Source organism: Abrus precatorius, unplaced genomic scaffold (genome assembly GCF_003935025.1).
Source record: "Abrus precatorius isolate BTA unplaced genomic scaffold, Abrus_2018 Scaffold9, whole genome shotgun sequence".
NCBI classification, from domain to species: domain Eukaryota; kingdom Viridiplantae; phylum Streptophyta; class Magnoliopsida; order Fabales; family Fabaceae; genus Abrus; species Abrus precatorius.
This window is the reverse complement of record NW_020874439.1, coordinates 6,063,525-6,207,703: the sequence shown is the minus strand read 5'-3', so window position 1 is coordinate 6,207,703 and position 144,179 is coordinate 6,063,525. Positions and strand designations below refer to the sequence as shown.

General features: G+C 30.5%; 5 protein-coding genes and 2 pseudogenes across 5 annotated transcripts; 2 read left to right on the top strand and 5 right to left on the bottom strand.

Annotated features, from left to right (window-relative positions):
• Positions 1-1,928: 1,928 nt before the first annotated feature.
• On the bottom strand, positions 1,929-6,275 carry LOC113850671. The gene is made up of 3 exons (XM_027481238.1): positions 6,083-6,275; positions 5,702-5,946; positions 1,929-3,008 (listed from the first exon to the last, which is right to left on the bottom strand). Exons 1-3 carry the CDS (start codon positions 6,273-6,275, stop codon positions 1,929-1,931), a joined length of 1,518 nt encoding a protein of 505 aa, XP_027337039.1.
• An 18,186-nt stretch (positions 6,276-24,461) lies between these two features.
• Positions 24,462-32,148, top strand: LOC113850670 (annotated as a pseudogene).
• Positions 32,149-47,715: 15,567 nt separating this feature from the next.
• LOC113850669 (putative disease resistance protein RGA1) lies at positions 47,716-58,322 on the bottom strand. The gene is made up of 4 exons (XM_027481237.1): positions 58,276-58,322; positions 53,629-56,801; positions 52,676-52,828; positions 47,716-47,903 (listed from the first exon to the last, which is right to left on the bottom strand). Exons 1-4 carry the CDS (start codon positions 58,320-58,322, stop codon positions 47,716-47,718), a joined length of 3,561 nt encoding a protein of 1,186 aa, XP_027337038.1.
• Positions 58,323-65,629: 7,307 nt separating this feature from the next.
• On the bottom strand, positions 65,630-75,004 carry LOC113850668 (linoleate 9S-lipoxygenase 6-like). Its single transcript, XM_027481236.1, has 9 exons — positions 74,794-75,004; positions 73,899-74,182; positions 71,125-71,365; positions 70,269-70,610; positions 69,973-70,058; positions 68,751-68,840; positions 67,787-68,085; positions 66,804-67,067; positions 65,630-66,407 (listed from the first exon to the last, which is right to left on the bottom strand). The coding sequence occupies exons 1-9, from the start codon at positions 75,002-75,004 to the stop codon at positions 65,630-65,632; spliced, it is 2,595 nt and encodes an 864-aa protein (XP_027337037.1).
• Positions 75,005-76,526: 1,522 nt separating this feature from the next.
• Positions 76,527-93,960, bottom strand: LOC113850066. The gene is made up of 3 exons (XM_027480400.1): positions 93,802-93,960; positions 82,149-82,359; positions 76,527-81,271 (listed from the first exon to the last, which is right to left on the bottom strand). Exons 1-3 carry the CDS (start codon positions 93,958-93,960, stop codon positions 76,527-76,529), a joined length of 5,115 nt encoding a protein of 1,704 aa, XP_027336201.1.
• Positions 93,961-99,529: 5,569 nt separating this feature from the next.
• LOC113850666 lies at positions 99,530-103,669 on the bottom strand. Its single transcript, XM_027481235.1, has 7 exons — positions 103,072-103,669; positions 102,787-102,936; positions 102,245-102,355; positions 102,086-102,130; positions 101,066-101,607; positions 99,663-100,253; positions 99,530-99,568 (listed from the first exon to the last, which is right to left on the bottom strand). The coding sequence occupies exons 1-7, from the start codon at positions 103,667-103,669 to the stop codon at positions 99,530-99,532; spliced, it is 2,076 nt and encodes a 691-aa protein (XP_027337036.1).
• Positions 103,670-125,784: 22,115 nt separating this feature from the next.
• LOC113850665 lies at positions 125,785-128,956 on the top strand (annotated as a pseudogene).
• Positions 128,957-144,179: the final 15,223 nt, after the last annotated feature.

The window sequence follows — 144,179 nt, the reverse complement described above, 5'->3', positions numbered from 1 at the left end:
TCTGATAATAGAGAGAAAAAGAGAACAAACTCAAAGTAATTAGCACAGAACTCAAGTCAGAATTACAATGTTTGAATTCTGTTGATTGAATGAGAGGTTTAGCCTTCCATCGAAACGCTTACCCCATGCAAGAATGAGAAAAGAACAAGAGAGTTTGAGAGAAAGTAAAAACAAATATTATTATTTCGACTAAGTCTCAAAATCTTAAAGTGTCTAATCATCTCTCCCTTAATTCAGAACCTTATTAGTCTATTTATAGGTTCTGATTAGGGTAAATTAAGTTGCCAAAATGCAGTTCTCAATAATATCTAAAAGCCTAAATACAATTATTAAATAATAATGGTCCAAATGCAATCCTGGAACAATATTTAACAAATCTGCCTCAATTTCAAACAAGCATAAAAAATCGAAAACAAATCCAAATCTAGCAATCCATATATGAATTTTGAATCCTTGGATGTGTAGAATCCAATGCATCTAGAATCAGCTAAAAATGATATATATAGAAAAAGTTATGGCCGAAAGAGTAGTCAAAAGTCAGAATAACTAAAAATTCAAAATTAAAGCATTTATTTGTAATAGGCCTAATTTATTCAAATAAGTAGAAAATGGTAAAAACTATAAAAATAAAGCATATGAAAAGTGTTTATTAATCAAAATAAAACATTAAATGTAAACATAAAATATGTTACATCAATGTTCTGCTTTCACATTCTGGCACGTTAAACACTTTGCAACATACTCAGTTATCGTCGCTTTTTTCATGTCATACCACCAAAAATTTCTTCGTAAATTGTGATACATTTTCATTGTTCCAGGATTGGAAACTCAACTTACTCTTATGCGCCTCTTGCAATATCATTTGTCTCATTTCTTTATTTTGAGGAATGCACACTCTATCTCTAAATCTAATAAGTCCACTTAAGGTGCGATGAAACTCTGAGCCCTTACTCTCATCCTTTGGCTACACCATATCTTGTAGATATTGGTCTTCCAATTGAGTGTTCTGAACTTGCAGTAAGAAATCATTATTAACTTTCAAGGTACCCATATACAAGCTTTTAGGTTGCACTTCTACCATCAAAGTTAAGTCTCTAAATTCTTCAATCAATTACACTCTTTTATCATCATGGCAAAAATGTGTAAGGATTTCCTGCTCAGTGCATCTGCTACAACATTCGCCTTCCCGGGATGATAAGATAACATGAAGTCATAATTCTTGAGAAACTCTATCCATCGTCTCTGCCTCATATTTAACTATTTCTGATCAAATAGATATTTCAGACTCTTGTGATCACTGAATACTTTGAATCTTGATCCGAATAAGTAATGCCTCTAGACTTTCAATACAAATACTACTACTGCTAGCTCCAAATCATGTGTGGAGTAATTGACTTTATGAGGTCGAAGTTGTCTTGAAGCATAAGCAGCTACTTTCCCAGATTGCATTAGAACACTTCCTAATCCTTGTCTTGAAGCATCACAATATACTTGAAACTTTTGCTCTGGGTCTTGTAATATAAACACTAGTGCCAATGTTAGCTTCACATTCTTCATTCCACTCGAAGTTTTTTCCTTTCCTCGTCAATTTCGTTAAAAGCAGCGCTATTTTAGAAAATTCCTAAATGAATTTTATATAATACCCAGCCAGTCCAAGGAAACTTCTAATTTCAGTTGGAGTTGTAGGTCTCATCCATTGAACTATTGCTTCTACTTTTGTTGGGTCGACCATAATTCCTTTCTTTGACACAACATGTCCCAAAAACTGTATCTACGGAAGCCATAATTCAAACATTGACAATTTCGCATATAGCTGTCTTTCGCTCAGTATTCGCAAGATGATTCTTAAGTGCTCAGTATGCTCCTCATGACTCTTGGAATATATTAGAATATCATCAATAAACACTACTACAAATTGATCAAAGAATTCATGAAATATCTGGTGCATTGATCATACCAGATGGCATTACCAAATATTCGTAATGACCGTAGCGGGTCCTAAAAGCTGTCTTGGGAATATCTTCCTTCTTCACTCGGATCTGATGATAGCTTGATCGCAAATCGATCTTTGAAAACACTGAGACTCCTCGTAACTGATCCATCAGATCATCGATTCTAGGAATAAGGTACTTATTCTTAATTGTCACTTTATTCAACTGATGATAATCAACGCATATTCTCATACTCCCATTCTTCTTTTTCACCAAAAGCACTAGAGCTCCCCATGGCAATACACTTGGCCTTACAAATTGCTTTTGTAATAAATCTTCCACTTGCTTTTTCACCTCAGCTAACTCCACTAGTGACATTCGGTATGGTGCGATCGATATTGGGTTTGCTCCTGGAATCAAATCGATAGTAAATTCGATTTCTCTTTTTGGTGGCAATTCTATTACATCCTTTGGAAAAACTTCCAGAAAATATTGTACTAATGGAATATACTCAGCTTTCATGATCTTATCAATTTCAACAAAAAACAATACCATAAAAGCCTTAGTTTCAACTATATTTCTCGTTTCACCCATATATAGAAGTCTAGAGTTTCTTGGTGTATTATCACCAAAGATTAAAGCTTTCTCCTTACAATCTAATAGAAGACAATTGGACGACAACCAATCCATGCCCAAAATAACATCTAGTAGAGAAAGAGGTAAACAGATTAAGTCCACACAGAAATTCCTACCATGAATCATTATAGAACAGGCTAAGCATACAGAAGAAGTTACAACAGACTTAGCTGTAGGAGTGGACACAATAACATTACACAGTAGGGAAGATATTGGCAATCCAATACAATTTACACAATCCATAGAAACAAAGGAATGTGTAGCACCAGAATCAAATAATACATCACATAGTCTATCATTAATGATGCATTTACCTCTAATCAACTCATCAGATTTGGATGCTTGAGACCTACTCACAGCAAAAACTTTTCCCTGCACACTCGGCTTCACTTTACTACTTGCTCTAGATGCAGGTTGGTTGCTTCCACTTGCACTCCCACTCTATTGAGGAGTTGACCAATAGTTAATGTAACACCCTCATTTTGTAATTTATTATTATTGCAATTAATGTTAGTTGTTTGTGCATGTTATTTAAATTAGAAGTGTTTAATTGATGTGAAATGTAGGATATCTCGCTATAGCGAGAACGAGGCAGCGAAAATGGAACCTTTTGAAGCCCTTTCGCTGTAGCTAGAATCTTTTGCTGTAGCGAGGAGCTCTCGCTGTAGCTAGAATGACAGACAACAAAGGAAGAAAACTTCTGGTTTTTTCGCTATAACGAGAAAGTTGCGAGTTTGAGAGATATTTAAAGAACTCTCACCCTAAAATCTTCATTTTTACCAAATCACATATCCCTTTCCATCCTCTTTATTCTATCCCTCTCTCTGCACCAATAAACATTCCACACACACGTGCGCTCACTACACATAGCCACGCTCACTATGGCAATGTGATCATAGTTTCACACCATGGATGGTCACCAGATAGCTCCCGCCTCACGGATACAATGTGTGCGGTCACGAGCCCCTCCGCAAAGGTGTTAGTCAGAGGCCGAGTCAGGAAAAGAGTGTGTGACCTGAGGTGCACCCACACTCACTGTTAGTGTCATCACCACCTTCTATTTTCCAAGGTATTTATACTGCCCCCATCTTTCACACCCAGTGTATCGCTGAACCATTCATAGTTTGCAACATATTCAAACACAATCGCATCCAACATGCCATTCACACACATTTTCACCTATTTCATAACATCCAATATCACTCAATGGCATGTCACCTCAACCATATTCTCAATCAAGGGCATGTCCACCCATGTTCAACCACATTATATCCAACCACACAATTTTTATTCTAATTTCATCACAATTGAGTCATTTCATCATATATCATTCACAACATCAATCACATTTACATTCCACACAAGATTTCCATCATAGGCCCATTACAATCAAATCATTTCATCAAACACGCATCATCCTACATTCTCTGCCAATTATATTCCAATACATAACAAACATAAACACATTTTAGGTGCAAAGAGATAGGGTAGAGTCCACCTTTATCTCGAAATGAAGACCCACACACAGAATCAATCAAGAAAGTGCTCCTTAAATGAATTTTGTCCTAAATACATGGAAGAAGCCCATGAGGACTAAGGAAAATCGAGAAGATAGAGGATGGGATGAGAAACCAAAACCCTAACCATTAAAACCAAACTTGCTTTCAACCTTCGATCTTACTCCCAAATGGCTTTGAAGGCAATTTAATCGGTGAAATAGGGTTTGAGATTGAGAGAATTGTAGAAGAAGGGAAGGAAGATGCAAAATAACCTATTCCTTCGAACCCTAACCCTTCAAATACCTCTCTACTAATACTCACAACACTTAAAACAACCAAACTAGTCCTATACCCTAGGCATGTTAGGACAAACTGCTCTGATACCAAATTTTAACAACCTCATTTTCTTCATTCAAAGTAAATAATTTTGTTTATAACGACATAAAATAATGATTTCTGTTCTTATTCATAGATTTACGAATAAAATAAAGACAAAGTTTACATTTACTTCAAATGAAAGTTTCATAAATTTTTTTAGAAGGATTTAAAACTTTCAAAGCAATAATATAAAACTTAGCCTTTCCTCTAACAAATTTATTTGATTCACATTGACTACATATAAATTTAGATTTTCCACTAAGGATATTTCCAAAATATTCATTACAATGAAATTGGCCCAAATATTATAAATTCTAAAATCTTCCATTAAAAATCATTTACAAAATTTGGTCAGCACAAAATACAATTAGATAAAGTAACACAATTTTTTCAAATTATCTCAGTCCCTACAGAGCAATCTTCCTTCCAACACCCTTGGATTATGATGTGTTAATGGATGACCTCCCTTAGTAAAGCAATGTATAGAGTAGGAGTTGTCTTGTCGCTTCAAGAGATGAAGGATGTGTAGTTTCGTCATTATGCCATGTATTGATGTTATTAGGATCTTATCATTTTGGTGTAACCCTAAATTTTGTATATGGTTCATCATGGCACAAGAACCTTTGTTTTCTCTGTAACTTGTGACCTTGTACTACTGTTGTAACCACCTCTATCAATGAATCAATCATTGTTTAAACTCATGATTGACTGATCTATAACCCTTTGAAGGAAATTCTTGCAACTAATTTGAATTGTCTGTCTTTGTCATTCCATTATAAGCGGCAAGACAACTTCTACTCTATACATTACTTTACTAAGGGAGGTCATCCATCAACACATCATTTTCCTAAACTTAGGGAATCATTGCCTCTTGGATGTTGGCTTGTTACTTCCACTCGAACATTCTTTCACTTGTGGTACAAACTTTCATTGAATGTCCCATCTTTCCACAGTGGTCACATGTTGCAGGTAATCGCGTACAATTCTTCACCCTATGTGTTCCTCTGCACCGAAAACACTTTACTAGGTTCAAAGAGTTCTTGGAGTTATTGTTGTTGCTACTATAGGGTGTCATTCTCTTTGTTTGTGACTGAGTTGTATTTGAGTATGACTCTCTCTCTAAAATCTTGCAGGCTTCTTTTCTTGTTCTAATGTTCTTGTAATTCTATCATTTACTAGCTGCCCTTTCAAATTGTCTTCCAAACTAATACACTTGCTCATCAATGTTGGTAGGTTCGTCAGTTGAAAAATAGTAACTATAGTGCGAAGATCACTCCTCAGTCCATTCTCAAACTTATACACTTGCTCATCAGGCTTCTTTTCTTGTTCTAATGTTCTTGTAATTCTATCATTTACTAGCTGCCCTTTCAAATTGTCTTCCAAACTTATACACTTGCTCATTAATGTTGGTAGGTTCGTCAGTTGAAAAATAGTAACTATAGTGCGAAGATCACTCCTCAGTTCATTCTCAAATCGGGTACACCAGTCTCTCTTATTATCCTCTTGTTGGAAATAAGACCAGTATTTCATCAACTCATAAAATTTTATAGCATATTCTTTTACCAATATCTCTCCTTGCTTTAATTTAAGGAATTCCCTTTTCTCTTGTCTTGAATGTCTCCCAAGAAGTAACCCCACCTTCCTGTGGCAAAATACAACTCATGATCCTCCACCAATCCTCTGCTTTTCCAATTAGCATAAACGTGGCACAATCAACGTTATGCTCTTCTCGACAGTCTATTGCATTGAAGATTCGTTCTATGTCTGTAATCCATCTCCAAGCTCCTTCTGGGTCAAACTCTTCTTCGAATTTTGGAGGATGATGCTCCATGAACGAAGGCAATCCATGACCTTTGGCTACTTCTGTATCCTACTCGCGCACTAAGGGCTCTTACACTTGATCCATACTCGTTGAAATTGTAACAGTTCCTTCCACTAGTTTATCTCTATTGGCCATTTCCTAATCTAGACAAACACATCACACATATGTGATTATTCACATTTTGTACTTGCATTTATAGCCTTATTGCATCTTCCAAAATATCTTTCCTTCTTTATTTATTTCATTTAGCATGTTTTTGCAATTCTTGCATTAAATTGGAGTTTTCATGAATACTTGTTATCTTTACTTTATATTTCATATTTTTGCTATTTTGACCTTGTCCACTATTTCGGCCATAGCTTTTTCTATAGATCTTCTTTTTGGCTGATTATTTTTGCAATGGATTCCTGATTTTTGGGCTTCAATTTGGACATATGGATCGTGCTATTTGGAATTTGAAGCTATTTTATATTAATTTTTGAAGTTCAGACCTAAAACATACCTTTTATATTTGGAGTTTTTATTTAGGACTTTTATTTCAATTACTTGCGGCAGCCTTGGCCCACTTGTTTCTATTTTCATTTAAGACTAGTATATATAGAGGTCAAAAGGTTGATTTGACCTCTCCTCCTTTCTCTTTCATAATTTTGTTTTCATAATTTCATTTTTGGGTAAAGACTTTTTCTCGTTTTTGAGAGAGAACCCTTTTTTGTTTCATTCACTTGCCTTTCCAGATTCTGCCCAATTCAATTTTCTGCTTTCGTTATTCTTTTCATCGCGAATCATCTCATCTCAAGTGTAGATTGCAAGCTTGATTGATCGCTCCGAGTTTGTCTTTTTAATTTCTCGCAATTCTTGATTGAGATTTGTGCGTGCATAATTCGATTGAATTTGGTTTCTATTCTTGAATATAATATTGATCGATTAATTTCTTTTGCATTTGAGTTTTAGACAAATTCGGAATAGTAATCCTAATTTGCATTTGTGATTCATGGATTTAATTCGCTTCCATTTTTCATTTTTGTTTTTATTTTCTGTTTTTGTTTTCGTTTTCATTTTCGTTTCATTTTTCATAAATTTGTTTTTCTTAATTCGTTTTTGTTTTAATTGATTTCATTTTTAGTTTTTAGATCAATTTTCAATTTTTAAATTCATTTTCAGTTTTGATCTGTTTTCATTTAAATTCCTTTAAATTGCTTTCATTTTAAATTCATCTTTAAATCATAAAACCTACAAATTAACCTTCATTGCTTGTTTAAAATTGAAAATAGAATGAATTTGTGTCCGTGTGAGATAACCTAGGTTTGCTCTCTATATTGCAAAATTAATTAAAAATCTAGTTTTATTTGACACCATTATGACGTGGTTGTTAGTATGTTAGCAAACCCATTGTCCGCATACGTATACGCATACTCATTCAACAACGCAATCACATAAGTCCTTATTTGGGGTACTAAACAATTCATACTAATAAACAACTCTCTTATGTTTTAGTTCTCCTAGAATACTAATACTCAACACTTAAAACAACCGAACTAGTCCCATACCCTAGACTTATTAGGATGAACTACTCTAATAGCAAATTGTAACATCCTCATTTTCTTCATTCAAAGTAAATAATTTTTTTATAACGAAATAAAAAAAATGATTTATGTTCTTATTCATGGATTTAAGAATAAAATAAAGACAAAATTTACATTTCCTTCGTATGAAAGTTTCATAAATTTTCAAAAGGATTTAAAACTTCCAAAGCAATAATTTTGAAGTTTTAAGGTAATAAATAAAACTTAGCCTTTCCTCTAGTAAATTCATTGATAAATGTAGATTTTCCACTAAGAACACTTCCAAAATATTCGTTACAATGAAATTGGCCCAAATATTATAAATTTTAAAATCTGCCATTGAAAATTATTTACAAAATTTGGTCAACACAAAATACAATTAGATAAAGTAACACAAATTTCTCAAATTATCTCAGTCCCTATAGAGCAGTCTTCCTTCCAACACCCTTGGATTATGATCCTAGGACAGGGCAAACATCTTTATCCCTTTACTTTCATCACTTGAAAATATTAGTAAGGGTGATTATCTCCTGTTCCACTAAATCTCTTGTTTAACATAAGCAAAATAATCATATATTTATGCATATATAATACTAAAAATATTTTCTATCAGGGACTGAATTAACAATGATATCCAAATCATACAACTTACTATCACAACAGAGTATACACAAGACAATAATCAATCATGTTTGCAAGCTTTCATAACATGCATCTTTCTACTGATCTATATGTCGTAATACATGTATTATCCCACGTCGATCAATATGTCACAATACATGTGTCCTAATCACACTCGTCGATGTATTACAAAACATATATCATAACAACATCAACCGATATAGTACAACGCATATATTACAATTGTACAACTTCTATACCACTTCATATACATCACACTTTTACATTCATTTTACTTTCATATTCAATGCCCCTGGGATCCTTTCAAGACTTTATAGCTTAGGTAGCCTAAGGTTTGGCATAGTCACTTACTAACAACATGCTCACTATTCCAAAAACATCAAATCAGTAATCTTAACCATTCTTAAAGAATGTTTGTTTAGTAAAGTCATAATATTTCTACAAGATAGTTTTATTCATGGCCTTTACTACAAGTTACATTTAAATAGTTATGAGAGTAAGCAAGGGTTTTCCATTTTAAACTACCTAAGAGAGGTTAAGGTTTGGGATCAACTCCCACTTACCTTGGAATGGAGACCCACCATGAAATCAATGGTAGAAGTGCTTCCTACATGGGTTCTTGCCTTAAATACATGGAATAATGCATGAAAAATCAATAAGAATGAAGAAAGAGTAAAAAATGGAAACCCTAACTCACAATACTTACCTCCAAACGTTTCCACCACAATTCCAACCTTCAATCTAGGGCACACAAACGGTTGCAGTGGCAATTTAATAGGTGAAAAAGGCTAGGGATTGAGAAAATTGAATTAGGGAACGAAGGGAAAGTAATAAATATGATTTCCCCAACCCTAAACTCCTTAAATACACAAAGTGTCGTGACATTCTCGCTATAGCGAGGCATCTCTTGTTGTAGCAAGACCCCTTCTCGCTACAGCGAAAACACCAAACAAATTTGCAAACTGGTTTCTGCATATTCTCGCCACAGTGAGACTACACCCAGAAAGCACCCTCTCTCTATTGCCTTATCGCTACAGTGAGAGGTCTCTCGCTTTAGCAAGAACGCAATAGATGCACGCGTCTTGCCCAGGACCTTCTTGCTACTACGAGAACGCCCCCACAGTTCACCCTTACTCTATATTTTCCAATCAACTCCACCAATCCAAGTTAACACTCACCTATATTTATTTACATACATATTTACATATACATATACCAATATCCACATAACCACAAAATTCAATACGTACTTCCAATTAACAACATACATACTTATATTAACAATCCAAATATTATTACTAAATTTGTGGTGTTACAGGTGTAATGGCCCGGCAACTTCTTCGAGACTGATGACTGTCCCCACAAACCAACACAAGACTTTTCAGCATGCTTTGTCATCACTCACATACTTCTCGAAAACTTTTCAAAAGGTCACCCATCCCATAATTTCTCCAAGTTAAGCACACTTAACTTTGGAGTTCTTAGGTGATAAGCCACCAAAATGTAAATGCATTTTGTTGGTATAGGTAGTCCTAATCAATTCCTTTAAGTTATCCTCCACATTATACACAGTCTCTGGATCCCTCCCATTGCGGTGTAAGTTCGATTCATTCATGTGCCCCTTACTGCCAAAAGCCTACAAGGAGCCGCTCTTTGTCTGTGCCATACATTACACTGATGATCACTCCTTGCCCTTATTGGAAGCCTCCTAGGAGCCGCTCATTGTTTGTGCTATAATGCGGCGATCACTCCCACCCTCACCTAAGGTCTGTATGTCACTTACCCACCAGCTTCCACTTAGTTCGTTCTCGAACCACATCGTACTAGGAGAAAGGCCTGCTCTAATACCATTATTGTAACAGCTCGGCAACTTCTTCGAGACTGACGACTGTACTCACAAACCAACACAAAACTTTTCAGTATGCTTTATCCTCACTCAACATTTCTCAGAAATTTCCCAAAAGGTCACCTATCCCATAATTTGCCAAAGTTAAGCACTTAACTTTGGATTTCTTAAGTGATAAGCCACCAAAAAGTCAATGCATTTTGTTAGTATAGGTAGTCCTAATCAATTCCTTTAAGTTATCCTCAACATTATACATAGTCTCTGGATCCCTCTCATTTTGGTGTAAGTTTGATTCATTCATGTACCCTTTGCCGCTGGAAGCCTGTCAGGACCCGCTCCTTGTCTGTGCCACACATTGCACTAGAGATCATTCCCCGCCCTCACCTGAAAGCCTGCAAGAGCCGCTCATTGTCCATGCTACAATGCACCGGCGATCACTCTCGGCCCTCGCCTAGAGCCTAGATGTCACATCCACAAGAGATTGACATATACTTATAACAATGCTTTCAAGAACATCCACTAAGGGTCCCTAACTCACTAGCCTTGTCTCTTTCTTTGAATTCCTAATTTTATCCACCTAGCTAGTTTACTAATTATGATTGAAAAGATGTTAGATTTTTGCAAACATTTGTTTACTTTGATTCAATCATTAAGGTTCCATTATGAATTCTAGATCCAAGACAAGCAAGTGGCTAGACTCATTAGCATGGTTATACTTACATGCCAATTCTCTCTAAGCGTTCTCGTTAACGCATACACCCCTTCAGGATCTCATAATCATAATGAGGGGCCTCAATCCACCTGCCTATGCATTTGTACATGCTTCCAACCAGCTTTGGGTAATCAATTCACATGTTCTAAACCAAACTTTAAAATTATGCAATCATCACATTCATATTCAAATGTCATAATGTGTGCAAGACTTATGCATATGCAAATAATTGCATATTCAAAATCACAATGCTCCAATCATCACCAGTAAAGGTGGATTTTCTTCTCATAGGCGTCCTACATTAGGTTTGTCTAAGTTTCCTTATGGCAATTCATTCAATCTTTTCATCATACACTTTGATAAATACAAGAATGTCACATAAAATCAGAATTAATGTAGAATTTATCCAAAAACAAATGCAGAAACAAAAATGAATTATGCAGAAAATTTAAACAATCATACAGAAAAATGCAAAACAACTCATGCAAAAATTAACAAAAAAAAATTATGCAGAAAAATACAAAATAAAAATATGCAGTAAACTACGCAAAATGCAAGAAAAAAATTATGTAGAAAAACTAGAAAGCAAAACAACAAAAATAAATACTCAATCTAGCTACCTCTCTACTACTAATGATATTGAAAGTAAATAATCCCCGGCAACGGAGCCAAAAACTTATCACACAAAATTAGAATACTAACTAGCAAGTGTACTTGGTAGTTGTAGCAAGTAATAAAATTTGTAAATCAATATGAGTCCTAAGTATCGTCCTCAGGGATTAGTTCTATCAATTACCACTTCACAGATCAATAACTAGTTGAGCCAAACAAATTTGGAGTGTTTTGAATTATTTAACAAACAAAAATAATAAAGTGCAGAAATATGAAAAATACAACAAAATAGAACTACAAATTTTTGTATTAAAATGTTATATGGAAAATAGTTAGGAATTAGTTCATTAGATTTTCTATTGCAGTGTAATAATGTTTTGGACTCTTAAAAATTCTAATTAATTGATAATCAATTTCACTTCTTTAACCAAAGGACAATTCCTTGCCTCATTGATCCTAATATCTAATTAAATCTCCCTAATTCTTTAGGTGAATTTTAACCAAATATTGCATTAAGTTTTAGAAATTATAGGATTACTAGATTATGATACTTATTCCTAAGATCTCAATAACCTAGGAATATGATTTAGATCTGAGAAATAAACTAAATTTCCATTGATGAAGATTTCTCTAAGTTCAATTGAATAAAGGATTAGTCAATAATTGCATTAAGAACAGAATCACATACTCAATTCAATTAAAACCTCAAGGTTTAGATCCAAAATTGCATCACAATATCAATCTAGATCCATGGATCCCTAATAAAAAGAAATCAGAACATGTTCCTAAAGAAAAGTAGAAGAAGAGGAGCTGCAAATTTTTTTCATAAATCTAATCCTCAACCTGATTCCTCAAGGTCCAGAGCTTGGAAGTCGTCCCCAATCTTCCTTTCTAACTCTCCTAAGGTGTAGAAATGAAAAGAAGACAAAAAATGGTAAAAGACTCCCAAATCTGAACTCTTAACAACTATTTATAATTTTCCCGCCACCTTTCACGTTGACACTTTAATCACTAAGAGTAATAACGTGAAAAGCCTTCCAGAAGCTTCTAAGGTTAAAATAGGAACTTCAAACGTCAAAGTTGTCACTTAAAAGTGATTTTCAAAATTCTGTTACTTTTGTGTGGACACTTTCCGGAGTAAGAGTGTCCACACGCATGTGTTCTATGCAAATAAGCCTTGTGCGTGTTCACTTTCAGTGGCGAGTGTTAACGCGCAGCTGTTGTAACTACTCTTAGTGGCGAGAGTGCTAACACACATGGTTCCTGTGCAAATTAGCCTTGGGCGTTATCACTCTCAGTAGTCAAAGTGTTAAATTGTAAGTCCTTCATGAATTCTGTTGTTGAAGTGTTAACTTTCAACACTTGGAGTTGCTGCGCACTAAACTCTTCAGGATTTCTGCTGCTAGAGTGTTCACATTCAGCACCTAGAGTTGCTACTTACTTGATCTTGATATATTTTCTTCTTCAAAATGTTAACTCTATGTACGCAAAGTGGCTACGCCCAACACATAACACTTGATTCTTCATCTTTTAAGCTCAATTCCTCTACTTTCTTCACTTTAATCTTCAACTCAAACATCTTCAGCTCAAGCTTCTGCACAAAATTAAGTCTTTTAAGTAAAATTGTCTAGAATTGGAATAAAATCTAAAATTCTAAAATATTTACACAATTATGAATATTGATGCAATTTTTATGGTATTTTCAAGTTTATTTACTATTTAACTCCTTATTTACTAACAAAAACTAGGTTAAAAATATAGTAAAATGTGGATTTATCAACACCCCAAACTTAGAATTTTGCTTGTCCTCAAGCAAATCAAATCACATAAAGGAAAAAAAATTCATCCACTAATTAAATCAAGCAACAAAACTGACTTTTAAAAAAAATAATTCTATTTTCCAGTTCTATGTTTTCTGATTTCTCATTCTCAATTTCAATCATCCTAACAATCACACTGAATTAATCACATAACCAACAAAAACTTGTCATCTGAGTTCAAGTAATTCAGCAAAGCTTCATGTGAGCAAGATTAAAAAACATGATCACAGCTCACAATTAGTGTTTCCCTCATCACTCAATAGTGTATAGGTTCAATGTTTGCTCTCAAAATCATCATTTTTGTCACACTATACCATAAGCTTGAAAATATTCTCAATCTCCTCTACAAATGTACAGCAAGTCACATATCAAGAGGACTTCTTTTTAGGTGAAATTGGGGTTAATGGACAGGTAGGTGTTCAATCAATTAGTGAAACAATGTGATTACTTTCAAATAGAAAAGTTGCAATTCAAGTTGATGAATGTTCAAAACTTAAATTGAAGTTACACCATCTTTCTCATTCATCCAAATCTGCACAGAATTTATAGAATTTTTGCAGCATTTAGAAAATTATCAATGCATTGGTTATGCATAAATTTCCTTTTTTTTTTCTTTTCTGTTTTTCACACTTTCTCTTTCTTTATTTCAGCACTTTGCTTTTCATTTTTCTTTTCAAATAACTAAGAGTTTTGATGTTGTCCACCCCAAACTTAAAACTTTGCTTGTCCTCAAGCAATGCGAAACAAGATGCCACCCTAAACTTAGTTTTAAAAATTCATCTTTGATTAAACTCAAACTACCTCTTTCTAATTTGGATAGGATTCATTGTTTTTCAGGAAGGCTTAAATTGAGGTTTTTTAAAAAAAAAAGGTTAAAGGCACAATGGGGCGAACTAGGATTCTCAAGCATGAAGGAAGGTTCATTTAGGCTAGCTAAGCATGATCAAAGAAGGCCTCCATCAAATATGTGAGATCTAGAATTTATAAATTCAACCAAGAAATAAAGCAAGTTCTAGAGGTGTAGCAAAATATAAGATCAAATATCACACATAAAAAATGTTATGCATGAGGCTCAAGTCTCACCAAGGAATTAAAGTAAAAATGTCAAACAATCAAGCTCACAATCGACTTTTTCAGAACTATATGCACAGAATGGCAAGACTACCTCTTTTTTAAAATGACAAGTGTGACAATCATGTGAGAACGAGAAAAAAAACCTATGTAATTAAGAAAACAGAATTCACAAAAATGCAATCAAATATAATGCATTCATAGAAGTCAGTTCATGATCTAATCTAATATTTTTATATTTTTCTAGAGTATGTTTTAGTGATATTGAAGCTAAACTCATGAAATAAGAGATACAGGATTCACCTCTCTTTCGTGGCAATTTGTGCAAGTGTCAAAATTCAATGTGCTTCAGTTTTGAGTTATAAGAGTATGGTCTGCACAAAATATCACAATTTTCATCAATTAATCAGGAAAAAAAAAGCCAAATAAAACTACAGAATTTTAAAGCAAATAAAACGGTAATTCATTACAACTAAAAATGAACCAAATTGTCTTTAACAACTCAAAAGTAACTAACTGAAAATTACAAAAAATAAAAGTCTTAGGGGTTTGTTTCCCCTTCTTAAAAAGAGTTTTCAGTTTTTAAAATTTAAAAACTTCAAAACTTGTTTGTTAATTTAAATTTTAAAAATTATTTTTAAAAACAAGTTTTTATTTTCAATTTTTAAAACTAAATACAGAATAGCTTCTAAGGTGTTTTTGTTTTAAAATTTTGATTTCTCTTTCCAAAATTTGCAAGATGTGGAAAAGTCATTTCTCATTAATGGCATTCTTGTAAATAAATAAATTAAATGAAAAATGTAAATGGAATGGGTTAGGTTTCACAACATTCTCACATCTCTTTGAGCTGCACTAGCAACCTTTCAGCATCCTTACAACATTCTCACATCTTCCTGACTCGCATCGGCAACCTTACGACTTTGTCACCTTCTCAGCACTCTTAAACCATCACCATTGTTTTTTCTCAGATTTTTCCCTTTTCTCATCTTGGATTTTTTTTACCATTCTTGATTTTGATTTTGATTTGGATTTATATTCTTCCTCACAAGCATCAACATATTTGGGGAAAACAACTCATGTTTCGTTCTTCTCTTGCATTTTTTTTTCTCTTTTTCTGAGTGTTTGAAGATAATAAGATAAAGGTAGTGTTTAAAAATGATGTGCTATTAGTAATTGGGCTTTTTTGAAATTTTAACATTTGTATGAGTGTTTTTAGTATTGTTAACATTCCTTTAATTCTAGCAATCATACTAATGTGTTGTTAGTATAGCTAAATTTTGAACTTTTATATTATATTGATTGAACAAGAGACATGTAAGATATAATTTTCAGCAAATGGAATATGAATGATGATTTATTTAGGATATGGGAAGAAATGAATCCTATCAGTATTGAGCATGAGAACAGAGATTCAAGTATAAAAGAAACTAGCTCAAATGATCATAATTTAGTCAGATTATCCGATGAAAGTGCAGCTGAAATGACAACAATTAGGGATCATATTAAAAATCAAATGTAGGCACAATATAATAACTAGTTTGTATTAGTTTATATATAGACAATTACAAATAGTTATATATACATTGTAGGATTTATTCTTAATATACATATTTACTTGTTTTATTATATCAGTGTTATTTATTCTTTTTTTTTAATAATACCTATTCATACTATTTATATATTTTATTAAAAATTATTTTAATATTAAAATTAATCATTATTTTTTAGTTTAATATTAATTTATTTTGTAATTTTCATGATTTATGAAACTCTTTGTATTGCATGTATTACTTTAATTTAATATTAAATTTTGATGTTTTAATAATTTTTTTAATTCAATATTTTCTTTTAAATATAAAAATATATTTAATTAAATAAAAATACTAAAATTAAATATCAAATATATATATTTAATTTAAAATACTAAATAAAAAATAAATAAAATTAAACATATTTTCCTTTTTTAGTTTTTAAAAATAAATTTATCAAACACGTTTTCTTATTTTCTCATCTTAAAAACAGTTTTAAAAATTAAATTATCAAACAAATTTTATTTTCATTCTTTTCTTAAAAACAGTTTTATAAAATTGTTTTAAAATGTAATTTTTAAAAACTGAAAAGAAAACTAAATCAAACAACCCCTAAATATTTAAAGAAAATAAAAAGACAGACTCATATGTTTCATATACAAGGATATTTTATACCTTCAAGGAAAAAGAGAAATAAAACAAAAAATATGAAGTTATTTTTTATGATTTATTAAATAATAACGAAAACGGTATCATTAAAAAAATTAAAAAAAAACTAAGAAGTTAAGAGAAATCTAAAATAAAATGATAAACTAACTAAAATAGAAAAACCAAACTGTGATTTGAACAATTTATGAAATAATAAAAAATTAAGAAAGATTGATAAAGCGAACCTGTGAACGAGCTAAATCAAACCATCATTTTCAAATCTTATTGGTTCAATCATTTGATCTTTATATCCGTGAACCACGGCTTTTAAGAGTCAAGATAGGTAACATGAGATAAATTTTTATTAAGAAAATATTTATTATCTTAAGAACATAAAAGTTTAAAAAATATTATTTATTTTTTTTGGACAGAGAAGAAAAAAAAAAGTTAATTTTTTTTGTAATTATGTAAAATATATTTAGAAATTTATTTATAATTATATAATTTTAAATAATAAAAGGTAAAAAATTAAATGAAATTTTGCCACGTAAGTCTGTTGGTAGTCTATATGTCAGTTTGCTACTTAACAGAAGAAAGTTGATGATAAAAATTAATTTTAATTTCTTAACTTTTTAAAGATTAAATTCTAAAAAAAATTATAAAGACTTATATGATATTAAAAATATAATTAAACTTTATTTATAAAATGTAATAATTTAAATTTTTTTTATTAATTTCAATCCTTAAAATAGTATGAAAGTTTAAAAATAATAAATTCTTGTTTGAAAAACATCCATTTATTACATAACAAGACAAAAGTATAATAAATATTTAATTCAATAAAATTTTACTATCATTACTTATTTAAATTCAACCATAAAATTAATATTCTTTTTATTTAAAGAAATTTTTGCCTTAAAAATATTTAATGATTAATGGTTTAATTAATAATTTATTGTGTTGACAGTTTATTTTATTTAGGAATGTGAATCGATTGGTAATTTGAATACAAATATATATATATATATATATATATATATATAATTATATATATAAAGAGTATTTTTTTAATATTAAATGTCAAATTTAAACATTTATATAGCTAAATAATTTTTTTACAAAATACGAGATTTATAAATTCAATCATTGAATTATTTTACATTATCTTCGTGATAATATATAGCAAATTTTACACAATTTAGATATTTTTCAGTATGTTATTCAAAATTTAATATTTTCTTTTTTTTTTTAAAATAATACTTGTTAAAATAATGAAATTTAATAAAGTATCTATTAATTTTGTTTTTTACAAAACCTTATAAAATGAATCTATTTAATAAGAACCTTCAAACTAACGATTATATTAATAAATCTTATGTTTATTATGTGCTGCAAAATTTAACTTTTTTTATTTATAAAACTTATCCTCTATTTTGCTTTCGCAATACATAATATATGCAATTTTGATATAATTTGCATGCTTTGTTTGCCACGTGATGAAATGATTATGCGTGTTGTTTGTTAACTTTTATACACAAACAATTTAAAAATAAATATATATAATATTAATTGTAAAAAAATTCTTGATGTTTTAATTAGTAATAGATTTTGTATTGTGTATGATACACATGTTTTTAGTATATTTAATAATTTTTTATTATTGATTATTTATGTTGTATTATCAATAACATTGGAATAGTTATTATTTTTATGTTGAATATATATTTAATAAAAGTATTAATTTTTAAAATGTTTTTTTTTATTTAGTACTTAAAACCAATTTAAAATTTTTAAATTGGTTTGTTAAGATAGAATTCTGAATACATGCGATACTACATTAATTGTGACATACATAGACATTGGATGAGTAGAGATTCAATTGTTTTTGCATTGCTAGTAAGTATTTTTTTTAACTTAATATCATATTGATTGCTTTGATGTTAACTATATGACAGGGCCTAAGATGAAGATGGGCCAAGAAAACTTTAATCCAAGATGAGAAAGAAGAATATGCAGGTGGAGCTGGCGCATGGTTCTGGGCAGAACCTATGAGTTCTTTATAGGAGCTGTGGTTCTGGGCAGTGGAAAAATACATTTTTTCCTTTTTAATTTCCCTTTTCCGATCACATAACATAGATACTTGTTCTTGGTTGTTGTGTTTTGCTTGCCATTTGCTATTATCTGATTACAGGTCTGTATCACTATGTTATTTCTTAACTTGTAAGTTCTTACGTCAGACAAATCTGTTATGGCCAAAACTCATTTACATTTGACAAAATAAGAGAATTGTGTGAGAGACTAGCGGTGTCAATTTGACCCCAAGCCTACAAATCCCTTTACATAACTTATTCTATAGCTCTAATTTTTTTAACTCCAAACATAAACATACTGGGTTTACTCTGATCCTAAGTTCTAATATATAAACAAAATATGGGTTAGGGTTATAGTTAAAGGTGGGTTAACCCATACTTTTTAAAAAATATTAATAAGTATTATACTATTTTTTAAAATAAAAATACGTGTTATTTATTATTTTTATTAATAATTTTATTTAAAATTAACAAAAAATATATTTTAAATGTAAAAAATATATTTTAAAATAAAAAATTCTATTGGTCTAAGATCGACCAAAATTTAAAATTATAAATATTTAATTTTTGTTAAGTTTATAAGTTATTTTTCTACATTAATAGCAATATTAAGTATTATTTGTCTACATTTTTTATGATGAGATTATTATATTTGTTTTTTAATACATTAAATTTTATGTAAATAAATTATTTCAAGTATTTTTATAATATATGATTTAATAAATTTAGCTACTGTTACTTTTTTTATTGTCAATTTTGTGTTTTTATTTTGACTTTAAAAATATTCATTAAACATGTGATCTTTCTAAAATAATTTTATAAAAATAAATAAACAGACACATTTTTTTATAGAATAATTAATAAATATTTTTTTTAAAAGACATATGTGTTTGTTTATTATTTTTATTAAATTATTTCATTTAAAATTATATTTTAAATATAAAAATATATTTTAAATAATATGTTTTTATCAATTTTGTCTAATCAAATTATTTCACTTTAAAAATAAATTATATTAAATTAAAATAAGTCAAAATTTAAAATTTTAAACATTCATTAATTTTTACTAAGTTCATAAATTACTTTTTTGCATTCATAAATTTAGTAATATTAAGTATTACATGTCTATGACTTTTACAATGATAATATTATATTTATATTTTTTAATACATTAAATTTTATTTATATAAATTATTTTAAATATTTGGATAATTTAATAACAAATGACTTAATAAATTTAATTAATATTATTTTTTGTGATTAATTTCATATCTCTATTGTAACTTTAAAAATATTTATTGAACATGTGATGCTGTTAAGATAATTTTAGAAAAATAAATAAATAAAATATAATAATAAAAAATTAAAACATGACAAATTTTATAATTAATACTTAAATAAAATTATAAAATAACATGTTAAAAAATCGTATAATTAATAATTTTTTTAAAATTAGTTTGCCCTAACCTACTTAATGCCATTGGCTTTTGGACTCAATAAATTTTTTCATATTGTGGATTTTTTTAGCTCAATAGGTCTTTTGGCCCTGACCTAACTTAAGTTAGGATTAAATCTTATAATTATGATAAAAATATTCATTTAAGAATAAATAAAGTTTTACTAGATAATGGAAAAACTGGTTATTAAAAAATAAGAAAAAAATTGACGTTGCATTGCCCCTCTCAACTGTCAAAGGAGCCAAGAAAAAAAATATTCAGTGCTTTATAATGTTACATTTTATAATTACATAGAAATTTTTTTTGGAGACTGCAATGTGATGGTCATGCCTATGTTTGAGTATTGATGAAAAATTATAAAAATATTTTGAAAAACTGATTACACACGTCTCTTTATAGTTTTTGTACCAGGTAATAATTTCTGAACAAAAAATAGTAACTTTAACTCCTTTGCAGTGGAGAGGCTTTTAGCAAAGTAACATTCAATAATTTAGGATTCAACATTTTTTTTAATAAACAGTTTCCTCATCTATCTAGTGAAATTTTTTTCACTTTTTTAAATAAATGATTTTATTATAATTACAAAATTTATAATATTTTGACACTCTATAAATTTTACAAGTTTTGTATTTTTTGTAACAAAACTTAATTTAATAAATAAAAAATTATAAATTTTACATTTTTAGTGGTATAATTTATTTTTTAAAATTTATAAATAAAAGTCATCAATAATCATGACAAACTTATGACACGTGGCTAAAATTAACTCTAAACTGAAAAATTATTCTAAAAAAATTATAATTTGATAATTTGTTTTTTAAAAAATATCATTTAAATAAATAAGTCATAAAATATAATTAGTAGTACAAGATTAAGTTCTGCCAATTTAAATTTATGTATTGATTATGTTAATAATATGATTATTAATATAATTAACAGTGGAATTTATAATGAAGTGAGTTTAAATTGTTATTTCTTTTAGATAGTTTTAATTTGTATTTGGTGTAAAAATTATATATATATATATGTTATAATCAATTTTTTAGCTAAATATTTTATTGTTTAAGTAAATATTATTAATAGAGTAAAATATATTTTTAGTTTCTATAAATATAATAAAATTTTATTTTACTTCTCTAAAAATATTTTTGTTGGTTTTGGTCCTAATTGTTTTTTAATTATTTAAAAATAATCTTAATTGTATTGATATGTCAAACATATAAATATTTTATTTTATTTTTTATTTTATAATAATAATTGACATGACATATTTAAATGTATGTTATATTATTACAAAGTGATGACATCAACTATTTTAAATTTTTTTATAAGGAGTTAATTACTCTGATATTCTTTCTATTCTGTGTTTTTTACCAAAAAAAAAAAAAATCCCGTTATATTTAAAATATGCACAGTTTTTTATTTTAAAAATACATTTTGTTTTAATGTTAATTTTAAAGCTTGAATCCATTTTACTCCTATTTTAAGATTAAAGTATAAAGTATTCATAAAATAAGAGTTGTTTTATAGGTTTAAAATGTAGATAAGGAATTCTCTATGTTTCACAAATAGAGTTTTTTCTTTTCCGTAAGAAGAAAAAAAAGTAAAGAGAGTTTGGAGTGATTTAATAGTTTTATAATTCATGAGAACTAAAATTAACATTTTTTTCTTAAAGACTAAAACACAGGGGTTCTTAAAGAGAGGTTAAAGTGATTTACTAGTCAGAGAAACGAAGCAAATGTAAATCTTGATTAGTGTGTAGTGTTTAGGTCATATCTACTCACAAATATTCAATTAGACTCATTCTAGCGGCACTTGAAAGATAGTATTTAAGCCTTTAATTCATATTTAAATTATGAATCCAAAAGAATGCAAATTATGGGCCTAAATAAATGATCAATGTACGAATTTGTTTGAGAAAATCGGGTTCTTATCATTAAGATATTTCTTTCCTTAAATTATGGCATTTTTCAAATTTTAAATTTAGTGTAATTTTGTTTTCAAATTTTTTATAAGATTACTTATCATTAGAATTAGAATTATAATTTTCATTATCTTCTAATTTCTAAACCTATTAAAAAGAGAGAAGGAGAACATCGATGATGATATTGACAAATTTAGATTCAATTCAAATTTTCTTCCTTTTCTTTTTGTACTTTCTTCTTTATCATCAAAATTTTGAATTTTGTGCTCTTTCACCTACAGAGGAATAGTTTTCTTAATCTAATTCAAAGATCAAGAAAGCACAACACTTGTGAGGGATCGTTTTAGAAAGCACAACACTTGTGAGGGATCGATTTAAATTGTTTGTTCTTAATTCAGGTTTTCTCCTACTTTCTCTATTCTATTTAATTTTATGAATAGAATGTATTCATTCTAAATTCAAGTGAGAAGTGATTGATTCATCATTATTCGTTTGAAGTGTGAGAGTTAATTTTAAAAAATTCAGATTAAGTGGTGTGAGAAATTTTAATTGATTTTGTGTTAATCAAATGCATGAACATTTTTGTGTGATCACTTGTTTTGGATTAAAGTTTTAACTCTACACTCAGAATATTATTAGTTTTTTATTCAATGATTGAGTGTTGTTATTTTTCTTTTGATTTTTAAATTAAGTATTCAATTAATTGATTATTTCTTCTCATTTTAGATTCTGCTCTATTGATTTTGTTTAATTTTTTTTAAATTTTAATTTGATAAATTATTTTGATGATCCTGAAGAGACAACTTTAATTACTTATCTCATGTTATAGTAATTAAATTTTTATTATTTTGACTCACGTTAATTTTTAGAAGAACTAAAACTATTTTTAAGCGTTATTAATGTTTAGTATTTTTGTTCATGTTAGAATATTTTCTCGCTCGGTGTTTTTGTATCACCAACATGTAAAAGTCATATGCTAAATTTGTGTCAAACAATTCACTTTACCCAGCAAGTTGTTAGTTAGATCATGTTTAGGTTCTCACAGGCCTGTAGTGTATATTTTCTTCTTGTTTTGAAGCAACGATTCTTTGAATGTCGCACTAAAGAATTTAAAGTGAATTTATTTATTAATTGAACAAGTTTGTCATCAGAATATATATATATATATATATATATATTATATTTTAAAATTTTATTTTATAATAAATTTTTTAAAATTTTAACAAACACTATAGTTTATTTTTTAATATAGCTTTACTGTACAAAAAGTGCCATTCTAGTTAAATAAAAAATAAGAAAGTTGTCACGTGGTAAAAATTATCTCAAATTAAAAATTTTAAACATTATTTTAGTAATGATTTGTTTTAAATGTAACCTGTTATGCTTAGAAAGTTCCATTTAGTTATTAAAAAATGTTTGTTAGTAAAATAATGGTAAATATATGTTTAATATTTATAAATATAGTAAAATTTGGTTTCAATCTTTTACTTTATGTGTGTGTTAGTTTCAATTTTTATAATTTAATTTTTTATATAGTACTTGTCACTACTTGATGATATAATATGACCCACTACTCACAGGGACAAAGAAATTTGCTTTTAAATTTTAGAAAGATAAAATAAAATTTGGAGGCATCAAAACAAAAATTAAACACAATTCCGTACAAGGACAAAAACATAGTTGAAATCAATAAAATTATGTTTACGAGGAGAGGGGATAAAGGCCTTGTTTGGGAATTAGAGGAAAGAAAGAGTTTGTGTTTTTCTAAACAATCTTAACACTAGTTTTTTTTAGATTCTTCATTTTGGATGTTTTTTCTCTCTTATTCTTTTATATTTTACGATTAAAATTTTAATTTTTAAATATTAATTTTTTAAATGAGAATTTTTTTAAAAATTATAAAAAATAAAAATAATTTTAGAAAAAATATTTATTTTTTGTCTTTTGAAAATAAAAAAAATAAAAATATAGAAATAAAGAATATAAAAATATAAAAATATTATTTATATAATTAAACTTCATTATCATTCCTTTTCAATATTACACATTCAAATATTAAGAGATTTAAGGTAGTTGGTGGAAAGGTAGAAGAAATTATTGAAAAGTTCCAATACAATACTTCACTAAGTTGTTTTCGTTTGAGAGCTTATTAATAAGCAAACAAAGGATTACATGACTTGCTTATATGCTTAGTTAGTCTTATATTCACACATTTACCCATTTTGCTTCACTGTCGTTGACACTTTGTGACCTGTGATTTAGACAAGCGAGTGAGATACATAATGGGGACTCCAAAGGATCACATTGAAGAGATAAGAAGGAACAAGTTCTCTATTGGGGGCACACCAAACCCGTTGATTGAAGAGTTTCACCAAGCTATTAAAAATCTCTCTGTTGAACTCTATGCCAAAGATGTTCATTTTCTCGCGGAACTCATTCAGGTACCCACTCACTACTTAATTTTAATTACCATCATTCTCATTTTCTCTTCTTTGTTTATTTAATTATATATTTGAAAAGTATGACTGAGTACTTACACGTTTGATCGGAAGTATTATTTATAATTAACTTAGAATTTTATATAATAAATTTGATCATTAAATTGTTGAAATAAACTATTTTTTAAAGTTTGAATAACTCATTTGAGAACGTATGTTTTTATAACATTGATTTGTTTGCTTGAATTGTATGTCTCTAAATTGCCATGTAACTACCAAGTCACACAAAGAAGCTGAGTGCTAATAATGTCCACTACACACAAATTTGATTTTATTGATTACCATATTATTAGCAGCTAAAGTATGATTATATTACTTAAGTTCTATTTTGCTATATGTTTTCTTAAACTATGGTCTTTTATATTTCCCTGTTTTTGGTTTTACTTAAACAATTTTGTTTTCCATAAATTAAAATAGTATTAGATGTTGGATTAAACTTTTGTTTATTGTTTTTCCTTTTTAATCATTTGTTGGTATGTATTCATTAAAATTTTTGTTGTCACATATAATAGCTATTTAATTTATTTTATTTAAGACCAAAAGCTTTTACTAAAATTGTTTTCATATCATTTTTTTTAACTAAATGTGTTTACATAAAGTTTCAACAGAACAATGCAGGGTAACAATATCCATACAAATCTCTTAACAGAAAAATATTAAGTGCAGTCTAACATATTATAATAAAAAGACTCTTTCGTTAAAATATAGTTGTCATATGATCTGCTTTTGCTTTGCTTCCTTGCTGCAATTTCTGTGAGCACTTCTAGTTTAGTTTTTAGCTATATAACTAGTACTCGCATGCATTTTTATAAATAGAATAAAAGAAAATACATAAAATGTCATTTTAATTCAGTTTGGTATCTTATACAGTTTGTTATGACATTCAACACTTTTCATTGTAATATTTGGCAGTTCTCCAATTATTTAATGTAGAGACTTTGATGAAGATATCCACTCCTAATTATCTGTTCAATCATGTATTACCTTCATTGATACACTTACTAGAAATGATGCAATTATATTAATTGTAGTGGCTGATTTACCATCACAAATTTGTTGTTACTTTCACAGAATGCTGAAGATAATCAGTATTCTGAAGGAGTGAGTCCTTCACTTGAGTTCATCATAACTTCTAAGGACATAACAGCTACTGGTGCTCCAGCCACATTATTGATTTTCAACAATGAAAAGGGTTTCTCCCCTAAAAACATTGAATCTATATGCAGTGTTGGACGGTCCACGAAGAAAGGGAAAAGGAGCAGTGGTTACATAGGCGAGAAAGGTACATTCTCTATCTTAATTCTTAAATGTTTCTGAAAGAGTTTGTATATTATTTCAATAGGGACGTGTCAATGGTCATGCCTTCAGTGAAGATTAGTTACATAATTAAATTGTATTTAAATACCAGTCTAAATTGTTCATATATGCACATAACTAGCTTCAATCAACTCAGTGCCTAATAACTTGTTGCATCAAAATAATGCTTGTAATTGTTACTGTTTTAGTATTTCTCGTTCCAAATATGGTTCTCATTACTCAAATTTAAACATGTTACTATCTTTTGAAAGCACAAGTTAATAAATTAGCATGATTAGTGTAATGTAAAAAAAATTCTGAATCAAGGGCTAAAAGATTGTGCATAACAGTGGCCAAATGAAACAAAATGATGCAAATCAATGACACAATCACTTGTATGGTTGAATTGCAGGAATTGGTTTCAAGAGTGTATTTCTGGTTACTACTCAGCCACATATTTTTAGCAATGGATATCAGATACGGTTCAACGAGAATCCTTGTCAACATTGCGGCCTTGGCTATATAGTTCCTGAATGGGTTGAGAAGCCAACCCTTCATGACATAGAGGAGATATATGGTGCTGGTGATAATTCTCTTCCAACTACGACAATTGTCTTACCTCTGAAGCAGGATAAGGTCAATTCGGTGAAACAGCAGCTGTCAAATTTGCATCCAGAAGTTCTGTTGTTCCTTTCTAAGATCAGACACCTTTCTGTCAGGGAAAGTAATCATGATCCAAAGCGGAACACTGTGAACTCTATATCTATTTCAAGTGAAATTAACTTTGTAACAATAAAAAACATGAACGCTGAGTCGTACACACTTCATCTGTCTGCTGAGGAAAATGGTGGTTCTGAAAAGGAATGCAGCTACTATATGTGGAAGCAAAAGTTTCCTGTCAGGTTGGAAAATGTGGTGGAAAGGAGAATGGATGTTGAGGAGTGGACTATTATATTAGCCTTACCAAATCATGAGAGGCTTCATAGGGGAAGGACCTCACCTGGGGTCTATGCATTTCTTCCTACGGAGATGGTCACTAACTTCCCCTTCATAATTCAAGCAGATTTTGTCCTAGCTTCGTCAAGGGAGACAATTCTCTTTGATGATAAATGGAACCAAGGGATACTAGATTGTATTCCTTCAGCATTTATGGATGCATTCAAAACACTTGTCATAGGATCAGATCAAGCACCGTCGTCCAGTTTGGCTTCCATGTTCAAATTCATTCCCATCTATAGTTCTCCTTATGAGAAATTAAATCAAGTGAGGGAGAAAATCAAATCAAAACTGCTTGATGAAAAAATTATTCCTATTGAGACATACAAAGAGCAGAAGCATTTCTGTAAGCCTTGTGAAGTTGGAAGGCTACTGCCTCAATTTTGGAGTATTTTGTCTGAGGCTCGTGCGCAAGGAGTGCTCTTGCTTAACCTATCATCTCATGATGGAAGGAAAATTTTGAGTTCTTCATTTGATAAAAGCCAGTATGATGGAATACTAAATTTTTTAGGAGTTCAACAGGTCGAAGGTGATTGGTATGCAAAGTGCATTCAAAGTTCCAATCTTGTGGATGGAGTATCTGAGGATGCTTATATGAAGCTTTTACAGTTTGTTGCAACAAACTGGGTAATGAAGTTTGCTGGATCCAACATGGTTAGCATTCCATTGTTGAAGTACGTGTGTTCTGACGGGAGCCTGTCCTATTTCAGTGTTTCTGATTGCACCTACGGTGGAAAGCAATTAGTTATAGCAGACCCGAATCAGCCTTGTCCTTGTTCCTGGATGATCGATTGGAACAGGGAGTTTTCAGGTGCATCCAACCGTTTTTTTTGCCAGAATTGACACAGCAAGCTATCTTGCATTTTCCCCACAGGAAAATTTTGTTGGAATGGCTGGAAAATAAATTTAACGTGATTACTTTGAATGTGCACTCTTTTGCAAATTCGCTTTGCAGTTCTATTAAAGGAAACTGTAAACGTGCCATTACATATGCTCACTTCTTATATCATTCTTTGTCTAACGGTTACTTATCCAGTCGGGAGGTTGATGGCTTGGTTACTTCTATGCCACTTGTTGACAACTATGGACATGTGACTAAGAGTAGAAAAGGGGTCCTTTTACCAGCAAATGTGAGCAAATGGGCAGACTTGATTGTTTCTAATCCATGGACAAGTGAAAATTACGTTGAGCTGGGAAAGGAATATTTACAGCAATCTTGTTATGCGAGCCAATCCACAGACTATAAGGAACTAATCGAATTCCTGAAAGATCATGTTAATGCTTCTGATATACCTGATATTTATCCTCCAAATGCTGGCTTTTCTGCTGTGGATGCACCACTTACCAAAGAAAATGCCTTTTTACTTTTGGATTGGATTCGGAACCTGAAGTATAGGGGAGTGCAGCTACCAAAGAGGTTCTTGAAATGCATAGAGGAAGGTAGCTGGCTTAAAGTTACAGTCAATGGATGGAATCCACCCTCAAAATCATTCTTAATTCACTCATCATTAGGAAATATTTTGCAAACCGGTTCTGCTCTTGTTGACATTCCACTTATTGATGAGAGCTTCTATGGGAACAGAATAAATGACTACCAAGATGAGTTGAAAACAATTGGGGTGATGTTCAGTTGTGAGGAAGCATGTAAATTTATTGGAAGAGAACTAATGTCTCGGGCACGTGGGGCTTCTTTCACTTTAAGCAGGAATCATGTTCTTTTGATGCTTGACTTCATCCAATATCTGAAGCGAAATTATCTTCCTTTTGACCAATTTATTGACAGCATCAGGGAGGAAAGTTGGCTAAGGACAACTCTTGGTCTCAAGTCTCCTATAGGTTCAGTATTGTATGACTCAGGATGGGAAGCTGCTTCACAAATTAGTGATATCCCTTTCATTGATAAGGCTTATTTTGGTGAGGAAATATATAATTTTAAAGAGGGTCTCATGTTTCTGGGTGTGATAGTTGGCTTCAATGAAAACTACCAACTTGTCATTGACCATTTAAAATCACCCTCAGATTTGGCCAATTTGAAAGCTGAGGCTGTTCTTATGATAATGGAATGCTTAAGATTCTCGCGTGCCTCTAATAAACTTGTAAATTCACTCAAGGGAACGCCCTTCTTGAAGACAGACATGGGCTTCAGAATACCAAGTGAATGTTTCTTGTATGATCCTGTATGGGGCTGCATTTTGGAGGTGTTCAATGGTCTTCCTGTTATAGATCACAAATTCTATGGAGAGAATATTTTCACTTACAAAGATGAATTGAAACAAATAGGAGTGGTGATTGATTTTGAGGAAGCTATCCAAAAATTTTCTTGTGTCTTCGAACAGAAGGCATCACAAACTTCCTTTAATCAACAGCATGTTAAATCATTTCTCTCATGTTGTAGGCTGCTGAAGGGAACTGAATACAAATTTCCTTCCAATTTCTCAATCATCATACGTAACGAGAAGTGGTTGCAAACCAGGGTTGGTGTTTATAGGCGTCCAAGAAAATGCATTTTATATGGTCCAGAGTGGCAAGCTATATCTACAATAACTTGTCTTCCTTTTATTGATGACAGTGACAACTGTTATGGTCAAGAAATATACAAGTACAAGGAAGAGCTGAACAGCATTGGTGTTGTTACTGAATTGAAAGATGGGGTGATGTTTGTGCCTAAGTGTTTGGAATTTCCTTTAGATCCGTCCATCATTACTCCTGAAAGTGTGTTAGCTTTTCTGGGATGCATCAGACTTTTAATGCACAGGACTACTCTTCTCATTGAAGATGACTTCAGAAAAAGACTGTCCATAAATTGGTTGAAGACACATGCTGGTTATAGGCCACCGGATAAGTGTTTGTTGTTCGATTCCAACTGGAATTCATTCTTGAAGCCAATTGATGGGCCTTTCATTGATGAGAATTTTTATGGTCCCAAAATTTCATCTTACAAGAAAGAACTCAATGCGATTGGGGTCATTGTTGACATTGAGAAAGGGTGCTTCTTGGTTGCTTGTCACCTTGAGTGCCTCTGTGATTATAACACTATCATGCAAGTATATAGGTACTTCCTTCTGCTCTAAAGAAGCTTCGTCTCTCTTAGTTTTTTCAGTTTTAGAAATTATATTAGAGGAGATATCTGTTGTATTTTCTCTGTGATTATAGGTACTTAAGTAAATACAAGTGGAAACCAGAAGATAAATCTGCCCCAAAGATTTGGATTCCAGAAGATGAAATCTGGGTGAATCCTGAAGAATGTATCATACATGATCAGGATAAACTTTTTGATTCAAAATATTATGTTTTGGGAGATACCTATGAAAAGAATATTCTTCCTTTTTTCTCATTTGCCATGGAAGTGAGGAACAAGCCTTCAATTGATGATTATGTTGACCTATGGAATGATTGGGAGAATTCATTGGAACAACTGTCATACGATGAGTGCTCTAAGTTCTGGATGTTTATGCTGAAACATGTGAGCTCAAGTGTGGAGAAGAAACTCTCTGATAAGTTGATGAAATTGCCTGCAACATCAGGCAACAATGAAATATTTTTGTTGCATAAGGAGGATGTTTTTATTCCTGATAACCTTTATCTGAAGAGGCTTTTTGAGAATGAGAATGTTTTTGTCTGGTTTCCTCAGAACATGGCACCATTGTCCAGGTGTAAATTGTTTGACATCTATAGAAAAATTGGTGCTCAAAATATCTCTGAATCTTTGTCTAAGGAAGAGTCATTCTTACTGAATGACAATGAATTCAATCAGGTTGATGCTAGTAATATTTTCAACATGAAGGGGTTAGTCAAGCTTATTCTTGGTTTTCTTGCCTGTTCTAGCCTCAAAATGGAACCAGATGAGAGGCACAATGCTGTTCAAGGCCTACTCAACCTTAGTTTCTTTGAGACAATGAAGCCAGTCACTGTAAGCTATAGTTTATCACTGACATCAGGTGACATCATTAGCAAGAAGGCAAACAGAATGGTGCGGTGGGAAAGGGAAAGTTCCAAGTTTTTCACTCAGAAGATGAATTGGCATCTTGGAAATGGGATTTTGATGAAATATGCTACCTATTTCTCTGAAGCAATATCAGAGGGCGTTTTGCGCGAGAATCATGATCATGTTCCTGCACTATCTGAGCTGATCAAGTTGGGTTGTCTGCTGAAGTTCAACAATGAGGCAATTGAATTTCTTATGGAGTCCAAGAACTTGCAGATTTTTGGTGAAGATCACGAGTTCCTTACTTCTGGCATTGATATTGACACTGCCACATCAGTTTGTAAGAAAAGAAAAGAGATGGATAACAATAGAGATATCTGTTTTGACCAACACACTGTAAGTATAATTCTAACTAGCTAGCATTATATTCATATTTTAGTGTTTGTATCTTAGCCGTTTTTTGCATCTTTTTGTTAGCCTGTTGGAGCAAAGTTTTCTTTGACGTCCGAAAAGACACAGGTAATTTTGCTTGCTGCTGAGAAGCACACAGAGGTATATCCAAGATGTTTTTCAGAAGAAAATTACAGTAGACAAGACTGTGAAGTTATTCGAAACCATATTGCCACTACAATGAATAAAGAATGTCAATATTCGGTTGAAGAGGTTAGAAAATTATAACTACTAGTATCATTTTAAATTAGTTTTTAAATACTCCAAAATTTTCTATTTACTGCAATACTACATAACTATAATTATAAAAAATAATTCCTAGGTATGGGAAACATTGACAAAAGCCCAATTGCTGTTCCTCGAGTATTGTAAAATAATGACTGCTGATATCAACGGAGTAAATTTTGATGTGGAAACTGGTGAAGCTTTTCCATCTCATCCAATGTTTGAATCTGTGAGTTGTTGATTGCAAATAGCCAACTTTGAGTTAATTCTCATCCATAGTTCTTATTATTAAGTTGTTAATTCTTATATGTGATAAATTTACAGCATAAGGCGTCGCTCTTCTGCTTCCAGCATCAAGAAGTGATTAGTAATTTTAAGATTTTGAGAAAAGTTTTCAAATACACTTGGGAAAGTTTGATTTTGGAATCACATGACCCTGAAAATGAAAATAGAACTACGGCTCCTCGAGGGAATGGAAATGAAAATACAACTTCTGATTCCCAAAGGAAGCGTGTCCGTTTTTCACCTTCCTCATTGACGCTTGCAGACCCATCTAACTCCAATGCAACAGAAAGGTGAAAAAATAAGCAAAGGTAATGCTTTGTCTTCCTCCCATTTGACAACATACTTTATATTCGTGTCAACCTCACACCTCAGTTTGACGTGGTCTACTATCTACAACATGAGTTTTGACGTGGTCTCGTTAACTGTGTATTTACTGTTTTGATTTCATGCTGAAAGGCTACTTTGATTTTGATCTGCGTAGAGTGCAGATTTTAACCTTTTTTTTTTTTCTTTCTAGGAATCATATCCTTAGCCTTAACATTGTATAGATAAAAAAAAATGCTTTATATTAATTTCATGCATTTGAATGAACCATAAAATTTAATAAATTTGAATTATTCTACCCAAACAAAACATTTAGTGTCCGTTTGGCGTATAGAATTGAGTATGGAATTGGACGTTAGAACTGGAATTGATTTTTAGGATTTTAATTATCATATTTGGATGTCCATTTGAAATTGGAATTATAATTCTATGGACTAATTTCATGAACTTCTAGGATAACTAAATCTCCCTTACTTCAATTCCTAACCTGCATCCTGTGAATTTGAATTCTTAATATCATATTTCACAAATACATTCTCACCTATTGTGTCTTTCTCATCTTCTCTTTGTGGCTTATAATTCTCATCTTTATCTCCATGGTTCCTCACCTTGTCTCCGTGCTTCCTTGTTTTTTTTTTTTTTCTATTCTCTTCTTCTTCATTTTACATTGGTTATGTTAAATTCTGTAGAGAATAATCCTAATAAATCTAACCAATTCCTGATAGCTCAACTAACTAATTTTATTAAATCAGCAAAAATTAATTATTTCCTCTTCTTTTGTATATATTGTTAGAATTACTCTTTGTAAGATAGGTTGAGAGATTATTGTTCAGTTTTTTAGATACTCTGTTTTTTCTGAGCAATAAAAAATTTTGAATCACTTCTTGATATATGTAAGCTTCATGACCATGGAAAAATTAATTTTTTACATATTATAAATAAAAGTGATTTTTCCTTTTCCTTCTCCTTTCTAGTTATTCTTATTCTTTTTTTACATTTTCTTCTTTCTTTTTTTATTTTTTTTTTACATTTGTTTCCTATTTGTTTTTTAGTCTTCTTTCATCCTCCTTTTTTAATTTCTCCTTTTTCACTGTGTCATATTGCTATCTTGCATTTACTGCAAACTATATTATATTGTTATTATGCACTTTTTATATTTACCACAAACTATATTTTTTATGTTAATTGTATAATAAATTGTTTAATATTTTTCTTGAATTGTTAGATGTAAGAGAAAATATTATAAACTCAAGAACTCTTAAGAGTAAAAGTGAAACAAAAAAGAGAAAATTAGTACTAGATGCAATAGAGTGATAAAGACACAATAAAAATATACTTTTAAGGCGATTATACATGAGACTGATAAAAATTACTCTAATTAATTACGTCTTATCATGTAAGCATAGAAGAATCTGTTGTAACATTTCTATTTATTTTAGCATGAGGTCTTAAAATGAGAGTTCTCGGAAGCACTTATATTCAATTTATATTTTTAATTTTGAGAATTTAATTATTTTTGTGAGCATTTATATGCTTTCATCTAATTCATAGTTTATAACATAATATTAAATTTTAATAATAAATTAAACATAAAAAATAAATTTACTGTATCATGATTTTTGAAAAGAAATATGAAGTTATTATCTTTAACAATTTATTTAATTATAATTTTGTATAATTTAGTTAACACATTATTTTTGAAAAAGTTATTAAATAAAATTTTAATGTAAAATTAAAGTTTTTAAAAAATTTTAATGTTACATATTTTAATTCTACATTCTAATTCTTTGAGCACGCCAAACATAGAAACGTAATTCTAAACCAATTCTAATTCTGACGGAATTAGAATTAAAATTATAATTCTGAATATCAATTTGATTCCATACGCCAAACGGACCCTTAGAGAATGATGAAAATTTGATTTAAAGCAATTTACATGCATACTTTTATTCATGTTAATCTCACACCTTAGGCTGATGTGGTCTACTATCTATAACATGAGTCTTGAGGTGGTCTCGTAATGCCTAAATTCTCATTTTGATCCGTGTAGTCATAAAATTTTAAAAATATCATGTTATTCTTTAACTGTCATCTTCGTCGAACATTTAAGTCTTTAGATCCAAATACCATTAATAGACAGTAAATAAATGTTGACATGTCAAGTTAAATGATAGGTGTAATTGATTACATGGCAAAAACGTCATATGTAACATGATATATGTTTTCTTTTCATTTTAATTCTTAAAATTATCACACGTCGGACATTTTAGTACCTTATTCATAAAACCTTTCAATTATTCATCATTCTTCTTCATTGTCCTTGAAACTACCCTTCTCACCATAATCATTCTCAGCATCCTTCTCCCTCTTCCTTACTCTTAGTTACTCTCTCAAGTGCCTGTTACTTTCTTCAAAGTCTCACATGATTCCATTAGCACTTCTCAAAACTCTTCTCTTAACTCTTTGACCTCACCCTTTACATCAACCCACGTGATCTCTATGTTCGAGCGGCTATCATCAGCGTTGCTACACTGGTTTAGGGGTTCATTGTCACTTCTCTAACCTCGACTTATTGTGTTTGAGGACAATTTCCAAGCTCACATAACCAAATGATGGGCAACATTGTTAACGACGCAACATAAAAGCTTAAGGAAGATGGAAAAATGTATATCAATGCAATGATTTGAATTAGAACACTCATGAATGTAACATTTGCATGGGGATTAATCAACAACTCATAATGTAAAATAATAATTTCATACCACCATTTGCAGCAAAAAAAAAAAAATGCAACTTGGAATAGCTAAATAGATAAATTCAAGAGCACTTTCCACCCTTTGAAGCGACCATTGAAGGAAATATCTTACCATGTTTCTTTATGTATATCTGAAACCTATATGTAAATAGTCAATGAAATCATAAGATTGAAATTTGTCCAAACAGTGTCTAAAGCAATGCCTCTACTGCTAACAAAGAAAGCAAATGGTAGCCAAATAGTTTCCACGAGAATAAAGAAGAAGGATGGGCAGTAGAAAGGTTGTAAGAACAAGAGACTAAAATGTCAGGCAGGTAATAATCTCAAGAATTAAAATGAAATGAAAACATGTATCATATTAGATACCATATTTTTGCTATGTAATCAATCACACGTGTCACTTAACATGACATACTATCTAAAGTCAAGAACTAATGTGATATTTTTAAAATTTCAAAGACTAAGATGTTTGACGCTTACTATTGGAGGGATTAAAATGAGGGTGTAGTCTCTCATAATTGTGTATTGCTTTCAGGCTGAAAGGCTACTTTGATTTCCATAAACTTAATTGAATTTGGATGACAACTTGATTGCAGCATAAAGTAGTGCCTTATCTCAATGTGCTTAGTCCTAAAGTGTTGTATTGGGATTTTAGTTAGATTTATTGCACTTGTGTTATCACATCAAAGTTCTTTATTGTTTTTACTTTCCAACTAATAAATCTCCGCAACTGATAATTATCATGGCTTCTTTTTAACAGGCATGACAACAAGGCATGTTGAAGGGTTAGACTAAAACATGTATTTGTAAAACAATTTATTTGGAAGGCAATTATTCTAACTGTTTGCTTCTCCCTTGTGAATGAAACAACCTGTGTTGGATAAATGGAAGTCATTTATGTGTTAACAACATGAAAAAGAAATTAGTCTATATACTGTATTTATAATGGCTACTACTGCACATTCTGCTTGTAGATGCTTCGATCCAAGTTGATTCCAAAAAAATAGTTAATGGTTCTCTGATTGATGGTTGTTTCATCTCTTATTTGTGTGATTTCAATGTTTTTTATAATTCACAATCTTCGTCTTAGTCTTCGTTTCCATGTTCAGAGCAACTTACACTAATTATTAAATCTCAAATTTCCTCCATCACCATTTTGACAGCTTCACTAAGATTATTTAGTTTGAGACAATGTTCAATAGTAATTTCAACGTGTCTATTTCCTACTGCTGTCAATAAAAGATTTTAACAACTATTTATTCGATAAGTACTTAAAAGAAATATATCATTCAATATTTTTGTTACACCATCTATGATTATGAGAAAATAATTTTAATACTCAAGTGAAAATCATCTTTAGGCAAATTAAGTCACATATGCATAATTGCAAATGGAAGAAATAGAATTCACTGCAAAACATGTGAGTATATGAGAAGTTCAGGTTCTCCTCCTCAAATTTTGATTGCCTTATCTTTCCCTGTTATTGTATTTTCAATTTATTTTGAATAATAAATTAATTAGGAAAGTTTAATTTAGAATACTATAATTAATAGTGCCAGAATTTTTAAAACTTTGCTTCTCCCCTTGAATGAATTTGAAGCATTGAGGGGAAAGAGAATGCTAGAATTGTATTATAAACGTGATTTAGTAATTGTATTCTGAAAGGAATGAATTTACGGATAAGTCAATTGTATTTATTTATTTTTCTATAAAATGTTTTATAGAGGCTATTAGTTTCCCTTGACTTTCATTCACCCAAATATGCCAATTTTTTTTTTCAAATTTTGAACATAAAAAATTAAGAATGTACATGATGAGAAATCACTCTACATCAAAAGCACACACCCAGATTTATCAAATGCACAAAACACAGCTAGATGTGACTTGATCAGGTCTTTAGCCTAGTTTTGCAAACATAACCTGGTCTGCAAGACAGGCTCTACTCCACAAAGTTGTCAAAACATTCAACCCAGACGGTTTCGCTAACGCAACTCAATTATAATGGGTAGTGAAGTGAATCTCTTGTTTTCAGTTTTCATTTGCATTTCTCAACATTTGTTTGCCGCTACCCTTTAGAACACAACAACGACACGCTGTTTCTTAAATTAATATGATATTCTTCACTCACTTGTATGTGTCAAGCACTTCTAACACTTGCTTTTATATTTGCAAATGTTGAGTATTAGAACAATTGACTAAGAAACAGGACAATATTTTAGTATTGTATACTTCTTCCATGCATTATAGTCTTCTTTTTAAAACAAAACCTCTTTCTTAATCTGATAAATTAGTTAATTCTGTTAGTAGCTATCCATCACTTTTCTCTACCCTTAATCTGATAGGACGCATCACTATATATACTCAAAACATGAATAATCAAGTCTTCAACAATTTACAAGGATTAAAACATAAACATAATAGTAAAGGAATTTTATTATGTGAACAGAAAAGAACAAATAAGAAGATGCGAAGGAAGCAAGGGATTTTATTTATGATATGAGATATTCAGTAAAAAAAAAAAAACCTCTAAACCATGGGAATTTATTTAGTTACACAATAAGGTATTTTTAAAATTTATTTTTTAAAAATAACTGGATATAAATTCATAAATTATATATAAAGATAGATAAATATTTTTACACTAATCTATAAATATTTATATTACTTAAAAATTATATTTCACTCATTATATATTTTTAAAAAATATTGTATAATCATATTGTAACGTATTGGTGATTATTTTCAACACTCTTGGTAAGCAGACCAAGTTTCATTGTAGTAATACAGTATCCATCTTCAAGGATTTTGTGATAAAAGTAATTTCTTGTGTTGATTCATAAATTTGTTTTATAAATTAATTCTAATGTGATACATGATGTATTAGAAATTATTTTTAGTAATACTTTGATTATTTTATAAAATGAGGATTTAGTGGGCGATGGAAGCTCACCTTTATAAATACTTTCAGGTAATGAAAATGAAGAGATAAGAAAGGTGAATCCGTTCTAGGATCATACTCGCATTGGACAGTAAAAAAAGAAACTATTCTGTTAGGATTTATTTGACTGGAAAAGCTGTAATGATATTAATTATGTTTCTATTCAGAGCTAATCATAATATATAATTATTTTTAATGTTGATTTTAAAATTGATAAATTTTGAAAATTCTCATAAACGATGATTTAAAGTACATATACAATAGTTAATAATTAATCGTTAATATGAAATTTTAGCTTTATTCTAATTATAAATTAAAAATATTGAAAATGCATTTTTAATTTTATTATGAATGAGATTTATGTAAAAAAAATTAATATTTACTGATTTTTATTGGTTTAGATTTTATATACACAAAAATCTTTCTAAATCATATATTTCTTTTACTTATTTTAATCAAATTGTATTGATATCTGTACGTTTAAATTAGAAAATTATTTAAATAAAGCGTGGACGTTACAATTACAATAAAAAATAATAGAATAATTTATTTAAAATAAATAAAAATAAAGTTATGAATTCACGGTTGGCAGGAAATAGTCTTTGGGAGCATTGAATGGAGAATAATATGATTTTCTTTGAAAGAACTTAAAAGAATAACCATTAAAATCTGGCCAATAAATTGTTGAATGAATGACCAAGAAGATTGAACAGTTGCAATAAGAAATGAAAGAGAAAGATAACATTCTACACCAGTTGTGTTGGATGGTCAGATACCATGAATTGGGAATCTATTTGTAATTGTGACGCAACTTCTATTCACAAATAGTAAGTTGCGAGCAATTATAGAGCTAGAAGAATGTAGTAGTTAACAGGTGAAGCTTGATCTCATAAATTGAATATCTTCTTTTAATTGTTTAGAATGATTCAAAGTTAGGAACACTGTGAATCTTAGAATGATACTCAGAAATGCATTTAAATTATATTTTAAAAGTTAAAAGAATTTTTTTAATTTTTTAATGTTAAAATAATTAAATAATTATTTTAATATTTAAATTATAATTCTTTTTTATTATTTTAAAACTAAATTAACTAATAAAATAAATATAAATATACACGTGTAAATATATGCAACGCATTGATATGTTATATGTTTACTAATGACTCGTATTGTTGTAATTAAAAATAAAAGTTTTCAACTTGTCATTGAGATCTCACGAATAAAATAAAAAAACGAGAAAAACTAAAAATAAAAAGAAAAAGAAGTAGAAAGTTAAGAGGGTAGTATGCAAAAAGTCATGTTTCATGATTAGGGTGTGGAACAGAGTGTATTTGCAATTATTAAGCAGTAACATCTTTCTTTGCAATTTCGCATCCAAAACTACAAATAAGTTGGTAGGAATATATATCTTACTGCATTTATAAACACATCTTTAAGAAAGTATAAAAAAAACAACAAATTAATTATATGAAAAATAATTATACGATTATAAATTCAGGAGATAAAACATCTGACTACTACATCCTAGCTCACAATGGCCAGCAAATTACTGTCTTATGAAGAGAAGTTGCTTTGCCGTACCAAATAGATTTCCAATTCATGGCATCTGACCATCCAACACAACTGGTAGAGTGGAATACTGTCCAATCTTCTTGGCCATTCATACAACAACTTATTGACCAAATTTAATTGACCATTATTTCCAGTTCTAGCAGAAGGATTGAAGAATGCACATAGGAAAGCTTATTTCGAAGGCCTCTAATGTTGTCTCTCAAGATCGGAAATCCAAAAATGATTGGACTTAAAAAAGGTGAAACAAGGGTCACAAGTAGCTTGCACAGAAAAAAAGAAAGATATTTTAGGGCTTCTAATATTGTCTATCAAAAGAAGTCACATTTCAAGAGTGTGACAGAAGTCACATGCAACACAAGGGCATTTGCATGATCATGTAGAATGCTTAATTCCAATTCACAGAGTCAACTTAGTAAGGATATAATACTCGATGAAAGTCAAGTCATGAATATAAAGTCATGAATATAGAATTTGGCGAAGAAATTATTTTAGATTTTTAGAGACACAGTTAACAAACACCATAATTCTAGGATTGATGAAAGAAATGAAGAGAAGCTTATGGTGAAAGTGATGGGGATACATCCCCAATGCTTAAGTCTCATTCTCTTACAACTCACTTTGTTATGATATTATAATTTAAAGAACTTTCAATTCTCTCTTAAAATATTAGAAGAGCTTATAACAAGAGGGGACAAATGCATGTTAAGGATCTTATTAATAGATACTAGCCTATAATAATTTTTTCTTTCTGAGACTTACATTGAATTTACTAAAACTTCTCATACTTGGACGTGAGTGGGTTATTTACTCATCTCAGTGGTTGAGACCCAAGGGCACTTAGATGGTTTATAGATTTTTGCTCAAGAAAATAATTAGTTTAGTCTTATGTTCACTCATATTGACCCTCATTTTATCACCATTAAAATAGAGATAATAGACAAAGAATGACACTACTACACTTGTGTTATGCCAGCTCTATTGCCACTAGAAGAGAAAAAATGTGGATAACTTTAAGTGGTGTTTATGCCAACTGTTCTACTCCATAGATATTGATTTGGAGATTTCAACGAGTTGCATTTTTCTTGTAAGCAAAAAGGTGAGATTTTTTTTTCATACCACAATGTTCAATATCAGACTTACTTAATGAGTATGACTTAACCAATATTCCTTTATTAAGTTGCGTATTCACTTGGCATATGAATAATAATGGTCAACATTATTTTTTGAAGAAATTTGATAGAGGTGTAACTAATCTTAGTTAAGGAGATTTCTAGAAGTTTTTGCTAAGACACTTATTCTTTTGCACTATGATCATAGGTTGAAAGATAGTAAGACGATGAAGTATTGTTAAATCCACGTTGTAAGTTGATTTATATTTTTAGTTGTAAAGAAAGTTAGAATAGTCGAAGAAATGCATAAAAGTAAGCTAAAATGACTATTTTTCTCCTAGAAGCTTCTTAGAAGTAAAAGATGAAATTCATTTGTATTTTATAGCAAAATAAGTGATTATATGTGTTTTTAAGGTAGAAATGCCAAGGTAAAAGATTGAGCAAAAGTAAAATAGAATGCTGAAGCATGATGTGAAGATGAAGATGCAAGTTAGGACATCTAGTTATGAATGTCCTAACATTCAATCTTTGAAGAATATTTTAAAAGATGCGAGTTGGAGCATTCGGTTTTCGATTATAACATGCATTCAATCTTCCCGATTGGAATTATTTTCTTTACCACATGCAACTTTTCATTTGATTACCACAATCAACATAAACACTTCACTTTGGAGCTTGTGAGAAGTCCATGATGATATTTTCATTGGTGAGTTTAATACAAAGGTAATTCAACAATTAATTCACCCTCTTAACTCATTTCTAAATATTATATTTTAAAATGATATCATGTATTCTTCAAGTATCAACAAAAGATAGCATGCCAATTGATTGTTTCGTAAATTTAAGTAAAGATTGTTTGCTTTCAAGACAAAATAGTTATGCTCAAGTCAAATCTCTACATAAGGTGTAGATGGATTTGAATGTTAAACATTTTAATTGGATTTTGACGCAAGTGTAGTTGAAGAATAGTGTCCTATGATGAATACCAATTTTTATCCAATTCAAGTGGTTCTTAATCACATGAAATTATCAATTGTGTATGATCGCAAGCAAGTAAGCTAAGGAAATTACGCACCAAATGTAACACCTTATATTTCTTTCCTCAATACATGATAAATTTTCATAAAAATTAATATGGTAAAGTAAATTTTCCTTCAAAACTTTCTAATAAGGAAAAGACATTGAAATGATATAAGGTTCATAGAGTAAAATTTCATTAATTCATAAGTACTTTAGGAAAACAAAGATTCTAAAGTTTTCATCAGCAATAAAGAGGAATAGTAGTTTTACAACATTTTCAAAAGAACGCTATAGAACTGAAAATATTCATTACATAACTCAAAATAACTAAGTCCTATAGCAGTTCTCATCCATCCATGCACTGTGAGCCTGATACTATTCGTCCTGGTTTCCTGAAAAATGTTGTGTAAGGGTGAGTCTCTACCCTACCACTCATACATAACATATACATTCTTCACAAAACACATCTTATCACGATTAACGAAAACATCATGGCATTACATATCACAAAGTTATATAAAGCATATTCTCATCTCAACGCGCATTACATTACACATATTCACAATTTCTTTTACTTTTATCCGCGCTTACTGCGCCCTGTGGCCACAGTTATCCGATGCCTCTATCTCGAGGTCTTACACATTCATGTAAATAGTCGCCTGATGGCCCAATGCAATACGGATACAACGCATGCAATAGACAGCCCCTTAGCAAAGGTAATGGTCAGGAGTCAAGTCGAGAAATAAGTGTGTGGCCATGTGGTGCATTCGAACACAATATTCCGTGCACAATCCCGAATGTCACTCACCACCCTGCATTTCCCCAAGATATCCCATATCGTCTCCATCTTCCACTTCCCCAGTGTATCTCTGTAACTATTTACATCATATCTTTTTCCATCTCATACTCTTTTGAGCATATTCACATGTTCACATATACCATTTATCATGTTTACACATATTTTTCATTATATTTCCACATACTTTTCATCATATACATCAAACCATGGCACATTCACAATACACATCATTTTTACATAAAACACAATATATTCAAACATGAAACATCCATCTCTTCGTATATTTTATATCACAAAATCATAAAATCATATCAACCATCCTCAATATACCTTATCATGCCCTATTTGAACATAATATCCCAATTTCACCATGTACTCATCATAAAATCACATAAACAACTAATTATTCTCACTTTTCACCGATTATTTCTCATAAAACAGGGATTATTTCATATATAATTACATACATGACAAGATCTATGAGAATACAAGTAATAAACATAACGAAATGATAAAGTAGAGCCCCCCTTACCTCAAAACAGAGCTTTTACAAGGATTTAACCGAAGGTTTAACTCTAGAACGGGGGTTTTCTTGTAATCCTTTAGATCGAACGTAGAATCACAGATCTGAAGAAAAATCTAAGTTTAGGAGGTTTAGTATGGGAGAAAATGGCGAGATATGACTTTAGAACCTTTGAGAACCTTGGATAGGAGTGAAGAAATGAAAATTCCGTCTGCAACCCCCTTTTTATAGAAAATTTTCGAAGTTACTGTTCACCGCCGAATTTACTGTTCACCGCCGGAACACTGTTCACCGCCATACTGTTCATGGCGGAAACACTGTTCGCGGTAACTGTTCACGCCGGAAACACTGTGCACACGTACTGTACACGGATTGTGACGTCATGCTGATGTCATTGATGACGTCATCGTCACTATACAAAGGCGGTTTCACTGTTCATATGCGGTTTACTGTTCATCGACACTGTTCATAGGCGGTTTTACTGTTCACTTTTTTTTTTTTTTTTTTAAATAAATTCTATCCAAATCTATTCCAATTATACTTTAACAAACCTCATTTTATTTAAATCAAAATATAGGATGTTACAATTCTCCCCTCCTTTAAGGAATTTCGTCCCCGAAATTCGCTAAGTTACAAAAAGATCAGGATATAATTCTCTCATCTTATTCTCAGTTTCCCATGTAGCATCTCCCTCATCACTAGTACTCCATACTACTTTAACTAATGAAATATCCTTATCCCTTAATTTCTTAACACGATGATCAATAATTTTCACCGGTTGTACATCATAGGACAAATTCTCTCTCACTTGAACAGGATCAAGTTCTATAACATGAGTAGGGTCAGGAATATATTTCCTAAGCTGAGATACATGAAATACAGGATGCAAGTTTGAGAGATTTGGAGGCAAAGCAATTTCATAAGCAACAGGACCAACTTTACTTAGCACTTCAAATGGCCCAATAAACTTAGGAGATAACTTCTTGGATTTTAAAGCTCTTCCAACTCCAGTTATAGGTTAAACTTTCAAAAACACATGATCACTCACCTGAAACTCCAAAGGTTTTCTCCTCTTATCATAGTAACTCCTTTGCCTATCTTGTGCTATTTTCATCTTTTCTCTGATCAATTTGATTTGCTCATGTTGCTTCTGAACCATATCTGGCGCATATAGGATTGCCTCTCCAGTTTCATACCAACATAAAGGGGTTCTACACTTTCTTCCATACAGAGCCTCAAATGGAGCCATTCCAATGCTTGCATGATAACTGTTATTATACGTGAATTCCACCAACGGTAGACATTCCTCCCAAGTTCCTTGTTGTTCCATCACACAAGCTCTCAACAAATCCTCCAAGGACTGTATTGTTCTTTCAGTCTGACCATCAGTTTGTAGATGATAAGCTGAACTAAGTTTTAACTTAGTACCCAAGGCTTTTTGCAGACTCTCCCAAAATCTCGATGTAAACCTTGGATCTCTATCTGACACAACACTGGTTGCACTCCATGCAATCTGACTATCTCTCTCACATACATATCTGCTAGCTTCTCCAACTTGTACTTCATATTAATGGAAAGAAAATGAGCTGCTTTAGTCAATCTATCTACTATCACCCAAATTGCATCATGATTACTCTTGGTTCTTGGCAAACCAGACACAAAATCCATAGAAATACTATCCCACTTCCACTCAGGAATTTCTAATGGCTGCAACATCCCAGGTGAACGTTGATGTTCTACCTTCGCCTTTTGACAAGTTAAACACTTTGCTACATACTCAGCCACATCCTTCTTCATTCTATTCCACCAAAAATTCTTACGAAGATCTTGATACATTTTTGTCGCACCAGGATGAAAACTCATTCTGCTTTTATGCGCCTCCTCAAGTATCATCTGCTTAAGCTCATTATTGGAAGGAATACATACACGGTTTTTGAACTTAATCAATCCATTTGCATCACAATGGAACTCCAAATCCTTTCCTTCACCCCTCTGCCTCATCATTTCTTGCAAGAATATATCTTCTTGTTGGGCATCACGAACCCTAACTAAGAAATCATTGTTGATTATCAAAGTCCCAAGATACAAACTCTGAGGTCGCACCTCTACTGCCAAATTCATATCTCGAAACTTCTCAATCAACTCAAATTCTTTCACCATCATACTTGCCATATGCAAAGACTTCCTACTTAAAGCATCAGCAACCACATTTGCCTTCCCATGATGATAAGACAATGTAAAATCATAATCCTTCAGAAATTCCATCCACCTTCTCTGCCTCATATTTAGCTCTTTCTGATCAAACAAGTACTTCAAACTCTTGTGATCACTAAATACCTCAAATTTCGCCCCAAATAGATAATGTCTCCATATCTTAAGGGCAAAAACCACCGCGGCTAATTCTAGGTCATGAGTAGGATAATTAACTTCATGAGGACGCAACTGCCTCGAAGCATAAGCAACTACCCTTCCATCCTGCATCAAGACACAACCAAGCCCTTGCCCAGATGCATCACAATACACATCAAATTTCTGTTCTGGATTAGGCAAGACTAAGACAGGGGCAGATGTTAACTTTTCTTTCAGCTTTTGGAAACTAGCTTCACACTCTTCATTCCACACAAACTCCTTTCCTTTTCTTGTTAACTTCGTCAAAGGAAAAGCTATTTTAGAAAATCTTACAATGAATTTCCTATAATAGCCAGCTAGTCCCAGAAAACTGCGAATTTCTGTGGGATTAGTAGGCCTTGGCCATTGAGCCACTGCCTCCACCTTTACTGGATCCACCATAATGCCATCTTTCGATACCACATGTCCCAAAAATTGGATTTGTGGTAACCAAAATTCACACTTAGAGAATTTTGCATACAACTGTCTTTCTCTTAGTATTTGCAAAACAATTCTCAAGTGTTCTGCATGTTCTTCATGAGTCTTAGAATAAATCAGAATATCATCTATAAATACTACAACAAATTTATCCAAAAACTCATGAAAAATTCTATTCATATAGTCCATGAATACTGCAGGAGCATTAGTCACACCAAATGGCATAACTAGATACTCATAGTGGCCATATCGGGTTCTAAACGCTGTCTTGGGAATATCCTCACTCTTGACTCTGATCTGATGATAACCAGATCGCAGATCAATCTTTGAAAATACAGAAGCTCCTCGTAACTGATCAATCAAGTCATCAATTCGAGGAATAGGATACTTGTTCTTTATTGTTACCTTATTCAATTGCCTATAATCAACACACATCCTCATGCTCCCATCTTTCTTTTTCACCAAAAGAACAGGTGCTCCCCAAGGTGACACACTTGGCCTTATAAACCTTTTCTGCAATAATTCTTCTACCTGTTTCTTTACCTCAGCCAACTCCACTGGTGACATCCTATATGGTGCAACAGAAATAGGATTTGCTCTCGGAATGAGATCAATAGTAAACTCAATCTCTCTTTCCGGTGGCAATTCAGTAACATCATCAGGGAAAACTTCTAAAAAATCTCTAACCACTGGGATATACTCAGGCTTCATTTCCTTTTCAGTCTCAATTGAAAATAGAACCATGAAAGCCTTAGCACTCATTACATTTTCCAATGGATCTGGACCTAAGAGTTTGGCACTTTCTGATACTTTAGTGCCAAAAATCAAGACTTTCTCTTTACAGTCCAATAGAACATGGTTGGATGACAACCAATCCATTCCCAAAATTACATCAAGTTAGGAAAGAGGTAAACAAATCAAATCTATACTAAAACTCCTACCATGTACCATCACAGGACAACCTAAACACACAGAAGAAGTTGCTACAGGCTTACCCGTAGGAGTAGATACAATAACATCACAAAACAATTCAGATACAGGTAATTCTAGACATCTCATACAATACACAGAAATAAAGGAATGAGTAGCACCAGAATCAAACAACACATCTACAAGTCGGTCTTTTATGATACATTTACCTCTAATAAGCTCCTCTGATTTTGAAGCCTCGGCTCCACTCATAGCAAAAACTTTGCCCTTCACATTTGGCTTTGTTCCAGTGCTTGCTCTAGATTCAGGTCTTTGTTCCACACTCATGCTTCCGCTCTTTTGTGGAGCAGACCAACAGACACTAGCAGAGTGTCCCATTTTCCCACAAATGTCACATGTTGGTGGAAGTTGAGGACAATTCTTTTTAATATGAGGTCCACCACACTTGAAACATTTTAGTGGCCTTCTGAAAGAACCTGAACCACCACTACTATCTTCTTGAGATACAGTCCCCTTCACTTGAGACTGATTTGGACTAGAGTAAGGTCCTCTAGAAAATCTTGGAGGCCTTTGGTCTTGCCTCACAGGACCACCGATTCTGGTATCCACTGTCTTACCCTTAGTATTGGCTTCAAATATTCTGCATTTACTCACTAGAGTGGGTAAATCTGTCAGCTGGAATACACTAATAGCAGCTCGAATATCTGGCCTAAGCCCATGTTCAAATTGAGCACATAGATCTTCCTCTCCATCATTATGTTGATAGTGAGGCCAGTATTTCATCAATTCATGAAATTTAGCAGCATATTCACCTACAGACATGTTTCCTTGTTTCAACTCAAGGAACTCCCTAGCCTTCTGTTTCTTTAAATCTCTAGGGAAATAATTTCCCAAGAAAGTTGCCTTAAATGTCTCCCAAGGAATATAACCATCTTCTTGCAGTAGAGTTTGACTAGCAAATCTCCACCAGTCCTCAGCTTCTCCACTCAGCATATAAGTAGCATAAGTTACCTTATGCTCCTCTCTACATCCCATGGCATGAAAAATCTTCTCCACATTTGCTATTCATCTCTGAGCTCCCTCAGGATCAAACTTTCCCTCAAATTTCAGAGGGTTATGCCTAGTAAAAGAAGAAAGTCCTCTATACTCGGCTGGTTCAGCCTCCTGGTTATGTGCCAAAGTCTCTAAGACTTGGGTCATGCGCTCCAGGAGTTCATTTGTAGCACCAGCAGGTCTACCTCTAGCAGCCATAGCTCTAATCATGCAATAAACTCAAATCAATTATTAATCTATCATAGATAGATCTAGTTCACGTAATTCACATCTAACAAGTCATATTAGCAAATAATCATTTCATATTCTAGTATATCTATTACACAACATAGACATGTTAGTCCCATACCCCAGTCTGGTCTGGATGAACTGCTCTGATACCAAAATTGTAACACCTTATATTTCTTTCCTCAATACATGATAAATTTTCATAAAAATTAATATGGTAAAGTAAATTTTCCTTCAAAACTTTCTAATAAGGAAAAGACATTGAAATGATATAAGGTTCATAGAGTAAAATTTCATTAATTCATAAGTACTTTAGGAAAACAAAGATTCTAAAGTTTTCATCAGCAATAAAGAGGAATAGTAGTTTTACAACATTTTCAAAAGAACGCTATAGAACTGAAAATATTCATTACATAACTCAAAATAACTAAGTTCTATAGCAGTTTTCATCCATCCATGCACTGTGAGCCTGGTACTATTCGTCCTGGTTTCCTGAAAAATGTTGTGTAAGGGTGAGTCTCTACCCTACCAGTCATACATAACATATACATTCTTCACAAAACACATCTTATCACGATTAACGAAAACATCATGGCATTACATATCACAAAGTTATATAAAGCATATTCTCATCTCAACGCGCATTACATTACACATATTCACAATTTCTTTTACTTTTATCCGCGCTTACCGCGCCCTGTGGCCACAGTTATCCGATGCCTCTATCTCGAGGTCTTACACATTCATGTAAATAGTCGCCGGATGGCCCAATGCAATACGGATACAACGCATGCAATAGACGGCCCCTTAGCAAAGGTAATGGTCAGGAGTCAAGTCGAGAAATGAGTGTGTGGCCATGTGGTGCATTCGAACACAATATTCCGTGCACAATCCCGAATGTCACTCACCACCCTGCATTTCCCCAAGATATCCCATATCGTCTCCATCTTCCACTTCCCTAGTGTATCTCTGTAACTATTTACATCATATCTTTTTCCATCTCATACTCTTTTGAGCATATTCACATGTTCACATATGCCATTTATCATGTTTACACATATTTTTCATTATATTTCCACATACTTTTCATCATATACATCAAACCATGGCACATTCACAATACACATCATTTTTACATAAAACACAATATATTCAAACATGAAACATCCATCTCTTCGTATATTTTATATCACAAAATCATAAAATCATATCAACCATCCTCAATATACCTTATCATGCCCTATTTGAACATAATATCCCAATTTCACCATGTACTCATCATAAAATCACATAAACAACTAATTATTCTCACTTTTCACCGATTATTTCTCATAAAACAGGGATTATTTCACATATAATTACATACATGACAAGATCTATGAGAATACAAGTAATAAACATAACGAAATGATAAAGTAGAGCCCCCCTTACCTCAAAACAGAGCTTTTACAAGGATTTAACCGAAGGTTTAACTCTAGAACGGGGGTTTTCTTGTAATCCTTTAGATCGAACGTAGAATCACAGATCTGAAGAAAAATCTAAGTTTAGGAGGTTTAGTATGGGAGAAAATGGCGAGATATGACTTTAGAACCTTTGAGAACCTTGGATAGGAGTGAAGAAATGAAAATTTCGTCTGCAACCCCCTTTTTATAGAAAATTTTCGAAGTTACTGTTCATCGCCGAATTTACTGTTCACCGCCGGAACACTGTTCACCGCCTTACTGTTCATGGCGGAAACATTGTTCGCGGTAACTGTTCACGCCGGAAACACTGTGCACACGTACTGTACACGGATTGTACGCGTACTGTACGCGGATGTGACGTCATGCTGATGTCATTGATGACGTCATCGTCACTGTACAAAGGCGGTTTCACTGTTCATACGCGGTTTACTGTTCATCGACACTGTTCATAGGGAGTTTTACTGTTCACTTTTTTTTTTTTTTTTTAAAATAAATTCTATCCAAATCTATTCCAATTATACTTTAACAAATCTCATTTTATTTAAATCAAAATATAGGATGTTACACCAAATCTATTCTTGAACAATAGAAAAAATAAAAGGGACTAACTTAAAAAGGTAAAAAAGCATCATAGAATGACTTACAAGCTCGAGCATTAAAAACCTGTTCAGAATAGAGAATGACTCCTTGTTGCCTAGAATCCTATGAGACTTAGGGTATAATAATCAACTCAATTTCAAATGATGAAGTAACAACACTTCCTTTTAACATATCAAATCTTGAAGTGTTGTTTTGCTAATGACAAGCATGTTATCTTAAGCTGTAAATAATTGAGCTTCTAATACAATTTTACTTGTTAAGCAACAACAATAATGTAGCCATATCTAACTATGTGCACTCTGTGACACCCTTACTACTTATTACGCTATTAATATAAATATAATATTAAAATAATCCAAGTAGTAAGAAAGTCACATGTATGAGTTTACGTCTGTTTACATTAATAGAAACTAAATACACCATTTGCACCAGTTATCCAAATACATATATACATATCATCTGTCAAAATATACAGTCATCCAGTCATATAAACATATGTACATAGCTGATTTACATACAAAATAAAGTGGAGTCACGATATCAGAGACAACAATAACAAAAATGACCTCACAAGCTTTCTTCCTAGACCCATGATTATCAAAAATACCATTTCCTTCAAAAGTTAACAGTACTCTAGAATTTTCACTAATTTTTTGTAATTAATTGAAACAATTAGATAAAAATCTCAAAATTTAAAAATAATCATGAAATATATTAAACATAACTATAAAATAATTTTTGACACTATTGATCCTTTAGTTGGTGTCCAAAATTTTTACACACAATTCTTGCTTGAGCATATAACTAATTTACTTAAAATTAACCAGAAAATCCAAAAATATTCATTAATTACAAAAAAAATTATTTTTATATTCCAAATAATATTTATAAATAAAATATAAAATTTTTATAATTTTTACTATTATTATTATTATTATTTTTAAAATAAAATATTATTTTTAACTTTATACAGTAATTTTAACCAACACAAATTGACACTTTTTGAAACTTAAAAATTTTAAAATTAAAAATTACTAAAAATTTCTTAAAAATATACCTAACAATTTTGTCTAAAGCATCTCATGCTAATTCTATTCCAATTTTTCTCAAAAATCAAATACTATACTTTAACTTAGAACTATATTAATAAATTAATCGTTTAGTAAAATCGAGGATGTGCTACTAGATCAAGCAATTCCAATGAGTTCTATGAATAAATAAATTAAGAATAAGGTATTTCAATTAATGATATCGTAACTTAATTATTGACAATATATAAGTTCTCTTTGACCAAACAATTAAAAATTTGATTCATACCACTCATGTTTCTCTAGTAAAAAGTTTAATTTCAACACAAAACAGAGTGAAACTACGCATTCTGTGTTGTAGTCACAAAAGGATTACCATGAATAACACAAATATCTTGATAACTAAGTGAATTAAAAGAAAGGTCATTGGGAGAAGCAAGGACTGGCAAGAGCTAACTGTACCCTTCATCTTCTGATAATAACCACTTTTGGAATAATAGTAATGCAAAATCATTGGTCAAATTATGTTTTTTCCATAACCATTAGGTTGAACCATAGGTAGTCTATGCACCAAACAAAAATAAAAAGTGGGCATTAATTAGTCTACCATTAGTAGAGCACCAACTACTAATATAATCTTCGTAAATTGGGCTGGATTCCATGATTTGAAGAACAATCTGGAGCAAAAGGAAATATAAAAGAACACCTATTTGTGGTATAAATACTCATAACATACCTGAACTTCCATTTTGCCTTTCTTTGTAGAAAATATATGCAATGAGAAACAATTACTGTAAAACTGACTGGTTTTATATATATTTCATTTACTGAGTTGCAGACCAATAATTTGTACAATTAACTAATATCAATTAACTCCATACCATAACTAATCAGATGATCTAGATTATAAATATTATATTACATGATATAACGGGAATTTCCTTTCTGGATTATTAATATTAAAATACTAGGCTTTTAGAAGAGAAAAAAATGGATACTAAATAAGATAATTCCTTTTTCTATAATTTTAATCTTAAAATGTTGTCCAACAAAAACATATCCACTTAACAAAGAAGTAAAAGAAATGATCACATCCAATATTTCATAGGAAGATATGAAGAAATAGAAACATTGGAGCATAGGTAGTGAAAAAAATGAGAACATTCTTATAATGTTTTCCAAAAGAACAGATTGGAGAAAGAAAAACATCATTGCTGCATCTGAAAATAACATAAATCTTTGAGCCAGTAGTGGTCTTAGCCTTTTTTTTTTTTTTACCAGAAGCATTCTTTGTATAAAATAGGCACTCAAGGTGCAGGAAAAGACATCCTTGTTAACAGTGAACAGCAGTGAGAATCATAACAAATAATGAAAAACATAAAGTGAATTTTACAGTCTGATGAACATGTAGCCAAAATTTAGTTTTGGTTGTCTTTCAAACTCTTTCCTTGTTTTCATCAAAAAGCAATCACATATATGATTTTGTTGTAAATTATGGTATAGTTTGATACTTTGATTATTATTTCATTAGTAATTAATTACTCAAATAAATTAATTAATAACATAATTCAAATAAAGAAAATCGTTGTACATGGACTCCAAAGCATCACAGTAAAAGAAAACCGAAATAAATCATCAATCGATAATATTTACCTGTCCAAGTGACACATAATGACTTAAAAAATTCTCCCAAGGAAATAGCCAGCAGTGTCTCAAGAAGAATCTCTGCACAGGACCTACTCCGCCATCCCAAACCAATTGCACTCCACTTGCTTGCGTTTCTTTCAAACAAGTCACCAGTTGAGGCTGAGAATTATGATATAGATAAAAGGTTGAATGGAACCAAATCTACAGAGATGCGGTAACTCTCGAAATAATGCTATCAACATTTTCTATTACTGTAGCTGAAAAAAAAAAAATAGACAAGGAAAATAAATAAGAAACATTGGAGTTTTCATGTTTGATAAAAGGGTAAAAATTAAAGGAGAACCTACTCCTTCAAAGCAGGTGAGGTTGAGAAGAAGTTATACAGATTGAGACTTTCACACTTTCCTTTGATGGGGGATTAAGCAGCAAACTCTCAAAATCGTGAGAGTATCCATCACATGTACCTTAGTAGAATATGAATAACGTAGAATAGGAAAAATCTCTAAAATCCAAATACATATAAGGCAATATGTTGGACCAAGGGCCAGGAATCAATTAAGCATGCTGCTCCACCTTGTAAGTAAGCTTGCTGAAAATACTCTTGCATTTGTCTATTATTCAGCAAGTCCTGAGAAGTAATATCAGAGAAATATTTTTAGAACATAAGAGATACAGAACTAAGGTTGAAATTTTTTTTTTCTTGAATTGTCTCCACAAACTGTTCATAACTAGAAATTATGAAATCATAATAGAAAAAGATAAAGGTGATGATTATACTAATTAAATAAGCAATATGTCAAGCGAAACAAAGTGTGCCAATGGGTGTGACGTTAAACAGTTAAAAAATACTCTTTAATTTAATTTTATTAATGTAATAGAATATTTATTCATTAATAAATGGATACTAACTCAAACTAATTAAACAATAGAAACAAGTTTACAGAAAAGGGCAACAATACCTTCATAATCATTCAGAATAATTTGTGGGATGTATGCGATTTGGCGACTAACAGCACTTGTCTCTGTTCTGCATTCTTTAATTAAGAGGGAAGAATAGTTGACCTCAAAGATCTTTAAGTTGGTAAGACGACTCATTCCTTCCGTCAGCGATGCCAATTTTGGGCAATCCAAGATTGAGATATGCTGAAGCGAGGAGAGGTTGCAAATCCAATCTGGCAAAGCCTTTAGGTTTTCACACAAATTTATGGTGATTTGTCTCAGAGAGGTAAGGCAGTTGGTGTCGTCCTTAAACCCGTTTGCAAATTCCTCAAGTGTTTCACTTTCACATAATTTAATTTCAAGAGAGTCGAGAGAAGTTAGTTTTTGCATCCAACCCTTTGGGAAAGCTTTTATGTTCACAGAATCAGAAATGCCTAACTGTTGGAGCATGGTAAGAGGAGCAGCGGATGAAGATGAGTCATGTGAACACGTTGAAACCATTGTGTTCAGCGTTGCTATAAATGGCTCCGCACTGCAATAAATCAAATCTAAAACCTCAACGTTTGGAAAAGCAGGCATGCAAGTCAACTTTGGACACTGAATGATTTCCAGTTGAGAAAGAAGAGGAAACAAAGGAGGTAAGGAGAGATTATGTGAATTTTTAGAATTATTGATATCGACTCCACGCCAACACCATCCCTTAAGCTTGGGACTGTCAAATAATGTCAGGCTCTCCAAAGAGGGGAAGAAGGTTACTGCAAAACCATCTTCATAGAGATATATGTATTCCAATTCATAAAGAGACTTGATCACAAGTGACTTCAAAGACGGGAGACGTTCCAACGGTGGGAGACGGTGGCAATTAGTAAGCTCATAGAGAGTGATACTAACAACATTTGTGAGGAGAGAAAGCCAATTTGGAAAAACAACGCCTGGGTAATAATTCACCTCCAATATCTTAAGATTGTGGTGGGGCTGAAGGTTTTCTAATAATTGTTTGCTGTCACTGTTACAAATTTCCCCATGCTTTGTATCAAACCAATCTAGAGTCAAGGAATGAAGGAATTTTTTTTCTTTTAAATTTACATCATGTGATTCCACAGCCACGTCTCTGACCCTATCGAGATGCTTAATTTTTAATTCTCCTCTGAGGTTTAAGTTCTTCAGTTCATTTAGTGTGCCATATTTTATTTCTTGGCTGTCTCCCACAACAAAGGTCGATAAGAATTGCAAAGAGCATAATTTTCCCAACCCAACTGCCATCCCACTCAAGGGGTCATCCTCATCGTCAGTAATTTCAAGACATCTCAAATTGACTAATTTTGAGACCACTTCAGAAAATGATTTTTCTTCGCATGCCACAAATTTTAATGTTTGTAAGAGAATAAGATTGCTTAGGGATTTGGGAAGACTTATTTGTCCTAATGTCCTGGAAGAGTAAAATGGGTGACCCAAATCAAGATATCTTAAATGCTTCAATTTTCCAACTGAATCAGGCAATATGCAAAACGAAGAGGGCAACATCTTCAAGACACGTAAATATTTGAAATTTGAAATGACAGAAAAATATTCCAAATATTCCTGCTCAGTGTAAGAATCAGACCAGACAATCAAGGTTCGCAGTCTGCTTGCATTCAATGAATCCAATAGATGGATGGCCTCAGATTCTAATGATACGTGCATGGGTCTACCTTCAACTTTTGCTGCCTTATTATCCAAGTAGCAATAATCATTGCCAGCTACTAGCATTGCAAGATCATGCATTAAATCGTGCATTTTGAAACTAATGATCTCACCATATTCACTTCTCGCTTCTTGAAAGAACGAGTTCATCAAAAACATCCTTACAAATTGGTTACCAATATCTTCCATATGTTGTTTATCAGTTGAACATTGAAGGTAACCTTGTGCCATCCATAACTGAATCAACTCATCCTTGAAAATTATCCAATCCTTGGGATACAAAGAGCAGTAAGCAAAACATTGTCTCATCTCTGGGGACAAGTTTAGGTAACTGAGTCTTAGAATTGGCATGATATCTTCTTGCTCTTCACATATTTTCCAGAAGTCACCGCGTAAAACATCTTCCCATTCACTTTCTTTATTTTGTCCTCTTAACAGGCCTCCCAGAGTTTTAACTGCTAGTGGAACTCCTCTACATTTTTTTGCTATTTCTTTCCCCATTGATTCTAGATTTTGATTCACTCCTTTGAAATCATCCTCAAATGCAATGTTCTTCAACAAACTCCAAGATTCTTCTTCAGTCAAACTTTTTAAAGGATAGGAAGTGCTAGTCATTGTCTTTGTTACAATTTCACTTCGAGTTGTGACTAAAATCTTACTATCTTGAGCACCACACATCAAGTAACTTTTCAATTCAACCCACTTTTTATGACTCTCATTCCAAATGTCATCCAAGACCAACAAATATTTCTTACCACTTAAACTTTTATGAAGCTCTTTTTGCAACTTTTCTAATGATTGGTCTTGTCTTTGGCCATCCGTAATTGATTCTAATATTTTCTTCAGAATAGTTTTAACGTTAAAGTTGTCAGAGACACACACCCACATTTTCATTTCAAAAAAATTCTGCACTTCCAAGTCATTATACACCAATTGTGCAAGAGCTGTCTTCCCCAAACCACCAAGGCCAACAATGGCAATCACAGAAACTTTTTGCTTTTCATGAGGTTGTCTCAACAGACCAATAATCTCCTTTTTACTATCATCTCTTCCAATGATATCTGTCTCTGACACAAAAGAACACGTTTCCCTCCATCCACTGTCAATTTGCTTGACCACCGTAGATCTTGGGCATAAATTCAAATTATACATACCTTTTACTACAGCATCAAAACTTTCTCGTGTTGTTTTAATTTCTTCAGCCATTTGAATGGGAAAATCAATAAGATTTGAAGATGAAATGGGATAAAGTATCTTTGTGACTACTTTTTCTCGTTCCTCATCTAAGCTGTGTTTCATAAATTCGATAGCAAGGTCATCCAACAAGTCATCTGCGCGATGAAGTACTTCTTTGAAGTGCATTATCCAATTTCGCACACGAATTTGATCTTGTTTGTGGTCAGCATCAAGGAGCACATCATTGATAGATTCAATTGTCCTCTTTAGCTCTTCCAATTCTTCCGTTACATCATAATTCTGTCCAAATTCAATAAAATCTGTGGAAGCCAACCTGTGAATGACATGTGAAGCAACACCCAGTGTAACTGAGCTATCACTAAAATAATTAAGAACGACTGTACAGATTATGTTAGGATTAAGAGTTTTATATAAATAAAGATACTTAGAGAAATTTAATACTTTTTTATATAAATATAATTGTAAAAATTCACTTAAAATCTGAAATTTTATATAAATATATTTTTTATTTTTAAAATTTAAAATAAAATTAATAAAAAAAAATATTGCTGCGAAAGAGTGTAATTCAAGCATAATTTTAAAATAATAAATTTATTAAATAATTTACTTTTTAGGAAAAGTAAATTTATTTATAATATTATTAATTAATAAAATGATTATGATATTACCATAGACCAAAATCTATATTAACAGATAAAAAAAATATCATATTATTAATACAAGTATTGGAATTTAGATATTTGAGTATTATAGGGGACAATGTATCTATATTCTAAAAGTTTTAACTTTTATTGTTATTGTTAAGTATCAAGTGATTTCTTTTTTTAATAAATTTATAATTTGAGAGTGATATTTAGTGTTTAAATTTATATAATTATATTTTAATTTTAATTAAGTTAAAATATTATTCATTTATTAATTTATTTTCATGAATTAACGTGGTAAAAACTATATTAAAAAGAGCAATACTTTTAAATAAAAAAGAAATATGGTAGAGAAAACATGACAAATATATATATATATATATATATATATAAATTTATATTTTAAAAATATCAGATAAAAAATAGAATGTCATTTAAAAACAATAGTAGTAAAGCTGAACAGTACCAAAAAACTTGTACGGAAATTTGACAAATTTTAACTAATCAAGATTGGTGTTGGTGTGAATAAAAGGAGAAGAAAATATTAACAAATAATTAACAGTCAATCAATCTAAAGAATTATCCAATAATAAAGTCGTCTTAATACCAGAAAGCATTGTCGTAAAAGCATTCGTTACAATTATCAAATTTCATTTTGCAGTATGAGGTGCAAAAGTTTAAAAAGAAATAGTCATGAACATTATCTTGAACATTATGTGTTTAATAGAATATTTATGTATTAATTACTAATGTTACTTTTATATCATAAAAAAACTCAAGGTTTTTTAACCCATCTTTTATGTGTTTGCATATCATTTAATAACTATAAAATGTAGAAATTACAAAATAATATCAATAAAAAAACTTCAAAATACTAAATATTCAAAGAAAAAAAAAGACACATATGTTTCATATACCAAGGAATTTACCTTCAAGAAAGAAGAGAAATAAAACAAAAAATATAAAGTTATTTTTTTGAGATTCATTAAATAATAATGAAAGAGATATCATTAAAAAAAAAAAGGTGAACAGTTAAGAGAAATCTAAAAATAAAATGAGAAACTAACTAAAATAGAAAAACTAAACTGAGATTTGAACAATTTATGAAATAATAGAGAATTAAGAAAGGCAGCGAAAGGGAACCTGCGAATGAGATTTGATGTAACAGCATATGGAATTTGCTGAGCCATCCTTAAAATGATTGAGAGAAGAAGAGGAAAATAGATCTATAATGAGTTAAGTTTGAGTTTGGCGATAGATACATGAAATGGGCACGATTGTAATTAAATAAGTCAACCCATCATTTTCAAATCTTATTGGTTCAATCATTTCATCTTAGCTTAAATCTAATATAAGAAGCCGCCCAAACCACTGTCACGAAAGCAAAATGTTAACTGCAGTATTTAAGATTGAAGATAGGTAACAGAAGGAGATAAATTTTTATTAAGAAAATATTACTATTATTTTAAGAATATAAAATTTTAATAAATATAATTTATTTTTTTATAAATTACTAATTTTAAGTCTCTAAAACTATGTTTAAGAACTGAGTTAAAATATTTATTCATAAAATATAATTATTTTTACATTTTTGTTAACCTTAACTCTTAAAATAGTATGGAAGTTTAAAAATAATGAATTTCTGTTTTAACAAAAATTCATTTATTACATATAAAAGACAAAATTATAATAAATATTTAATTCAATAAAATTTTACAATTATTACTTATTTAAATTCAACCATAAAATTGATAATTTTTTATCTAAAGAAATTTTCACCATGTAAGACTTTAATGATTAATAATTTAATTAATAATTTATTGTGTTGACAATTTATTTTATTTAAGGATATGAATATTTGAATAATTTTTCATAAAATGTGAGATTTAGAAATCTAATCATTGAATCATTTTATTTTATCTTTGTAATAATGTATATTAAATTTTACTTAATTTGAACATTTTTTGTTATGTTATTCAAAATTTAAAACAATAAAACATAATAAAATACCTATTAATTTTATTTTTTATAAAGTTTTATAAAATTAATTTATTTGATAAGGACCTTCAAATCAATAGTTGAATTGATCAATCTCATGTTTATTAAGTGAGGGTTAAAAATCTGTTGGAAGCCTTACTCCATTGGTGTGGGATAGGTTTCATCTATACCGCTCCTTATCATTTCTTGTGTACGACAAATTATTTTTTTAATTGTTGATAAATATATAAATTAGGTAATTTTAAGTGATGACTCAAACACGTCCCATGTTAAGTGTTTGGATTTGATTAAAATTTTCCTAAACTTGAAATTTTTATAATTACTTGTATATTTGAAGAGAAAAATGCAAATTTAAGTGTTTTGATTCCTTTTTATACATTTTGTCGTTGGAATCAGAATAGAAACATTACCCAAAATTGAAGAAATTTGAAAAATTAAGCAAGAAGCACAAAAAACATAAAGTTTGAAGAAAAGAGAGCTTCTGCAAGTCTCTTGCTGTAGCGAGACATCCTCACTACAGCGATAAATCATAATTTTAGAAGAATGATTTTGCACTTTTCTGGCTGTAATAAGATGTGACACTCAGGCGCTAGGTAAGGTCGAGGAGTGATCACCGGTGCAATGTGGTACGGACAATGAGCGGCTACCTAGCAGGCTTCCGGTAGTAAGGGGCACATGAATGAATTGAACTTACACATGAATGACAGAGATCAAAAGGCTGTGTAGGTATAGGACTACACAGTTGAGGATAGCTTAAAGGATTTGATTAGGACTACATATACTAACAAAATGTATTTACTTTTGGAAAAATTATGGGATGGGTGACCTCTAGAAAATTCCCGGAAAGTGTGAGTGAGGACAAAGCATACTAAAAAGTCTTGTATTGATTTGTTTGGACAGTCATCAATGTATGATGTGATTCAAGGACGAACCAAACAAAAGCTGGTGGGCATGTGACACCCAAGCGCTAGGTAAGGGTGGGGAGTGATCGCTGGTGCAATGTGGCACGGACAAAGAGTGGCTACCTGGCAGGCTTCTGACGGTAAGGGACACATGAATGAATCGAACTTACACCAAAATGAGAGGAATCTAGAGGCTGTGTAGGTATGGGACTAAATAATTGAGGATGGCTTAAAAGAATTGATTAGGACTACCTATACCAACAAAATGCATTTACTTTTCGGTAGCCTATCACTTAAGAACTCCAAAGTTAAGCACACTTAGGAAAATTATGGGATGGGTGACCTTCTGGGCTTTAGCGAAACATATGTCGCTATAGCGAGAAGTTTTGTCCAAAATGCTATAAAAGGTGACTTTTGTGTTTCAGAAGTAATTTATATAAATATAGTTGTTTTTTCTTCATTGTTATTGATTTGATGATTTCAATCCGTGTTTAATGTTTGAATCTATTTAATCGATCATTTCTTAAGCCCAGATCTAAGTTATATCTGGAAAGATATTGTTTGAATCCAGATCTGATTGACATTACTCAGTAACTGATCATTCTAGGAATAGATTTTGAGTTATTGATTATTTTTAAATTCTGATTGTAATGCTGAATAGTTTGTTAACTGCTTGAGGAATCAACATTTAAGAAATTATCTTAGAAGTATATTTTCAAGGAATTAAGATATATGATTTTTGTATTTTGCATCAACGTGAATGGAAATGATTGTTGTGTTTATCACTGAATTACTAGAATACAGAGAGAGATAGACGAAATTCAATCTTAGTTTCTCTAATTTGATTTTTATTACATTTTATATCATTACCTTACATTATAGTTGTCACTCAAATTCTATTAAAACCATCAATCAATGATATTGTTCGAATCCAGATCTGATTGAGATTACTCAATAACTGATCATTCTAGGAATAGATTTTGACTTATTGATTATTTTTAAATCCTAATTGTAATGCTGGATAGTTTGTTAACTGTTTGAAGAATCAACATTTAAGAAATTATCTTAGAAGTATATTTTCAAGAAATTAAGATATATGAATTTTGTATTTTGCATCAATGTCAATGGAAATGATTGTTATGCTTATCACTGAATTACTAGAATACAAAGAGGGAGATAGATGAAATTCAATCTCAATTTCTTTAATTTGACTTTTACTACATTTTACATCATTACTTTACATTATAGTTGTCACTCAAATTCTATTAAAACCATCAATCAATTTTATTGTATATAAGCTTAATTAATTTATATCTTAACAATTAATACCTTTTGAATTACTCTCTAGGGATGATATCTCGATACTCCACTGGTTATTATTTGCAATAGACCCGTACATTTGCTGTGTTTTAAGGAAAAATTCTAACAATTGTACACGAGTAAGCATAGTTGCTTTTCTCATTAATGTATGCATTTTTTTTGAGAAAAAATTTGTGACATTCATTTCTGAATTTAAAAAAATGTTTGCAGGTTATTAGTACATCACATTGCAGCTCTCCGCTATAGCCCAACCAATACATGACATCACTAATAGTTCGATGAAAATGTTAACTTTTATAGTTTAATATCATACTGATTACTTTAATGTTAACTATATTATTTCTTAACTTGTAAGTTCTTATGTTAGACAAATTTGTTATGCCATTGTAGGGATCTGCTCACGAGAGTGTATTACTTATGTAATGATTGCCAAAAGTTATTTACATTTGACAAAGTAAGAGAATTGTGTAAGACCATGCTATTGCTATAAAATGAGCAGGAATACATCTTAAAGCTTGCTTCGTCATTTGAGCCTCCCATTCAGAGCTGACGCACAACAACGTATAAGGAAGTCAAAGGCTTGCAACGTCTGTAAATACTAGTCGAGGTTAATTATATCATGATATCTTATTTCTTAAATCATAATTCTTAATTATCAAGTAACTAGATGACAAATTTTGCATTGTAAGTTGTTAATTTAACAATTTTGTTGTGTCTACTTTGTCCCTCCAAATTTTCCCTTTAACTCTTCACAGGTCACATAAACTTCCTATTTTCACATCTAGGATCCCCCCCTACTTCTCTTTTTAGCACTGCACATTATTATGTCGAGGACTTGGCCTATTCAAAGACATAATAAATTCTTAATTAAATAAGTGCTTTATATCACTTGTTAAGATTTATGCACTATGCGAAAGTATGAAATTGTAAACAACTAAAGAATTAAGAGAAGTAAATTATATTTTCTAATAAAGAGAAAAGAAAAGAAAAATTATAAGAAACTAGATGAGATAATGTTAATTTTTTATCTGAATGAATTGATTTCTAAACTACATTACAATGCTTATATATCCTACAAGAATTAATGTAAACCATAAGCTAAATTGTGGTTAAAAATTAAACTAAACAATAGCCACATAATACATTATTAAAACTAGAATAAAGAAATTAGAGCCACACAGCATGAGACTCAACAAGTATATGTATATCTATTTGTGGTAACTAACTAACGACTATCTATGTTGGCGTAAATTCTTTATAATTAGGAAGAATATGTTGGAAGCAATTTAGGAACATGTGAGTACTTAGAGTACCATTTATTGATGAATCCATCAGAATAAAAATGAATGAAGTGGCATGAATTCAATAATTGTATTTTGTTAAGTATAAAATATTGTGCATTGATGAATTCTATTTGGTTAAAATTTTCATAAATATGAATGAGTCCTATTTTGTTGCATGTTGTATTAAATCATATTTTCTGTATTGTTTTGATTATTTTATAAAATGAAGATTTAGTGGTAGCGAATAATGCTTATCTTTACAAATATTTTCAGGTAATGAAAATGAAAAAAAAAAAAAGATTGATCCGTTCTAAAATCATACTTGTAATAGATTGTAAGAAAAAGAATTGTTTTGTTAAGATTTAGTTTATTTTGAGAAATGTAATGATATTGATTAAGTTTTTATTTAGAATTAACAATGAGATATAAATATTTCAAATGTTAATTTTATAGTTTATAATTTTGATAAACTTTATTGTAAATAATAATTTAAAGTATATGTGTAATATTTAGTAGTCATTTACTTTAAATTGTAATTTATAGCCAGAATTAATTAAAAATTTATATTGCTGAAAGACGGTTTTGTTATATTATAAACTCGTATTGTATATATAATATGAAATGAGTTAACTGTTAAACATGAAATTTCAGTTTTCACTTTAATTATAAATTTAAATTATAAAAATACAATTTTATTTCTATTATGAATAAAATTTAATTCGTTTATAAATTTTACTTTATTTTTTAAAAAACTTTTGCTAACTTTTATAAGTTTAAATTTATATACACTTGAATCTTTTCAAAACTACACATATCCTTTACTATTATAATTAAGTTTTATTGAAAGTTTTATATTTAATTAGGGATAGAAATAGGCTAAGTAGCTTGACAAGGGCATGCACTCTGGCCTGACCTTTTTAATAAATAAGTGAGTTATATTACAAAGCCTGTTAAGCCTGATAGGTCGGCTTATATATATATATATATATATATATATATATATATATATAATTTAAAAATAGAGTTGTCAAAATATATTTAAATAATAAAATTATTTAATAATATATTTTTATATTCTTAATTATTTTATTATTAAATTAATATATTATGTTATAATTCTTTTCATTTATAATTATAATAAATAGAAATTATATTCTATTAAAAATTAAAAATATTTATACACGATTACACTTTTTAAATAATAAATTTATTTATTAATAAATGATCATATTTGTTACATTTAAACAAGTTAAAGAATAATTAAATCTTTGAACAAAAAAAAAGATGCAATCAAAACTAAACAAAATAAAATTTAAAAATAAAATAATAATATTATATTAATATATTTTTTATACTCTTAATTTTATTATTATTAATATTTAATTATTATATTAATATATTATGTATAATTTTATTTATTTATTAATTATTTAAATATAAATTATATTTTATTTGAAACATAATTTTTTTTAAAAATAATAGAAAAATAAAATAAAAAATTTAAATAATATAATATAATAAGACCATATAGTAAATAATATAATTTTACATAATTATATATAATAACATATACTTTTTGTAACTTACTACGTGTTTTATTTTTATTAGTATAATTATTTTGAGTAAGGTATCGATAAAAAAAATTTAGATACTAAGTCCATAGCACACAGTCACACACCTAAATATAATATGTCAAATTTTAAATAATTATTTTTAATGAATTTAACATAAATGTAGATAGATTTTTTTCTTAAAAAATATAGTTGTTAATATATATTTAAAATTAAATAATTAATAAATATTTATATAAACAAAAAAGTATAAATAAAAAATTATATTATTGATTAATTTATCAATTTATATATAATATATAAATATATGTTTTAATATATTACATTAGTAATATTTTTTATATTATATTAATATTATAGTGTAGTTAATTTTACGTATATTTATTAATTTAAATTAAAAAATTAATGAAATAAATAAAATTAAATATATTATAATTATTTTAATTTAATAGTTATTATTATTGTTATTATATATATATATATATATATATATATACATATATACATATATATATATATATATATATATATATATATATATATATAGTGCATTGAGTTTAAATTGTTATATTAAATTTAGCACACATTTTTTATTAAGATAAAAGTTTAGAAATATAAGTTATTATAATTTAAATATAAATTTTATTCTTACTATGCTCATATGTTATTTTTCTAGATATATGAATCTTGTAATATAAATATTTTTTTATCTATAATTTTATAATGACAATATTTATTTACTTTTTTAATATAATAATTTTATTTTAGCTAATTCAACAAATTTTGTAACTATTTTTTTTGTTATCAATTTTATGTGTTTACTGTGATTTTATTTATTGAATATAAGATATCTTTACACAAATAAAATATAATTATCATAAAAAAATTAAAATTTTCAATACTTTAATAATTTTATAAAATTAAATTAAGAAAAATAAAAATATAAAAATTTTATAATATGAAAATATTTATAGTTAATGCTCAAATAATATTATAAAAATAATTTATAAAATTATATAAAAATTGTTACAATTATTTAATAATTATCAATAACAGATAAAAATTTGTAAATATATAAACTAATTTGATAATAAAATAATTATATTTTCATTAATATTAAGATTTTTTTTTTGCAGCAAACTTTGTTAACAGGCTTCAGGTCAAGTTAGGCTGAAAATAAAGTCTTTAAAATAATAGGGCCTGACTGAAAATAAAGTCTTTAATAGATCAACTTTAGGCTTAATAATTATGTTACAGGTCAAGCATGTTTAGAGTAAAATCTGATCTGATCTAACTTGTTTCCATCTCTATACTTAATAAAGAAAAATATTTAAATTTCATAAAGATGTTATAACTTTTAAAAAAACAAACCATTATTTCTACAAAAGAGTCAAATTAGTGTGTACAAACATCTAAAACTATGTCAAATTGATATGCTATTAGGTATTCCTCTACCTGTGATTCCACTTCTTGAGTTAGAAGAAGTAGATGTATCAGGGTACAAAAGAGTGTACTCAATGTTTGCTGGGCCACGCCTATTCTTAAGCTTCGGATCTCTATTCCTTTGCATGATCCTTGTCTCAATTTCCTTGAGATCTTGTTTGAACTCAGCAAACCTGTTCAGAATTACTTCATTGTCTATCCACCCTGGTGATTGGTGGCACCCCAAATACACTTCTTCACAAGTGTGCCTTGAGAGCACATCAACCAATGCTACTGCAAGACTCATCTCAAACCTATCAGGTAGCATCTTAAGGAAAAACTTATCTGGGTCCTTGAGAAATTCACCAAACTCAACTGTCCCTTCTAGTGGAACAAATTTCCTACATAGTGTGGGACGGTTTGGAGGGTAACCATTGTATGCATATTGGCCATAGTTTAAGGATGCATGTCTAGCAGAAGCAACCCATATGAGGGTTGTTAATGTTTCTACAAGGTGTGAGAGTTTTGTCATTTCGTACCAACATGTGTCATTGTGTTTGTCACCATGGCCTTGAGTTCTAATTTCTGACCACCATGCTTGGAGTTCTATATCAGCCTCAATGGCCTCATCATCCTCGTAGAAGAATGAGCAAAAGTCCATCACCCATTCTTTGATGGCAACCCATATTTCAAGTCCATCAGTGGCATAGGGATAGTCCAACACCATAAGCTGAATCCCAGTGGGGTTATTTATGTCTGGATCTTCCACAGCCATGCCCCTGCATAATCAGTTTTTGTTGGATTAACACATGTGAGTGTGTGGGACGGTAGAATTGACTATGTCCAGAGGGTGTGTTGTGTTAGGCCCAAAAAGTAGCTCATAAGATGACTTTTTCCTTAGCCTTTATAAGCTCTTTTTGATTTAGCCATATTTGTAGTCTGAGAGACTTCAACATTTTACTTTATTATATTTATCTCGAGAGTTTCTTTTAAGTGAACCTATTGGGCAGTATATGAGACAATGAATATGGTGTGAGAAAGACCTTAACACACATGGAAAAAAAACTCTTCAGAAGCTCAAAGCAAAATTTTCAAACTATTTTCCCCACCATGATACACAAAGTGAAATACGCCATTCTAAAACTTGTGAATAAAGGTGGTAAATTCTAATGTACCTTTTGAGTAGATCAGCAGGAAGTCCTTGTTCATCGAATCTCCACTCTTTATAAAGGTCACAAGATATCTGCATACAGATTTCACCAGGGAATAATATTCTCTCCAGAATTCCTCCTGAGTTTAAAAGGTAAAGTCGTGCCAAGGCATTTATGTGCATTGTGTCTTTGAAATGAGGGTTCAATAACCGATGGATTGGATGCATAACACTTAGCCTTCTTTTGGTGGCAATGATAAATGGTTCAACAACTGCATGGGTGTATAACCTGAAAAGGTTTTCATTATACAACACTTAAAATGGAAAAAGTAACATAGTAATAGATTAATATATATTGCTAAAAAGTTTCCATGTCCTTTATTTTATTTTTTTCCTTATCTTTCTTGGTATACTATTCCTATCTATTTTTAGTTTTTCTTCTAAATTACTTAACTTCTTTGTAGTTCATTATTCTTTTATAATGAAACAATATTTCTTTAGCTTTTGAATGCTCAATGTTTCTGTTTATTAAATTAAGAAGTCAGTTTTCATTAACGAACTCAGGAAATATTCATTCGCCACTAGTAATTGTTCTTATGTGTAAAGTGGTCAACAAAAATTCTGAAATTCAAGATTAGGAAAGGATAACAATTTTAATAATGCTAGAAAGGATAATTATTTCCTTCTACAAATAAAACAAATCCTGAAGAATTCTAGAAATGCACCTTTATTTAGAAAACAGAGAAGGACAAAGACTCTTAAACATAAGCATGATTTTTCACTTCACTAAGTTACACACTTACCTGTATTTATCAAAAGAAAGCCTATTTTTCTTTCTTTTTTCTGTGCCACGTGATTTGACATTTTTACAGGAAGCGGTGTAAAAGAAAGTGCAAAGTAAAACAGTAATGTGAAACAATCATTTTTTGAGTATCTTTTGCAGAGTAAAAATTGAGATATTTGAATGAGAACTTTAGTAAATGGGATAGCAGAAATAATTTAACTCACCAGTGACTCATTAATTGATGGTAAACAGCATCATTAGCTAAAACATGAGTTTTTGCGAGCTGCCAAAGTGCTGCTTGTGTTCCCTGCTTGGCTGGAAGAATAACTCTATGGAATTCAAGGTGTGGAGATGGACCTGGCAAGCTAAGTTCTATAGCCAATGGCTTAAGCATGCCATCACTCCTTAAGAAAAATAGAGTCCTGGATGCATAAGCACATACTCCATTTGCATTTATTCTGTTCAAATATGGAATGAGATAGTCATGGTGGTCCAGAATGAATATTCTTCTCTGTTCCACTGCCTGACACAATTTGTGAGGAAAAGCCAAGAAATAAATAAAGGCAAGAATAAAATGCTCAAAGAAAAATTACCATTAAATATCAGTAAATTAAGCTGAAAAACTGTAAAAATGTCTTGCCATATTAACTACCATAGTTAAATTATGCATGAGGAATGTTTGGGGTAATTATTTTGCTGAAACTTCACTTCAAAGGTCATCCAAGCAAAAATGCTGCCCTTGTTACTACTTGTTAATTACTAGCCATCAACATAAACAACTCAACTACATATTTTATTCCCATATTGGTATAGCAAACCCTTGAAATATATAATCATGCATAAATTTAAGGATAAAAAAGACACCGCTGGAGGGCTTATTATTGGGTAAAATGGAGCCCACATTTGAACATATAGAACATGAGATAACTAATCATCTCATGGCCTTAAAAAAGATCAGCTCATGAGTTACACCTTAATGATTCGTGTGGCACATTTCTTAACCTTGATACTTGTTGTTTGAAAGTGCTTAAGTTTTAGAAATTGTAATTTAATTTTCTAAATTCTAACCATGTGTAATGTTTGAAAAAACAAAAATTGTGATTAAAATGTGATTTCTTACAGCGTTTAGGTTATTTAATATATCCCAATTAAAAAACATAACAAATGATATTCTCAAATGATACCTACCTGAGAAAGTGTCCATCCTTCCAGCTTCTGTTCTATGATTGATTGTTTTATTGAACTCCGTACTCCAAATTTGTTTCTAGGTGGGAATTTCTGCAAGGTGGATTGAAATTAACAATGACAGCCTAAAATTGTGATATTAAAATCTATTTTGATTACAAAATTACATGAGAACCTACAATTATTAGACTAGATATGTTGCTCTAGTGGTGAAGCTTGACCAACATGTTGTGATATATTGCATACATTCATTTTATATTCTTTCAGATAATTACATACAATCTACTATTTTGATATATACAACTTTGGCTGTTCTATGCATGGGAACATGCTCGGTTCAGAAACCATATTTGTCTTTCTTTCCATTGCTCCATTCTGTGATGTTGTGGCTCAAATTGTTCATTATATATTAAGGCCAAGACAGGGTCAATTTTGATTACCATGTTGACAGGGTGCCATCCTGAAGAAGTTGCTGCTTTTCACAAGTCTATTTTAAGTGTGATACTATTCATATCGCTGATTTTATGGTTGCTACTATGGACCTCAATTTTCCGTTATGCATCAACACAACTTTAATTACATAAAAGTTATTAGTTTTAAGCATAGAAATTGTAAAATCCATGGAGACTAACTTTGTGATTTTGTTTTTGCATGTTCTAGATTTGGCTTAGTGGGTAGTATGCTAATAATGAAACTTTGAATTAGGTGTGTTGATGGATAAATCAACATTCATTTCATATTTTAAAATCTAATTAGTCCTTGATGCTTCGTTACTAGGAATATTCTTAATTCTGACAGATTAAAGCATAACCTAGAATATTGCTTCTATAATCTTAAAAACTTCAAAAGATACAAATTCCCAATCTGGTATTATACTAATGAAACATGTTTTGAATTTCTTCTATTCCTAGATATAACAACAATTTCCAATATTAATCCCAGTCACTATGTAGTGTAGAAAATATACGTTTATACCTTGTCATGGAAAATTCATTTCATGAAGACTCAAGCTTGTTGAGCAATGCTGTACAACTTTTTTCAAAAGAAATGATATGCTTTTTCATTGTAATAGATAATATTTGCTTTTACTAATATTGTCTAGTACAGTGGATGCTTACCCTATGGAATCTACTCCTGTACATGATCCTCTTCTTTCCCTAGGTAAATAGTGAGATCTTTCAAACTGGCAGGTTATTTCTAGAACCTAGTTCATAAGTGGAAGTACCTTTAAGCACTGGATTCTGACAGGATGAGTTCCTGCAAGCATTTGTCGTCCAAATTCCATGTCATCTTTCCAAGCCCATTCATTTTCTGAAAAGAAAAAGATCCCAGAAAACAATGTCATAAAGTTATCTAGATACAATACAAATTCTCCTTCCTTCAATTTAAGGAGAGAAAAATGGAAATTAACTAAGCTTTGCCATCTAAGAATTATTTACTATACAATTTATCTCCTAAAATAACTAACTATGCAACCAACTGAATAAAATAATTACATACAAATGGTATCAATGATTTTACCAGCAATGATTTGAGGAAAAGGTAGTTGCTCATGGTTTTCCTTGATCGCACGAGTTATCTCCTTAAAGTGATCTATCGGTATCACTTTCTTTAAGTTCTCTTTCATCCATCCCTCTATTGTTTGGTTCTTATTTCCAGAGAACATGTCAAATATCTCTTCGAATGATTGAACACTTGCGGAACTTCGTTGTGGTATTAATTCTGCCTTTGTTGATAGAAAATGTACCATAGCATGGACACAATATGATTTCAGCTCCTTCAATTTATTGGGGCTAAATCTCTCATCTGATGGAACATACATGTCAAAGCTCATTGGTTGTGGCCTGCTCTCACTCGATGGACCTAAATTTTCCATGGAGGTACATCAAATTAGGAATGAGAAATAGAATCAATGTAGAAAACTGGTACAATGTGCTACAAACATGATCTAATGCATACCCTTTATTGTCCATGGACTTTATTCTTAAGTAGGTTCATTTTCCATTGGGATCCAATCTCACAAACTCGGGGAAAAATATCAAAGTAGAGATGAAACTTAGTTTGAATTGTTAAGCCTAGCATGTAATTTTCTGAGGATCTGGCTCCTTTACACCACCCTTGATTTGAAAGTATCTCACAAACATGTATTAATTTAGATCTCTAAAGTGAGGGAAGGTGGAAAGTGAGAATCATTTCATCATTGATTTCAAGCTAGTTATACTTATAAAACCTCATTGCAGAGGAGCTCAATCCTCGTACACTCAACCCAAATTAAATCAACTATATTAAAGCATGTTAATAGGCTACAATTGCTATGGATCATGCCAATGGAGATTTCTACCATGAACTGAATTTAAGGGGCAAGTAAATTGACTACCTGCTATACTATGTTTTCGACCTGTTCTTCCTCTACGTGGATATGGATACAACCTTGAGCCACCAAGGATTGGTCTAAGGTGCTCTGGACCTTTGTCAGGATCACCAAGGTCATTATACAAGTCATAGTCATATATTCTATCCCATTCCTTTCTTTCTCCCATTCCATTTCCTCTCAATCTATCCAGCTCTTCCTTTCTTAGTTCCACTAGTGCTCTTGGCGTCTGACTTGGAAGATAGCACTGTCATGACCACATAGTTATGTAATTTCATGTAACACCAAATTGCCAACAAAAGATGAAAGTATGAGTTTAATTTTGATACACTGAGTGTAAAGTATGATTTTTATGTTAGTTATGATAAAAGGGCCAACTCGGGTAAGCTTTCGTCCATATAAGTAAAGAAAAACAACATAAAATATTAATAAAATTTCTTCTATAAATTAAAAATAACTTATTTCTTTAAGTTTTGAGAAGTTACACTCTGTCAAAAGTAAATTTTTGGAGCGTTAATTTAGACAGCGAGTAATAGAAACTACTTTGTAACAATGCATTTAAAAAGGGTTAGCGTTGAAAGGTTCCGAGATCTATACTTCTAAAAATGATTCTCCACTCTAAAGTATACTCTCTCAGATCTATACTTGTAAGAGCATGTTTCTCTATTAATCGTTTTCTAAAGTATATCACTCTGATATATATACTTCTAAGGGCAGTTTTTTGTTAACCGTTTTCTAAAGTCTTTAACATTTACAAATGAAACATGTTCAACTCATGAATCTCTTCGTCTTACTAATAAAGTTGGTCTTTTTTACCTCTGTAAGTTATTTTCATCTTTTCTGTGTTAACAAAGTTGGTGTCTTTGGTCTCTTTCACATCTGTAAGTTCTCTTTGTCTTTCCTCCACTAACAAATTGGTCTTTTTCACATTGATAGGTACTTTTCACAATTATCTCTATTCTCTCTTTCTTTCTTTTTCTTTTTATTAACGGTAAATCATTCATTCTCTTTTTCTTTTTTTTCTCTCTATTAACGGTAAATCATTCTACTAATTTATTCTCATCTACTTTGTTTACTTGTGTTTGGTTCATGCATATGTGAATTGTTTAGTTAACACAATGTATAAACTGAAGATTCAATTTTGATTTGTGAAAAAAATAAAGAAATTTGGAATGTCAAACTTATAAATTAAAACACCCATACTTAGAAAAGTGGTTATATAAACCGTTTTCCAAGTGACTTTTAATCGCTCTCTTAAATGCAACACATTGATAGTATGAGACTTTAGAATAGTTCTAAATGCTCTTTAATTTAAAACGGAATCAATCTCGCATCTCCTTTTTGGTGTTGTATTAAATAATAGTAACTTCTAAAAATAATGAAGTATAAGTTAATTTTAAGTTAGGAAAAAATTTGTTGTGTTTAAGTAAACTTTTCGAGAAGTCCTCATAAGAGGAAAAATCAGTATAAAAAATGAATAATGCCTTTTTTGGGTGAATTTATGGATAAGTCTTTGTAAGAGAAGAAAAATAATATAAAAAATAAATAAAACTTCTCTCATAAGTTAAAAGTAACTTATCTCTTATGTTTTAGAAAAGTTAAATGAGATTATTTTCTAAAAAATAGAGGAGTATAAGTTAAAATAACTTATGCAAGAAATTTTATTAATTTTTAATACTATTTTTTCTTTTCTTATAAGGATTTATCTTCAAGATTATCCAGTCTAAAAGTACTATCGTATAAGAAAGAAACTACTTATACTTCTCTACTTTTTTAAAAGTTTTGAGAACTTCTCTTCTTTAACTTCTCTAAAATTTAAAGAAATAAGTTATTTTTTACTTTGAGAAAAAATTTATTCATTTTTATACTATTTTTATTTTATTTTATAAGAACTGTTGATTGAAATAAGATGGTTAAAAAAATACAAGATAAAAAACTAGTGATTAAGTTAAATTTATCAAAAAATATATTGATATTTTGATGTATATTTTTCTTGTTCTCTACATCATTCATCTTCCTTCATGTGACAGAATTTGTTTACTTTACATCCTCCATTGGGGATTATGTAACCAAGCACCGTCACTTTTCATTCGTTCCATGGCTATAAATTTTTATTCAGATCATCGAAGATTTGCATATGGCAAAATCCTTTCTACAAAAAAATAAAAATAAAAAAGACTAAAAAATAGAAAAAGAAAAAGAAGAAAATGTTAGATTCTGAGAAAAAGAAGTCTGTCCAAGCTATCTAGACTTTTAATTTGAATAGATCTTAAAATATTATATGAAATAGATATATAATTTATATAAATTAAAATTTTATTCTAAAAATTATATCCCTTCAAAGTTTATAATATTAAAGATAGAAATTAGAAAAAATTTTAATAATTCAAAATTGAGAGGAGAGGAGAGAGATGAAAGAGGAGGAGTTGCCAAGAGGTTAGATGCAATAGATGAAGGAAGTGGAACAGCAATTTATCGATTTGTCTTTCATCAACCTATTATTACTCAAAATGTTTACCTAAAAATCATTAAATCTCAACCATTCATTTAACATAAAATCATATCACTCTTACTTGTGAAAATGAATGAGAAGGATCTAAGAATCACCCATTTTTTATATTATTTTTATTCTCTTACAAGAACTTATATAAAAATTTACCAAACCGGGAAAAAGTCAAAGACTTTTACTTTTATGATAATTTATGATTAGATGACAGAGTTAAAAATTGTGACACTGTCAGTGTATTTCAGTCAAATTCCAAGTATATAATAGGACTTACTCTATTTGAGAAGAAGAGTCTGTCAGATTTGGTCTTCTTGATTGGATATACCCAAGAATTGCAATCAAAGTGAATGATGCGGTTGTTAGAAGTCTCAATAGATGCAGACTGAAGGAAGAATTTCTTATTGTGTTGGCTTTGAATCACAAAAGCTCTTGGAGTTCCAAAGTGTGAGCCAACATGTATTTTAATTTTATATATGGTTGTTGGTGCATCATGGTTATGTTTTATGCTCTCACATTGTTTGAATTTTGCTTTTCCGCTCAACATCCCTTTACCTGTATCTGTTCAATGCAACACAGTTGAAAGCATAATAATATGTTCCCTAGTTAAAACGTATCACATAAATATAGTAAACTGGGCAACATAAACTGGTCCTTTGAAAGGAAAAGAGTTTAAACATATTTTTCGTCCGTCTAAGTATAATCAATTTTCATTTGTTTCTCTTATTTTTTAAAAAGTTATAATCAATTCCTCGTATTTTCGATATGGTCTCTTTGATAATCTTAGTTTATCTAAATTCAGTGAGCTTACTTTTATCGTCCTTTTAAATATTATAAGTTTCTCATTTTTTTAAAATTTTAACCATGCATATATACGCTAATTTATATATATAGATAGATTATAATTTTACAGTACTAATATAATTAGGTAGTCAAATGTCATTTGCTCTTTAACCCCTGTTATGTTTTCCAAATATGTCACATAGAACAGAAGATTAATGAAGAGTATACGGCAGAGGAAAAATTTGCAAAGACTAAATTATAATTTATTGAAAAGACATAGATTAAAAGTTTCACAGAACATAAAAATTATAACACGTTTAATTATAGTTTATTTTAAGAAACTATCTCATAAAACTAACAAAAATAAGTGATTAGGAAATTGTACTTACCAGGATCCTCATCTGTCCCACTATAAATCTGAACAGAAATTAATTTTCCAGGTATTGATTTGGTATGGTTGTGGATGATCACGAACTTCCCCTTGAGAATTAACTGTTGGTTGGCTTGGCATATGGGATTTAAGTTATTAAAAATATTGGTTTTGACGTAAGAGGTGTGCCAGTTTGGACTAGAAGTCCTTTTTGGCGTTTCAGTATTCATGCTTCTATGGCTTGCTTCTTTCCTATGGCGTTTCAATATTCATGCTTCTCTTCTCTATAACAAAATTTCTTAATGTTAGCATTTTTATAGGCCATAGTGATCAAGTTTTGGTGTGCTTGTAAATACTTACCTTCTAGTTACTACCATGGCATCCGATACGTTTCTTGCCTTCACCATGTGGTTTTCATTTGGCTAGGAAAATGCTACCAACCCATTTTCGTACATATTAATGTCTACGTATGAGGTGGTATACTGCATGGAACTCTACTGTTGTTAATTAGCTATACCATTGGAAATAAACGTTCTTATTAAATTTTCTTGTAAATATCTATTAGTTTAATTTTAGTTGTAAGAAATTGTATATTATCAACTCAATTAAAATACAGATATGATTTTTATATTAATTATTACAAAAATTAAATATTATTGTTGATATGACAGTTCATATCTAGATGATATATAAAAATCTTTTCACTGTGGATGCATTTAAATTAAATTCTATCTATTATCTATTACATGTGTGAAAGTAACATTTTGTCTTCTAAAGTTACGACATGTAGTATTCTTTAAGATTCAGTTTCTTATGTATAATATTTACAATCTTTTAACATTTTTCAGCATAAGTAAACAAATAAAATTATTTCAACTTGGTTCATTCAATTTAATTCTTAAATCTTATGATTCTATGAATTATGGAAATTAGTTTGTTAGATATTATAGAATGATTTTTTTATTACTGCAATCAATAATTACCAAGTAATAAAATTAGTTGTAGAATAATTTATTCAATTAATTGAAATATATTTAAATTATTGAAATTATGTAATTAATCACGAGATAAAAATAATAAAAACATGCGCATGTTATGTAACATTAGAACTAAAGTGATAAAGCCTTAACTATCTTGATTCCTTTTCTGTAATTTTTTATAATAAATTTACCATGAAAATGTTTTATTTTTAAATTAAATTAAATTACTTTAAGTAATATATATAGCCTATAAAACAACGAATCAATGTATTGCTAATAAGCAAACTGAATATTTGAAAAAGAGAAATATTCTTTCAATATTATCATTTAAATTTAATTTTACAAAGTTATATAAATTAGATATATAGACATTTATTGCTTTATAATAAATTAAAAAGTATATATTGCATTAATATTAAATTCTATAGACATTATTTATGTAATAGGAGCTTCTAATAAAAAATTGATTAAATGGTGTAAAATTGGTTTAACTTATACCAGCATAATTTTATTCCTCCTCACAAGTGATTATGCAAAAGAGCTTTCACATTGAAGTGACCACAAGAGTAAAGTTAAGTGGAAATGAGCATCAGATAATAGAAAACAAAGAAATATAGACAAAGTTACTTTAAATTAACCGGATTCAGTCATATCACAATAATAAGGCATTATTGGCTATGAAAACTCACACCACTGATAGAAAAGCAAAATCATGGAACCAGCAAACATAAAGTAGCAAGCAATTAAACCTGAAAAGATCTATGCAAAAGGCTTATTCAGATGGAAATGCTGAACTGAGGAAATCGTCATCCTCACAGAAAATCTGCAAATTCTTGGATTCCATAAGAAATTCAATTTCCTCATCATTGAATTTCAGCACAAAAGCCAATGTGATCAGCTCAGAGAGTGCAAGTACCTGATCGTGGTTCTCACACAAAACACCTGCTGATATGGCTTCTGAGAAATATGTAGCATACTTTATTAAACTTGCATTTTCACTAGACCTCTTCATCTTCTGCGTGAAAAACTTGGAACTTTGCCTTTCCCAGCATACCATTCTGTTGTCCTTTTTGGTAATGATGTTCCCTGATGATAGTGGTAAACTATAGCTTACACTCATTTCCTCCATTGTCTCATAGAAATTCAGGTTTACAAGACTTTGAACAGCTTCATGCCTCTTGTTTGGTTCCATTTTTAGACTAGAACAAGCAAGAAAACCAAGAATAAGTTTAACCAAATTCTTTACATTGCAAATACTACTAGGGTCAATCTGATTGAGTTCAACACCATTCAGTAAGGATGACTCTTCCTTGCATAGTGATTCAGAGATATTTTGAGCACCAATTTTTCGGTATATGTCAAACAATTTACATCTGAGAGATGGCACCAAGTTTTGAGGATACCAGACAAAAACTTTCTCCTTCTCAAATAGCTTCTTCATATGAAGGTTATCAGGAATAAAGACACCATTCTTGTCTAACAAAAAAATTTCATTGTTGCCTGATGTTGCAGGAAGTTTCACCAACCTTTCAAGGAGTTTCTTCTCCGTGTTTGTGCTCAAATGGGTCAAGATAAACGTCCAAAATTTGCAGCATCTGTCATATGACAATCTTTCCACAGAACTCTCCCAATTATTCCAAAGGTTAACATAGTCATCAAGTGAGGGCTTGTTTCTTACTTCCATGGCAAAGGAGAAAAAAGAAAGAATCTTCTTCTCATAGATATCATCCAACACATAAAATTTTGAACTAAAAAGATTATCTTGGTCATATATGACACATTCCTCAGGATAGGCCCACTTTTTACTTTCTGGAATCCAAATCTTTTGGGTAGCTTTATCCTCAGGTTTCCAGTTGTGTTCATTCAAGCACCTATATATTTGCACAATGGTGTCATAATCAGTGAGAAATTCAAGGTGATTGGCAACCAAAAAGCACCCTTTCTCAACATCATCAATGACTCCTATTGCATTGAGTTCTTTCTTGTAAGATGCAATTTCAGGACCATAAAAATTCTCATCAATGAAAGGCCCATCACTTGGCTTCAGATACAAATTCCATTTTGAATAAAACAACAAACACTTGTCTGGGGACCTATAACCAGCATGTGTCTTCAACCAATTTCTGGATAAGCTTTTCCTGAAGTCTTCTTCAATGGGAAGAACACCCCTTTTGGTCAGAAGACGGATGCATTCCAGCAAAGAAAACACACTGTCAGGAGTAATGGTTGAGGGATCTGAAGGGAAATTCAGAAACTTATGCACAAATTTCAGTCCATCTTTTAATTCAGTAACAACACCAATGCTTTTCAGCTCATCCTTGTATTCATGTATTCCCTTACCATAACAATTATCACTGTCATCTATGAAAGGGAGACAAGTTATTGAAGATATAGCTTGCCACTCTGGACCATATAAAATGCATTTTCTTGGACGCCTATAAACACCAACCCTGGTTTGCAACCACTTCTCATTACGTATGATGATTGAGAAATTGGAAGGAAATTTGTATTCAGTTCCCTTCAGCAGCCTACAACATGAGAGAAATGATTTAACATGCTGTTGATTAAAGGAAGTTTGTGATACCTTCTGTTTGAAGACACAAGAAAATTTTTGGATAGCTTCCACAAAATCAACCACCACTCCTATTTGCTTCAATTCATCTTTGTAAGTGAAAATATTCTCTCCATAGAATTTGTGATCTATAACAGGAAGATCATTGAACACCTCCAAAATGCAGCCCCATACAGGATCATACAAGAAACATTCACTCGGTGTTTTGAAGCCCATGTCTGTCTTCAAGCAGCGCTTTCCCTTGAGTGAATTTACAAGTTTATTAGAGGCACGTGAGAATCTTAAGCATTCCATTATCATAAGAACAGCCTCAGCTTTCAAATTGGCCAAATCTGAGGGTGATTTTAAATGGTCAATGACAAGTTGGTAGTTTTCATGGAAGCCAACTATCACACCCAGCAACATGAGACCCTCTTTAAAATTATATATTTCCTCACCAAAATAAGCCTTATCAATGAAAGGGATATCACTAATTTGTGAAGCAGCTTCCCATCCTGAGTCATACAATACTGAACCTATAGGAGACTTGAGACCAAGAGTTGTCCTTAGCCAACTTTCCTCCCTGATGCTGTCAATAAATTGGTCAAAAGGAAGATAATTTCGCTTCAGATATTGGATGAAGTCAAGCATCAAAAGAACATGATTCCTGCTTAAAGTGAAAGAAGCCCCACGTGCCCGAGACATTAGTTCTCTTCCAATGAATTTACATGCTTCCTCACAACTGAACATCACCCCAACTGTTTTCAACTCATCTTGGTAGTCATCTATTCTGTTCCCATAGAAGCTCTCATCAATAAGTGGAATGTCAACAAGAGCAGAACCGGTTTGCAAAATATTTCCTAATGATGAGTGAATTAAGAATGATTTTGAGGGCGGACTCCACCCATTGACTGTAACTTTAAGCCAGCTTCCTTCCTTTATGCATTTCAAGAACCTCTTTGGTAGCTGCACTCCCCTATACTTCAGATTCCGAATCCAATCCAAAAGTAAAAAGGCATTTTCTTTGGTAAGTGGTGCATCCACAGCAGAAAAGCCAGCATTTGGAGGATAAATATCAGGTATATCAGAAGCATCAACATGAATTTTGAGGAATTCTATCAGCTCCTCGGAACCTGTATATTGCTGCGCATATTGAGATGGACGCAAGTACTCCTTTCCTAGCTCAACATAATCTTCATTTCTCCATGGATTGGAAACAATCAAGTCAGCCCATTTGCTTACATTTGCAGGTACAAGAACTCCTTTTCTGCATTGAATCACACATCCATAGTTGTCCACAAGTGGCATTGAACTGCACAATGCATGAACTTCTCGACTTGTTAAATACTTCTTTGAAAAAGAGTGATACAAGAAATGAGCATATGTAATGGCATGCTTGCAGCTTTTATTAACTGAAATGCAAAGGATTTCTGCAAAACTGTATACATTCAAAGTAGTGAAATGAACCTCATTTTGTAGCCATTCCAACAAAGTCTGCTTCTGGGGAAAGTGCAATATAGCTTGTTGTGTGATTTCTGGCATAAAATATTGGTTGACTGCACATGAAAATTCCTTGTTCCAGTCAATCATCCAAGAGAAGGGACAGGATTGACTTGGATCTGCAAGGACTACTTGCTTGGCACCATAGCGCTGTCTGCACTCAGAAAGGGTGAAATGGGACAGATTCCCATCAGAACCCATGTATTTAATCAATGGAATGTGAATCATGTTTGACCCCTTGAACTTTGAAAACCAGCTTGTAGCAACAAACAATAGAAGCTTCAGATAAACAGTTTCTGATACTCCATCCACGAGATTAGAACTCTGGATGCACTTAGCATACCAATCAATGTTGACCTGCTGCACCCCCAAAAAATTGAGAATGTGATCATACTCACTTTTATCAAATGAAGAACTCAAGATTTTCCTTCCATCATCAAGAGATGAGAGTTTATGCAAGTATACTCCTTCCTCCCGAGCGCTGGACAAAATATTCCAGAATTCAGGCAGTAGCCTGCCAACTTCACAAGGCTTGCAGAAGTGCTTCTGCTCCTTGTATGTCTCAATAGGAATAATATTTTTCTCAAGAAGTTTAGCTTTGATTTTGTCCCTAACATAATTTAACTTCTCAAAGGGAGAACTATTAATAGGAAGGAACCTGAACTGAGGAGGCAAACTGGATACTGGAGCTTCATATGATTCAATGACAAGTGTTTCAAATGCATCCATAAAAGCTGATGGAATGCATTCTAGTATCCCTTGGTTCCATGTATTGTCCAAGAGAATTGTCTCCCTTGATGAAGCTAGGACAAAATCTGCTTGAATTATGAAGGGGAAGTTAGTGATCATCTCTGTAGGAAGAAATGCGTAGACCCCAGGTGAGCTCATTCCTCTATGAAGCCTCTCCTGATTTGGGAAGGCTAATGTTACAACCACTTCCTCCACATCCATTCTCCTTTCCACCACATTCTCCAACCTGACTGGAAACTTCTGTTTCCACATATAATAGCTGCATTCCTTTTCAGAATCACCGTTTTCCTCCGCAGAGAGATGGAGTGTGTAAGACTCAGCATTCATGTTTTTCCTAGTGCAGAAGTTAATCTCACTTGAAATAGATACAGCACTCACAGTAATCTGGTTAGGATCCTCATTATCTTCTCTGACAGAAAGGCTTCTGATCTTTGAAAGAAACAACAGAACTTCTGGATGAATATTTGATAGCTGTTGTTTCACAGGTTTGACCTTATCTGGCTTTAGAGGTAAGATAAATGTAGTGGTTGGAAGGGAATCATCACTAGCACCATATATCTGCTTTATGTCATGTACGGTTGGTTTTTCAACCCATTCAGGAACTATATATCCAATATCACAATGTGGACAAGGCTTCTCATTGAATCGTATTTGATATCCACTGCTAAATATATAGGGCTGAGCAGTGAGCAGAAATACACTCTTGAAACCAATTCCTGCAATTCAACCATAGGAGATTATTCGTCAAACATTTGCATCTTTTCATTTCATATAGATACTTTAATGGATAATATTTTACCCCTTGATTCAGAACCCTTTTGCATTATATTAAGAAGAGTGCTAAGTGTCGAATAACTTTGGCTTGATACCTTCTTTCATTGTATTTCTCTTAAATATTACAAAGCTGATTTAAAGCCGTTAATTCTAATTTACAGCTTATGATTCTAATTCTTGATTTGTACAAACTATTTTAGGAATTCTAAATATATACATTTAATTGGGGGCTGATTATACTCCTAACTATTACAACATAAAATAGGGAATAATGGATTCTCACGTTAACACTAAGAACACACTCTTACTAACAGGCACTCTCAGTTATTGGCTGAAATTTATTGAAAAATGCAGAAGTATGAGTAAAAATCATTAAATTAGGAGTGATTTTAATGATTTCTAATAAATTTTAACCAATAATGAAGAGTAGATAGAAAGTTTGTAGTTAATATTTTTCTTATATTAATCATCCTATTTTGTAAACATGGACTTTCAAAATATGCAGAACTGTTTATTGAATAGTAACTGTTTTTGAAATTTTAAGAACTATATTTTGCATAAGAAACAGGGTCATTTGCTAAACCATTGTGATATTAGCCTCTTTTCTTTGGTATGACAATTACAGGCATTCTTTTCACAAATGAAAATTACTAGACATTGAATTGATTCAGGCTAGTTATAAGCAAGCATGTATGTACATTTAAATACCATTCAAATTATTCAATTAATGTTCATTGAAAGCAAGCATGTAAATGTCAGTACTTCATGAAACAAAGTTACAAAAACCTTTTGTTGAGACATTTAAGAGAGTAAATGTACCTTTCTCCCCTATGTAACCGCTGCTTCTGTTGCCTTTCTTTGTGGACCGTCCGACACCGCAGATAGATCCAATGTTTTCAGGAGAGAAACCCTTTTCATTGTTGAAAACTAGTAATGTGGCTGGAGCACCAGTATCTGTTATGTCCTTAGAAGTTATGACAAACTCAAGTGATGGAGTCACTCCCTCAAAATACTGATTATCTTCTGCATTCTGTTAATGTGACAAGAAATTGACGATGATGAATTGATAACTAACTTCCCCTTTTCATTGCTTCATTCAAGTTAGACTATTGGTGAAGGATAGACAGAGAATAGAAATAAGATAGGATATGTATGTATCAGGAGCAAAGTTTTTTTCATTGGCTCTCATTTTTGTAAACATATACAAAAGAATTGTTGCAGTATCCAGCTAAGTATCTAAAAAGAATCCATTTTTTTATTTTATTTTGAAAACTAAATTCTTGCCTCGATACCACTCAATACATTTGAGTACGGCTTTCAGTTAGTAGATACGATATATTTAACTTAGTTAATATTGAAACAGTAAGTTTCAATTCCATGATTGTTCAACACTTGAGATAGAGTCTTTGAGCAGCATCATCACTCATCCAGTAAGTTTCAAAGCTTTTGCACACAATATCTTACACAAAATTGTAGACCTTTGTTATAGTGATTAAAGCTTTCACACGCAGATGACTAGCAAGTAGCGGTTAAGAACACTTCTGACTTTACCAAATGCTACGGTCCTTTCTATTGTGATTATGGTAGATTTATTAATCCTGTCTCTGAGAAAAATGCATATGATTATGATAGGAAGGCTCCTGGCCAGTTTTTGGTATCAGAAGTCTCTGTTGAAAAGAGAGATAAGTGTGATAGTCAGCATATATAAAGTTAGTAAGAATCATCAAATCATGAACAACTAAACACTGATGAACCTTCTTCCTCTGATATATCTTCGGTTCTTTTCAACTCTCCAATGTCCCTACCTAAATCTTGTATTAAGATAGCAGCCAATAAGATAGAAAATCTCATAGAATACACTTATCTTCTAGATGATGCAAAGTTATCAGAATCTATCACCCCTATGTTAAGCCCTTATAATGTCTTTAGAAGAAAGAGATCTTTTGCCAACAAAGTAAATACAATGATCTTGAGAAAGTAGTCTCCTATCAAAGAATATGTCTAGTCATTACAGATGGACCACTGTGAGCTCAAAGCAACATCACAAGAATAGTATATAGACCTAGAGATTCCAAAAATGTTCATTGAATCATGAAGGCATGAAGGATACACATCCTCACACTTTGGAGCAGTTAGGTTGGTCCTATCTTTTCATGGTAGGAAAAACGTCCTAGTCACTACAAGAATAGCTCTTTCAGACATTTCTTACATCCATTATGAGCATGTTGTCATAGCCACTTTGACTACCTTACATGCTAGAAGTATAGTCTTCTCTCAAAGACAAAACCTTACCCACCAAACTTAAGGTTTAAATACAAATTACAGGAGCAGAGCAGGTAGAAGGAGTTCTATCTGCCACCTTTCATCATCAAATAATTTACAGATTACAGAATCATGCCTATGATCTGCCTATGCTTGGAGGAGCAAATGACAATTTGTTCGTGATAGCCAACAAGGATGAAGATGATGTCTCTTCTATCATTCAAGTCTTAAGACAGATCTTTAGGGATGAATTGATCAAAATGATTTCCTTAGAATGGGCAACAAATTATGAAAAAATCCATTTGAACAGTAAGTCAGTTCATTCCTTTGAAGTTACCTTTAGAAGATCAATAGATGGAGCAGTAAGAATGATCTTCAAAAGGCCAGATGCAGAATCTAGCCAACTAACCAACTGTTTTTAATCCATGATGATTACTCCAGCAGAAGAAAAGGATGGAATTGCCATTTATAACTTCAGAGCTGATGGCCCAACTATATTTTCTGATAAGTTTGACGGCCATTTTATGTGGGATACAGATTCCTTCATGTGTGACCTTAGATGTGATTGTTGGATGCATTCTAGAGATACCTCTGATGGGGTGTCAAAAGATGATGATGAAATCGATCCTGGGAAAAAGAAAAAGAAACCTTGCAAATCACCTCCTAAGCTAAGAAAAAGGAACCCAGGATTTACTTCTTGGATAGCGATAAAAAAAAAGAGAGAACCTTTACCAATATATTATAAGGCTCTTAGGATACTAAGAGAAAAAGGACTCTTATCAAAACTTCTAGATAATCCATATTTGATTACTTGGCCTCCACCACTAGAACTATGCAATTCCTTTACCACTCCATCACTAGAACCTGTCCCATGCATGATGTTTATCGAATATGATGAAGATTTTCCTTCTTTAGGAAGAAGAGTAGACCTTTTTACTAAGGTTAACCCAAAACCTTTAGTAATTCCAACTGAAGTTCAACCAAACAAAAAACTGAAATCTCTATCTCAAGCTGAAGAAGTTCTGAATTGGCAGATTGAGAACTCTCTAGCTCAAAACAAGTTTTTAAAGAAAATAGATGGGAAGATCAACCAGATTGTTGATTCCATCAACAAGACAGATGAAAGACTCTAGTACCTATCTGAAAAACTGAGGAAACACCACAAAAAATCTCAACAGAAAATTGCAGAACTTGGTCTTGAAGTTGCAATACAAAATATGAGCAATCTTCACAGGAGAATATAACAAGAAGGATAAAGAAATCAGAAGGTTAAAAGCCCAGATTCAAGAAATGGATGATATAATTGCAGCTAGACAACAATACAAAGAACCTGAGAACAATCCTTTCTTTATTCCTCTACCAGCATCTACTAGTTATTATTCTCCTTTTAATCCATCTTCTTTTTATTCCAGAGAAACATGTACAACACCTTCATATTCATTACCATCAGCTTATAAACCTAAACTAGTCCAACCACTAAAAACCTCAAAAGGAAAAGGAAAAATGAGTATCTCTTCATCAAACACAACTCTTGAAAGTATCTCTTCATCAAACACCACTCTTGAAACTAGACAGTTAAATTCATCCTCAGATAATTCTCCTTCACCACCCAAAAAATCCTCCATAACTAACCAAGAAAAGTTACACCTTTCCAAGGAATGGTCACTACAAGCTGAAAAAAAATGCATGGTTGTTCCATCTTAATATAAGATTTATGTAGGGACATTGGAGAGTTTAAAAGAAATGGAAATATATCAGAGGAAGAAGATTGATTAGGGTTTAGGTTGTTCATGGTTGAAAATATTTTGGTTTTGAATAAAATATGTTGTTTTTCTGAATTCATGATAATGTTTATACAGTTATCGTGTCTTGAATTTTCAACACTCGTGTGGGTCTCATCTTCCGTATACCCGTCTTGTCGTACTAAGCATCTGGGCTTCACAGTGGATCAGTATCTGTTCTGTTCAACCTTTGCCGCGATGAAACAAAATCAAACACATGACTTATAACCAAAATCACTCAAACTTAGGTAATCATTTATCATTTAAAAGTTACATATCTAACAATTCCAATGTGCAACATATTAATGATTCCTTTTATTTTGTGATCGTTTATCAAACATTTATCGGATCAAGTCAAATTAGCTCTTAAATTCTGATAAACAGTATCAAACATTTACTAGTTGAGGTTAAACCAGCATCTACCAATGATACGTATAGCTCCTTTTGAAAAAAATAAAATAAAATACAAAAAACAGATTGACCAAATCAAGGGAAGCCAAGGCAGCTCCATCTCCTCCAAAGAGTGATCGTCTGAACGCGGGTAGCTTCGTCTTGTTGATAGCTTATTATATTCAATATTTATTATTTCAATTAATCCAAGTTTAACAACTTATGATAATTAATCTATATTTAAAAAATTATTTATTAATAAAAAATTTAAAAATTATGCTTTAGAGAGTATCGTTTTCCTGCAAAAGCTACACTTTATCTTTGGATGACATATTCCAAGTTCAAAGAGTATCTTCAAAAAAAAATTAGGTATTGTTCTCAAATACGACGATACTTGTGCTTCGTGTAAAAAAATCCTACACGGATAATATGTTTTAAAATAACTCTGAATTGGTAATTAATTTTGAAAAAAAAAAATCTACTTAGACAAAGATAGTAAATCTACCTAAATCCTAAACCATAAACAACGATAAAAAGATTTACGAAAAGAAATAGTAAATTTAAAAACAAAAATAAAAGAATTAAAAGAATATCAAAAGAATTTAGAAATTAAATTGTTATTTTTAGAACGAAAAGAAATTTTAAGATCACAAGAAAATTCAACTAGCACATAAGGAACAAAGGATCAACAACATATATTTAATCTAGAATTGTTAACATTAATAACTTCACACAAATGGTGGTGTGAAATTACATTAATAGTAGAATAAAAAAAATTTAATTTAATAGCATTAATAGATTCAGGAGCAGACGTTAACTGTATACAAGAAGGAGTAATACTTACAAAATATTATGAAAAAACTACAGAACAATTATCAGCAGCTGGAGGAAACAAATTTAATATAAATTATAAGCTCTCAAAAGGAAAGATTTGTAAAAATGAAATATGTTTTACTACATCATTCATATTAGTAAAAAATATAGGGAACAAAATAATTCTAGGTACTCCTTTCTTAACATTATTGTATCCTTGTGAAATTAGTAATACGGGAATTATTAGTAAAGTCATACCAGATAGAGAAAAAAATTTGAATTTTTACAACTACCAAAAATTAGAGAACTAAACTTAGTACAAGAGGCTTCAATAACTAAAATAAATTTAATAGAAAGAAAACAACAATAAATTAACTTTATAAATAAAGAAATAAAATATAAAAGAATTGAAGAACAATTAAGAAGTGAAAAAATAAAAATAAAATTATATAAGAGTTTGAAAAAAAAATTACTAAAGAAATCTATAATTTAAACTCTATAGCCTTTCACCATAGAAAGAAATATGAAATAGAATTACCATATGAAGAAGGATTTAATGAAACAAATATACCCACAAAAGCTAGACCCATACAAATGAATGAAGAGCAACTAAAATTTTGCAAATAAGAACTACAAGAATACTTAGAAAAAGGTCTAATTAGACCCTCAAAATCACCTTGGAGTTGTACAAGGTTTTATATAAATAAAGCTTCGGAGCAAGAAAGAGGAGCTCCAAGATTAGTAATAAACTATAAACCCCTTAATAAAGGCTTAAAATGGATCAAATATCCTATACCTAATAAACAAGATTTAATCAAAAGATTAATAAATGCTAATATATTTTCAAAATTTGATATGAAATCTGGATATTATCAAATATCAGTAAAAGAACAAGATAAATATAAAACAGCTTTCTTAGTACCTTTCGGACATTTCGAATGAAATGTTATGCCCTAAGGATTAAAGAATGCTCCAAGTGAGTTCCAAGAAATAATGAACAATATATTTTATCCATACATGAGTTTTTCCATAGTTTATTTAGATGATGTGTTGATTTTTTTAAGAGGAATTAATCAATACATACAACATTTAAATAAATTTATAGATTTAATTAAACAAAATGGATTATGTGTGTCAGTCAAGAAAATTAAAATCTTTCAGGAAAAAATTAGATTTTTAGGTTTCAATATTTATCAAGGTACAATAACACTAATACAAAGGTCTATAGAATTTGTAAATAAATTCCCAGACCAATTAAAAGATAAGACTCAGTTACAGAGATTTTTAGGATGTTTAAATTACGTAGCTGACTTCGTACCAAATATTAGAACTTTATGTGCCCCTTTATATAAACGACTTAGAAAAAATCTTGCACCTTGGGATGAAGAAATGACTAAGATAGTACAACAAGTAAAAGTCTTAGTTAAGAATCTTCCTTGTTTAGGAATATTAGATCCTTCAGCCTATTTGATAGTAGAAACAGATGCCTCAGATTTAAGATATGGAGGAATTCTAAAACAAAAGTTACCAGAATCTACAATAGAGCAGGTTATAAGATATTACTTAGGAATATGGTATCCTGCGTAACAAAAGTACTCTGCTGTTAAAAAAGAAATTTTAAGCATTGTCTTATGCATACAAAAATTTCAAGATGATTTATTTAACAAAAGATTTTTAGTAAGAACAGATTGCAAAGCGGCCCCTTCTGTTTTACAAAAAGATGTTCAAAATCTTGTGTCAAAGCATATTTTGCCAGATGGCAAGTCCTACTATCAAACTTTAATTTTGAAATACAACATATTAAAGGAGAAAAGAATTTTTTACCAGATTATTTAACAAGAGAATTTTTACAAGAAAATGTCAAAAATGACTAGCTCAGACTATGCCTTACCAAAAAAGACAGAGCTAGAAATACCAAAAACACCGACCAAAGACAAAGGGAAAAAACCAATGACTAGTCTACAAATACTATAGACTACAATAAAGCCAACCCAGCCAGTTTCACAAAACAAATGTACAGTCTTGGCTAAACCAGTCCAAACAATACAAAATCAACCAACTCCATCAAACCAAACAAGAAAATTACCTCAATGGGCCGAACAAATTTATCGAAGGCCTATTGAAAAAACTGACCAAACCCCAGAATATTATGAAAAGCCTTATAGGTTACCACTTATGGAAATAGAACTAGAATGGTTCAAATTGAATCGTACTTGGATAGCAAAAAGGGTGTTTCCACCAAATTGCCATGTGATTCCATCCTCTTCTGAACAAAAAAGATAATTTTATGAATTAATTCTCTTTGATTCAAAATCAATAGAATTAACTCATAAGAAAAATGAGAAATGAGAAATAATTTTTTCAAAATTCAAAATCTGCCAGATACTTATCCCAAAAGAATAGGGACAACATTTATATTGTTATTGCAAATTTACCATATAATATCAGCCTATACAATACAATTATTTTGATTACATAAAAGCATGGGAAAATTTTTTATTTCTTAGACTAGACACCCATTCCTGATTCATTTGGTTCCGGAAGGGAATTTTTTTACATTTTCCAAAATAGTTTTCTGCCTGGTTTCACAACTTTGGACCAGTCAAGGAAATTCTACCAGGAAAAGCACAAAAAACCAACTTCCAAGAACCATATAAATTCATTACATTTATTGCCTCCCAAGGCATTTCTTGGATCATGATGTGGCAGTATGATTCTGCTAAATTAGAGTATGATTCATCTGTCCAACTATTAATTCGAACAACAAAAAGTAAAATGGTGGGTTAACTTTGATCTTGGCCTGCTAGAAATTAAAAAATTAAATCAGTGGTTACAAAATAATATACAAAGTCTAAAACTTAGCGAGGAAATCCTTAAAGAAAAGCAAAGCCAGGAATTTCTTCAACAAAAGGCAAGATTTCTAGCCAGCCTGAGTGCAGCTAGTTCTGAAGAAGAATTCAAAAAGATCATCGACACCATATCTCCAGAAGTCACCAATGCAACCTCTGAAAGAGATAGAAGAAGTCTAAGTCCAACAGAAGATGATGACTACGGCTTTTTCGACAATGGAGATGATTGCTATGGAATATCTCTGTAGCAAAATTTCCAAAAGAAGAAGACAAGATTTGACAACAAGTTGACAAGTGAAACGACAAAAGAAAAAAGGTGACAAATGAAATGACAAAAAGAAAAGAAGATTTGACAAAAGAAGAAATAATTGTGAAAGAAGACAAAATGAATAAAGCTTGAAGAGACATTACCAGATAAGAAGGAATCCTACAATAGAAGTTTCCTCTCTATAAAATGTAAGCTCTGCTTCATTTGAAAGCACGAACAAATTACCAGCCCCAATAGTTTTAAGAAAAACCCTCTTCCAAATTTTTATTATAAGATTTCAATTTCTTTGAAAGATTGTACAAGAAGTCTCGCCATACTTGTAAGTTTTATCAAGTTTTCAATATATTGATTTCAAGTTCTATCATCATCATGTTTTTCATTTTTCTATCAATATACGATCCTCACCACTTTGGTATCAGAGCGTAAAGGGGTTCTGATTTCAAGAGGGGAGAGAGAGAGTATTTATGCAATGCTATTTTACATTTTTGACTTTGGTGAATTTGAATTTTATCATACTTTTGATATAAGAAGAAAACTAAAAGAAACCAGAAAGCTTTATAATCAAACACAAAATAGTATTTAGAAAAAAAATTGTCTTTTCGATATCATAGAATATAAGAAAGATTTCAAGGTTTTGGCGAGAGCCTGATTTTCTTCATCTGCATAGCATTCATCCTGTAAGTATCTTTTTGTCATATCCTGAGTTAATTATTAATTGTTCAATATAAGTCTGTTATTAAGAATCCAAATGGGTAGTAGTGAGAGCTGTGTGTACGTTGGTAAGCCTGGAGGGTTTTCCCGGTAGTAAGTCCTGTGTGTGGGCAGTGAAACTGTTGGTAAGCCTTCGTGTTCCCGTAGCCTTTAGAATTCAAGATGGAAAATTCATTAAGAACAATGAGTAATTTAGCTTTAGGTAAAAACAAAGGGATAATTACAAGAGTAATGAGAGCAAAAGATGAAAATTCTTCCTCTTCCCAAAGAACCTCTTCTTCCTCTTCAACAACACCACAACAGATTACCATAGATGATATTGAAAAATTCCCACATGATTGGTCAATACCTATAGTTAAAGAAAAAGATGTATACAAAGATAGATTTGTTTGGTCGTTTAGAAATAATCATGAACAAATTCACAAAATAGAAAATATTCATATCCTAGAACAACGGGAAATAAAGAAATACAGCTTTTAGAAGATCAACTTATATAAAAACATTGACAAGAAGGTTTTAAGTTTATCCATATAAGACTAATTCAATTAGCAGTTAAACCAAACTTCAAGTTAGGAGTAGATCTCCCTATACTTATACTGTTAAGAGATATGAAACTACAACATAAGAGTGATTTAATTATAGCAGCTTTAGAAAGCAACCTGCATGATGCGCCGGTTTTCTTTAACTGCTATCCTAACATATCAATGTCTTTAGACAATGAAAAAACATCTAAAGCCATTAAGATATTTACAAAAATAAAAGGAAACATAGTGGATGACTCATTTGATCCATTTCATGTGATCTATAGAGTCTATTACAAAATTACCAAAATTTCCTATGGATTCAAAGCAAATAAACAAATCAATAGGGATGAAACTATAGTAATACAAGCCAACTTAAATAGAAGTTTAGTACAAATCCCTAAAAGATTAAGACATGATCAACTAACTATACCAGAAGAATGGGTTTTCAAAGAACCCTCTTCTATTAAAAAAGAACACACGGAAATAAGAGATGTGATAGAGGAACCAGATAGGTTTTCAATCATGTGGGGATTTTTCAATATCATCTATGCTAATTTGTTGTGGTGTTGTTGAAGAGGAAGAGGAGGTTATTTGGGAAGAGGAAGAATTTTCATCTTTTGCTCTCATTACTCTTGTAATTATCCCTTTGTTTTTACCTAAAGCTAAATTACTCATTGTTCTTAATGAATTTGCCATCTTGAATCCTAAAGGCTACGGGAACACGAAGGCTTACCAACAGTTTCACTGCCCACACACAGGACTTACTACCGGGAAAACCCTCCAGGCTTACCAATGTACACACAGCTCTCACTGCTACCCATTTGGATTCTTAATAACAGACTTATATTGAACAATTAATAATTAACTCAGGATATGACAAAAAGATACTTACAAAATGAATGCTATGCAGATGAAGAAAATCAGGCTCTCGCCAAAACCTTGAAATCTTTCTTATATTCTATGATATCGAAAAGACAAATTTTTTTCTAAATACTATTTTGTGTTTGATTATAAAGCTTTCTGGTTTCTTTTAGTTTTCTTCTTATATCAAAAGTATGATAAAATTCAAATTCACCAAAGTCAAAAATGTAAAATAGCATTGCATAAATACTCTCTCTCTTTCTCTCCTCTTGAAATCCAATAAATCTAAGCGTAGTGCTAGGTGTATTGGTTTTTTTTTGGAAAGGGAGTGTGTGCGAGTTGTTAATTTCAAAGAATAGATTGGATCCAACCAATTGCACTTTTTTTTCTTTATAACTAAGAAAATGTGCATAATCCCGCGAATTACTTCTCAATAAATTTTTTTTTTTGAAAAAAAAATTAAGAACCATAGCATTTCGTTATTCATTAGTAAATCCACTTTGATTCTCTATTAATCCAAAATTTTGGATTATTACCATGGTTAAAGTAAACAATTTAAAGTCTAGACGTAGTGTAGTACTCTTTCTACCACTATGTTAATACAGAAATGAAATGATTTCAAAAAAAATTTTACAATTTTTCGATATAGAACACTCATGTCGATAAAACAGCTTGAACCCTCTTTACGGTGAAAAATTGTAAAAACGTTCAATTTCACCCTCCATTTATACAATGCAGAATCGATGACCTATGTATAAATTTATAAGTATATATATATATATATATATATATATATATTACTACTACTATTATGTATAACTAAAAGAGTCTCAGTGTGTTAATAAAGGTAACTTATAAGTTTATCGGCTCTTATGCGATTATTTGATAAATATAAAATAAAATAATTTATAATTTTTGAAATATAATTTTTAAAAGTTAGTTGTCAACATTTTTATTATAGTTTTACCAATTTACCTTTTAAAATTAGACAATTTATTTTTCATAAAATTAAAATATTAGTACATTAATTTTATTACTAGTTAGTTTTTTTTTTAATCTTTTTATTACTAATAATTAATATTATATTTTGTTAGATAAAATAAATTAAGTAAATAAGTATTATTTTTAAAATTAAAAAATAATATTTAAATTAATTCATGTAATTTTTATTGATATAACATGTTAAAATTAATAATTTTAAAAATAAATTTAATTTATTATTTAAATCAATTATATCATTTGTATTAATAAAATCTGTTAAAATATTTTATATTTAATTTTAATATAATATATTTTTTAATATAAATCAATTAATTAGACAACTAATTTATTGAATAATTTAATTTTATAAATTACTTATATAGCTATAAACTTCCAACTAACCTTTGTATTTTTCATAAGCATATCTATTCTGGATCAAATTTAGCATTTGTTTATTCGAAAGTTACAAAATCAATTTTTGCACTTTGCAATAAAAAATATATGCTTTAATAAAAATATGCAGTTCAAATTAATTTATGCATGTAACTTAATCATATTTGATGGGCTAAAATTAATTCCATAAATAATTTATCATACTCAACTTTAAATCAAACAAACAAACACTTAACACAAGTTCACACACTTAACTAAACATGAGTAAAAAATAATTACTCATTCCATTTCAACTTAATTAATGTTTAAGGTCTTTATATAAGGATTAAGAAAAATAACAAATATCTTAATTAGTAAGATAATATTACTAAATTATTTTTATTATTTATTATCCTTGTTTAGTGAAAATTTGTCTTACACGATGCTAAAAATGATTGCATTCATTATTTATAATTAGAACAAAAGAATTAGTATTTTACTAAAATTTGTCTAATGACAGAAAATCCACTCAAAACTAAAATGAAAAGAAAAATTGTTTGAACAACACTGATCAAGTAAATGCATTGCATTGTTACATAATCAATAGCATAGCAGATATAAGAAATTGAAGAAGTGAAATACAAAAACGATGGTAGGTACCTGAATGAGCTCCATGAGAAAATGAACATCTTTGGTATAAAGCTCAGCGGAGAGATACTTGACACTTTGGTACATGTCCTCACGCAATGGGTTTGGGTTCCCCCCAATGGAGAACTTGTCTCTTCGTATCCTTTCAATGTGCTCCTTTGGTGATTCCATGACCTCTCTTCAGAAAATCACTATGAAACAAAATGTGAGAACGTGGGAATGAAGTGGGAAGAAGGGAACATAAAAGAAACGGGTTAAGTCTTGGTCTACTTAAAAGTGTTCAAAGACCAAGACTACTTCATGGAGAAGAAACGTTAAAAAGTGGGTTCTAATTATTGTACGAAAAAGGGTTTGCGTATCTCTGAATTCGTATTAAGAATTTTCCTTTTAATTTCCTCATCCTTTCCACTATCCAATGAGGAATCACCACCCATTGTGCTATCAATTTCCAAATGAGTTTATTCACCACCGTGCCTAGTTCTTGCTTTTATTTTAAGAAAATCTTTTATGCATTGATTTTTTTCTTCAAGTTTGGGTGTACCCTTTTAATGTGTCTACTTATAATATATTGAATTAATAGTTTAAGTTTATCATATGAAGTTTCATTGAATAAAAAACATAATAGACATGTTCTAATAGTACCAAATTGAAATTTTTTTATTTAGTTAATAAGAAATTAAAGAAAAAGCATTATTAAAAACTATTTTTTAATCTTGGGTGTACCCTTTCTGCTATTATTTCTCAATAATTATAAAAATATCATTCTTAATTTTTGTTTTAAAATGTTTATGTGACAATCAATGTAAAAATTAATAATTTTTATCAATTTTATAACTTTATTAGAAATATAAAACAGTATTCTTATCATTACCAATAAAAAAATATTGTATTCCTGTAAGTCTGTCAACTTTTTGCAAGATTATATTAAAATTACTTTAAATTAATTTTCTATTTTAATGTATCGTGAAATATTTAGCAATTATAATTGTAGTCAATGTCATCATGGAAGAACTGTTTGTGGTGTTTTTCCAAATCAATCAAAACGTAATATATAAATAATTCTAAATTCTTTTACTATTCATTCCTATGAAGAGAGTGTGTGAACACGTTGAAAATAGGTAAAACTTAAAACACTTATACTTTTTAATAACTTTTTTTAAATTATATAAATATTAAAGTTAGTTAATAGAACTAATAATATATTACTAAACAATAAGCTTATTGGTCCGTTGACGTTGACTGAAGACTTTTTATAACGTAGACCCGATGATTAATGATAACATGGAAATATCATCTCTGAATATTTGAGAAAAAGAAAAGAAAAACTATTAGGGTGATTTGTTATAAAATATGTAGTTTAAGAATTTAAAAGATGCATTTGAAAATGCATTCTAAATACAATGATTAAAATTTTGAATAAAACAGAAAAACCTGTTGGTAAAAAGTTTGCAAAAATAATTTGATTAAAAGTTCCGACAACAGATTTCTTGAACCTCTAAAATCACAGAATGAATTAACCTATAAAAAACACTCTAAATCTAATGACTTAATTAGCAAAAGTATGTAGAGATTGACAGGGGCTTCAACCCCTATATATTATACAACATGGTATATAACCCATAAACGTGATCACAAGGCCAAATGATAATGCTATATAATTATATTTACATAATATATTTTTTATCTAAAATATAAGTAATTTTCATAAAAAAAATTATTTAAGTTATTATTGTAAACGACAAAAATCTTTCTATAAATATTTGATATAATTATATTCACGGAAAATAATTCATTTGTTATGAGAAATTATAAAAATGTTTTTTTTATAACAAAGTACATATAAAGAATGAATATGTTTTTATTATAATTTTTGAAAATTTATAACTTATAATTTAAATGTAACATATTAGTCTAGGACTATACAGGTATTACTAAAATAAAATAATCTTTAAATAAAAAATAAATTTTACTGTGAAGCGTTTAAGTTTGAAAACTTCATAAATTTTAAAAGAACAAGTAATTTTATTATTTTACCAAAATAATACTTATATTATAATAATTACACTTTCTTATATTAAATAGGATTAAGTTAAAGAAAAAGGTTTTCAAGTTAAGAAAAAAAAATCAAATTCAAATCAAGATTGAATAAAAATAAATAAATATTAAATTTAGAAAAATTTAAATGACATCAACTAATTAATTAAAAATGTTTTCACTTAATATAACTTCATATGTTAACTTTTAAATATTAATTGTGAGTACAAATTATTAAATAAAAATATTTTTTGAAGCTTTTTTAAACAAATAGTACTGTTCTCATTATGCCATGTGAATATGAAATAAAAATATATATCATAAAATCATTTAATCTACATTTTGAAATAGAAAAATAAACTTTTAAAATTTTACCTTAGATGCGTATATGTAAAACTACATTGGTAATTTTAAAACGTAAAAAATAAATCCAGTCGTATTCTAATTAAAATAGTGATATATTATATAAAGCATATAACAACTAATCCAAAATTTAACTAAGCTCTAAAATTAAGATTAGTGCACCAAGAGGTCGGTAAATTTTATAAAAGTTAAAAAAAATTATCATTAATAAACATTCTATAATATGAAATAAGATTCAATAAAAGGATAATTTTTAAATTCAAAGCTAAATTTTAAAAAGATAAAAATTAAATTAATAATCAATTAAAATTTAAATTCTTAAATAAAAAACCCGTTTGTACAATAAAAAGAACAACTCCTAAAAATACTTCTACTTAAAAGTAAATAATTCAATTAATAAAATTTTTTAAATTTATATTGTCATCTAATCATAAACAGTAATGCAGTTAAAAATAGTTGACTTTTATGATATTTAGTTAAAAATCATACTCAGAATAATATTCAATTAGTTATCGATATAAATATCTTTACACGGTCTATGTTGATGAAAGTTATATATATATGTAAAAGAAATTCTTCTATTCTCCCACAAGTTTTAATAGTTTCTTTAGTAAAATAACATCAAAACCAGGACAATTTTTAATCAATGCAAAAAGCATGGATACGATGTAAAGGGCACTGATCAAAGCAACCATAGTAGTATAGCACAAATAATGGTTTTAGAAAAATTTTATATACCATGTATAAGACAAGATAAGCAAAGTTTTGATGTGATTGAAAATTGAAGGAAAGAAAATGAATAATTACTAACAAATAGTGCTAAAGACCAACAAGTTCAAACAACCTTAGCATAACAAGTATCCAACATAAATTTAGATGTTACACCCTTTGGATGTTCTTAAAAATTCTATATATCAAAAACTAAAAATAAAAACATTAATAAAATTAATTTATCAGAATAATAGATACATTTTTATAATGTAATTTTTTTTAATATTATAAGCATATACAAAAATACACCCAAAATAAAAGAAAACAATTTTTTTTTTCAATTTTGCTAATTCACAAAATATATATTGTCGTTTCTTCTCCTATTTATTCGGGAGAATACTTGACGATTTGGTGCTATATGGCTTCTGTGTGGTTTGTTAATTTGACTTTTGGATAGCCTATGCCACATGCATGCTGTTATTTGACTTTTGTATAGTCTATGTGGTTGTATATGATTTATGCTATGATGTCTGTTTGCATACATGAATTTAATTTAATTTAATTTTGACATATCGATTCATACTGTGAATCAATTAAAAGTATTTTACATATAATATTAAAGTAATTGTAAAAAATACTTTTTAGTAATACGATAATTTAGAATTAATTGAAAATCAAATACCTATAATTATTAGTATATTCAAGTCAAGTTCGATCTTTTATTATTTTTTATTTATAAGCTACTAGTTATCATGGTATCCCATTTTGGGTTTGCCAAGTGCATCAATAATGTGTTCCCCTGTGATATGAATAATCATTTAAGCATATTTTTAATAATCGATCGCGTGATACTTGGAATTATGTGAACAATTGAAAAAAAAATAGTAAACAAATAACATGAACACAATAACTAGTAAGAAAAACAGTCAAGCAACTTCAAATTTGAAGGATACATTTACATACTAGTTAAAATCGCTACCTAAAAGCATATTATGTACGAATAATTATTATTAGCATATCATGATTCTATGGAAAGTTACAATCACGAAAGAAAAAAATGGAGCCATTAGCATGTCCTGAAACATACCCACTTTGATTAACAAGTCCCCTAAAGTTCTGCTCCCCACTGTTGTTCATTGCTCTAGCAACTGCTTGTGGATTAGGAATGGGAATGGGAAAAGCCCCACCATAGCCATCCTCAGTGATTCCATCAGAAGTAACATTTGGGTTTGGATCAGAGGTCTTGGGAGCAAATTGATCTTCCATTGATTGCAATTCTTGTAGCACCTGAAGCCAAAGTTTATAGAAGGGATCAAAGCTTGGAATCATGTTAATTTGCTTTGATGCCATGTGTATCAAGTTCTTGTAGTCAGAATATGTGATCCCTTGCAATTCTGATCTTAGGTGCCCTCTTGCACCAAATAGCTTGTATTGCAACTCTGTTTGGGCTGCATACCTCTTGCTATAGGACATCTTAGCATTCTTGTCAATGCTAGCCATCAGTGTTCCATTTGAGAACACTGAGAACCCTTGTCCCATTTTTGCTAGTCTAGACAAAGCCTTTCTTGCTTATAACAATTTCTCTTCTCTTGCATAGAATTTGGTTGCTAGATTGAGGGCTATTAATGAGTATGGTATTTATTCATTTATATATCCCCAACTATTCTATCAAAATAGCTTCCTTTATTTTATCATGTCTTTGTTAAAGCAAGATACATTCATTTAAAACTAATCGTATATGTTCTCTATAAGTGGAATTAATTAACAAGATTATCTTCCATCACATTGTGGTTTAAGTATATATGCTTTTCAATCTAGTGGGCCTGTTTCGTTCAAAGCCACAAATTGGGGATTGCTGTCTCCACTACTTTTTTTCCACCTGCACTACCTTTTTGGTTGTAAAATCTTAAAATTAAATTTTAGATGTGTTTGGTATCTTTTGAAAACTAAAATTTGAAAGTAATTATGTGTAGAATTTAGCTTGTGGAAGGTGTACAATCACTTCTACTTCTAAAAATTTAATTCTGAAAAAATTAGTAAATTACTTTCATAATTTAGTTTTCAAAAAGTATTAAAGACATTTTAAAAAATTAAACTTCAAAAATTACATAAAAAATGTTTTGTGAATAGCAAAATTAGTTTTACAGAAGTAATTCCCCCGGAATTTCTAATTGCTATATGCACGATGACATATACAGGTCTACGTAAGCATTTGTAAGAAGAAACAATGATATAAAAATAAATATAACTTCTCTTACAGTTGATATACTTAAAGAATCTGACTATGCTAATTATATATGCTAATCTTATAGATATACACAACAACATTATTAAATTATACAACTACAATTTTTTTCATAATAAAATAATTTATACATAATTCTTACAAAATATCTGGGAAGTGGATCAAGATCTACCCTTACGCTGGATCCCTCCCTGGTCTGAGAAAATGGCCTCCACAAACATACCTCTTCCTTCTCATGTGTTTATAAAAAGGAACTATGAGTTATATTATATTCATGTTAGGATGGAAAAGCATCGATGCATAATTACAACTATTAATATAGAAATTACATATCCCAAAACAATATAATTGAAGTCCAAATTACCATTAAAAAGTTTCTACACACATTCATCCATACATAACACACTTAATCAAGACAACCCAAACCTACATAGATCAAATGTGAAAATACAAAGCATCAATCAATGCATTTTTTCTGAGTTACTTTCGTGAAACATTTAATCAATCTTTTTGGAAGGACCTTCTTAACTTGCTTCCCAAGCAGCTTGACCGAGTTTTCAGCCATCACATAAACAGGAAATTGAATTATTGCAAACACAGTGACAGGAAAAAAAGCAGCACTATATATCAAAGTTGAGCTCCATTTCTTCCATTCCAATCTAATCGTTAGCAACATGGTTGCACTAAATGCTAGCATTGTTGTCATCAATGAGAAGAACAACATAGCAAAACCCAAGTTCAATTTTCTTGGAAGAGACTTGTGAAAATCCCACAATTCACATGGAGATGTGAGGATTGAAAGGAACATGACCACTGAAGCTAGTGAGGTAGCAAGAGCCACAACATCCATGACAGTGAAAAAGAGAAAAACGGGTGAACGAAGGAACACAGGAGTACCTCCTTCAGTTCCACCAGGAATGGTGTAGGCTGCAGCGAACACAACAGTGGCAACAAGAACAGCAACAGTGGAACATGATTGAGCTGTTTCCTTTAACCATTTTTGTGCATTTTTAAGCATTTCATCATGTTCAAGCTCCAAAACATCTCCTGCTGTTTGTCCATCTTTGTCACAATGCATGTAGTAGTGATGAGGAACTATTCTTCTTACTTTCTGAACACACATCAAAGTAGTTATTGTTTAATCATTACTGCAGTTAGAATCATGTTATTTCAACGTCTATTTTCAACACGTACACTGTATAATTCTATTTTATTACACTTATTTTTTTAAAAGAAAAATCTATCTCATAATAACATCAAAATTTAAAAAATGGACACACTATAGCATGTCCCTAGCTGCATGGATATTTTTCACTTTAGATTAAGGAAATAAAAATGTAGATGTCATGTTATCATTCACATTAATTTTATCCTATATAATATAAGCTAAATCAAATGTTACAAAAGCAGATAATAGAGAAAATTAATAAATTACAAATAAAAAATCACACGATTGAAAATAAAAAAATATTTTGGAAGACTGAATTAGAATATTTAAAATCAAAAGTCAAATAAAATAATACAAATTTTCTAGGACTAAAAACTTAATAAGTCAAAATATTTTATATGTAGCAACATTATTTACTTATTAAAACAATAAAACAACTTGTTTTAACCGCTCTTCTTTAAAGCAAAAAATAAAATAAAATAAACTCAATCATCAAATCCAAACTAATTAACCCAATCATCATTAAGTTGAGATGGAATTCATTTTGATGAAATAAATTCACAATTCAAACCAACATAAATTAATTAAACAGTTCATTTTATTAGTTTTGTTCAAATCTGATTAATTCAATCAACTATGTGGTCATCCATGTTTTTATATTATGGTAAAATTTTAATTTTATTTTGATTATTTCTTTTATATTATTTATGTATAATGCAAATATATGAGATGTAAAGGGTTAATTAGCTACTTACATCATACCAACGCAACTCATCTTGTAATTGAAATGCCACTCCAGCTAAGTGGCTTCCTTTGTAATAATCCATCCTTGCAACTTGATGCAAGATTGTACGGCCTTCCTCAGTGATTCTAGCAACCAATGCTTTAAGTGCTTTTTTTCTTTTCAAGATTCTAAAGATTTCCTTTTGGCGGTGTTTGATGGCCATGTGTAGTACGTTTTGCCCATCCTTTGTAACATGACAAATAGCCCCAGGAGTCATATGAAGGATTTTCTCAACAATTTCTACAATTCCAAAACTAGCTGCTAAGAGTAGTGGTGTGTAACTGTAAGTAAGAGACTCTTCAAAATTCACTTGACTCTCTTGCCTCTTACATTCAATTTGCTTTCTCCTTTTGGCCACATTAAAGGGAAGAGGTGGCATTACTATCAATGTCTTTTTATAATCATTATAGGATATCTGCCATGATAAGTCCATTTGCACTAAAATATCTGCCAAACATTCTGCTAACATGTGCTTTTTCTTTTGCTTCCACATTTGATCAATCCCATCAAACTCTGCATTGTAAGGCAAGCTTAAGGTTATTTGTTAAAAAATTAATAAATTTTTTTATAAAAAAGTACGATAAAAATATTAATAATATTAAATGTTATAATTTTAGTTTAAATATGATTTTGGTCCTCACATTTTAATTTTTTTAAATTTTATTCCCTACTTTTTTTTATAAATTTTTGCTTTGAATCTCTAATGCTGATGTGGTAAATAAAATATTTATACAAAACAACACCTCAGTAGACCATATAAATGATAGGGACTAAAAATAAAAATTTACAAAAAAGTAAGGACTAAAATTAAAAGAAAATTGTTTGAATGGATTAAAACAAAAAACAATTGTTAAAATGTGGGGATTAAAAATATAATTTAGTCTATAATTTTTTATGTAATTTTTTTTAATTCTTTAAATAGTGTCTTATGACACTTTTTAGTATTCTTCAAATATAATATAGACATAACAGTAATTTATATAGTTCGTACCTTTTGCAAAGCGTTTCCAAAATCCATAGTTGATCTTTGAAATAGCTGCAGTTTTGGAAATTTCCTCCCAGGTCATTAGAGATGCAATACATACACAATTACATAACCATGCCTGTGTGTGTTATACTTAAAAGTTTTAGAGAAAACTTTCATGAGTACCTGATTTGGGAATTCTTCTTTCGTCTATTTTCCCATTCTCTAAATCTCTCTTATGTTTAAATAAATGAAGGCTTTCGTCATCTTCAATTTCATATCCTTCGTCAGGAAGCACTAGCACCCAAATCATAACCAATCAACATCGATTACACATATAAAATATAGGGGAAAGAATCTTTTTCATGTGTATGATATGTCATCCATGTTAATATTTTGTATATATTTCTTTCTTAATAAATATTAGATAGAGTCCACTTATTTAACATCTATGAAGAGAAAGATAGCCAAATAAATAAAGCCTTGTCACATGAAATTTAACATCAAAGGATATATTTCCAAAATGTGAGAAAATTAAAGGATATGCCCACTCATGTATATTTGTACGTCATTTTGAAATTTTGTGTCTATCTCTGAATATATCATAGTGACCTTTATTTGTAGGATAGAAATTCAAATAATTTTTTTAGTGTAAATTATATTTTAAGATTGGGTAATAGTATTGATGGCTATTATAGCTATTGAAAAGATACAAATTAAGAAAGTACAATGGTATATGAGACTCTTTACTAATCCCATGGGAGTGTGACTACGGAAAACTTGTGGCATTTTGGAAAGTAGCTGAAGACATGTAAATCCCTTCTGATTCTTTTCCGTAGCAAGTTCTTTGTCTATTCTTACTAGCCAAAGTGCAACATCTGCATAAAAAAATTATACTCAATATTTCACAAATAAATGATTATTTTATTGTGCATTTTAGTTAATTGATAAGGTAAAAAAGTTACAATCAATATATAAATAGATATAGAGAGATCAGAGAGAGAGAGATAAACCAAAATATTGGGCAATCACACTAGCGTGAAGAGCAGAATAATTGTCAGCTCTATGAAAATGATTTCGAATGTCTCCTAAATCATGTATGGCTATATACTTGGCCATATGCTTGAGCATCTTTAGCTTCCCATACTTTGCAGCCCTAAACAAAGGGGTTTCACCTTTGTGGTTTGTAAACTCAATTAGTGACCCCTTATTTTGTTCAGAAACTTCTTCCTTTGGCCATGGTTGTAGATCCTTTTCAAATTCAAAAACAACATCTGCCATTTTCACTTTTTTGCAAAATACAATATCATGTAGAATAGTGTTTCCTTCACGATTCCCCTTGCACAAAGCTTGCCACCTTTCTTCTTTTGGTACCATTTCTAGTAACTCTTTGAGGAGTTGTGGATTGTTAGAACGAGTTGCAACATGGAGGGCAGTGTTCCCAAATAGGTCAAACCACTCAAGTAGATTTTTCTTATCTTCCTTCATTATTTTCTTGAACTCTTGCCACTGATTTCTCATGGCAGCTTTTTGAGCATCCTTCATTTTATCATCAAATAATGAAGTTTCTCCCATTCTCTCTATTTCTAATTTCCTCTCCATCACATTCATTATCTCTGAGAATAGCACACTAGCCACCCTTAGCCACTACCTACGTACCCTCACTCCCTTGTGCCTTTATGTACTTAGAAAGTAGCTGGCACTCGAATAAATGAGAGCAATCCTTCAGGTTTACAAAATATTTATTTGTAAGACATATATCTTTTTTATTATGTAAAATGTAAGTTTTATTAAATTACATATATCTCCTTTCTCTTATTTAATAAGATCATTCTCCTTATTTAAAAAAATCCATGCCACTTATATTTTACCCAAGTCATGTAAAGTATGTTGACAATAACACGTTCAAAGCCATATTCCTCACATTCCTAAGCAAATATCATTGTAGTGAGATAATGCAAAATGATACCCAAAAAAAAAAAAAGAAACTGCTTTCTTACTTGTTGCTTACCTTTTGCCTTTCTCTTTTTCCATCTTTTGACTTGTTTTCTTTAATTATTGTGTTGGGTATGTCGGAGTGAAAATGTGATTTATTTTTGTTTTGTGAAATATTGAAAAGCCCTTAAAAACATATATTATTATAGGCACCTAATATAACATTCTATAAAAAAATCTCTTTAACTTTTTGAGTGGAATAATTTAGGAATTGTTTGTTTTTAAGTTCAGATAATAAAATTAACTTCAAATTGTGTTAAATACAATTAAGATGAATGTTTTAATTAATTTTAACTGTAAATTTATATTAAAATAAGTTATGGTAGGATGAATTAATCTTAAGTGTTCTCCAAATAGGCTCTTAAATGTAAAAGATTTATTCCTTATCAACGTGTTGAGATAAATTTTGTGGTTTGAAAGTTACATGTGATAGCCAAACAAAATGTCATATTTTACCTTTTTTTTTTTTAATAATTAAGATGAATAAGTAAAGCAATTATTTTTAGGTGTGCACACTCTTATGCATCCGTGAGTTTGAAAATATACTCAACAGTAGTTTTAATATTGCCAATATTGCTCAATTTGATAGAAATTTGATTAAAGTATTCAAATGAACCACGTAACTATCATGCAAAAGTTAATCATATAAATGCATCCTCGAATAAAAAGAGATTAAGTGTTCAATAATATTACCAACCCTACTCGTAACACGCTAAAATTTTAAATCCAAAAAATATATATTTTATTTTTTCATAGTTTAGAATAAATTACCACTTCTTGTGTATACTAAACTTTATTATAGCAAATTGATGAACTGTTTTTGTAAGATAGATTTGTTTATACAAATTTTTCATATTTTCCAATAATAATGGAACAATAATAAAATAAGAAGAAAAACAAATAAATATCACAACCCAAAATTAAGTATTCTCAGTGAAAAATCTAAATATGTATTATATATGTGAAATATAAGAATTTACAAATTGTTGTTTCATGAACGAGGAGAGTCCACAATATTCCGCCGACTCTGCATCTTGGTTATGTACCATGGTTTCCAAAACTTGCATTATGCGGTCTAAAATCTCATTCGTAACACCAACAGGTTTACCTCTATCGACTATTGATGTAATTCTAAAAAAATTAAATTTCACCCATCAACTTTCATTCTAACACATTTCACATAAAGTTCAAACCATACAAACATTTCAAACATCTCAAATAAGTCAAACAATTTACAACCATTAGGTTGTAACAATTCCTAAACAATATCACATAACGCGCCATCTCGATGAACTACTCATATACCCCAAGCTGGTTTGAATGAACTGCTCTGATACCAAATTATAATATTTAAATCAAAAAAATGTATATTTTATTTTTTTATAGTTTGGAATAAATTACCACTTCTTGTGTATACTGAACTTTATTATAGTAAATTGATGAAGTTTCTTTAAGACAGATTTGTTTATACAAATTTTTCATATTTTGCAATAATAATGGAACAACAATAATAAAATGAGAAGAAAAATAAATAAATATCACAACCCAAAATAAATATCATATATGTAAATATAAGTCTCAGAGTAGTCTCAAACATAACCCAAACTCTGAAGACCGGTCCTATTCATCACCCTCGCACTAGTTCTCTATCTCAGCCAAATTCTCAAAATCCAAATCATCATCTGATCTAAGATAACGATCGTCTGAATCAGTTGTGATCTCTGTGTCAGTCACTCGCTCGAAGCTCCATCTAGACAGTCTTCCAAGATGGTCGTGGTCATGATATGTAAACAGGTATGTGAGGGCTAGTGGAGTTCTAGCAATATCATTATAAGTATAGATACATAGGGTCTGATGTATTATATTCCTAGGAAAATCAAAGGGAATACTATAAAAGTATCCATCTCTAACATAACAAAAATCCTAGGTGCATTTTCAACAAGAACAACTAACTTAAAATAATAGAGTCTTTGATATTCATTAAATACATAATTATGCCTATTATGTACCAAGCTATCTAGTAGTCTAACTCTTTCCTGAGGCTTCATCATCTTGTTTTTTTTGAAAATATTAGTAAGGAAGAGCGTCTATTCTATCATTTATAAATTATTTTTCACAGAATCACAGGTTATCATATAAATACAATATATTATTTTCACATTTATTCATATTGCAAACATATTCACACATGCACCATTCAACAATTTATTATATATTATCCATTTTCTCTTTCCAATATGCACTCTCAGTGCATTATGATTACAGATCTCAATGCCTCCAACATTTCTTAAGGTCTTACTCAATTAGGTAAATAGTCGTCGGTTAGCCTATGCACATGGATACAACATATACAATAGTCGGGCCCCTTAGCAAAGGTATAGTCAGAGTCTAGTCAGGAAACGAGTGTGAGGCCATGTGATGCATTCACTCTCAAAAAGAGTATGTACACATACGTGAATGTCGCTCACCACCCTATGTTTCTCCCAGATTTCTATCGTCTCTGAACTTTATATCCCTAGTTTATCTCTGTAACTATTTATACTAGATCCAATCCATATTCAATATTTAAAGTCATTCTCAGAATTATCCTTTTCTCCATTCATAAGATTGTGTTTAGTAAAGCACTTCCATACTAAATCCATTCCACTTATACCCATTTTTAATGTAATTGCACTTACTAAATCCTTCAGACCAGTATTACATTTTATCATATTATTTCTTCTAAACATATTCCATAAAATCACATCATAATCACTCAACAAATTTATCAATATTCCACAATGAATACTCATCATATAACACATACCAGCATATAATAACTACTCAGTTCAAACAATCAAATAAGCATTTTTCAACCGTTATTCATGCAATATATACTCTTCAACCACATACTTTCATGAAATGTTCATATAATAGTGTTCTAATGAGCATAAAATAAATATTGTAATATAAACGGTAAAATAAAGCTTTCCTTACTTCAAAGACGAGTTTATAGAGAGATATTGAAGAAGATCAGAGATCAACTACGGAAGTTTTCCTCAATACCAAGAGATATTCATAAGAAACAAAAACTACAAGAAACGATCAGAGAAAATAAAATTTAATTTGAAGAAACATACTTAGAATCGTTCAGATTCAACGTCCAGGCTCGGATTTGAAAAGTAATCGGAGTTTCTGAAGCTTTTATCTAGGGAAAAGAAGAGAGAGTTCAGATAAAACTGAGAGAGGAATGTGAGTTTAGAATGAAATAAAATTTTCATGCTAAAAATGAAACACCTTATTTTCAATATTCATTAAATAATAATTTCGCAAATTCGGGATAATGAAAGTTCCATTTCAAATAAAGTTCTCAATCCATGGTTTCATCAAATATTTCAAAATGAGAAAAAGGGATTACAATCTTCATCAAAGCACTACTACAAGATCCTTTTAAATACATTATTTTCAAATTTATATCCTAGTCCTATAGCGGTTCCATCCACCCCTTTCACTGAGTCCGGTGCTGATCGTCTTGGTTACCTGAAAAATGAATGTAAGTGTGAGTACTCTATACTACCAAAACACACAACTGGGCATAGAGTCTCGCCTCTAAATCAAATTCAATACATTTATTCGAAAACAAACACAGACAACATTATCATTCAATATCGATGCACTCATGGCACTAACAGCATTTCACATTCAAAAATATAATTAACAATAATCCCATGCGCACGCACACCAACCACATCTACTGTGGCACTGTAGTCACAGATTTTTACCATAAATGGTCGTCAGTTACCCCCACCTCACGGATACTACATGGGCAGTCACAGGTCGCTTAACAAAGATAGTGGTCAGAGGTTTAGTCAGGAAGAAAGTGTGTGACCCGTGGTGCACCCGTTCCACAGTCAGTGTCACCACCACTCCCTCTTTCCCAAGGTATTTCTACCGTCCTCATCTTCCACACCCCTAGTGTATCGCTAAATCATTCACAGCACATTACAATGGCGCTAACACGCCCATTCACACATATTCCATTTACGCATGCAGTAATTATGCTTACACACGGCACACAGCCTACAATGATCGTTCATATTATACGTCCCTTGGGCCCACATTTTCAAAATATTCATTCAAATATATGGCACAAGTGCCCATACTCATTCACAACATTCGGCATACATGTCCTCATTCTATCACACAACATTTACATACAATTCACATCCATCAACTTTGGGTCAACATACATAATGTTCACATATCACGGCACATGACTTACAATACATTTTTCAACAATTTTCTACCCACTAACTCAGCCACAACACAATATTCAGCAACATAACAACAATTCATGCACAAAAGAGTAGGATAGAGTCCTCTCTAACCTCGGATTAACGTCCCACACGCTAATCCACCAAGAAGTGCTTCCCCTCACGGATTTCATCCTAAACACATGGAGAAATTCTATGAAAACCCAAGGAAACTGCAAAAACAGAGAAAGGGGATGAAAAACTGAAATCCTAACCATTAAAACTCACCTCCAAGCGTTCCCCACACGGATTTAACATTCAATCTATCTCCCGAACGGCTTTGGAAGAAATTTAATTGATGGAAAAGGGTTTAGGAATGAGAGAATCCAAGGAATTTCGAAGGGAGAGGGAGAAATAACTCTCCCCGAACCCTAACCCCCTTTAAACCCTTTTCTAGTCGCAACACTCTCGCTGCAGCGACACACCCTCACGCTACAGTAAAAATATCAAACGAAACTGCACCCTAATTTCTGCAGAATCTCGCTACAGCGAGACTACACGCGGAAAATACACCCTAAACTGTCGCTCTATCACTACAGCGAGACGTCTCTCGCTACAGCGAGAGGGCGACAGTTCTGGTCCTTCGTCGCAGGGCCCTCTTGCTGCAGTGAGAATTCTCTCGCTGCAGCGAGAACAGCCTGGTATTACGCCCTGCACTTAGGCACTTAGTCCATTTTAGCCCTACCAGTCCAATCCAATCAATCATACATCCACACATACATATACATATATATATATATATGTATATATATACATATTCACAACATATATCTAAAAGTACACACATATATATATATACATATAGATCTATATAATTATCAAAACTTATTATTACAAAATTTGGGGCGTTATAAAAAATCCCTTAAATACCTTTTAGTCCTATGCGCTTTCGCTTGAGCGAGGAACAACTCGCTTGAGCGATGGATATCTTGCCTGAGCAGGATATGCAGATAGCAGTCTTGCACAACTTTTCCTGATATGTTCACTTGAGTGAGCTCCATCTTGCCTGAGTGAGCTCTATGTCGCTTGAGCGAGATGACGTTCAGAGAGCAAGATGTTTTTCCTGTAGATCTCAGCTCGCTTGAGTGAGATCACTCTCGCCTAGGTGAGGTGACAGTTGGACTAAATCTAATCTTTCTCGCTTGAGCGAGATCACCCTGAAGTCTCATATTTCTGAGCCCTCAGTCTCACTTGAGCGAAATTTACCTCACTTGAGCAAGACCCCTACACCAGAATCCTTCAAAAAATCCTCTCTATTCACTTTTAAATCCATTCTAACACTACTTAATATTAAACAAAACATAATTTATTGAATATTGAAAAAGAGGATATTACACTGTTGACAATGCAAAATGATGCTAAAAGTTTTTGTCTGCTTGGTTACTTTTATATATATCTTGTCTATGTTTTTTTTCCCACAACTTTTGGCTTGCCTTTCTCTTTTGCATGTTTCGTACGTTTTTGGATGAAATTGTGGCTCACTTTGTTTCTATGAGAGTTCACTAAAAACAATTTACAATTATTATTGCTACTGAATATTTAGACATTACTAGAAATATATATATATATATATATATATAGAGAGAGAGAGAGAGAGAGAGAGAGAGAGAGAGAGATTTCTGTTCTTTATTGTTGGAGAAATTTTCAAGTAATTTCCTTCTTCTTTTTTTTGTAAAATTTTGTATACCAAATTTCTTATAAAATCATGTATGTTTATCTTTTGATTTTTATCATTCGAATAATATTCAATAATTAATATTTATTATTCTCATTTCTTGAGGAAATAACCCAAAATATTATACACACAAGTTATGTGCATGTAATTACCTAATGTAAAGAAGAAATGTTAATCAATTGGTACGCTAACAGAGGAGATGTAAAATCATTGCAATTAATAAAGTGATAAACCGTGATTGACTTTGTTATTTTAAATCACTAAAATTAACTCCTATAGAAATTTTTTTTAATAATACATGAACAAAAATAAATTCATTCTTAATCTAATTGATAAAGTAGATCATATTCCCGACTCATTAAAATTTAAAATAATTATGTTTATAATTTTACAATTTAAACGCTAATAATAACAACATTTAAGTCAGTCCTATTATTGTTGAAATATCGGGTGGCTTTTTCAATTATGTGCCAATAACAACAGTGATTTCCGACAACACTTTTCTTTTCTTTTCAATTCGACGTGAAACACGCACACACCACTTTGTTATTTTACTGGTTTATTAGCAATAATAATAATTATGATAATAATAAAAAGAAGATTTAATTTTTTTTTTATCTTTTTTATTTAAGATTTTTAATTTTAATTACACAATTTTAATTTTTTTTTCCTGCTTTCTTACTTGTTCCTTACCTTTTGCTTTTTTCTTTTTCCATCTCTTGACTCTTTCTTTAATTATTGTGTTGGGTATGTCAGAGTGAAAATGTGATTTACTTTTGTTTTGTGAAATGTTGGAATGCCCTTAAAAACATATATTATTATTGGCACCTAATATAACATTCTATAAAAATCTCTTTAACTTTTTGAGTGGAATAACTTAGGAATCGTTTGTTTTAAGTTCAGAAAATAAAATTAGCTTCTAATTGTTAAATACAATTAAAATGAATGTTTAAATTAATTTAAACTGTAAATTTATGTTCATTGTGCAAGTGTACCCGTTGAGAACTAATAGTGTTATAAAATAAATTTTTGAATATCGTTTTACAATGATTGATTTTCAATAACTAAATTTTTTTCAATTCAATTGTTTAAGCCTAAAAGATGTAAAATTTAATAAAAACTAAAATTTAATTGTAAAATTAATTATGAATAAAAGCAAATAAAATAACACACGTCTTGGTTGAACTTATAGGAGAGGAATCTAAGGCGTATGAATTTTCTCATTCAATTTTTTTTTAATTTAACTCTAAATTTGATTTCTTTGTGATTACCAATTATTCATATAAATACTATTAATATCCACCTAATCATTTGTCTCTAATCATTTATCTCATTTTACCCTATAAATCCATTAACTAATCGAGATACGATCGTCTAACGATATAATTAATTAGAATTATAATTATGCACAATAGGATAGAAGGTAATCACAAACGGAAACTAAGTATAGATTCAAACTTCAAAATTACATAAATTGATGAACAACAGTTTCCATAATCCTAGCTATGGACTTAGTTATTCATGCTAAAGAGTAAAACTAAAACAATCCTAAACAAAGTCATAATTAAAAAAAAATAGTAAATAGAGTATGAGATGAGTTCCTGATCTTCAAGTACGATTACTCGAAGCTCCAGTCCTGCTAAGAGTATGTCAAAGATCTCATACAAAAGAAATGAGATAAGAAGTATATCAGAGAGTAAAAGACAAGATGTAAACAGTGTGTCCAATAAGATGCCTAAGGTATCTCTTTTATTGGGTTTAAAACCCTAAGGACTCTTTATAATTGGGTCCAAAACACACCCAAAATTTACTTGTGACTTCTTCAGACCAAACTGCATATTTAACTTATAAATCAGTATAAAACTCAATTAAAATAAATGCTAAACATAAATATATTTAAATTTATAATGCCATCTAATCATAAACAGTAATGCAATTAAAAATAGTTGAGTTTTATGATATTTAGTTAAAAATCACACCCAAAATAATTTTCAATTAGTTATCGATATAAATATCTTTACAAGGTCTATGTTAATGAACAGATATATATATATATATATATATATATATATATATATATATATATATATATATATATATATATATATAAATAGTTATTATTATTTTTAATAAATAATCTTAAGCTTGACCTACATGAAAAATTTATAAAAAAAAGTAGGGAATAAAAATAAAAAATTATTAAAATGTGAGGATCAAATTTATATTTAAACTAAAATTATAACATTTAATATTATTCATATTTTTATCGTATCTTTTAATAAAAATAGTTATTATTTTTTAATAAATAACATTATAAATTTAAAATTTTTTATCAATTGAATTATTTACTTTTATTTTACTTGAAAATTATTCTGAGTATGATTTTTAACTAAATATCATAAAGTCAACTATTTTTAATTGCATTACTGTTTATGCTAAGGTTGTCTGAACTTGTTGGTCTTTAGCACTAATTGTTAGTAATTATTCATTTTTTTCCTTAAATTTTCCAATCACATCAAAATTTTGCTTATCTTGTCTTATACATGGTATATAAAAATTTTCTAAAACCATTATTTGTGTTATACTACTATGGTTGCTTTGATCAGTGCCCTTTACATCGTATCCATGCTTTTTGCATTGATTAAAAATTTTATTCCCTACTTTTTTTATAAATTTTTCATATAGGTCAAGCATAAGGTTATTTATTAAAAAAATAATAACTATTTTTATTAAACGATATGATAAAAATATGAATAATATTAAATGTTATAATTTCACTTTAAATATAAATTTGTGTTATACTAACATTTATTTGGTCTACTGAGGTGTTGTTATGTATAAATATTTTATTTAACCACATCAGCATTAGAGATTAAAAGCAAAAATTTATAAAAAAAGTAGGGAATAAAAGTAAAAAATTATTAAAATGTGAGATTAAAAGCAAACCCCTTATTTTGTTCAGAAACTTCTTCCTTCGGCCACGGTTGTAGATCCTTTTCAAATTCAGAAACAACATCTGCCATTTTCACTTTTTTGCAAAATACTATTTCTTGTAGAATATTGTTTCCTTAACGATTCCCCTTGCACAAAGCTTGCCACCTTTCTTCTTTTGGTACCATTTCTAGTAACTCTTGGAGGAGTTGTGGATTGTTAGAACGAGTTGCAACATGGAGGGCAGTGTTCCCAAACAGGTCAAACCACTCAAGTAGATTTTTCTTATCATCCTTCATTATTTTCTTGAACTCTTGCCACTGATTTCTCATGGCAGCTTTTTGAGCATTCTTCATTTTATAATCATATAATGAAGTTTCTCCCATTCTCTCTATTTCTAATTTCCTCTCCGTCATACTCATTGTCTCTGAGAATAGCACACTAGCAACCTTAGCCACTACCCTCACTCCCTTGTGCCTTTATGTACTTAGAAAGTAGTTGGCACTCGAATAAATGAGAGCAATCCTTCAGGTTCATAAATTATTAATTTGCAAGACTTATATCTTTTTTATTATGTAAAATATAAGTTTTATTAAATTACATAGATCTCTTTTTTCTTGTTTAATAAGATCATTCTCCTTATTTATAAAAATCCATGCCACTTATATTTTACAAGTCATGTAAAGTATGTTGACAATAACACGTTCAAAGCCATATTCCTCACATTCCTAAGCAAATATCATTGTAGTGAGATAATGCAAAATGATACCAAAAACAAAATAAACCTGCTTTCTTACTTGTTCCTTACGTTTTGCTTTTTTCTTTTTCCATCTTTTGGCTTGTTTTCTTTAATTATTGTGTTGGGTATGTCAGAGTGGAAATGTGATTTATTTTTGTTTTGTGAAATATTGAAAAGCCCTTAAAAACATATATTATTATAGGCACCTAATATAACATTCTATAAAAAAATCTCTTTAAGTTTTTTAGTGGAATAATTTAGGAATTGTTTGTTTTAAGTTCAGATAATAAAATTAACTTCAAATTATGTTAAATAAAATTAAGATGAATGTTTAAATTAATTTTAACTATAAATTTATATTAAAATATGTTATGGTAGGATGAATTAATCTTAAGTGTTCTCCAAACTGGCTCTTTAAAGATTTATTCTTTATCAACGTGTTGAGATAAATTTTGTGGTTTGAAAGTTATATCTGATAGCCCAACAAAATGTCATATTTTACTTTTTTTTAATTAAGATGAATAAGTAAACCAATTATTTTTAGGTGTACACACTCTTATGCATCCGTGACTTTGAAAATATACCCAACAGCATTTTTAATATTGCCAATATTGCTTAATTTGATAGAAATTTGATTAAAGGATTCAATTGAACCACGTAACCTATCAAGCAAAAGTTAATCATATAAATGCATCCTCAAATAAAAAGAGACTGAGTGTTCAATAATATTACCAACCCTACTGACAATGCAAAATGATGCTAAAAGTTTTTGTCTGCTTGGTTACTTTTGTATATCTTGTCTATGTTTTTTTCCCACTACTTTTAGCTTGCCTTTCTCTTTTACATGTTTCGTACGTTTTTGGATGAAATTGTGGCTCACTTTGTTTTAATGAGAGTTCACTGAAAAAGAAATTACAGATTATTATTGCTATTGAATATTTACACATTACTATATATATATATATATATATATATATATATCTAGAGAGAGAGAGAGATTTCTTTTCTTTATTCTTGCAGAAAATTTCAACTAATTTCCTTCGGTTTTTTTTTCTGTAAAATTTTGTATACCGAATTTCTTATAAAATTATGTATATTTATCTCTTAAATTTTATCATTAGAATAATATTCAATAATTAAAATTTTTTATTCTCATTTCTCGAGATGAAAACCCAAAATATTATACACACAAGTTATTTCCATGTAATTACCTAATGTAAAGAAGAAATGTTAATTAATTGGTATGCTAAAACAGGAGATGTAAAATTATTGCAATTAATAAAGTGATAAACCGTGATTGACTTTGTTATTTTAAATCACTTAGAATTAACTCCTATAGAAATTTTGTTTATAATATATGAATAAAAATAAATTCATTCTTAATTTAATTGATAAAGTAGATCATATTCCTGACTTATTAAAATTTAAAATAATTATGTTTATAATTTTACATTTTAAACGCTAATAATAACAACATTTAAGATCAGTCCTATTGTGTCGAAATATCGAGTGGCCTTTTCAATTATGTGCCAATAACAACAGTGATTTCCGACAACACTTTTTTTTCTTTTCAATTCAACGTGAAACACGCACACAACACTTTGTTATTTACTGGTTTATTAGCAATAATAATAATTATGATAATAATAAAAAGAAGATTTAATTATTTTTTAGCTTTTTTATTTAAGATTTTTTTAATTTTAATTTCTTTTATTTAATTATGATAGTTTCTTAATTTATCATTTAATTGCGGACAGAATGAGACAACCATAATTGGTAAACAGATAATCAATTTTATGTGTTTCGTCTGCTCATGGAAAATCAAGTTTTTGGCAATGTAGAGCGTTGTTTGGCTATCATAACGAAGATCTATAGGCATAGAATGTGAGACACCAAGGTTGGAAAGGAGTCGTTTTAACCATTTCAACTCGCACACAATGGCTGCCATGGAATGGTATTCGGCTTTAGCAGAGGAACAAGAGATCATGTGCTGCTTCTTTGTTTTCCAAGAGATGGGAAAGCCTCCCAACTGAATAAACCAGCTCATGAGAGACCTACATGTTAGTAGATAACTTGCCCAATCTGAATTACATCATCTAGTCAACTTCATATCACAAGTTTTGCTAAAGAGCATACTCCGCGCTGGATTGCCTTTCAAGTAGCGAACTATTCGTTGCATATGCTCTTGTTTAGGTTGCTGCATGAACTGAGACAAGATGTGAGCATATTAGGATAATTTTGGTCCAGTGAAACAAAGGTAAATGAGGCATCCTACCAACCACCTATATTGATCAGGGTGAGACAATTATGAGCCCTTAGCCAGTTCCAACCGATAGTTTTGTTCCATGGGAAAACTTGTTGCTTTGGCTCCTAGAAGTTTGGTTTCTCCTATGATGTCCAAAGCAAACTTTCTCTAACAAAGGCAAATACCACTAGAGGAACGAGACACTTTAATGCCTAAAAAATATTTCAATTTTTCTAGGTCTTTCTTGTAAAAACAAGAGTGTAAATAATTCTTAAAAAAGTTGATAGTTGCATGATCATTCCTAGAAATGATGAGGTCATCTACTTACACCAAAATTATAAGGTGCAATTTTTATTTCAGCAAGACAAATAGGGAATAATTTGAAAGTGAGTATTTGAACCTATATTGTTTCAATGCAGCAAATTACTTAGAGCGAACCAACACGTAGGAGCCTACTTAAGTCCAAAGAGAGACGTCTTGAGTTGGCACACCATTCCAAGGTGGTGAATGACAAATCCAAGTGGTGGCTTCATGTACACCGCATCCTCAAGGTACCCATGTAAAAATGCATTATGGATATCCATCTGATGCATCTCAATCTTTTGCAATTGTTATTGCTAATATCGAACACATAATCTGATATAAGAATTGTTTGATTCTTTTGAATGCGTGAATCGTTTCTAGAGCAACTTTAATCAACAATCCTTGATTCCTTGATGAACAAATTAATCGGACAAGAAAGTTTAAAGAAAAAGTAAAAGGAGAATGAGAATATGGATATTGATGCTACTCTCAAAAGGAGATAAGTCACAAAATATTTACCATGATGGAAGGATCCACCAATAAGAAGTATACTCAAACTCTCTACTTAGATCACTTGAGAGAAAAAGGAGTTTCTCAAAACTCACTAGATTTCTTCAAATACGAAAAATGAACCAAAGTTATCAAAATGAAGAGTGCCTTATCTAGGCAACAAGCTACATTAGCTATTAGGCTAGGCTTAACTACACAAGAAGGCAAAAGTCCATAGTTACAAAATACACTATGAGACCTAAGAATCATGAATGATACAAGAGAAATTGGAATTGGTCTTCAAAGTGTGGCTTTCTATGGGCTTGAGCCAAGGTAACTCACTAGGCCCATAAACTTGCCTTTCTTTGGTTTTCTTAACCCTTAACCTAGTAATAGGGCCTTGAAGTCCCTCTAAAGCATCCTCCACTTAGCTAAAGCTCTCCAAGCTAGTGAGGTCCTCATCATGCCCTCTATCTTCAAGAGGATTTGCCCTCAAATTCAAATCATCATCATCCTCACGATCATTTGCCCTCTTTTGAAGGAAAAGAGAGTGTACAAGAACTTGTACATTTCCAACATCTATAGCCTTGTTAGATGAACATGATATTTATGATCTCTTTTTGTTCATGTGTTTAGGTGCCTTGTTAGATGAATTTCATGGAGAGTAATTATGTCTTCGTGGATGGAAAGAGAAGAAGAAGGAAAGAGAACTTAAATGACAATTACCTATCTCTTTTTAAATTCAAATTAATTTATATTCAAAATTTTTTAAAAATGCTAATAAACAAAATTTGAAGGAAAAGAGAGTGTACAAAAACTTGTACATTTCCAACATCTATAGCCCTCCTTTAGTACAAGTAAAGTATTGATTGATCTGAAGTGGGGTTAAATAATCCATACAACAAGAAAAACCTATAACACAAGCAATATACATGAGAAATGCATTCATTAGAAATCTTCCCTAATGACCCTAAAAACGAAGGAATCTCTTGCCAAACATGCATTTTGTGAGAACATTATTATCAAAATTAGAAATGAGGCAACCACTTTATTAACTTCCCTAAAAATATGATGCAAGATGAAATTCTTATTATCCTTAAGAATATTTATGATCAGATTGTAACATTGATATGACAACAAACAAAACTATATAATCAAATAAAAGAAAATTTTAGAGTCAATTTCAACAAAGTGCTCTATCACTATGTCATATTTCACTTTATAATTCACCAATTAAAAGAGAGGTTAGTAGATAATCACTTTTTGAGATAAACTTGAAGGTTATTTTAGAATTGCTTTTTAAGAAAGACTTTGAAGAGCAATTCTTTATTAACTGCTTTATAAGAAATATTTTAGAGAGCAGTTCTCTATTAATCGCTCTCTGAAATCACACCTTGAAGAGCGATCTTCTGTTAACCGCTCTCTAAAGTCACACCTTGGAGAAGAGTTCTTTGTTAGTTATTGTGAATTTAGAGAGCATTTATGTATTAATCGTTCTCTAAAATTATTCTTTAAAAGCAGTTACATATTAATCATTCTCTAAATTCTCTTTTAGAGAGTAGTTATGTGTTAACTACTCTCACAAATTAAAATTTTAAAATAGCTAGTAATTTTTATCTTATAAATGAAGCACGTTCAATTCACACTTTATGAATAATCTCTTCGTCTTCTCTACAATAACAAAGTTGATGTCTTTCATATCAGTAGGTTTTCTTCATCTTATCTGCACTAACAAAGTTTGTTTCTTTCACATATATAAGTAACTTTTTCACAGTTTTCTTTATTCTCTCTTTCTTTCCTTTTCTCTTTATTAACCGTGAAACTTCCTATTAATTTATTTTTTTTCCTCTGCTTACTAGTGATTGATTTATGCAGATATGAACTATTTAGTTAACACAACATACAAATTTGAGTTTCAATTCACAAGACAGAATTAATTTTGATTTGTGACAAAAAAAAAATAAATTTGAATGTCAAACATACAAATTCATAATTAAATATAATAAAAAAATAATTTTGGTTTGTTATAAAAAACTCATAAAAAAAGAAATTTTTAATTTTTAATTCATACTTATACTTTGGAGAGCAGTTATATGAACCGTTCTCTAAGTAACATTCACTTTGAATAGTTATGAGAGTAGTATGAACTGCTCAGTAAAACGATGCAAAATCACTTTCTAATTTCTTTTTTATTATAGTGTATCTTCAGTTCCACAACTTTTAGACCATACCCAACACACTTGTTTGCCAACCTCTAGTGGAAGACAAAGAGATGTCTTACCCCATTAGTCACATTTATAAATACTTTTCTTCAATAGAATCAATTAGCATTGTTACGAAACCTATTTGTCTTTTTTATTGTACAACTAGTGGAATTGCTTTTGTGATGGAAGGTAAAGGATCTATGAACATGACTATGAAAAAAACATCACACCTGCATACATGTTGGAAGAGATTTGAAATTATTTATTTTTTAACTTTGACATGCATTTCTTCATCTTTGACATGATGTAATAAGTTCGTTAAAAAATTACTTAGTCTTTTATTTTTATTTTTTTGTTTCTAAATTACTTTTTGATTTTAAATTTTATTACCTTGTAAACAATTTTTTTAGAATTATTAACTTTGAAAAAATTGAAATCTAATAAATCAAAAAAATACCTAAACTTAATCATCCCCACTATCATTGAAGATACTGAAGGTGCTAAATAGCATATGTGGATATGTGTGAAGTTATGAGTTGATTACACATTATATTCAATCCTTAATTTTGCCTTAATTTTGCCTTAATTTTAATACATTGTTAGTGTAAAGTTTTTAATGTTATTATTAATTAGAAATTATCAATATAACTTTTAAAATAATTATTATAAAAAGATAATTTATAAATTATTACATGTTTATAAATTATCTTAATATTCACCATTCTTTTACCATATTATAGCATGAGAAAATTTTGCATACAATGCTTCCTATCGTCTCCCAAATTTTCAGTCAGCTCAATATCATGGAATTTCAACAAATATTTGATTGAAGGACACATCTTATCCAATAATTTTATTTTAATCTTCCATTTTATCTAGTTACCCTTTCAAGCATCTTGTTGAAGAATTTACGGATCTTTAAAACCAGAGCCCAAAGGCATATCTCAAATAATTTATGTTGTTGATAGGAAAAACTGAAGATGGGTGGAACTGGTCTTCATTAACTATAGTATTTTAACATTTTCTTTGACTACAGTATGTAAAATTTATCTTGTAAGCATGTTTTGGTGATAATACGCACAATCACATATTAAACAACACAAATGACATGTAATTTACCATCATTCTTAATTTTTCCAAGAGCACAAAACACACGCGTCTTATCTAGTTCTCATATTGAATAACACATAATCACATGCCAAAAGTCTACTTAATAAAATGCTGTAAAATATGCATAGATAAAAACAATCAAGCATAGAAACTTAATAGTATATTAGAAGTCACTTGAAAACTCTCATTGAGTGTGCTTATAAGAAAGAAATAGATATAAGACTGAAAGTAAGAATTTCTAAAACTTTAAAGTGTTAGTTTTGAATCTAGTGAATATTAGTTTTGGTAAAAGTAGTTACAAAATTGTGGAAGTAATGATTATAACAAAATTTATTGTCATGTATAAGAATTATTAAGGTGCTGAATTCGGCCATATCAAAATCTCGTACACATACACGTGTGTAATTAAGAGAAAATACATATGCATAGAATACAAAGCTTGTATTCTATTATGCAAAACACAAACACCAACTTTTTCCTAATTTTTCTTTTTTAGAATATATGTCATTTCACCCATATATCTATTGCCACTTCAATTTAAAAGAAAATTATATAAAATACTTTTACTATTAGCGTAGTTATAAGAGAGAAAAATATATATTTTATATAAAAATTATTTAAAAAGGAGTGGTAATAGATATATAAGTGTGACAATATCCATATTCTTTTTCTTAATAAAGCAAATGATATATGATTATACAAAGTAAGAGGAAAATTAAAAAGCACATTAACGATGGGAATAACATATAAAGCCATTCTAAGGAACACACTGAACTCCTATAAAATCAATTTCATGTGACCGCTTGCATCGTATACAGACAAATCAAGAGTATTAGAAACATAACAAGAATGATTTAAATAATGAAAAATTAATAAATTAAAATTAACAGTAATAATCTCAATCAACATGCAAAAAAGTTATTTGAACTTAATTAAATAATTATAAAATAATGACTAAAAGATAAGAAGGCATTACCTGTCAATATGAGTTATAAAATAATGCACAGTCAAAATTATAGACATTGTTGTAAGCATGTTTTGGTAATAACACGCAAAATCACATATTAAACAACACAAATCACATGTTTTGGTGATAATTTACCATTATTCTTAATTCTTTCCAAAAGCACACAACACACGCGTCTTATCTCCTTCTCATATTAAACAACACAACACAATTACATGCCAGAAGTCTACTTAATAACATGCTGTAAAAATATACACCGGTAAAAGCAATATCAAGCATAGAAACTTAATAATAAATTAGAAGTCAACTTGAAAACTCTTATTCAATGAACTTACAAGAAAGAAATACATGCCATATCAAAATCTCATACACATACACATGCATATAATATAAAGTTAGTATTCTATTATACAAAACACAAACACCAACTTCCTTCTAATTTTGCTTTTTCAGAATGTATGTTGGTAAACCCATATATTTATTGGCACTTTAATTTAGAAGAAAATTATATAAAATAATTTTATTATTAATGTAGTTATAAGAGATAAAAAAAATATATATATTTTAGACAAAATTTACTTAAAAAGGAGTGGTAATAGATATATAAGTGTAGCAATATACATGTAACATGTTTTTTTCTTAATAAAGTAAGGATATATGATTATACGAAGTAAGAGAAAAATTACGAAGCACAACAAAATAAAGGCATTCAAAAGTAACGCACCTAACTCTTATCAAATCAATTTCATGTGACGGCTTGCATTGTACGCAGACAAATCGGAGTATTAGAAACACAACCAGTGTAACATTCTAAATCTTTAAATTTTAAAAAATACTAATTTTATTTATTCAACTTAGTATACTATATAAATATTTTATATAAGAAAAATATTTTCAGTATAAATAAATAAAATACCTATTTATAATTAATATCATTTCCAAGATTTATTAATACAAAAATTATCAAATAAATAACAATAAGCATAAATCATAATTATTCGAAATAATTTTTTTTTAACATTAGTACAAAACCTGCAGTAATACATATTTCATATAATAATTTACAAACTGTTTGGTAAAACAAGTGAGACTCAAAATAATATGTACATAACCAAAGTAATTACATCTCAAAGGAAATTTAAGTCCCAGAGCAGCTCCAAAATATATTCCAACACTGAGAACTCGATACTAGTCAATTCCATGCCAGCTTTTTATCTCTGCCAGGTCTTCAAAATCGAAATCATCATTTGATCCAAGATAAAGATTTCCTAGATCAGCTGTGACTTTAGTACTAGTAACTCTTTCAAAAGTCCATCCGGATGGTCTTCCTAGATGGTCATAATCGTGATAAGTAAACAGGTATGTGATGAGTGTCGGGGTCCTAACAATACCACTATACATACAAATACACAGAGTCTGATGTATTCTATTCCTAGGAAAATCAAACGGAATACTACAAAAGAAATCCATTTCTAATGTAACGAGAGTTCTAGGTTTAGTTTCTACCAAAACAACAAATTTAAAGTAACATAGTCGTTTATATTCATTAAATATATAACTTAACCTACAATGTACTGAACTATCTACTAGTCTAACTCTTTTTTAAGGCTTTGTCATCCTGATCTCTTGAAACTATTAGTAAGGATGAGCTTTTATTTTATCATTTAAACATAATATTAATTTAAAAACCAACATTATAGCACAATCACGATCATAGAACACAAGGCAAAGAATCATGAATCTCAAAGCAATATATTCTATCACAACTCATTACATTCCTCTCTTTTGATTACACACTCCCAGTGCACTGTGATCATAGACATATGATGCCTCCAACAATTCTTCAAGTCTGACACAACTAGGTAAATAGTCGTTAGTTAGCCCATGCATACGGATACAATGTATACAATAACAGAACCCTTAACAAAGGTATAGTCTGGAAACGAGTGTGAGGTCATGTGGCGTATTCGCTCTCAAAACAATGTGTACACATGCACGAATGCCACTCACCACCCTACATTTTCCCCATATTTCTTATCGTCTCTTGACTCTATACCCTCAGTGTATCTCTGTAACTATTCACGCTAGATCTATTCAGCTTTTTACACTTATCTCATGCTTTCCTTCATACTAAACTTGTTATTCAAGTAAGAGATTTTTCTTAGTAAAGCATTTCTGAACTAAGTTCCAAACAATAGACTACTTGAACATGTCATTAATACCCAAAATCAGCCAAACATATTTTTCATAACAATTCAATGTCAATCAATCATAAGAATCATACAAGAACTCATACATAAAGTACTCTCATGATTACAAAATAGTTATTATTCTTAAAGTAACAAAATAGAGCCCTTCTTACCTTGAAATGAAGTTTTAAAAGAAGGTTTGTGAAGGATTTTGGTGAAAAGACCAAAATCTTCCTAGATATCACAAAAGAGAACATTTTGAGAAGGGAGAAACTTAGAAAACAACCAAAAAGAGAAAACAAAGCTCCAAGAACTTAATTGGAGTTGATTGATGTAGTTTCTAAGCTTGGATATGAAAGAAAGTTGAGGTTTTAGGGAGATTTCCTGAGAATGGAGGGTTAGAGGTCGAGAGAACAGAGGAAGAGCTCGAAACTTGGATTGTAATCCAAGTTTTCTAACTTGGAAACCCTTAAATACTCCTTGACTCGCGATATTCTCGCTACAGCGAGTCATTTCTCGCTATAGTGATAAATTTTCACTATAGAGAGCCCTTTTCTTACTACCGCGAAAAAATCAAACAAAATTGCACTTTACTATCTGTCATTTTAGTTACAGTGAGAGCATCATCGCTACAGTGAGAAGATTCTAGCTATAACGAGAGAGCATCAGAATACTTGATTTCTGGACGCTCTTACTCGCCACAGCGAGAGATATCTCACTACAGTGAGATATCTTGCAACTTACATTATTAAAACTCTCTAAAATTCAAATAACTTCACAAATACAACCAACATTCAATGCTATAATAATAAATATATATAAAAAAAATATGAGGATGTTACAACAAGAATTATATAAATAATGAAAAATTAATAAATTAAAATTAACAGTAATAAATTACAAAAATTCATTTTCACCAAGCATCTTAATCAACTTAAAAAAAATATATATTTCAACTTAATATATAATCTCAAAACTGTATACGTTGTTTAATTTTTTAACTAAATTAAATAATTATAAAAAAATGACTAAAAGATGAGAAGGCATTAGCTGTCAATATGAGTTATAAATAATGCACCGTCTATCCCACATAATTTTTTAACTCGACTACACAGCAAAGTCACAATAATTAATCTCAACTTTTGATTAAATTATTATAATATCTAACTGCAGAAACATTCTCCCTCTCATTGCTAAACTAATGAATGGGTAACTCGTGTTAGAGGCTGCCCTTTATTTGTATATTTAAAAATATTAGATGGAAGATAAGAGCAAAGCATTGAATCAATAAGACTTAGAAATGGTGGTTTCAGTGACAGCTATATTTACAAAAGTGTCCCTGTGGTGGGCAGATATAAGAGCAATAATGTTTATGCTGCAGCCATTGCGAATCTGAAACTGAGAACAGTGCAGATCTATTTTCCTCTTCAGCAGATATATAGTATTTCTCAATCATTTTAAGGATGACGGAAAACATTCCATTTGCTGTTGTGTCTAATCTCATTCACAGGTACGTTTTTGCATTAAACAATAACTATCGATTCTTTTTATTCTTGCATAATATGCTTAGCTTGCAGTTTAGTTTTTTTTTTTTCCCCCTATTTTCATAGTTCGTCTTTTTAATTTTCATATTGAATAATTTCTCTTTTACTGTTGTTCAATAATTTTTGTAAAATAGTTTTTTTTTTCATTTTTATTTTTTTACATAATTTTTTCTTTTTTTTCTTTTCCTGCGCATAATAAAGTTTGTTTGACTTTACACTTTTAACTTCTGAGACAACACAAACGATTTATGTTTAATAAATATTTTGAAAATTATTAATTAAAATATGTGCTTAATAAATATAATTTAATTATGTTAAATATTAAATCCAAATAATCCGGCACTATTATCGATAACCTAGTAGAATATATAATTTTTATGTCTAACAATTTAATATATTCTGTCATGATAAAAATTTTAAAATATACTTTAAAATTAATTAAATTTAAACAATAATATTTAAACTTAATGAAAAGATAAATAAAACAAAATTAATATAAAAGAAGCTAAACAAGTAAATATAAAAAAAATCTTAGGTATTCTTTTATTCGAGAATGAACACAGATAGGTGCACACAAGAGAATTCATATGATACAGAGTTTTCAATAAATTACTTTCTATGGTAATTTTTATGAGATATAAATAAGTAATTCATCGGCATTAACAAAAAATAATTATGTGTTATAAATTAATGTTATGTTGAAAAATTGTTCATAGAATTATATACTGCGTTCCATTAGTGGATTACATTAATAATAACATTTTAATAAAATATCTTAAACAAGGAGATTTTAGAGTGATAGTTGATATTTTTCTCTCTTGTACTAAAATTATAAAAAATAAATATCTATTTTTAAATGTGTTAACGAGATTTGTACTAACAAAATACTCATGTATAACTGAGCCTGCCATGAATAAATCATGATTCAATCTATTGAATTTGCAGATTATTATTACATGTTTCCCCTCTTCCTCGATATTTATGCCAATATTTTTACACATTGCTCAAATTATGATTTTACGTCTTTCATAATCATTTCAACGATGGCTGAGTCAATTCCATTTGCTGTTACTTCAAATCTCAGGTTGGCTTCCGCAGATTTTCTTGAATTTGGAAAGCAATATGGTGTGACAGAAGAGTTGGAAGAGCTTAAGAACACTGTTGAATCCATCAATGATAAGCTCCTTGATGCCGAAGACAAACAAGATCAAGACGGTGGTGTGCGAGTTTGGATCAGAAGGTTCAAAATAGTACTTCATCATGCAGATGACTTCTTAGATGAGCTTGCTATCCAATTCAGGAGAGACAAATTGGGTGCAGCAGAAGGAAAAGAAGTAAACAAGGTACTTCTTTCCATTTCATCTTCAAATCAAATTCCTTTAACAGTGAAATGCCTGACAAAATTAAAGAAATACGAGAAAGTTTTAATGGTGTGGTAAAAGAAATGAAGGAATTGAATTTAAGCCCAAGATCAGGGGTGGTTGAACGGAGGGAAACATGCTCTTTTGTATCAGAATCAGATATCATTGGACGAGATGATAGTAAAAAGGAGATTATTAGTCTGTTGAGACAACCTCATGAAAAGCAAACAGCTTCTGTGATTGCTATTGTTGGGATTGTTGGTTTAGGGAAGACAACTCTTGTAACTATGTTGAGACAACCTCATGCAGAATTATTTTGAAAAGCAAATGTGGGTGTGTGTCTCTGGTAACTTTGATGTAAAAACTATTGTGAAAAGTATATTAGAATCTTTGACTGGCGACCAAATTGAAGACAGCTTATCATTAGACAACTTGCAAAAAAGGCTTCGTAAAAATTTAAGTGGTAAAAAATATTTGTTGGTCCTGGACGACATTTGGAATGAGAATCGCAAAAAATGGGCTGAATTGAGAAAGTACTTGATGTGTGGCTCTCAAAATAGCAAGATTCTAGTGACAACTCGAAATGAAAATGTAGCAAATGCAATGATTGCTATCACTTCCTATCCTTTGAAAGGTTTGACCGATGAAGAATCTTGGAGCTTGTTGAAGAACATTGCATTTGAAGATGATTCCAAAGGAGTGAATCAAAACCTAGAATCAATGGGGAAAGAAATAGCTAAAAAATGCAAAGGGGTTCCACTGGCAGTTAAAACATTGGGAGGCGTGCTATGAGGACAAAATGAAGAAAGTGAATGGGAAGATGTTTTATGCGGTGACTTCTGGAAACTATGTGAAGAGCAGGATAGTATCATGCCAATTCTAAAACTCAGTTACCAAAACTTGTCCCCAGAAATGAGACAATGTTTTGCTTACTGCTCTTTATATCCCAAGGATCGGGTAATTTTCAAGAATGAGGTGATTCAGTTGTGGATGGCACAAGGTTACGTTCAATGTTCAACTGAAAAACAATGCATGGAAGATATTGGAAACCAATTTGTAAAGATGTTTTTGATGAACTCATTTTTTCAAGATGCGGAGAGTGAATACGGTGAGATCATTAGTTTCAAATGCACGATTTAATGCATGATCTTGCAATGCTTGTTGCTGGCAATGATTATTGTTACTTGGACAGTAAGGCAAACAAACTTGCAGGCAGACCCATGCACCTATCATTGGAATATGGGTCCATTCATTTATTGGATTTGTTAGACGAAAGCAGACTGCGAACTTTGATTTTGTGGCCTTACAGGGAGGACATTAAGGAGGAACTGCCTCTTGCAAATTTCAAATACTTACGTGTTTTGAAGATGCCGTGTTCTTCCATATTCAAGTTATCTGTCTCAACTGAAAAATTGGAGCATTTAAGATATCTTGATTTGTCTCACAGCCTGAGACTTCCCAAATCTATAAGCAATCTTGTTTTCTTACAAACATTAAAATTGGAGGAGTGTGATGAAGAATCATTTTCAGAAGTGGTCACTAAATTAGTAAATTTGAGGTGCCTTGATATTTCTTACCCGTGGGATGGGATGGCAGTTGGGTTGGGAAAATTGTGCTCGTTGCTATTCTTATCAACCTTTGCTGTGGAAGACAGCCAAGAAATAAAATGTGGCACACTAAATGAACTAAAGGACTTAAACCTAATAAGAGGCAAATTAAAAATTAAGCATCTGAATCGTGTGAGAGACGTGGCTCTGGAATCAAAGGATGTAAATTTAAAAGAAAAAAAAATTCCTCCAATCCTTGACTCTGGATTGGTCGGATAGAGGCATCCGTAACAGTGACAGTGTGCAATTATTGGAAAGCCTTCAGCCCCATCATAATCTTAAGCAATTGGACGTCAATCATTATCCAGGCATGCTTTTCCCAAATTGGCTCTCTCTCCTCACAAATGTTGTTGACATCACTCTCTTTAGGTTCGATAATTGTCACTGTCTCCCACCGTTGGAGCGTCTCCCTTACCTGAAGTCACTTAAGATAGACTCTTCTTTTAGATTGGAATACATATATCTCTACGAAGATGGTTTTGTAGTAACCTTCTTCCCCTCTTTGGAGAGCCTCAGATTATCTTGTTGTCCCAAGCTCATGGGATGGCGGAGGCGGGGAGATGATATTGATGATTCTCATGATCTCTCATTTCCTCATCTTTCTCAACTGGAAGTCTATGACTGTCCACAGTTGACTTGCATGCCTACTTTTCCAAACCTTAAGTATTTAGAATGGTGTCATAACAATGGGGAGCCATTAATAGGAACACTAAACACAACAGCTTCAACATATTCAGCTCACTCATCTTACTCCGCTGCTCCTCTTTCCTTGCTCAGAGAACTGGAGATCTCTGATCCTATGAATTTACCAAAGGGTTGGATGCAAAATCTGACTTCTCTCGAGTCTCTTCAAATTCAATGGCGTGAAAATGAAATTGAGGAATTTGAAACTGGGTTTAAGGACGACACCAACTGCCTTCCTTCTCTGCGACAAATCACCATACTTGGTTGTGAAAACCTAGAGGCTTTGCCAGATTGGATTTGCAACCTCTCATCGCTTCAGCGTATCTCGATCTTGAATTGCCCAAAATTGGCATCGCTACCCGAAGGAATGAGTCGTCTTACCAACTTAACGATCTTTGAGGTCAGGTATTGTTCCCTCTTACTTAAAGAATGCCGAACAGAGAGAAGTCATGTCAGGCGCCAAATCGCACACATCCCACAAATTATCCTTCGTGGTCAGTGATGATAAAGGTACGTGCCCTTTTCTATTAAAAAACAAAGTTCGTTTTTTTCAGTGTAAACATGGAGTAACTCAACAATTATTGCGACCATTTGTTTTGCTAATAAAATACTTTCAACTAGTTCTTGGGTTAGTTTTCATGTGTTAAAGGGAAAATTTTATTACTTTGTAAATTGATATCTTGTTTACGGGGTGATAATTGATATTTCATGCCAACAATTTTTTTCTTTATTGCTTTTGTTGCAGTAAGTTGTCAAAAAATAATGTAATGATTTAGTTGGTTAGAGATCAAGCAAGAAGAGATACTTGAGCTGATAAAACAACTTCGTTGAATTATGCTATGTGAGTGCATTTATTGGGAGTAGTTATGGCATTATCTTGACCATCATGATGGGGCAAATCTTCCTAAAGGAAGCTATAAGAATCTAATTCCTTTCTTAAAATGGACTTTGGTGCTTGTGCAATATTGTGTGAGAATAGTATTTAATTTCTTTTGCACAATAGTAACATATTTGTTTAATCAGTTATTACTTTAATCCATAAGTTCAATATGTATGTGCAACGGTGTCTAACATTCACCTAAATATTGAGGGGGAATTTATGTTCTTACCACAAGAAGTCTTTTACTATTCTTCATAGGTTTCTAATGTTTGAGCTTGTTATTCTCTTTGGGATTCCTTTTTACTTTTTTTACAATTTTTAGTTAGTCTTCTATTCTTCTCCATATGAGAACAGATTTAGTGTTTTCATCATTAACTTGTTTGCTATATGATACACAAATGATCATTTAATGTGATTAAGTACCACTTGTACTTGTATATGATAACAATTGGTAATAATCAGAGGACATTGTTCTCCAACTATACTTATGTTGAAATCTAATTAAAATGTTTAATGTTCTAAGTCATTTATTGTTATCTATATATTTTTGATTGACAATAACTATTTTGACTTGAAAGCAAATGATATTTACTTAATTCTCTTCCATTTAAATTTCTTTTCAAACAATTAATTGGTAAACCATCTCTTATTGATACTTGAAAAATACATCAGCTTAATTTAAAATATAATTTAGAGATGAATCAAGAAGGAAGGCAAATGAACAATTATTTTATTAATTTTATATTATTTTTAATTATTAAATTAATTACCTTTATATCAAACTCACTAATGAAAATATGTTTAAGGACTTTTTATAAGCTCCAAAGGGAGGTGTTTAAATTGTTTATCGTAATCAAATGAAAAATTGCATGTTATTAGTAAAGAAAACAATCTTGGTAGGGAGGACACTGATGGGTATTAGATTCATTAACTTTCGATTCAAGAAATTGGTTTTACTTAATTGTTGAAAGTTTTCTTTTTTTCTTACCTTTTATTCACAGTATAACTATTATTTTCAATGACCAAACACATCTATTAGAATGCTACTTGACACTTATCCTTTTTCGCTCAAGCAAGAATCCTTAGCTTGAGTAAGAATGCTTGAAGCATATTTTGATCTTTGCTTAGTTTTTGTTCAAACAAAAACTCCTCACTTAAGTGAAAATACTTTCCTAGCTTGAGCGAGAATTCATTTACTCCACTTTTAAAGAAAGAAGAATTAGAAAGAAAGGAAGATCAAAGGAGCGAGAAAGCAACTCAGCAAGAGAAAGGCTAAAGAATTTATTGGAGAAGACTAGGGAACCTCTCTTTATCCCCTTTTCCTTTCTTTTTCTTGGTTTAATGGATGTCATGAGCGGCTAAAATCCTTTTGGAATTATATGTAATCTTCTACTCTAAAATATTTTGATAATTTATATATAGTTATCCATTTGTATAGATTTTGGTGATTACATCTTGTTCTTAATGCTTGATTCTTGGCTGATCATGATATGCTAAATTTTCGTAAAGAAATTGTGAGAAAACTGAATTGAGCTCATGACTGAAGTTTAATGGTAGGTCTAACAACTAAAACTGACAAAGATGTCCAATTGATAAAATTATATTAGTTGCAACTTATAGCTAAGGTGATAGACAGAACATTTAAATACAATAAGCAACTAAAAACAACAGCGACAAGACATGCGTCAACACTTATATTTTTGTTGGACATTTTAGTTACCATTAAAAATTGGAGCACTTACTGTGTGTGTACAGAAACCCAATATCATACATTAACTTTGTCATACAAACACCCAATATAATATTATCTTTATCTCATCATTTTCAAACACTCAGAAAAAGAGAAAAAAGATACAGGAAGATAAGAATCAAACTTGAGTTTTTTTTCCAAATGTGTTATGCTTATTGTGAGTAAGAATCTAAATCCAAATCAAAATCAACAATGGTGAAATAAAATATCATTCATCTTCATTCTATTACATTTTACCAATTCAAACATAGCCATAAGATATCTATGGGTCTTGATTTTAAATAATTTTCATGAAAGTAAAAACATTCACATTTTTATTTTAGAAAAAAATCAAGAACCAATTATGGTTAACCATTTCTCGATAATAATAAAATCATGTAAATAGTTTTGGCTAACTAGGGTGCCATAAACAATTCAAAATACTATACTTTATGGATTCACATCTATAGTTTGATAGACCATCTCTTAATTTGGATCATGTCATGTCATGATTACCAAATCCTTTTTATCATCTTGAAAAGTTTATATATTATGGTATTAATGATCAAGTTATGACAGATCTTACAGTTTCAATGAGTGGTGATCTTAGTGACATTTTAACCATATGGTTATTGACCTCACATAATTTTGGACGAGAGTAATAGTATTTCGACTTTTACTTGAGTAAGAAATTCAAAATCAATAATGGTTTTAACTAGTAAAAAGTAACCACATAAATCGATTTAGTTAACCACTACGTAATGAAATACTAAATACATTCACATTTATAATTTGATATAGAATAGTGACTACGTCCTAACTCAAATCCCCTTCCAAGCCTGTCATCATCAGAGAAAGTGTTGACTCCAACATTTGAGAGAGCAGAATAGAGATGAGAGACTATATTCTTTCGAGTGTCTTCTCCACGAAACCTTAGGAACACGTCGTATATCCAATGACGATCGGAGTATGACGAAGAAGACATTGATTGAAACGAACTGAGTTCAACTAGTTAGACACAAGACTAGGGAATGATGATTCAGACTCTGTTATTGGTAAGTATAGACTTTGTATATACCGCATGTTCACTATTGATTGATCCCATCAGGTTGATCATATATTCTTTCATTTCTTTGTTCATGTTGAATCTTTATTGCATATACTTCTAAATTAATCTTCTACATATTTTTAAAAATAAAATTTACTTTTTTGGGATAAAATTTTAATTGATTTAAATTAATTATATCAACATTTTATAGTTTCAAATATTTTAAGATATTATATTTTAATTTATAAATACCATTAAAAACATTAATTCTTTATTAGTCTAACCTGTATATTAAATGGAAGTATTTTCTAGGAGAATCTCCAACAAAAATATTTTAGGGGTGCTTGTTACGGTGCCCAGAGATTGAAGGAGCATTAGATGCCCCTCTTGAATGGATTAATAAAATTTATTTAATTAATTTTACAAATTTAATATGTATTTTTATTGTTATTTTTTATTTAAAAAGAGTGATAAAAAAGTGTTAAATTAGTCATGGCTTGAGAGCAAGTTAGTTGACACATCGGTAAAACATTGACAATAACGAATAAAGAGAACAAATGGTGACTCAGGCCTGAATTTGGTGGCAAGTTCTATGCTATTGAATGACTAGATAGTGTTGATGAGGGGTGGCTCATACAATTCTCAACAAACGAAAAATCTTGACAGATTTACCATGCGTTCAGTGAGGTGGTTCTGATTTCAAGGTCAACGGTAAGGGTCATATAGTTGGGTTTGGTAAGGTGACAACTTGCTTTCAATACGTTGGAAAGTAATGATAATGGATTAATAATGATGATTAGTTGTAACATCCCAAGTGCTGACGAAGGTGGGGATTGATCGTTGAGATGTACCTATTTTCAATAAGTATTTTTTAATGTCATTCCATTTTTAAAGGTGAATAAGGAATAATTAAAGCGTTTAATAACTACTCAATTTCAAATATATACACATCAATATTCATATTATATTTATATCCTCAAACACAATATTTAGAGTACATAATAAAATATTACATACCGTCTAGATTACTCTAAAATTTTTTTAACTATGGAACATTATAAGGAATGATAACAGTCTAGGATAGTATACTACACATAATACATAGATAAACTAAACTCCTCCTCTCCTCTTGACTCCTTCCTTATTCATCCAATCCCTCTGGAGGAGGGTCGAGATCAATGCCAAGGTATGCAGCTGCATGGCAGAGAGGAAAAGGGACCTCCACTCTAGCTTCTCCCTGTATAATAGTGGAACTAACATAGGGATTATTAACAGTAGATATAGTTAAGATAATAAAGCCTTGAAATATGATGGTTTGGTTGGAGTCATTGAAACTCCACTCTCCAGTCCCCATACTAAAGGTCATGGTACTCGTAGGAGTAATTGGTGCACCTTCATTCATTCTGCATCCATATACATTTTGGACACATCATAGAAAAAGATAGGGGTGAGTACGAATATTCATAAACAATCTAATAAACAATACTCATGTTTAAACGAACAAAACATCAATTAGACATCAACAATACCAAGCATTAAACAATATGTTTGCTTAAATGAACAAAATAACATTCAAACATTAAGCAATAATCATTTAATATCTTTTATTTTTGAGTCCTCCATGGAGTAATTAATTAATTATCCAACATTTTAATTTCAGGTTGAGATTGGGAGTTCTGTGTCTGCAATCCAGCGAGTGTCATAGGTACATCTTCCCTCTTTACCGGAGACAGAACATAAGTACACAATTCTCACTTTATGATCACTACCAGCAGTCCACACTCAAACTAATCTTGGTATGCTCTAGTGCCTGTCAGGATAGGCTAGCAAAGTTCCCACTGCCTACGACACAAGTTAGCTAGACATAGTCCCCTGTAAGTCTTGAGCACTCTCCTATCCCCTATGGTAATACCAACACTATTTGCTCCTCGCCTGTACCGTGGCGTATTCAACCTCTTTCACAATCATAAACACAAATATATCATAGCCATTGATTGTCCAACAGGCACATTATAACATTTCTATTTCAAGAGAACAATCAATTACATGGACATGGCTAACAATCAAAATTTTTCAGATTTTATGAACTAGTAAAATTCATAATTAATTCGATACCAGTCCAAACATCATGAAATCACCAGGGTTTTCTTCCTTTAAATGTATACTATAATATAAAATTACAGCCAAAATACAAAAGCTTCCAAAGAATTAATCAAGTCTCAGCTTGCCTCTGTTGTTCTTAGATCATTTCACTAAACAGCCAGCATATTGTAAAATTCATAATAAATTTAATTCTCATCCAAAACACATGAGACCAGTGAGATTACTCTCATCAAGATGTCTATGTTCATGTAAAAATACTTCCAAAATAAAACTATTCCCGGACATTAGTTCGTGCATCAGTTTCTCAGTTCATGTCACAGAATGGTACAATTCAACAACAGCATATTGGAAAAATCATAAACCATTCAATTCATCACTAAAACTCATGAAATTACTGGCATCCTTTTAATTTGGTTATCTAGTTTCACAGAAAAATATCATTAAAAATTTATAACTTCCAGATTCCAGATTAAGCCCTAAACATTTTTTATTACTCACACTAACCCACTTATCAGAATCAGCTAATTACAAAAGTCATAACTATTTTATTTTAAGTCCAAAATTCATCAAACCAGTGAGGATATTTCTCTTATAGTCTCTATTTTTACACAAAAATAACAATAAAATAACGTTACTTATACATTTTAAAACGAAAAGAGATTTCTCAATGGCATGCACAAAATGTTACCCTCATACAATAGCACCTTGAGAAAATCATAAGTAATTCATTTTAATTCCAAATTGATCAAACTCAGTGAGAATATTTTCCTCATAAATTATAGTTTAAGAGAAAAATATAAATACACTTGAATTATAAGAAGAAAATGATTTAAAGTACACAGTCCTCAGAAAATATTTACACAAAACCGAATATTCAATAATTCATAACTATTTTATTTCAATTCCAAATCAAGTGAAACCAGTGAGTGTACTTCCATTGAGAAGTCTATTTTCGTAGAAAAATGTCAATAAAATAATGCTCCAAACACACAGTGAGACAAAAATAAGTTAAGATATACTGCTCCAGAATACCATTTTCATGCAACAGAAATTTATAAAAATCATAACTAATTAAATATAAACCCAAATAAAATAAACCCAGTGGGAAAATAATATAAATTTTTACTATCTTTATGAATAAAATACTAAAAAAAAACACTTTTAAAGATTTTCTCATATTTTACATTATTTACATTTTAATCCTTATATTTTATATTAATTGAGAAAAGGTCCTTGTCTCCAATTTGGTAAGCATCAAATTGTCCATTATGTCTTCCATGTGTTCAAGGTCATTAATTCATGTCCAAATATGGTCCAAATCATTCTCTTGCTCCTACCACACATGTGGACAAGGGTTTTACATATCTAAGGTATTTTTGGTCCAAGTCCATGGTATCTTCCTATTTTTAGGTTCAATATTTCAAATTTATTATTTTAAAGCTTGTTCTCATCATTTGTTCATGTAGTCCATAGGTCCAAATATGTCCAAAAGTCCAAGGGTCTTCATCATGGTCACATTCCATTTTTAATCCATTTTCTTTTAGAAGTTTCTTTCAAAAATACTTTAGAAATTTATTTTGACTCCAAAATAATTTCAATCCAAAAGAAGATCATGAATCCAACTTAGATACCATCATAAAATAAGTCACAAAATGAAACATGCAAGATTTTCATACAACCAATCACATAACAAGCAAAGTCATCATTAAATACTTTGTGGTTCTTAGTGATTTTCCTTAATCAAAATTTTAATCATGGATTCATCAACATACACAACTTCAATCATAACCAAAAGGGTTAAGGCTCCCCTTGACTCAAAACCATTTAAACAAGGTATTCCCCTTGATTATGAAAAGTACCCTTCCCCCTTACTTGGTGTTTTTGGGTTGATCTTGCCTTGATCTTTAGGTGATCCTTCTCCTCTTCCCTTTTGCTTTATTTCACCTCTTGGAAGTGAGTATCTCCTTCCTTGGCCTCCTACTTCCTCAAGTGCCAAATAGTATACAAAAAGAAAGTTGGGGGCTTTGTGGATCTAGTGGGGTATCTTGATGTTTTTGGTGGGGTTAAAGGCTTGATTCAAGATCCTTATGGTAGGGTATTGGGTGATATAACTTGTGGGGTTCAAGTAAAGTGTTTGAGATGAACTTGGATGTATATAGAGAGAATAGAGATGAAGAAGAAGTAAAGAGCTCTTTGTTACATGAGAATTAGAATGAAGGGTCTTTTTCTCCTTTATGCATGGCTTTATATAGAAAATCTCTTCATGTTGGCCCACTCCCATGCATCTCACGGTTCCACCCTCTCTCATACAAGTCTTGATTTTCAATTTTGGTTCCTTTTTGGCTTTTTCTACAAGCCTACTCATGTGCACATTTGTAAATGTCTAAAATTGTCCCTTTTATGATAGTTTTGTAATTCTAGTTAGATTTTAACTTTCCTAGTTCCATTTCAACCATTCCAATTACTTTTTGAAACCTATTTAGTTCAAATCCAATGGTCATGGTCATGGTCCAATTAGATCCATTGGATGAGGATTAGTCCACAAGTTATTCATCATTAGCCTTATCTTCTAAAATACTTATCTTGTTGTTTTAGATTAATTTCATTGGTTCTTATGGAATATGCTCATCCAACTGGGATTAAACCATAAATGACCTTATCCCTTAATCATGATTAGTCTCACATGACTCTAAAGGGTCACATGGCTCCTTACTACCATTCCAGCCCACTTTCTTTCATATACACTTAGTTTTTGGGCCTCTTTTTGGGTGATTTTTGGGTAATTTCTATACTTGATCTTTTGGCTCCAAACTTGCACGTCCATAACCTCTACACATGGGCCATCTATCATAAAAATTTCATATTTTATCTCCTTCATTTTCTTGTCCAAAATGGGCCTCCATTCTAGGTGTTTCTAGGGGTATTTTGGTCATTTTAGTTAAATTTTAGAATTTTATTTATTTTCCATTTTTGGATCTTCCTAAATTTCTTATAATTCATAAAAATATTTTAGATATTCTAAAATGTTAAATAAAATTTTTATTTCCTTTTTATATTACCTGATTATTTACCGATTGAACTTGTTTCGGTAAATTTTACTAAGGAAAAAATCTAGTTCTCAAGTCTTTTTGTACTACTTACTTTTAATTAAATGAGGTTAACATACTACAAAATTACTTATGAAATGAGAAAAATTTGGGGTGTTACAATCGTCAGTTCAATAAGACATGAACAAAGAATGACCTTTGGGCAGGCTTTCAGCCGCCAATGAGACACATGAATGAATTGAATATACATTGAAATAAGAGCGATCAAAAGATTGTATAGGTATGAGACTATACAATTGATGATAACTTAAAAAAAATTAACTAATATTACTTATACTAACAAAATGAATTTACTCTTCAATAGTTTATTATTTAAGAACTCTAAGGTTCTTAGTACGACATACTAACATAACTGTTTAAGGTAAAAAATATCAATTGTAAATAAATAAATTTAAGAACAATCTAGTACTAGATTTAAGTCTTCTTGGATTCTTTTAAGTGTGTTGTGATCAGAATGATTAACTGAATATTGTGAAGTAAATTATTAAGTAAGAATAGCGAACAATAATAACGTAGAACTAAATTAAATGTAAAAGGTTTACAGAAATAAACTGAATATAAATGTAAGTACAAGAACAGAAAATGTAAACTGAACTGGAAACCAAATGCAAAAAAGTAAATGTGCAAGTACGACTTCTCACAAAGAATGGCAATTGTTAAACTCCTAGTAGCTAGTGTCTAGCAGCACAGTGTAGAATTTCAATGTGTAGAGAATTTTAGGTGTAATGTCTGTGTGCAAAAAGTCGTCCCAGTGATGTAAAGTTTTGTAGTATTTATAGGCAAATGAACCACCCTCGATCTTCTCTTTTCACGGGCACCTCTCACAATTGTCTTCAATACGTGCTTGCCTTCAACTACTGCTGCCCATTATCCACGATTGCTTATGATCGTGCTGTCAGTTAGAGCTTCTTTCATAACTGTTATCTCTCACAATCTTTCTTCTTGTCTTGAACCTTCCATTGATGGTAACCATTAATAATTGCTTTGAGCCTTGTAACTCTTTCATATCACTTTTTGAGCTCTATCATGTCTCTTGTGAACTTAGAATATTCTCCCCTTAAGTTCCTATTTTTCGAGCAACTTCTGAGGAGAATCTGTGAACTAATATAGTCTTGTGGACTTAGAATAATTTTTTCCTCAGTTTCTACTTTTCGACCAATTCTAGGAGAAATCTAGTAGCTCTTTTAGTTTTGTGGACTTAGAATAATTTCTCCCTCAGTTTCTACTTTTCGACCAATTTTGGGAGAAATCTGAGAGTTCATTCAGTTTTGTGGACTTAAAATATTTTTCTTGTGATTTCTTCATTCTTAGAGCAATTTGGAGGAAAATCTGGGAGCTCATTTAGTCTTGTGTACTTAGAATAATCTTCTCATCAATTCTTGATTTTCGAGTAATTCTGAGGAAAGTCTGGTATCACACTCATTTTTGTGGACTAAGAATATTTTCTTTGTTAGTTCCTGTTCTTCGACCAATTCTAAGTATTAGGAACTTGAAAATCCTCAAAAATTCTTCAAAAGACCTCTAGTCTTGTAGACTTAGAATAATTTCTTGTTAGTTCTATTTTTCGAGCAGTTTTAGGTGTTAAGGACTTGAAAATCTTCAAAAACTCCTCAAAAAACTTTCAGTCTTGTGGACTTAGAATATTTTCCTTGTTAGTCCAGTTTTTCAACTAGTTTTAGTTATTTCTAGTCCAGGGACTAGAAAATCCTCAGAAACTCCTCGAAAGCGGAATAATTTTCTTGTCAATCTAATTTTTCAATCAGTTTTGGGCCTCTTTATGTTCTATCAAAGCTGTTCGAAATATAGCTTTCTTGAAGCGATTCTCCAAATCTACTTGAAAGGCATATCCTTCAACAGGATTTTAAGACTTAGATATTTTTACAAGTTCATTGTTTGTTAAAGTGTGGAAGCCAAAGATCCTTTAATTTTTCAGTCGAAGGTTATGTCCACGCTATTGAACTTCTAGATGTATTTCTTTTTGAAATAACATAATTTATTTCCTACCATGAAAGTCTAGTAGAAAATTTTCTTTATCCTAAATAATAACTCATCCAAAAAATATTTATATAATGAAAAGTCATTCTCCTGCACAAATCAAATAAAATGCATAGGATTAAATACCATGAAATAAAATTAAAAAGATCACTTCTTTCACACTTTTCTGAATAAATTCATATAATTAAACAAAATACACATTCTAATAAACTTTCACATGATCAAGTATGGTGACAATACCAAGAAAGCGAATGGAAGGATGTTTTACACGGTGACTTATGGAAATTATGTGGAGAACAAAATAGCATAGTGCCAATTCTAAAACTTAGTTACCAAAACTTGTCCCCAGAGATGAGACAATGTTTTGCTTATTGCTCTATATATCCCAAGGATTGGATAATTTTCAAGGATGAGTTGATTCAGTTGTGGATGGCACAAGGTTACCTTCAATGTTCAACTGATAAACAATGTATGGAAGATATTGGTAACCAATACGTAAAGATGTTTTTGACAAACTCATTTTTTCAAGACGCGGAAAGTGAAGATGGTGAGATCATTAGTTTCAAAATGCATGATTTAATGCATAATCTTTCAATGCTTGTTGCTGGAAATGATTATTGTTACTTGGATAGTAAGGCAAACACACTCGTAGGTGACCCATGCATGTATCATTGGAACTCGAGGCCATTCATTTACTGGATTTGTAAGACGAAAACAGGCTGAGAACTTTGATTTTGTGGTCTTACGATGAGGACATTGAAGGGGAACTGCCCGTTGCAAATTTCAAATACTTACGCGTCTTGAAGATGCCTTGTTCTTCCATATTCAAGTTTTCTGCTTCTGCTGAACTGTTGGAGCATTTAAGATATCTTGATTTGTTCGACAGCACAGGACGGGAAGTCTTCCCAAATTTATAAGCAATCTTGTTTTGTTACAAACATTAAAACTGGGGAGTTGCGATGAATCATTTTCAGAAGAAGTCGCAAAGTTAGTCAATTTGAGATGCCTTGATATTGCTGATTATGATGACTCCTTGAGTGGGATGGCAGTTGGGAGATAGGCAAGAAATAAAATACGGCACATTAAATGAACTGAAGGACTTAGTAAGAGGAAAATTACGAATGAAGCATCTCGATCGGGTCAGAGACGTGGCTCGGGAATCACAGGACGTAAATTTAAAACAAAATTTTTTTGTTTCACTTTAGTCCCTCGAGTTAGTTGGCGTGCTAATTTATTTTAATATTTATAATATTAAAAAATAAGAAAGAGAATGACTCACATAATATTTATAATTTTTAATAAATTTTAATTAATAAAAAAGTATATTATTAATATTACTTGTCTATGAATTACACAAGCAATCAATAGTGAATTAAATCAAATCGTAAGTTTTAATTTTATTTTTTATTTCTTATTATCCAATAATCTTAAAATATTTATTCAAATTAAATTAGTTTATTATGATTTTTTTAATCTCTTTCAATATTTGTATTTGTATTTTTTATTTTTTAAATTTAATAATTCAACTCACCAACTTAGTAAATTGATCAAGTTAATAATTTCTTTTACCATACTCCAAAGGTGAAACGAGTTGAATTAACTCGCAATTAAACTCAACTCATTGTAAGCAGTTTAGTGAGATGGATTGATTATGTTGACAACTGTACTCTCACGTGCCATTGCGAATATTCATATTTTCTCTACGTAAATAACTAATTATAGCTATTTATTGAGAATGGATATTCAAGCTTCACTGTCCTGTGTTCACACTTATTTTTTAGACTATGCAACTGCTACAATAAGTGGGGGTAAGTGTAACATTCGGTGTCTATACATAGACACCTTATGAAGGTATTAAAATAGTATTTTTAATATTATTTCAGCTGATGAAATGGTGTCAACAGGCCTCGTTACTTTAGGCTACATATATATATTAATTTATAATATTTATAATATTAAAAAAAAAAGAAGCTGAAAAGTTTTTGGTACACTTGTGATAATCCTTTTTACAATTAATTTTTTATTTTTAAAAAATAAAAATCATATAAAAAAATAATATTAGTTTTAAGAAAGGAACATGCACTGGATATTTTTTTTCGCCTGAATTACTCTGTTCGGCGAATATCCGTTTCGGTTTTGGTACAAAAGTACCTGTAACTGATGCTTCGTTGCTGTCTGGAGAATGACGTGGATGGGGTGGAGGGGTTCATATTGCACCGCACGACCGTTTGGAATGCCGTCTCCGTCAACTGTGGGTCCGTGTACACGGCAGATCCATTCAGCATACCAGCTGAGCATGGCTGCAAACGCGATTTAAACGGAATATTCGGATAACTGGATAAGAGATACTTATTCACGCTGAGTAGGAAACGAGTACCGCATTCTCCTTCTAAACTATTGCAGCATATATACATGTGCATGGATGATTTATGCCAAATTCTCGTATAAATTCTTTCATAAATATTTTTTATATAGTAATAAAAAATATAATAAAATAAAATAACAACTCTTTTTATTATATATTTTTATGAAGTCACAAATAAGATTTTAGAGTTTATATTTATAATTACTAGATATTTTTAAATATAAGTCTTAGTAAATTATTATTTTAATTATAAATTAATCATTGTAAATATTTTTTCTATTCTTGTTGTAATTTTTGATATGATAAATAAAATTTGATTTTTCTTATCTAAATTAAATAAGATTGTCTCATTTAGATGATGCACATGATTAAAAAAGGAAAAAATAATTTATATAATATTTAAAAAATTTTGTTTCACTTTAGTCCCTCAAGTCAACAGAATGGAGTTGACTGTTACATATAACTATTTCAAATTAGTCCACTTAAAATTATATTTCAATTTAATCATTTTTATTTTAATTTCCTCTTCATTCTTCTTCTAACTTTCTTCTTCTTCTTCACAAGAAAAACATAGTGAAAAGATTGATCATAAATGGGATAATTCGATCCGAAGGTTTTGCAATGTCTTCAAATTCACAAGGAATTTATAGTGGATCAAGTTTCGGAGGAGTAGGTGGAGGTGGAGTATGGTTGTGCTAAGTATGAGAAACTCAATAGAATCTTGATAAACTATTCTATGGTTGTGCTAAGTATGAGAAAAGTACTTTGTTTTGATGGGTGTTCGTGGGTATTAGTGTTTATATATTTTGTATTTTTTTTTTTCAAAAAATTCTGGTAACTTCAAGTCAATACTTTATTTTTTTCAACTGCAGTAAGGAAACTATTTTAATTATTTTCGGTAGGCTAATGATGAGGTGGTGGGTATCTTTGAAGCTGTGTGTGAAGTTACAAATGATGGTATCACAAGTGTCATTAAGGAGTGGAAGATTAATTTGGCATAGAAAATTTACTGTTTAGAGGCTAAAATTAGAAATCGATACAAAATCATTGTTTGTTGTGATCATTGTTGGTTTCACAGTGTTGAGCTCAATTTGTTGTGATCATTGGGGTGTTGGAAATGTTAAATGTTATGCTAAACCAATGTAATAAATAATATTTAAGAAATTAAGGAATTTTGGTGATTTTTCTCCCTGCAATTTTTTTCTCATTTTATTTCAAAGTGTTTCTCTCATTTTGTTTTAGAGTGTTAGGCTCATTTAGTTGTGCAAACAAATTGATTTTGTTGTAAACAATTATAAAATGAAAATAGCAACAAGAGCTTAACATAAACAGCAGCAAAGCTGAATCATGGTTGCATTATATCTGCAACAATATTTATAAATAGCCTTGATTTCATTTGTCATTGTATTGAAAAACAGCAATATTACAACACAATTATAAAAAATAACAATAAATTTTAAGTAAAGAAAAAATGGTAGCACAAGGGCTATACATTGAACAAAATAAAGTTATGTACAAAATAAACCCTAAACCCAATATAATAGTATAAATCTGAATGCAAATGATATTAGAAATGAGATTGGAGGTAGGGTTTGCAATTTAATTTAGAATTGGGAGTTCGATTTGAAACTTTGAATTGGAATAGGATTGGGGGTTCGATGAAAAGAGGAAGGGGTGGAGAAGAAAGTTGGAGAAGAGTAGAAAAGATGAATGTCGATGATGAATAATAGAATTCAAGAATCATTTGAAATGAAATTAAAAGTAAAAATGAAACAAAATTTACAATTTGCTACCCCAATGCTATATCAACACTAACCACAGTGCCACATCAGCATTAGTTAAAGCAAACTAATATGAGCGACTAACGTGAAACAAAATTTTAAATTTCGAGCACTAAATTAAGACTCTTATAATTGACAAAATTGATACAATCGTGCAATTTTAGGAACTAAATTGATATTTTACTCTAAATTTTACTACCTTGCAAACAAGTTTTTTTTAGTATTATTAACTTGAAGAAATTAAAATCTAATAAATCAAAACTAATACCTAAACCTAACCATCCTCGTTACCATTGAAAATGTCAAATTCTTTTTAAAACTTCTAAAACCATTTTTGTTCAGATCATGATAACAATGTTACACACCAACCAAAAACTTTTAAAGGGCAAGTTGTATATATGTGTGTGAAGTTGAGTTGATTATACAATAGATTGGATCCTCAAATCTACTTTAATTTTAATACATCGTTAGTGTAAATTTTTTTAAAATTAGTATATATTTATAAATCATCTTAATATTCACTATTTTTTTTCATATTTAGCATGAGAAAATTTTGCATACAATGCTCCCTAACTTCTCCCAAATTTTTAGTCAGCATAATATCATGGAATGTCGATAAATATTTGATTGAAGGACAGATTTTATCTATTAATTTTATTTTAATCTTCAATTTTATCTAGTTACCCACTCAAAATATCTTGTTGAAGAGTTCATAGATCTGTAAAACCAGAGCCCAAAGGCATATCTCAAAAATTTATGTTGTTGATGGGAAAAACTG

Coding starts and splice junctions, on each gene's coding strand:
- LOC113850671 (XM_027481238.1), bottom strand. CDS start 6,275: ATGGAGCATCATCCTCCAAAATTCGAAGAAGAGTTTGACCCAGAAGGA. Junction 5,947..6,082: donor TTGTATTTTGCCACAGGAAG/GTGGGGTTACTT, acceptor ATTTCCAACAAG/AGGATAATAAGAGAGACTGG. Junction 3,009..5,701: donor GGAGTGATCTTCGCACTATA/GTTACTATTTTT, acceptor ACTCCTCAATAG/AGTGGGAGTGCAAGTGGAAG.
- LOC113850669 (XM_027481237.1), bottom strand. CDS start 58,322: ATGGCTCAGCAAATTCCATATGCTGTTACATCAAATCTCATTCGCAG. Junction 52,829..53,628: donor TATTCTGAATGATTATGAAG/GTATTGTTGCCC, acceptor CATAATTCTCAG/CCTCAACTGGTGACTTGTTT. Junction 47,904..52,675: donor ATTATGTGTCACTTGGACAG/GTAAATATTATC, acceptor GCATGATTAGAG/CTATGGCTGCTAGAGGTAGA.
- LOC113850668 (XM_027481236.1), bottom strand. CDS start 75,004: ATGAATACTGAAACGCCAAAAAGGACTTCTAGTCCAAACTGGCACACC. Junction 74,183..74,793: donor TGGGACAGATGAGGATCCTG/GTAAGTACAATT, acceptor TGCATTGAACAG/ATACAGGTAAAGGGATGTTG. Junction 71,366..73,898: donor GACTCTTCTTCTCAAATAGA/GTAAGTCCTATT, acceptor TGGTCATGACAG/TGCTATCTTCCAAGTCAGAC.
- LOC113850066 (XM_027480400.1), bottom strand. CDS start 93,960: ATGGAATCACCAAAGGAGCACATTGAAAGGATACGAAGAGACAAGTTC. Junction 82,360..93,801: donor TTCTCATGGAGCTCATTCAG/GTACCTACCATC, acceptor TCACATTAACAG/AATGCAGAAGATAATCAGTA. Junction 81,272..82,148: donor CGGTTACATAGGGGAGAAAG/GTACATTTACTC, acceptor GTTGAATTGCAG/GAATTGGTTTCAAGAGTGTA.
- LOC113850666 (XM_027481235.1), bottom strand. CDS start 103,669: ATGAATGTGATGGAGAGGAAATTAGAAATAGAGAGAATGGGAGAAACT. Junction 102,356..102,786: donor AAAGAGTCTCATATACCATT/GTACTTTCTTAA, acceptor TTTGGGTGCTAG/TGCTTCCTGACGAAGGATAT. Junction 101,608..102,085: donor TTGGAAACGCTTTGCAAAAG/GTACGAACTATA, acceptor CTTACAATGCAG/AGTTTGATGGGATTGATCAA.